Consider the following 115,696-nt stretch of genomic DNA (forward strand, 5'->3'; position numbering starts at 1 on the left):
TGCGCGACACCACACTGAACTAAGCGTAATCAAGTCAATTCTGGAGATGTGGCGTAACGGCATGGATTTCTACACAGAGAGGGCAATTCTTTCAACATAACATAAGATGCTGTAGTTCAGCAGAGTTTGGACAAGGCAATTCTCTTGAATGCTGCCTTCAGCTATGCCTATGGCATGGAAAGAGGGGCATTTGCATTTCTTTCACCATACTAAAAACGGCATTCATGGTCTGGAGAGGGCACTTTTTACAGCCAGATAAAAGGGCAGGGGCTCAAGACCCCTTTGATGTCCATGTATGCACGTGCCTGCTGAGCGCACTAAACGAATATGTGGGTGCGCTCCCCGTGCGCATTTCCGAACGCACCCATAGGGCTCTATTTTCATCCATGCCTTACCCCTTATCCCTCTTTTGCCATTTTTTTAAACCATTTAGATTTTTTTTTTAAATATTTCAAATATCTGATCTACAAGCTCACAGCGTGTCGATTTAGATCGGCTATTTGAAGTACTGTATTTTAAAATGTAAAAGAAAAGAAAACAAAAAGGCAATGAAGTTTAGGGATAAGCTTGGCTAAGGCATGCATGAACATCTAGCCTCTGTTCCCATACGTCGCATCGTGATGCATTGTGAGCTTGTAGATCTACTATTTTCAAATGGATGAAATGTATATAGGGTTTAAGTGGTTAATGTATATATTTTGTTGTAATAATAATCAATCTACAAAGTAACTAGTAACTAATGTTTTCAAATAATTGTACTGGTGTAAAAGTACAATATTTTGCTGCGAGATGTAGTGGAGTAGAAGTAAGCGTATTGGAAATTGGAAATACTCAAGTAGAGTACAAATACTTCAAAATTACCGGTAAATACACCACTGTCTGCGATCATCACATGCATCTTTATAAAACATGAATGTGTGATGATTGCATGACTCTGGGTTTAGATTAGAATGATCACAGTGGCTCAGGAGGAGGTACACTCTTTATTGCCCATCCCCCCTCTTTTCTCCATCTCTCTCTATTTTCTGTTTGATCGTTACTCCAGGGCTCAGGGTCCACAGTTGTCAAGATCCTCTTGGTGAGAAAGAATGCTGATACAGTATCACATTTTCCATGTGGTCACTACCACAGATTAATCATAATGTCATCACAGATTCATGTGATCACCACAGGTTCATGTGATGGTAACTGTTGAATGGACTGCATTTATATCGTCGTTGTCGGGTGGAAACATTGTATGTCCAAAACCGTTCATTTTGTATTCATCATTTAAAAAATGAACTAAACTAGTGAAAACAGCTGATCTACAAGCACACAACGCCTCGCACCGCGAGGCGTTGTGTGCTTGTAGATCGGCTGTTTTCACTACTTTTGTAAGACAGCCCTGTATGGTGAAGCAGGGCTTTACTTTACGAAAAAAAAACATACATAATACATACTACATACTATTTGAAACTTGGAGATGAAAGGTTTCTGCCCGACAGTGACGATATGGTGCTTTTCTCCAAAATCCAAGTGCGCTTTACAATGTATTTCACATTCACCCAATCACACACCGATGGCGTAGGGAACCATGTGTAGTGATACGCGGAAGCGGGAATTGAACCCGGGAGTCCCACTCACCAGTCCAACGCACAACCAGTCGTGCTAATAGGGCTGAGCCCGATTAGCGGGGCTGTTGTCGCTGGTTCATGGCTGGTACTAACTGTGGGGGCTACAATCACCCGCCTGATCTTTGGAGCGCACCCTCACGCTTCACACTTCACGCCGCGGACCGCCGCACACAACGTGGACCTGTCCCTCACGCGAGGATATCACGCTCCTCATCCTGCCGACAACGCCAGATTGTAGTGATGCGCGGAAGCAGGGATTGAACCCGGGACTCCCACTCACCAGTCCAACGCACAACCAGTCGTGCTAACAGGGCTGAGCCCGATTAGCAGGGCTGTTGTCGCTGGTTCATGGCTGGTACTAACTGTGGGGGCTACACATGCAAGGCACCAGCCTGCTCATCGGCAGCAGTCAGGGGTCTTGCTCAAGGACACTTTGACGCACAGCCAGGAGGAGCCGGGAATCGAACCTGGAATATTTGCTTAACTAGAAAGATGCAATTCTGGGAAATTGCAAGTGCGTGTGTGTGTGTGTGTGTGTGTGTGTGTGTGTGTGTGTGTGTGTGTGTGTGAGTGTGTGTGCGTGCGTGCGTGTTCAGGAGCTTCTGAAGTATGGACTGTTCAAGTCCTTACACACATTTATTTTGTGCGATTAATTCACATTCACTTAAACTGTTGCTGTCACAACCCATTGTGAGCTTGCAGATTTTTTCGGCGAATGATGCCCCCCAGAATAGGTCAAATAAATCACACAGTCACACAAGGATTTGGAGCCCCCCTGCTCTGAGGACATCCTAGGACTCCTGTTGAAGAACCATGCAGTCGTAGAGTGATGAGCATGGGTTTCAAAGTTCATTGCCTGGCAGTGGATTGACTGACAGACACGTGAAGAGTTTTTGGAAGCTCACTGGAGGTCATACGGTGCTTATCACACACCCTATAGACGGGTTTCTGGTCCACGTTACACTGATAAAACTAGATGCGTGCGCAGGGTCCGTACCAAAATTAGCCAATGAAACCAGCGCTCCCCAAAACAACAAGTTTGGGGATTGGACGGAATTGATTAGATGATACAGTCAGCTGTGCATTTAGTCTCAATGTTTGTAAACAAGAAACCCGTCTATATGACCTCACTCTCCAGGAAAGGAACCATGGATTTTCCAGACGCTTGTTTTGATAGGAGCGGCTTGGTCAATATATTCACTGGTCAAAATTCATACTACCATGTTACCGTGCAAATCCATATGTGTCTGTCTGTCCGTCCAGTGTCCGTCCTTTCATCTATCTATCTATCTATCTATCTATCTATCTATCTATCTATCTATCTATCCTTTTTTTCCCTTTATGTCGTTGTGACTCTGAAGTTCAGATTTGATGTTTCCTAACTTAATTTGCGCACACAGGATTTGTCGGCACATTGAACTTCTCCCATGTTTGCTACGAGTCTCGAGAGGCAGAACAGGACTCTGGTTGCCGTGCAGTCGGAGCTGCCGTTGCGCGTTAATGATAAATCCCATTATGTCGAGACAGCAAGTATATTACACTGTGGTTTAAACCCAAGTGGGGCTGTTTTCTGTTTATCATCTACCACCACTCGTGTCCCTGCGTACAGCCATAAACTGACAATATTTCTTCAAAATCACATTTCTCATAACCTGCTGTTCACCATGAATGGCAATCCGTTCGGTGACAACATTGTACGCCACGTTTTTGCAGGAACATTGCAGCAACTCAAGCAAGTTTTATGGTTCTGATCGAGACCATAAAGGTGGTAGTTTGGATTTTATGTAGCCCTTTGTGCACTGTAAATTAATAGTTTTTGAATTGCTACTGTTTATACTGTCTGTTTGTGTCATGCAGGGTGTTCGGAGGATGTCCTGACCTTGTGTAAAGGCCATACACATAATCAGAATTCAATCTTCTGTGCTAGATTGTATCTTAGAAAGTAGAAAATAGCATCTTAACCTCTTGTAAGCAGGTGTCCAGCCGAGTCATATCATGGATCAATACATACAGGGTAAACGTAACAGATCGATAAAACCACTTTGGCCATCCAGTCTCTGTACAAACATTACTTGCAGTGGTGGACAGTAACGAAGTATAGGCCTACTGTAATTACTTGAGTCTGTTATAGTACTTATGTACTTATGTACATTGTATGAATGTCTGTACTTTCACTCCATTACATTATTACATTTCAAAGACAATTCACAAAGCCTTCTGGAGGTTTTCTGGAAACTCAGCATTTTTGGAAAATCTTAGATTTTGTATTTCGTTTTTTTTTTTTTTTGGAATGCTTGTCTTGGTATTTGACCAGGACAATCTACGTTGACTCAAGTAGGCTATGGGGTCGAGTACTTTGTCCACCAGTGATTGGTTGTGAGAGTTTGCTGCACAGAAATGATGAGGCATAGGCTCTTTGGCCATTCCTGAGTCATGGCTATCTATGTGCTAATCTATATTGTTCAATCTTTATTGTGTCATTATAAAGCAATTATTACTTTTTTTTGCGTGCAACAAAGCGAAAGAGAGAGATAATGACAGTGGAAGGGTGAGAAGAAAAACAGTATGTTTCTGCTTAGAATATAAAGCATGGCGATTCATTCATTGCCAAGAAAGAGGCAGTTGTGTATACAGCAACAGCAGTGTGTGTGTGTGTGTGTGTGTGTGTGTGTGTGTGTGTGTGTGTGTGTGTGTGTGAGAGAGGGAGAGAGAGAGAGATATGAGAGAGAGAGAGAGAGAGATTATGCCAACACGGCTGCAAAAGAATCACAAAGGATACAGGCAGAGAGAGAGAGAAAAAGAAAAAAAAAAGAGAGAGAGAGAGAGAGAGAGAGAGAGAGAGAGAGAGAGAGAGAGAAGCGCTACGTCATGGAAAGAGTGACGTCAGGTTTGATTAGGCGCCGAGGGAAGACTAGTGTTGTGCAGGGTGGACTTCATATTCCACACGAGCAGTGCAACAAAATGATGCACTGGCAAGTGTCAACCGACTGAGGTGCCTTTATTAGCGGCCTGCAGCCTATCATATTATGAGAGGGGAGAGAGAGGTTGATCTCTGAATAAACCCCGTATTATAAGTGCGACGGGGAGAGAGAGAGAGAGAGAGAGAGAGAGAGAGAGAGAGAGAGAGAGAGAGAGAGAGAGAGAGAGAGAGAGGTCATGACGTAACCGTTTCCACAGGCGACTGATATGCTGGCTAAGCCAATGGGGATCTACACCAGGGTCCGTTGTCGTGCGGTAGCTTTTGCCTTCGACCTTCCACCGCTAGGCACTTTTTAAACTATACAGTGGGGCCCTGCTAATGCACTGACTATAATGATAATGATGATAATAGTATGCAATCTTTGATATTCAAAATAGAAATAGCGAGTGACAATGTACCCTAGATAGGCTATGAGATCAACCTATAATAAACGTATGTTGAGGTGTTTTAGTATGTTACTGTGTGCAGTAGCCTACTTGAGTGGGAGGGGAGGTCCCCAGCAAGATTAGTTTCGGACGGTAATATAGCATAAATATCCGTCTAACCACTTTAACGGCTCTTTGAAAAAGACGATCCGCAACGCATTGTGAGCTCAGCTTGTCGATCTTCTATTTAAAGAGGTGGTGCCATAGTTTTGTACTTTTTCTGTTTTGTATGTGTCTATGGAGTTAACATTACTCCTGGTGGGGTTAGAATGGGCAAATTGTCTTCCATGTGTATTTTTGGTTTCTTCCTGAAAGCGGAAAGCCTCTGAATCAAATGGCCCGATCAAAAAACACTGAGTTAATGACATCATAATCTCATCCCCTCCCCTTTTACCATACCAACACTGTGGGTGAGGCTAACTTCAGCTTGGTCACCACCCACCTGACAACCAGGCATAAATAATGAACTGGTGGGTGTGTCCACATAAAAAACGAATTTTAACACTTTCTGTACACTTTTTCTGAAAATATCTTCCTCCTAGTAGGCCTATATAATACCTGATCATCATGTCTTAGGGGGGAAAAATCACGGCACACAATCTTATACTTCACACCTAGTTTGAAGTAAGCGGTGCTATTTGTGAGTTAATATCATCAAGTGCCCCGCTAGCCAATTCCAGCGTGTCCTGCGAAACTTGACCAATGGGACCCTGGGCGTACAATAAACGTATAAGTACCAAGATGTAGGCATATCAATTCAAGGCCAGATGTAGGCCACACTTTAGTTTACTTAAGCCCCAGGCCCAGACATGCCTGGACATAGAGGGTATGTGCATGGCGCATGCAGTGGCGCAATGGTGATTCAATGTTTGGGGGGTCGCGAACGTCGCTCAACACCTACAGGTCTATTGATATGCATATAGGCTTGTTTCTTTGTTAAAACAGTTGTCGAGGTGTGATCTTGGGGGGGGGGGGGGGGGGGTGCGAGACCCTGGCTCAGAAAAGATATGGGTCGTCAGGGGCGCGCGACCCAAGACCACGGCAACACTGGGCGCATGCATAAAGTGAATGGCAAATCGAGTGGCGACGTGAGTGCCAAAGTGAGTTTAACGTCATTTAACGTCGCTTAATGTAATCAGATAGGTCTTTTCTGTTTGGATGTATGAGCTAAGGCCAGAAAGTCTTTTTGCCACTCAGTAGGCGTTCCCGCATACCTTCCGGGAATGATGATGATGTCACACGCATACCCTCTATTTTTTTAACACGTTTTTCCCCTCGGTTTTTTGCACACAAAAAAAAGTAATTTGAGTAGACTACTTTTTCCACCACCGCTGTCTTGCAGTCGGGTAAAAGGCACCCCATGCGGGTCGGGCTGCCCATCCTCCCTGACGGCGGTGCATCACATGACAGGTCCCCTCCATAGCGGTGTTGTGACAGCGCGGCTGGGCGGGGCCTCTTTCCACCTCACATCGTTGGCAGAGAGACTAGTCCTTACTGGAGAGGAGAGAGAGACCGAGGGGGAGCGAGAGAGAGAGGGGAGAAAGAGTGAAAGACTGGAAAGAAAGGAGGAGAGAGACCTAAAGGAAAGAAAGAAGGGAAAAGGAAAGAAGGAGGAGAATCCCCCGGGGTTTTGGTTTATTATTTCAGAGAAACGGAGTAAGTATTTTGCTTTTTTTTTGTATTTTTTTATCTGTGCATTTCAGAATGTTGGAGTGGTTGAGTCGGTGTTTTTTTTGGCGACACGACGGTTGTTTTGGGGGAGAAGAGACAGAGTTCAGCGGGCTTGCATGTGTTTCTTCCTCGGGGTCGGTCGGTCGGTTAGAAGAACTAGCAAAAGCTAACTGCGTTAGCTTCACGTCTAAAACCTAAACAACAAAACAACCCACCCTACTTTGACTGGACCTGGACTGGACGGACCCCCCAGCCAGCCAGGCAGCGCCGTGTTCTTGGTGGTCGAACATTTGGCGAAAAACAGCAGCTCGTCGTGAGCTTGGACGCGCGTCGTGAGCTTGTAGTAGGTTGGTTTTGGGGTGGGGGGTGAAGTTGGTTCGGTGCAGAGGGAAATACTACTGTGTCTTCTAGTGGATTGGTTCTCAAGGTGGGTTCCGGGGACCCCCAGGAGTCCTTGAGAGAGTTCCAGACCAGGGGGTCCCCGGCTAAATGATAGTTAGGAACCAAATGGACAGTTAATGGGTCTGTAACTCAAGAGAGTACACTCTCAGAGTTAAATTAACATTGTTTTTTACAATATAAATTGGGGTCCCAGAGATAGAAATGCCATTTAATGGGGGTCCGTAGCCTAATGCAAGTCACACTGGGGGTCATTGAAATTTAAATGGTTGGGAATCACTGCTAGAGCCATAAACATCTTCTCTTATGGCAGCCCCCTGGCACATATTTTCAAATGGGGGTCCCTGGGCTAATAAGTGTCAATTTGGGGGTCTTTGACATAATAAAAAAAAGTTTGAGAACCACTGGCCTATTGAGCCCTGAGTGCATAGCCATGGGAGGCCCCTGGTCACATTGTAGGTACTATAGGGGTTGAAGTGGTTAAACACACACACACACACACACACACATGACAGATCCCGCATAGACTGACATTGATTTGGTGGCTTCTCCTTGTTTTCTATAAATCTTGGAGGTGAAAAGATGGACGGACGGATGGGGCCCCCTGGGGGCCTCGTCTCTTCGCTGTGTTATCAGATACATTGACCCTGACCGTTAATGACCATCACTGGTCTGGCTCTAGTATACCAAGTACCAGGACTCTGCCAGCAAGAACTTGTCGCACTTGACAGTTGGTTCTGAAGCCCCTTTGTTGCACAGACCGGGTCGTTGGCGAATGCTATACTGATATATCGGCGATATTGTACAGATAGACGGTGGACACTCGTTGGAGGTTGAATGTGCTAAAATGAAGTTCAATGTCACCCGGCACCAGGGGACTGACGTTATCTGTTGAAACCCATGCCACTCTCGTCAATTAGCTCGGTTAGAGCCTAATTATACTCTGCAGTACGATGGTGTTGCTTGCTTGCCAGAAAGGTAAGACCTCTGTGAGCTTGTAGATCTTATCTTCTCTTTTTGCCAAGTGACACCAGTCCTGTGGTGGAGCCTGATGCCCCTCCATGTGCATGAAGGGGGGCCGAGTGGAGTTATGTGAACTTCCGAGACCCCAAATGAATGAATGCTGACAAAATAGTCAGTTGACATAATGGCCTCCTCAACAATCTCAAACGCAATGTATTGGGCTGAAACAGGTTTAACATTTCTTCAATACTTTGGTGTTGAATTGTTTTCCTATTTAATACATTGTACATGTATTTTATATTGCACAACAATATAGCTACAACAACCCTGACTGTTTTCACATACTTATATGATGGACAGACATGTCAATCAGTTTTCATACCTCTCATTCGAGCTCCGTTCCACTCGAAACGTAATGAAAACCCACTCCTGGACTTCCTGAAGACGTTTGTTGTACCAACAGCCATTCAATGTGATCACGTTCTGTGAGCGATTGTACTCGTTTCCATTGGTGCTGCTTGTGACGTCACCCATTCCTGGAAAATATACATTTTTTATGTATGTGCACGCACGAGGAGATGACGTATGCGTGCACGGTGGAATGCAGAATGGTTGGGTCACTGTCTAGCATGTGACACTTGTCTTGAAGAGGCAAGCAGACATCAAAGGCTGGCGAGGCACGAGCCGTGCGACACATGCTTATGATTATTTTGAATTGGATGATTTCTTCAGTCATTACACCTGCAGCCCCACTGGTAGTGGACCATCAGTAGCAGTATATCCATAGTGGTTTGTGTGGGAGTGTAACACTTCCATTGTAACCCTGCCATCTGTATTATGAAACGACCACCAGTCACAACAGGTGTTGCCAAATCCACCAAAACAGATGCTCGTCAGGAGTAGCACTAATAAAGGTCACTTAATGGGAATGCAATGTTTGTTGCACAAAGTAACAGTATGGCTTCATTGTGCGACCTTCGTCTTAAGTCCTAACCTAAAACATTAAGCCAAAATATTCAATTCAATTTCATAGTAGCAAACATCTAAAAAGTGATCTCTGGAAAACGTTACTAGCCTACAGTCAGTGAAAGGCTACTAGCTTGTATGCATACTTACATTACAGACATTGAACATTACTTGCTCTTAAGTTGATAGCCTAGGGTTTTGCAGTTGACGAAATCTCCCTGTCATGAATCTATTCAGTTGACAAGTAAATCAGTTAAGATAATGTCAGTCTCTTAAGCCAGTAATGTTTGTACTATATCTCTCCACGAGGCCAGACATAATGCTGTTTGTCTGCCTTATCAAAAGCAACTACTTGACTTATCTGTTTCACCAGGCAAGTTGGCATGTTGGTACTTAGTTCTTGCTGCAATGTTGGTAAAGGGGACAACTCTACTGCAACATGGAAACTGGAAAGTACACTCTATAGTGTGGCGCAATGCTGATACGTTCCACTCCAATTTCCCGGCACATAGTGTTGTTACATTTTCCTAAACAAGCAAACCATGTGCTATAGATCCGACGTGATATGGCTAGCCGGTCCATTACATCGCTCCTCTCATTCACTAACGTTATTACCTGCAAAGCTTCCATGTTGGCGTGAGTGCAGTCACCGAGCACCGAAGGGATCATCCTTATCCAATTAAATGGCACCCAGCTTGTTGCACTGCCAGGCCAGCCTTGTCTCTCTGTAATCACTTATGAGCTTTGAGATAATTAATGCTGTCCTGTCACTTTAATAAAACACGTCTTGTGTCCGATAGTTTAAGACTGCGGCTTTGTGGAACAGTAATTAGGATGTACGTGGTGTGGCGTGGGTATAATCTGCTGCAAGCTTTGTCCACCAGATAAACAAATGGTCACTATGAATCAGTCTTGATTGTTTATTGATCATGTTATTACTATGATACAATCATGTAGTAAAAACATAAGCAATTAACAATTATCGATGCATGATACAGGGGTTGACACTAAGGTCTCAGAGGCACTTGCCCATCGGGCAAGTACAGGTCATGTACTACTTGCCCAAAGGTCATGCCCACTTGCCCGAAAAGTAAATCGTCCATTATAAAATGATAGGTAAAGATTTGAATTACCGCTTAATGTAACTCTTATTTCTTTACTTTCTGGGCCTGTGCGATAAAAAATGTCACACCTCAATACCTCCAAATACCTACATACTGTAGCTATGATTATAATATGTCTATGGTTTCACACAGTAGCCACAGTAAAAACAGCACATTTAGGTAAATAGTGCTCTATTTTACATTCCACAGACCAGAAGACAGATCGCACTGGCCACGTGCAGGTGCTTAGACAGATATCCCGTGTTGTGTTTATAGACGTTTGTGTCCCCTCTCAAATTAGCACTTGCCCAGTCGGGCAACCTGAAAGCAAACTTCACCTGCCCTGACATGTATTTACTTGCCGGGGGCAGGTGGGCAAGCCTTAGTGTCAATGCCTGATGATAGAACATTCACATTAAATAATAATTTTGAAATGTGTGGCTCTTTATATAGTGATGATACTGATTTTGGTCTGTGATAGAAATCGGTCACAATTCTGAAAAAAAGCTATTTTGGGAAATATTCTTCGAAGTTCAGGCAATTCTCACTGATATAGGATAGACTGTGCTGTTTGCTACATTTAGCGTGTTTAATGATTCACTCAAACCCAACAGTAACACAATCTATGGCTGCATCTGAGGCCTTTGAACCCAAACTGTCGCTGTCACTCAACCAGGTTAGCAGCTGACAGAAATGCCCTTTCCTGATACTTACTGTAGGTAAATGTTTGAGCTTCATGTAGGCCCTGTCAGTTATTACATAATCGCCTGATCACAATTTGGGCTAATTGAAATTAAGTTTGCTAAATGTTTGAACCATTTCTATTCTTTCTAGATGACATTAACAGATGTCACATATCCTTCATTATTTCCACATGCCCAGTTTGCCCACGCCTTTTTAGACACTTTGCCACCTGGCATCTCTATTTGGGGCCTTTAAGTTAAAGAATGACAACATTTTGCAAAACAATTTGCGAAAATGGCAGATCTACAAGCTATTAGCATAACTTGTTGATCTGCATAGCTTGTAGAACTTATATGCATAGCTTGAAGAATAGCCGATCTACAAGCTCAAATGGCAGATCTACAAGCTATTAGCATAACTTGTTGATCTGCATAGCTTGTAGAACTTATATGAATAGCTTGAAGAATAGCCGATCTACAAGCTCACAGCGCATCACATTCTTGGATGTTTAAGGTGGCTCACTGTTATTTTGTGTTTCTGTACTGTATGCGGTTTCTGATTGGCTTGCTAGTGATATTCTGTGGCTCGTAATGAAGCTGATAGCTTGTCCTTCTGGCTTTCTTGTAAATTGTTATGGAAATGTCTTAGAAGCAAGATATTCTGACGGGTTAGTGTGGTTCAGCTGGTTAGTTCTTGTCCTAATTAAATTGGTAGACAACGCCACCCTTAGGAGAAAACCACTAGAGTTTCAGCAGCCTCATCACACTTGCTTAAGAGTACTTGTTTTCTATTAAACTAATATTATATAGGCTGACCGGCTGGCGCGGGTTAAAGTACTTGTACATTACTGTCTAGGAGTCCGAATCCACCGTGGTGCATCTGATTTGGCTGAGCTTGTATACAAACACAAATCGCCGTTTTCGGGGTAGGGAAGCCGGGTGGGGAGGGGGAGTGTTGTCACTGTACGTGCTCGTACGGGCTGGGGGTGGCACTGGCACCTGTCACCGGGGGAATGCTGAACACGAGGAGTTGGAGGAGGCACCATGGCAGCCACACTGGCAGTGGCATAATGACAATGCTAGGGCCGCCCTAGCATTTTATTGTTTTAATTAAAGGAGTAGTTCACCCCCAAAATGACTTTTTTTCTATTGATTACTCATGCCATGGAGACTAGAGTTCAATAATATTTTTAGTTTTTTGTCGCATTCCTAAGACAAAAATGTGATAACAATAAATTTACCCCCATTCGTTCCGGATGGGGACCCGTTCGAAACGGGTCCCCATCCGGAATCAATGGGGGTAAATTTACTCGAATCAAATATATTATTGAACTCTAGTCTCCATGGCATGAGTAATCAATAGAAAAAAAGTCATTTTGGGGGTGAACTACTCCTTTAAGCTTATGCAGATACAGGCTTTATGAAAAAAACATTCAAAGAACCCATCTCTGATCTGCAGCTACTCAGTCACAGTAGTGGTTAGAGCATACGCCTTTCATGCAGAACGTCGTGGGGTCATAGCCTACTCGTGGTCAATGTCAGCAAGAGCATGCGGTCGCAACGGGTCCCTAACGCCAAATCAAATGGGTTCAGATCTGAGTCTGCAGCCTGTCCAGGACGGGAGTCTCCAGATGTAAAAATGGTATGAACGACTAAACTGGGAGAAAAAAATTGTAAAAAATGGTCTACTTAAAAAATAAAAATAGATCACCGTTCCTTCCAATGCGTGGCATCTGCATTTTCACTCAACTATAATCTGTACAGTGTAATGCTTGCTCTTAACAGGCAGTGAAAAGCTTTTCAACTCCTCCTGACCCATCATATACACAGTCCCCTCCCAGATGCTTAATAGGCCCATTAATTTCACTTTCATGCTCCACTCCTCAATCAATTAAATGTAGGCTAGGCTATGCCCTTGTACCAGACATTTGTGACATAATATATTAAAGAAGTTGATTGTTCTTATAATGCATTTTATTAGTTAGGAATAATTTGTTATCGGCCCATGCAACCCTCAGTCAATGTTCAGCTGTAAGCTCCTTTGTAGCAGAAGTATTGTTTATATAAGGAGCAAGCAGCCATTGTGGGTTATTAATCTAAGGTGACATTCAAGCCATGTAAACTATCATTGAAGGCTAAATATAGTCTGCTGCAGTACTGTTAAGCACATTGTAATGATGGTGCTATTTACTCTCATTGGTGTGTTACATGTGATTTCTGTCTTTGGACTTGCCTCGCTCCCCAATCTAGCCCATTGAACCCAAAATGGCATCTAAGATCCAAGAGCAGTAAAGAGCAGTTAAGGTTAATTTGCTGTTTCAGAACACACTGCTATTGTTATAGATTTGCGGTCTCCCCTTAACTCTGACAGTGTACAAATGGAACCAAATGAACCCAACAGGGTTCATTTGGTTCCATTTGTACACTGTCAGAGTTACAGACCTGAATGGGTCAATTTAGACCCCCATAAAGGAACCCACAAAGTCCCTGGAATCCACTTTGAGAACCAATGGAGTAATATATTGGCTGTGACTAAGTAAGGTGGTAGAGTTTTAATTTGATCTGGCTTAACTAAGCAATTTTCTGTTAAGACATTCATACTTGGTTTTCACCACTGGGTACTTGTGACAAAACATCAAGTTGTCATTTAGCTCTGCCAGCCAGGCGTGCAATGCTGCCAGCTTCCAACTGTGCTTCCCTATTTTGGGCAGGTCATTATAATTTAATAATAGGATACATTCTCTAATTAGGGCTTAAGAGGTTAATTGAAGATAGTCTTCTGGAATGGATATTTCCTCATTTCTTTATTCTGTGATCCAGCCAATCATGCGAGTGTTGAGATTCTTTAAATATCGCCAGGCCATCAAAAGTAATTTGTATTCAGACACACTACCCATCTACAAGCACAATGGGGCTTCTAATAATAGTGGATCAGATTTGTCCCAACTGCAGTTTTCCCTGTCTGAAAGCCTAATAAATCCAGGTGCTTCTATGTAATCCTTATTACTGAGCTTTGTTGAATACTCAATTCTGATTGGTCAATCAGTTGGTCTGTTGTAAAAAAGGGGTGCAACAATAATCAAAGTAATCGATTTAATTAAATATATATTAAAAAAGAAAAATGTTAACATTTTTGCAAATCTTTTGAAATAATATATCTATTTTTACTGTTATTTACTTGCGACCCATGAAAATGGGTCCCGACCCAACGTTTGGGAAACTCAATAATACAGTCACGATGATATTGGAATAGTAGCGGGGGCACGGCAAGGTCACAGTGGTGCATCAAATGGCTGGCAGGCCAGCAGAACCCAGGCCACACAGCCACACTGTGTGGAGTGTTACGGATCACAAAAGAACCCAGAGGGCTTCTCAGCTTCAAAGTGGTTGGATTAGAGGCACTTTATTCTAGAATACTTACCTAGCACAGTAGTCCTACTAAATAGAGCCTGACTAAGGCTCGTTCAGGCTCTACTACTGATGGTAAAAGGGCATTATAACCGCTGAATAAAAGGCAGCTCGTTGCATTCTTAATGGTTTGACGAAGTCTCACTTCATGTCTAGGGATGGGACGATACGCGATATTATCGTTTATCGTGATAAAAAACACCCACGATAATCGTATCGTGGTGAATTGATCGTGGGGATCAATTCACCTTTTATTTGCAGAGCTGCTATTTTTTGGCAAATGTTCCGCCCCATAGGATAATGGACGTTGAGGATATTTTGATTATCGCGATAATATCGTAAATCGAGATTTCTTTGGTCACAGTAATCGTGATATGAAATTGTCATATCGTCCCATCCCTATTCATGTCACTCTGTGCCGTCCGTGGTACTCAAAAAACGCAGTTGTGAACTATTCTTCAGATGCGCCGCCCCTCGTATTTCCTAGAAATTAATCACGGGGAGAAAGGAAGTGTGCCGAGGGGGTGTGGCACCTCTGCTCTGACTGCTGCTGTATGTGCTATGCGTCCCGTCCGTTTAAATTGGCAGGGTGACAGTGGCTGAGAGAGCTATGTAGAGCTTCCCAGCCTCTGGTGTGAAGTAGTCCCCTCTCAGAGCTACATGCCAGACTTGCACAAGGAGTCCTGGCCGCTGCCTCTCTGCATGTACCCTCTCCACATTTACACGGTCTGACCCACTTCAGTGGCGGCCAGTGTTTGAGGGGGAGGGGGCAAGTCTAGGGGAAGCTAAAAATACAACCCCCCCCCCCCCCCCCCCCCAACACACACACACACCCCACACCTCCGGCAGCTCCAATGTAGAGGGATCCCTGGAATCGCTATCCTTGACTTCCATCGTGTTGTTGGCACATAGCAGCACACCAAAGTGCCAGAGGGTTTCCTGGATTGGGGACATAACTGAGACATAGTAGGGTAGGACATAGCTAAGATGTCCACCTTTTGTCGTCTTCGTAAATCGCTCTCTCTCTCTCGCTCTTCCGTTTTCCCACAGCCCTTGTTTTGGGTGGTTGTTGTGTCTGTCTGTGTTCTCCGGCTGTGTCAGAGAATGTCTCATTTTGGTACTATAGTCCTTTGTGTTTTTCGGTAACCCTAACCCCCCCACACCCCAGCCCTCCATACATCTGCGTTGTTAACAGTTGCTGCTGTGTGTGCAAACAGTTAAACACAAGCCCCTCTCTGTCATTGTTCGACCCGTACCGACGCCAGCTGTTGGCTTGGAGATCCAATCACAATGATTTTCCACTTGTTGTGACATGTGACCTGTTCCGCAACCCGAAACTGTCACCGCAGAGCAAATGTTGGCACTACACCTTCATCTTGGCGATGCCGCTCATGGGGGTGGGGTGAGGGTGGGGCGTCTGTGTGTGTGTGTGTGTGGGGGGGGGGGGGGGGGGGGGAGGGGCAGGAGAGGAACCTGCTTTCTTAGCTTTAAGTGTAACCTATACTTTGCCTGTGTAGTAGAATTCAGGACAACTGAAATATGCCAGGTGTTTAGAGCAATGGTTCTCAAAGTGGGGACCCCGGGACCCCCAGGGCAGGGGTCTTTCAGGGCGTTCCAGGCCCTATTACTTTTTTTGGGGCATTTAGAAAATAGCAAAGTCTCCAAGCTCACAACACATCAGTCTATTATAGGTAGGGATGGAGCTTGTTAATTTTTATTGATAATGAGCACCTTATTGATCCTGCTTATTGAGCCGGGCTTTTATCGAGCCCACTATTGAGCGTTTTCTAATATTTTGTGGAAAGATGTGAGACGACAAATTCAGAACATAACTGATATCTTTTTTTATTGGCCAGTTGTTGCGACTGTGAGTTTGTGGCTGACCACCATCTATGAAGATGACAATTGACTAAACTCACTAAAGTAACAAATATATCATTAAATATTATTAGAGCAATCATTCATTAGTGTGCAATAAGTGTTAAATGGCTTTATATTATGGATAGTACTGTAATAATTTCTTGATCGCATCATCATCATGGGCCGCTATGCCTTGATAAGCTTGATAAGCCCAAAGCTTATTGATACCGGGTACTCAATAGATCTGTTATCGGGTTATCAAACTACCCTTGTTTAGGGCTCCCTCCATCCCTAGTTATAGGTCTGTTCTTTTTGAAAAATATTAGCAAATATTCTGTTTAGGGCTGGGACTTTAACTGATTAATTGCGATTAATTAATTACAGAAAATGAACGCGATTAAAACAAATAACGCATTTTAATCGCACTTAGTTTTTACACCACAGAACCTTCAGTTTCGGGCATACCGATCATAGCGATGCACCAACCAAGAAGAGACAACAAACGCAAAGGGAGAAGTAGCCAATCAGAGCGCTTTGCTTGGCCCAGTGGATGCGAAATTTAGATTTATAAAACTCACTTGTTGATTCACTCGTACAACAAAATGTGTTTTACTTGAAAAAAATGCTTCTCAGGTCAAATATCAATGTGCGATTAAAATGCGATTAATTGCGATTAATTAATCACAGAGGCTGTAATTAATTAGATAAAAAATTTGAATCGCATCCCAGCCCTAATTCTGTTATGACTGACAGAATATTTATGTCCCTGGCATAAAATATTTTCAAATGGCGGTCCTAGGCCAAATATTTTGAGAATCACTGTCTTTTAGAGGGACCACTTAGCTACAAGGCATTCAGAACATGATGTGAGAAATTCACTGGATACACCACATTATGTGGTGAAATTCACTGAATTGACTGGAATTAGTGGCAGTGAGGGATGGGACGATATGAACATTTCATATTGCGATTATTGTGAGAAAATTGCGATTACAAGCTCACAAAAACGCGTTTTATAAGTACCAACATTATAAGTACCTTTTACCAATTATAGAGGGAATAAGTGGTACCGGATATGCAGCTCAGCAAATAAAAGGTGAATTGATCCCAGTGCATGACGGAGGACAATATCACGATAAATAGAATCTCCACGATACAAGTGTTTTTTATCCCGATATAGGATAATATCGGTTATCATCCCACCCCTAGTGGCAGCGTTGTTGTTATTTGGAATCTTAGGGCCAGATTATACGAAAATAGACGATACATTTGAAGTTCACAGTGCATTCATGACCCATTGAGGAGATTGTAGATTGACTATTTTAGGCACTCGACACTGGCGTCAACCAACTATAAATCAAGGAATTACTCACACCAGAGCACAGTCAGAGACGGACGGGTTTCTTCTTTCAACCCTTTCCGACATTTGCAGTCTAAAAGTAGTTTAGTTCCACTTCGGCCTCAGTAAAAGTTTCACTTTTTTTTTTACACATCTGATTACCATAAGAAAACACCAAGTGAAATGTCTTGTTGGTGGAGACCTCGGCATTCGTTAAAAGGCCTCACCCTAAACTTGTGGCCAGCGCAAGAGGTATTTCCCCCCTTCTCAATTGGCTTCTCTGCCACCCCTGCCACCTCAGAAATGCACCCAACCCTGCAATTATGTAGTGTAATGAATAATAAATACTGTCGCTTTTTCCGTGGCAGATGGCCTCCAAAATACAGTTTCAGCATGTGACAGAATAGTTTCCAAGAATCCTCAACGGAATAAGCCTGTGAGTGTTCGTTAAGTCTAGCTGGAGGTGGTGCATAAAGGACTACATTGTTTTGTTTTCCCCTCTCGTGTTGCATCTGTTGCAGTTAAGTCACAATTCAGGGAGATGTATTTGATGTTTGGGGTTAGGGGTGTCACGGTCATGACATTGTAGCTGATGATTAATGCTTGCGCAGATAAATGCGCTTAATGATTTAATTGCGTTTTGGCATTGAACATTGTATAATTGGAACATTAAATACTACTTAGATTTCTGATTGCATTTTAGTCTTTGTAAACAAAAATAGCACGGGCAGATATGACGAATAAATATGCAAAGCCTATTATTGAAATATACACATCAAAATGACTTACAAATGCCAGGTAGGTAGGTACCTATAATGAAATAATGTACTTAGGCTAAAACAGGCCATATCTTCCACAACCACAACCAATTGTGCTCCTCACTGGCTGGGTAGATTCATCATGCATTTTTACACAGATTAAATAATTGCGATTAACTTAAATAAGTTATAACTGTGACAGGCCTAAGTTGGGGTGTGTTCTAAGTTCTAGCTAGACGGACACTTATGCAGTCTGGTAGCCACAACCAGACGCTCCAGCTGAACCCTCCCTAGCATCCCCTCCCTGTTCTGGGGCTAAAGTTGAGAGAAAATAGCCGATCAACACAAGGTCAGTAACACTTAGTTAGTTCGCAATGTGACGCGTTGTGAGCTTATAGGTGGGCTGTTTTCGCCAAAGATATTTGGTGTAGAGGGAAAACAGGAGGGGGCCTAGCTAGAATGGGGGTCCACTCTCCGGTCAGCTATAGGGTTTTACAGGTATTACGTGTATCATCAGGCTCTCTCAATGGGGGCTCTTCTTGGCAATTCCATCTTTTGTAAGAGCTTGTAGATCTGCTATTTTTTGGCAAATGTTCCGCCCCAGGTTAATGGATTTTGATTATCGTGATAATATTGTGATAATATTGTAAATCGCAATTTTTTTTTGTCACAATAATCATGACATTTTCATCGTCTCATCCCTAATAGTTTTACTGCCCAAGTTCACGTCATGCCATTGGCAAGACTGTGGATTGTCAGTAAAGTGTTGGAACATTGGCAGTGAGAAAGGAGGGCTTTTGAAAAGGCGATATGCTAATTGTTTTATATGATCGACTAAATGGATTGTTATTTTTTTAAATAATTGATTTAAAATGATGTTCATTATTAAAACTGTTTGCGCCCCTTACTCAGTTTTCTCCGACCCTTGAAAGCAGGGTGCCAAATGCCACCGTGACCTCCCCACTGTTGAATGAATCAGCCTTATCATGTTAGGCTGATTAAAGCTCTTATTAGAATGGACTCTCCTCTGTGCAGAGCAGCGCGGATCCCCCCTGATGCCTCAGATAAGTCTTAATTAGATTAAACGGGAGGCTTTTCCTGAGGTAATCAGTCAGCTGGCCCCGGCTCACCCACCATTGTGGGCTTAACGGTACGAGTGGCACTACTGTGTACTCACTAGCAGTGGTGGAAAAAGTGCTCACATTCTTTGCTTAAGTAAAAGTATCAATATGGCAATGTAGTAATACTTAGTAAAAGTCTGGAATTAAACATTTACTTGAGTCAAAGTACAAAAGTATTGGTATCAAAAAATGTACTTGAAGTACCATAAGTAGAAAGTACTCATTAGCCCCTTTTCGACTGCAGCTTTAGCACCACACCATACCACACTACACCACACCACACCGCACCACATAAAACTATCTACATTTTCCGTTACACAAAAGTACCCCTATCGGTAAGAAACAAATTGACCCTTTTAACTGTGATTATAATACAATATCAACTTGTATTACAACTATCCTAAATTATAATACACTATAATGGATTATAACTGTGATTATGATACACTATAAAGTATTAATGTATTTCTATGATAATTATAATAGATTATAATAGTGGTTAACACAATAGAATCTATTATCATATATTGCAACTATATCCTGGTGGTCTAAATGAAAAGTCAGTGAGTGATCAGTCATTATGAAGTGTTTGGCCTAGCTCAGACCTACTCTAGATTGGATACTTTATAGTACCACGTTTAGTACCACTTTCACACAACTCTACCTAGGTCCTTGTAGTGGAAAACCTGGCACAAGTGGGCGGTGTGGTGTGGTGTCGGGCCATGTCAGTGGAAAAGGGGTCCATTTCACAAGTTCCCATTATGAAATGGGACATTTCATACACTCCCAGTGCGTCACAATGTGACACATTGTGAGCTTGTATGTTTTGTAATAATAATCCAAATCTCCAAAGTAACTACGGTAACTAAAGTTTTCAAATAATTGTAGTGGAGTTAAAGTACAATATTTGCCTCTGAGATTTCTGTGGTTTGGTGATGGTGGAGAGTTTGGAGGATTGAATACAACTGTATGCCAGATTACAGCTTCTGTTCTACTATTCAGTGCCTGCTCCTATTGACCGATTTCTCAGAGTGGCAACTATAACTAACGCTGTCAAGCGGCACCTATGGATCATGGGAAGATATGAAAATGTCATATCACGATTATTGTGACACACAAAATCGCGATTTACGATATTATTGCGATAATCAAAATCCATTATCCTGGGGCGGAACATTTGCCAAAAAAATAGCAGATCTACAAGCTCACAACGCATCGCGTCGCAACGCGTTGTGAGCTTGTATGTATATTACAAGTACCTTTTACCAATTATAGAAGGTTTAAGTGGTACTGGATATGCAGCTCGGCAAATAAAAGGTGAATTGCATGACGGAGGACGATATCACGATAAATTACATCTCCACAATACGATCATCGTGAGTGTTTTTTATCACGATAAACGATAATATCGCGTATCGTCCCATCCCTAGCGCCACCTATGTGCACCGGCGACACCGCAGCTACGCGGCAGCGCTCTGGAAAAAGGTCTATACGTAGCTCAGTGGTTTTCCAACATGGAAGCGACTCAAGGACCCCCTGGGGACCCCCGGACCCCACTTTGAGAACTACTGCTATAGTGAAGGAATGAAGCACTATTATTCAGACTGAGCTACTGTACTATTATGACTGGCAGTTGGAACGTTAAGTCAGTAAGTCATAATGACCCTCCTTGGAGCATCTCAAAGCTAACCTAATACGGGATGTTGGCATTAATGTGCTGCGGCTGAATGATTCCTGTGATATTGCGTTCTAATCCATGCTAAAAGAAGCAGACTGGCTGCCTTAATACGTAGAATGATTGGTTTCCTGCTCTTTATTGAGATTCCCTCACTCAATATGCAGGTAGTGTGGGTAATAATGTTACAAGCCTTTCCAGTCCACTGGCATGTCATGCATTTGAAAAGCCACCTGCAATATCCTCAGACAAAAGAACATATCACAATAGGCTATAGAAACATAGTCCTCTTGGATGTTATTACAATTTGTGTGTGTCTGTGTGTGTGTGTGACAAAGTCTAGTGCTGAAAATCCCTCATACATCTATTTATAAGTTACACAAATGTCTGTGAGCGTGTATCTTGATAACCGCCCGACTGATCGGCTTCATATTCAGCCGCAGCGTGTATATCGCTGATGCCACCGAGGGAATGTGGAGTGGGTTTGATTGGCGGTTCTCCAGACACGCCGTTTGCTTTAATCCAATGAGTATTCACCTTGTTCCTGGCCACGCCCAGGAAGTAGGTCGAAACCCTGGCACCTGGGCGTTTTTTTTTAAAACAGTGGTTCCCAAATCTTTTCATATCAAGGACCCCCAGATTTCATATTTATTTGTCCACAGAGTCACAGACCCCCTTCTGAAAATATGTGGTGCTAGCGACCCCCCCACACACAATATTTTACTTTTTTCCCTTTTTTTTTAATGGCAGATCTACAAGCTCACTATGTGTCGCGATGTGACACATTGTGAGCTTGCTGATCTGCTTTTTTCAAACAGCCGAACTGAGCCTAGTTGCTTCTATTGGGCTTATTTTCATAGACCTGGCCGCTTGTTTCAGGGTCCCTCCCTGGAACAAAATACTTTGAGATGGCGGACCGCGCCAAACGCACAATCTTGGGGGTCCTTGACATGAAAAGGTTTTAGAACCGATGACATAGAAAGGTTTATAGGTTTTTCAGAAAAAGATTTGTAGAATTTTGTCTCAGTCCTAAATGGGTTCAAAAACATCCAAGAGTTGGTCGTTTTCCCACGCTGCTCGTCAAATAAGAGTAGCCGGAGTTGTAGCGTATCATGTAGCCCTCGTAGCCCCTCGCCCCGTGACCCAGAGGTTCATCTGTACTGTTTTTAGAAAGGGATGCAGTCTGTCTGACATACACCACTACCACTTGTTCACTAGATCGCCAAGATTATTATCACACCGTTAACATGCAACCGCTTGAACCTCAGCATCCATATTAGCCAAACATGGCCGATCTACAAGCTCACAACACGTTTGTTTTTAACCCATTCAGAACGGGTACACATTATTGTGTATCATTATTTTATGCTTTAACTATTGAAAAATAGCAGATATACAAGCTCACAGCTCACAGCTGCGAGCTTGTAGATCTGCTATTTTTGAAAAATCGTGAACATTTGAATTTTGACCTGATTCTATAAGTGTCTTTCATCATTTAACCATCTATATGTTGGCTATTAAAAAAACACACACGCTTGTAATGTATGTGTGCTTTTATTTATTTATTAATTAATTAATTAATTATAATTTATTTATTTTTTCAAATATTGAAAATGTTTGGAATCTTTTATATAATTCTGAAATATTCTGAACATGAAGCTTCTCTTCTGGGGGTCCCTGGCACCAAACCTTTTCAGATCCGCAACCAAATACATATCAATTTGGCGGTCCTTGACACCAAAACGTTTGAGAGCCACCGCTCTACAACATAATGGTTGTACTGTATGTAAATATCAGAAATTGTCCCTTATCTGTTGCCTTTAAGTGGTTAACATGCGTTTACACGTACGATAAAACTTGTTTCTGTGGTTGCAATGCAGACACTAATTTTGTCTCCCTTCTGTTATGCCTTTTGTCTTCCAGATCCTCGGGCGGGTGTGCGCGTGAGCGTGTGTGCGTGTGTGTGCGCGCGTGTGTGTGTGTGTGCGCGCGTGGGGGAGGAGTTTGTTCCCTGGCTCCGTTGGATGATCCTCAAGTCAACATCAACATGAAAGAATAAGGGAATTTGGTCTTGCCTGTGTCTGAGAGGAGGAAATGGCTTTCTTTGATCTATCCCAGTCCCGCTACCTGGCGTCCGCCTGCGTCTGAAGGCCTCCCCGCCAACAGGAAGCCATTTATGGGAACTACCACCATCGCGGCGGCCGCTCTCTCTCGGATTTAAGTTTTTTGTCGTTTTTTTAATTCATCCAGGACGCCGTTTTCTTCAGCACCATCGTTGTTGTTTTTTTTTTTGGTTTTTTTTCTCTAGCCGAAGCGGCGTCAGTCGTCGCCGCGCCAGCAGAGAAGTGACGAGGCGGACGACGGCGGCGGCGCCGACGAGGAAGGAAAAATGTCGAACAACTCGTACAGCGGCGTGAAGAACTCGACCATGGAGGGCAACCACGCGGCGGATTTTGGCGTGACGCTCAAAGACCTGCGCGAGCTCATGGAGCTGCGAGGCAACGAGGGCCTGAGCAAAATCGGGCAGTCGTACGGGGACGTCCGGGGACTCTGCCAGCGATTGAAAACGTCCCCCATAGATGGTAGAGTACACACAGTCCTCTCTCTCTCTCTCTCTCTCTGTCTCTCTGCAAGGCTTCATTCACACTTGTTGTTTTATTTCACTGCATGGGAGCCGGAGGTTTTCACTGCTGGCTTTGGTCCTACTGGGTGCTGCTGGCAGGGATTAAACCACTGTTTCCCAAACGCTGGATCGGAAACCAAATTGTTTTGTTTTTTTTGAGCGGTGGAACACTGTCTCCTATGCGTGACTGCGTGTGTAGGTAACTTTGTCTGTAGCATGAGCTGCAACACTGCTGGATGCTCTCACACACACACACACACACACACACACACACACACACACACACACACACACACACGCACACACACTTTTAGTCCCCACGGGGGGGGGGGGGGAGAGGGGATCCACCGCTCACTTCAAACTAGGTTCGTTTTTTCTTTTGTGGGTCGCGAGTAAAAAAATGTCCTGCACTTTCAAAAGATTTTTATAAAGTTTAAACTACCAAATCACAACTTTCCATCAATTAAAAACTATTCCAACTTTTTTTTTTTTTTAATAATAACAAAAAATCTGATAATTTTCATAAATAAATTGAAAAAAAACTTTTAAGAAGTATTGAAAATAGCCAATCCACAACTCATGTGAGCTTGTACAGTAGATCTACTATATCAGTCATTATGTCTCTCGGCTAACTCTTGGCTTTTCCTCAAAGGATGATTCATGAAATAGTAGCTCACAACATGTCGCAAGGCAGGCAGCATGGCGCTTTGTGGGCTTGTAGATCTGCTACACAGGGAGGGGGGGGGGGGGCACATTGAACACTAGCTTGTAACCAAATATGAAATCAGGCATACTGTATATCCCCAAACCCATGTGGGCTAGTAAAGTCCGGACCCTGCATAAAGATAATTTTGAGTTGGTCAAACAAATATGTTCAGAAGCATTTTCCACAAAACCACCCCCTCTAATTCATAAAGGCAAATGTTCAAAGTCTCAATCTGCGATTTCCTCAACTGTTGGCTTTATGAACAGCAGGAACAATTGGTGCGAAACAGAGAGCGAGTGGCGTGGACTAACAAAACATTTCAGTCGTGAGTAGGGATGGGACGATATGAAAGTTTCATCTCACGATTATTGTGACAAAAGAAATCGCGATTTACGATATTATCACGATAATCAAAATCCATTATCTTGGGGCGGAACATTTGTCAAAAAATAGCAGATCTACAAGCTTGTAGATCAGCAATTTTTTGGCAAAGACATTTGTGACCAAACACAGCTGAGGGCTAGTCATTGAAATGTTTTTCATTTTCATTTTTTCATTTCATTATTTGTACTTTACTTTAGTAAATCCAATTTCCAATATGTTAACTTCTACTCCACTAGGCTAGCCTGATTTCAGACTCAGCTCACGCTTTAGTCTGAAACTGTGCTCCATTCTGAGCGATTTACGGGGGACTTTTTTGCGAGCGTGCACGCGCGTGTCCGCGTGCGAGTGATCGCGACGCACGGTGATCGAGACGCACGGTGGACGCGACGCACCGTCGGGGAGTGTGTGTGTGATTGTGTGTGTGTCTCTGTCTGTGCCAGTGACTGCTTCCACACAGAACTGCGACCAGAAACTTGTAATCAACATTAAACAGCTTGGTGAAATCAGTGCGCGTGTGTGTGTGTGTGCCTTCCTCAGCCTGCCTGTGTGTGTGTGTGTGTGTGTGTGTGTGAACTTCGTTTGAATCGTTTCAACTGCTGCGCGGATTGGATATTCGTTAGACCCACCCCACCCCCACCCCCACCCCGCGCGCTCATTGGACAGCCGAAAATAAAAACCGATTCATGTACTAAGCTCCAGACCAGAGAAAGAGTCCACTCTGAGAGTGGGCGGGGTCTCTGGTCTGGAAGCAGGCTACCACTAGGCCTACATTTATTTCAAAACTTTAGTTATTGCTTTGTAGATTTTGATTTTAATAGTCCAAAACATTCATTAACCACTTCAGCTGTTATTGTAGCCTATACACATTTTGGCCATTTGAAAATAGCTCACATAGTGAGCTTGTAGATCTGCTATTTAAAAAATATATTTATTTAATACCGGACTTCTACTTGTAACAGAGTATATCTAAATTGCAGTGGGCATATACTTTTACTTAAGTAAATAAGAAAAGTAAAGTATTTCTTCCTATAGTGGCACAAAGTTCTATGGGGCACCCGTTTTCGTCAGTCCACGTTGCTCTACGGGAATGCGCTTCTAGATACGTGCGCAACACCATAACTCGTGCCCTATCGAAATTGGTCAGCTAACTGTGCTAAAAAGTGCTTTATGTAACATCAGTGTTTGTGTAACTTCAGTCAGAAGGATAATCTGACGGTTCTAACCTAATAATAAACCACAATCTACAGGCTTAACCGCCTCGCGTTGTGAGCTTGTAGAAGAGCAACAATAGAGTTGGGTCGCGTTTTATTCCATGTGTATACCATGCCTACATTAGCCTGCAGCTAGCGCTTAGCTAGCGTTAGCATTAGCCGTTAGCCACTAATAGACAGTCATCCAGAATAGTCTAATAAGTCAACTTTCCGACGGCGAGTGAACGATTGCATTCCATGTGTCCTTCTGATGGATTTTTTCCCCTGGCTGTCATTCCTGTCAATGTTTTATTGTCCAAAAAACGCTCTGAACGTTAAAACTAGATAGTTTACGATGACACTGTTCTATTCAATGCTAAGCTAACACAACGACAAAGGACGCACTGTTTGCGGAAGTCAAACACATACGTCACGAGTCGAAGCCAATCACAGACGCCTCCAGGCAGGAAACTGATCATTTTTTCCAAAACTCGAGAAGAAGAACAGCGGAATAATAATAAATAAATAATAGATTAAATCATTATAACAACGTAACGTGGTTCAATTGGAACATACGTGGCATTAAATGAACGAGATAAATACTGTAATGGAGTCTCGATATTACCGCATTTGGCTACAAATGGCTAACAAAGGGTGGTGAAAACTAGCATATTAGCTGTATCCTGGAGGACCAACAAAATAATGTCCCGTTCTCTTCACATTAATTAAAAAAAGTCTTCTTTACATCAGTTAAGCTCTGGTGTTTAAGTGAAATGTAGCCTAGATATTTTGAGATGCTGTTGTGGCTTTATTACATTTTAGAGAAAAAACAAAACAAAACGTCATAATAGCTCCAGTGAATAATGGAGCCTCCCGAAATGACTGCCCCTCTGCTACGCTGGGTCACATTTGATAGGGAGTGAAAAAAAGACTATGTATATTACAAGTAGCCTACCTTTTACCAATTATAGAGGGTTTAAGTGGTACCGGATATGCAGCTCTGCAGATAAAAGGTGAATTGATCCCAGTGCAGAGGACAATATCACAATAAATTAAATCTCCACGATATGATTATGGTGAGTGTTTTTTATCAGGATAAACGATAATGGCGTATCGCCCCATCCCTAGTCGTAAGATGCCTTTTTTCCTTCCCTTTTCTTTTCCTCTAATCCAGGGGTGGACAACTTTGATGATGTTGAGGGCCACTATATTTCCACCTTCACTCCAGAGGGCCACAATGCATATTGCTACGTCCTACTTTGTCATTCTAGTATCTCATAGTATACACAAATTATCTCATGCTAGTATCTCATACAAACATTTTCTAATGCAAAAATAGCAGATCTACAAGCTCAAAACGCATCGCGCTGCGATGCGTTTTGAGATTGTAGATCTGCTAGTTTTGCTTCTTTTGAATTGGAATCCTGAATTATTATTTTTTTATTTTTGAATTGGAATCCTGATTTCTTGTTTTTATTTATTGGAATCCTGAAATGTAACATTTTGATTTAATTCAAACACATTTAGTTATATACTCAAGTTAACTTTATGAACCTAAATAAAAAATACATGGGACATTAAAAAATACATTTTATTACTACTATACTAGTCATTAAGCTACTAATATAGACTGACAGAATTAAAGCAGGTCATGTTTGGAATTGTAACAGCTGAAATCAATAATATATCAGTATTCTGGTATTAACCTGTGGGCCGCATTAAGTGAATGTGAGGGCCGCATGTGGCCCTCGGGCCGCCAGTTGCCCATGTATGCTCTAATCCAGGGGTCTCAAACTGGCGGCCCGGGGGCCATTTCCGGCCCGCGAGACGATATTTTGTGGCACCCACCTTAATATGAAAGTTTAATGTTAGTGCGGCCCGCGAGTTTTATATGAACCTCAAAACAGTTAATAATATAGTACAGTTAACACTACAGTACATGTTCCATAAGTTAAACACAACTTGTTTACACCAGGGTCCTTGTTCATCTTATTTTGTGTTAAAAAATAGAAAATACATTTGAGAAGATTGGATATTTTCTTTTTTTTTTCTTTGATGGGGAGATAGATACAGAAGTTGTTAGACTGGTATGAAACTACAGTATAATAATAAAACAAATTAGTGCACATGCACTCATTTGTTTTATTAGAGCATGTGCACGAGCTGCACACGCGTGCATGTGCGCTGAGGCTGCGGCCCAGCCTCAGCCAGACTCTGCCTCCAGCGGCCCCAAGGTAAATTGAGTTTGAGACCCCTGCTCTAATCCATGTGTTGGGGATGCGTACGCGGGGGCCCTGAACACATAGTTTAGGAGGCCTGTCATTGGGTGCCTGTCATCCACCTTACCTTGACATCACCGCCTTGGAGAGCTCATATGCCAGACAGGTGGCGAGGCAAGCTGGCGCTGACCCTGGCCCAGTCCTGCTCTATTTCTGGGGCCTGTGGATATGTCCCCTCGCGTTCACCACCCCCTCCTCCCCCTCGCGCTCTCTCCCTTTTCACCTTTGTGTGTGTGTGTGTGTGTGTGTGTGTGTGTGTGTGTGTGTGTGTGTGTGTGTGTGTGTGTGTGTGTGTGTGTGTGTGTGTGTGTGTGTGTGTGTGTGTGTGTGTGTGTGTGTGTGTGTGTGTGTGTGTGTGTGTGTGTGTGTGTGTGTTGCAATATGTGTGAGGGCCAAACCTAAAGTATTAGTAGAATATGAGAAATAGACGTTGTGGAGGACCGTTTTCCTGGTCCTCACTAGAAAAATGTATGTTTTTATGGTATAAAAAAGAAGAAGGAAAAGGTTGTTTTATGGTTAAAAAGACAAAAATGCAAATGAATGTTGATGATTAGACATTTAGAGATCAGGTTTAGGTCTTAGTGCTAGGGTTTTCCCTATTCCTGTCACAGTCCGTTAAATAGCTGATCTACAAGCTCACAACGTTGTGAGCTATTTTCCAGCTTTAGGGTTAAAGTAAAACACCAAAAATCTCAGAAATGTTTCAAAATGGCATTCACGAAAATCGGTGTACAAATGTTGATGTCCTCACAATTATAGTAATACGTGTGTGTGTGTGTGTGTGTGTGTGTGTGTGTGTGTGTGTGTGTGTGTGTGTGTGTGTGTGTGTGTGTGTGTGTGTGTGTGTGTGTGTGTGTGTGTGTGTGTGTGTGTGTGTGTGTGTGTGTGTGTGTGTGTGTGTGTGTGTGTGTGTGTGTGTGTGTGTGTGTGTGTGTGTGTGTGTTGCAGACAGACCAGCTGTCTGCCTGGGCACAGAACCAGGCTCTCAGAGCAGTACAGGCAGGTCAACGTTCCCACATGTGGGGACAAATCAGGGAGGGTGTAAAAGCTGGATGGCACTCCCAGTCCCAACAAGAGGGCAGGGTCGAAACAAGAGGGCAGGGTCGAAGACGACGCCATGAGCTCATCATCATCTGTGGAATAGAGTTGTTGTGTGTGTTGCCGCAGTGTGTTTCACTTAACGTTGGCAGCGGCGTGGTGTTGGGTTGGGTTGGCTCGCTGCTGCTGCTGCTCACTGTGTGCAAGTGGAGATATGATGATGAGGTTGTGAACTTGTGATTGATTGATCGATTGGATACTAGGGATGGGACGATATGAAAATGTCACATCACCGATTATTGTGACAAAAGAAATCGCGATTTACGATATTATCGCGATAATCAAAATCCTTGATTTGCCAAAAAATAGCAGATCTACAAGCTCACAACGCGTTGCTTTGCAACGCGTTGTGAGCTTGTAGATCGGCTATTTTTTGACTAAGACATTTGATAGAGAGTGAGGAAAAGACTGTATCAAGTATGTACCTTTCAATAGAGGGTTTAAGTGGTGCCGGATATGCAGCTTGGCAAATAAAAGGTGAATTGATCCCAGTGCATGACGGAGGACGATATCACTATCATGATAAACGATAATATCGCTTATCGTCCCATTGGATACTTTATTTAGCGGTTAGCAACTTTGCAAACAAAAGAAAGCACAGGAAAGTACAGTTCAGTATGTATTGACATTGATGTACTGATGTATTTATCTTGCTTATTGTAAGTCGCTCTGGATTAAGAGCGTCTGCCAAATGCTTAAATTGTAAATTGTAAATTGGCAGTACAAGGTCTGCTAAGAGGATTTTAAACCCAGGAAAGCCTATGGCTTGTTCCCATTGGGGTCCTTTGCACTCAGTTCGTAGAAGATGACCGATGAGTTGTTGTAGTTGTTAGTCGTTCCTGTTGTTCAGCGTTTTGGTGATGGCCGCGGACAAGGAAAAGGTTGAAAAGTTCTGAAAAGGTTTTGTGCCAGAAAATTCAAAATTGTTCAGTTTTCCAAACATTTTCGATATTTTTCATAACATGTCCAAAATAGCAGATGCACACAAGCTGGCTGTGCTCTCACAAGCTTGCAACGCCCCGTGCTGCGAGGCACAGAAATAGGAATGCCGGGGTTCAAGTTGTTAATGGTAAAACAAAACAAAAAAAAAAGTTCCTCTCACAGTCGCACAACAATTTGGCGGCCCCTCCATGTAGTAACGCTGAGGACCCCCTAGGGGTCCCGCCCGCCGTACCTACTTACCCCCTTTTGATGACACCCTGTCCTGCTGTAGATAGCGCGTAGTATTGTGACAACGCTTTGTGCACCCTTCTCTGAACACCTTGTGCTCTATATGTGTTGACACCTTTCCTTGTCACTGGACAGATGGCACTCGGCCAAGTGGGTTGGAAAAAGCAAAGCGTTCTGTCAGCACCTTAGCTAGACAGTATTGTGTCATCCACAATGCCCTCTCTCTCTGTACGTTTCCTTTTGGTTAGCAGCAGTTATTAGTGGGGTAGTATTGTTATACAGTATTGTATTATTTCTCTTTTTGTGCATTTCTCTTTCCCTCTTTCTGCCTAATCGCCTGTACGACCTTGATTGATCCTTTTTGGGGGAGTTGATCCCAGATTAAAACAGCTCTGCACGCACGCACGCACACACACACACACACACACACACACACACACACACACACACACACACACACACACACACACAGTTCAACGTGTCTCTGTGTAGCGTGTGAAACATTTGCAACAATCAAATGGAATGCGACAACAATCGCAACCTTGGGTTGACGGGGACTGCCCATAATCCTACTACATCTCATCAGTCCTACATCTCATTAGTCCTACATCTCATTAGTCCTACATCTCATTAATCCTACTTTGGTTTAGGGATGTCAAAAATGGACCTTTATCAAAATCGATTATTCTATAGCAATAATCGATTATTCATCGATTATTAATTTATTTATTTTTAATTAAAAAAGGGTTTTTCTTTCTTCTTTTTTTCGTTTTTTTACTGGATTGCAGGCAGCTGCCACTCTGCTGTGCTCCTCCACTCTACACAGTAGGACTAATCACTATAGTTTACAGTTGGTGCTGGTGTGAATAATAAATCAATGGCCATTTACTATCATCATTAATACTATTATTAGCCTATATTTTGGTTGAAACTAACTAACTAAGCCATAAAATAGCATAAAAAAACAAACCAAAAAAAAAAAAAAAAAGAATTCCCGATTTTCGATTTTGAAATATTAAAATCGATTATTGATTAATCGATCGATTAATCGTTGACATCCCTACTTTGCTTAGGATTAGGTTTTAGGGTTAGGTTTAGGCATAGTTTTACTGAGTTTAGGTTTAGGCTAGGGGTGGGCGATATGGAAGAATACAATATCACGATATTTTCCCAAGCTGTATCACGATACACGATTTTATCACTATTATTTTTTCAAGTTGTTTTTTATGGATATTTTTTAAGTTACTTGACAAAAACTAGACTCTCTGGGTTCCTTTTGGGAGGTCTAAATTGAACTTTACAAGTATGTAACTCTGACAGTATACAAATGAAACCAAATGGACCCGTATTTGTATACTGTCAGAGTTAAGTGGAGACCTTGACATTTTACATTTTGAGAACTACTGATTTAGACCAAAATGCAGGTTTAAATTGAATTCTGCAATGAATCTCTGTATTAACGATTAAACAGGATTTTTTACAAGGCTCCCTCAATTGTATCGCGATATATACGATACCTCTGAAAAGGCATATCGTGGAGACATTGTATCGTCTCAACGATAATTATCACCATATCGCCCACCCCTAGTTTAGGCATAGTATTTTTCCAGGTTAACATTCACCAGATTCGGACTAATGGGATGTAGGAACAATGAGATGTCGGACCGATGGCACCTGGTTGACCCCTTGACGTCAAACCTAATGTAAAGCATCATTTTAGAGTAGACCAATCCCTGCACGGCATCATAGAGAAATTGCTGAGTATGATTTTGCAAGCTCTGTTTGAAAAGAGTGTTGTCTAAACATGCACACGTTAGTGTCAGTGTCAAGTGGTTGAAATGGCAAACACGGTCCTCTCATATTTGGAGCGTGAACGAGATCGGATGTCTCAGATGTGTGGCTGTACAGTACTTGTCCTCTCCTGCATATGTCGTTTTTTTTTCTCCTGCTGAAGGTTTTACAACACAGTGTGGGGGTAGGGGTGTCACGATTATGACATTTTACATGACGATTAATTGTCACTCAAATAATTGAGATTAAGGATTTTATTGTGTTTTTGTCCCTGACAATTGCATTTCTGTTTGGCCTTTAGGTTTTGAAGTTGCACATGGTAGATATGACAGACACATAACCTAAATAATATACAAAGAAATTATGAGCACTAAGAGTTGAGGAATTACATTTTGTATAACACAGTTCTATTGTGAAAATAGCAGATCTACATGCTATTTTGTAGATCTGTTGCGAGGCGTTGTGAGCATGTAGATCTGCTATTTTCACAATTTCTGCTTCTAATATTTGACAATTTGACCAATGTTTAATTTGTCATTTTAGAGGTATTAAAAAGTCCTTAAATTGTCACTTTAGAAATGTGCAGATACCATCTATACACTTAAACTTTATGTTGGTTTGTTCACTGTTGAGTGAGAAAACAATGTTGCACATTAAGTTAATCATCTGGGGACCCCCCAAAATAATTTGGGGACCCACCGGGGGGTCCCGACCCACAGGTTGAGAACCACTGACTTATTGCATACTTTGACACATTTAGTAGCTTAGAATGAGGGATAACCGATTTTTTATTTTTGCAATCAGTTTACGTCAATGTGTATTTAAAGGGATATTCCACTTTCAAAAGAACATTTGGTTTTATAGTCTACTCTGGCTTTTGTGAACACACTGGACAGATTTTAATTTGCTTGATTCAATATTTGATATTCATTTTATCAAGACGTTGAATGAATCTATCATAGTTGAAATGGAGTTTGAAGTAGGGATGGGACGATAAGCGATATTATCGTTTATCGTGATAAAAAAACTCACGATAATCCTATCGTGGAGATTTAATTTATCGTGATATCGTCCTCCGTCATGCACGGGGATCAATTCAGCTTTTATTTCCCTAGCTCAAACCCTCTATAATTGGTAAAAGGTACTTATAATATACAGTACATACTTGATACAGTCTTTATTTCACTCTCTATCAAGTTTCTTTTCCAAAAAATTGCTGATCTACAAGCTCACAACGCGTCGCAATTGTAGATCTGCTATTTTGGATAATGGATTTTGATTATCGCGATAATATCGTAAATCCCTAGTTTGAAGTTACAATGGGTTTGTATAGGAATGGGCCCTGGATGGGAAGTGTGAAAAAAATATTTTTGAATCAAGCAAATTAAAAACTGTCCAGGGTGTTCACAAAAGCCTGAGTTGACCATAAAATGACCGAAAGTTCTTTTGAAAGTGGAATAACCCTTTAAAGGAGTAGTTCACCCCCAAAATGACTTTTTTTCTATGTCATGGAGACTATATTTTTTGTTTTTTGTCACATTCCTAAGACAAAAATTTGATTCAAGTAAATTTACCCCCATTGATTCCGGATGGGAACGAATGGGGGTAAACTTATTGTTATCACATTTTTGTCTTAGGAATGTGACAAAAACCTGAAAATATTATTGAACTCTACTCTCCATGACATGAGTAATCAATTGAAAAAAAGTCATTTTGGGGGTGAACTACTCCTTTAAGCAATGGTTCTCAACATGTGGGGGGTCCCCAAATTATTTGGGGGGGGGGGGAGGGTCCCCAGATGATTAACTTAATGTGTTACATTGTTTTCTCACTCAACTGTAAACACACCAACATAAAGTTTAAGTGTATATAGAGGGTATCTGGACATTTCTAAAGTGACAATTTTAGAACTTTTTGACAAATTAAACATTGGCCAAATTGTCAAAATTATAGGCAGAAACTGTGAAAATAGCTGATCTACAGGTCACAACGCCTCGCAACGTGAGGCGTTGTGAGCATTTAGATCTGCTATTTTCACAATAGAACTGTGTTATACAAAATGCAATGCCTCAACTCTTAGTGCTCGTCAGGGTGTGGTGGGGTCCCCAGTTAAAATATGATTATTTTGGGGGTCATGGCCTGAAAAGGTTGAGAACCTCTGCCTTTAAGAACCACACAATTCATTATAAAGCTTCCTAGGCTAAACCTTGTCTTTTGTTAACTCATACAGGGCCAGATTTCCAAAATATAAATATGAATGTGCGCTTATAACGCCAGGAAATAGCTATTTTGTATCCCCCCAGACCACCTTAACCAGACCACCTTAACGAATGCACGTTCACCATACCATACCACCAGATGACCACTAGAGACCACCATACACCATACACTGACATGGTCCCATGTTAAGCCTGTTTAAATCCACATAACAGGATGAGACGCTGACTTGGTCCTCATTGACTTAACATGGACGGGCCGCCGGTCACCATTTCAGCTCAATACTGTTCAATTCGTGCTTGATCGTCTCAAACCACCATTGGTATGGGCATCGGGACGTATATAGATGCCACACAGAAAGTTTCAGAATCAAAATCCGACCTAGTGAAGCTACGTGAGGGTCGGATGGTTGCATTGAGGCTAACGCTAGCAGAGGCCTGTTGTCAACAGGAAGCCCTGGTTTAAAGGTGACGTCATAATCGTATCCTTTTTTTTCCACGGTTTACGTGTGGACATTAGCTGAGGTAAGCTAACCATTTCGCTCCGTCTATAAACACATATTAAAAGCTTAAACAATGCTTTTATATAAAAGTCGCTCCGAGTCGCTCGGCACCAAACGCCATAGTGAACTAGTCGCTCGTAAAGTCGCCCGGCGCTAACTGAGTTAACATGGCTGTAAAAACTACAGTATGAAGGCTCGAGGCAGCTGCCTGCAGCTTGCTGTTTTTTTACGAAGTCATACTGCCTCCAGCCCAGCCTAGTTGTTAGCATGTGCATAGCATAGATAAGCTAGGCTAGGCTTGTTTCCCCTCTCAGCAGGTTTCCTCTTTGCTTTCCACTTTGGTACGCAGCCACCCACGTTTTTCGACACTTGGCGCTTTCGGCCGGCTCACTCGCCACTGGCCTGGGAAATTAAGCCGTCTTTTAAGATTACCGGAGCTTGACAATCGAAAGGGGATTTCTAATTAGGTGGTCGGTCATTGCTCTAACCCCTTAAGCCAATCCTCTGCTAATCCCCCAACCTAAGTTCTCTGCCCCTCCCCTGGAAGTTTGACTTGACTTTTCTGGTGGAACTGTGGAAAAATCAGTGACCTGCGGGCTGCATAATTGCAAATACCGGTGTCGTCAAAAAAGTGAAACGATGGACGCTATTATCCATCTAGCTCTCGTTCAGACTGCGTTCATGAATTCAACATTAAAGAATGGCGTATTTGGGTTTGTGTGAATGTTGGCTAAATGTTCCTTGCAGTGGTGATAATAACCTCAGCTATTTTCAGCACAACCACAGCCCATTTTTGCGCCTGCCCTTCTATCTGTAAGCTCAATGCTTCTTATCTCCTCTGCATCTGCTGGGGGGAAGCCCTAGCTACCCCTCCTCAGTATACTGTATACCTTTAGACCTGTGTTTCTGAAAGTGGGGTCCAGGGACTCTCAGGGTTCCTTGACGGGGTTCTAAAATAGACCCTTACAAGTCTAACTCTGACAGTATACAATTTGGTTCCACTTGTACAATGTCAGAGTTAAGGGGAGTCCTTGAAATGTTAAAAGTTTGAGAACCCTTAAGGCCCTATCAGAGTACAGTCTGCGGTGATAAGTCATCACCACAGTGTAGTTTTCTAGCTATCACCTAAAAATGTATCACAAAGCCTAGGTGATGGCTAGAAAACTACACCGCGGTGATGATTTATCACCGCAGACTGTACTCTGATAGGGCCTTTAGACACCCACCTCCCCTGTATGCATGATGTCTTCCTCCCATCTTCATAATGAGGGACTCGTTAAAAAAAGGGGCAAGGCCACTGTTGTGTTCACTGTTCATCAATATTATCGACCATGTCGCCATAATTCCCCTCTTGCACATATTCCCGGTTTGATTGCCATTTCAGTTTAGTCAAATATTTAGGTTCCAGCATATTGATTCATCCAATCGATCGTGTGGGCCGGCTGGAGCACTTCCGCAGTTTTGCCTATGTTTCAGTCAATCATCTAACAGCCCGACCGATATATCGGCCATTATTCGACTTTTCTCCAGAGGGGTCCCCTGCAAAAGTAGTTAATATAGCGCCACAATCATTTTTGAAACATTATTTTATACGTTGACTATTCAAAAATAGCAGATATACAAGCTCATTGTAGTTTGTAGATCTGATATGGGTTTTTCAGAAAAGTGTTAGAAGATACTTTTTGAATCATCCTCAGCTCTTAAAGTAAACGGCTTTTAAAACGGATTGTCTTTTTCAGAACAGTTCATTGGGGATTTTGTTTGCCCTCAGTCACATGGCTGGTTCACCACACAGAAAGAGAACATTGCCTTCGCTCTGACAGGGAAAATGATATTTCAAATCAACAGCCTCTCTCTCGTCTGTTGATCGATTGTGACTGAGGAAGCGGGGGATTGTGAAATTGCTCTTCGTCTAGTCAAGGATTTCTCTTAATTTTCCGGGGGCAGCCAGGATGTAGTCTGTGAGCTGTCTTTGAAGGCGAGGGAAAGGAGAGAGGCTGTTGTACAGTATTTCATTGCACTGTCAGTGTCGAAATGCTTGCATTAAAGTTATCAAAATAGCCACGGCCAAAGCAGTGGTTCTGACACCAGAGATGCTCCGATTGCGATACCGATACAACTGGAATTAGTATCTGCCAATACCGATAGTCCCGATCACAGCGTCAAATCCATACATTTGTTAATTGTGTTACTGTAGCAGCATTTATATATTTAATGATTCTTCTTACAAAACATTGACATTGTATATTAAGTATAAACATTAGGAGATTGTAGGCTGACGTCCTTTAGTGTCCAATTCAACTTGTAGGAGTTAAAGCTGAGGTTACATTCAGTCCCACAGATAAATATTGTGAAAATAGCTGATCTAGCTTGTAGATCGGCAAAGCTGATACCGATCAAAGCTGATAGAGGCATTATTGGCCGATCGCGGTCACTCACCGATGAATCAGCACACCTTTTCATGACAAGGACCCCCAAATTGATATATATTTGGCCACGGACCCCCATCTGAAAATGTTTTTGCCAGCGACCCCCCAGAAGCAAAGATTTGATTAGCCAAAGTGTCAAATAATGGTTAAAGTGATTGTGATGTAATTACGCCATATTAACTAATTCATCCGGAGACCCCCTGGTACCCCTCCAAGGACCCTTGTGGGGGGACCCCCGAACATAGCAGATCTACAAGCTCATGTACAAGATCTACAAGAGCTTGTAGATCTGCTATTTTCAGTGCAATACATAGCAAGTTAATGTAGCATCACAATCATTTGAACCACTTTATCCATTCATGCTGTTTCAACAAATCACAGTCGTGAGAGTTTTTGTTTTACTCCATGCAAATGTCTGAGACACACAGACACACACACACACACACACACACACACACACACACACACACACACACACACACACACACACACACACACACACACACACACACAGGGCTTACCTTGACCCCCGCTACCAGTGGCTGAAGTGACCGTCCTCCTCGCTGACAGGTCAGCCGGGGACAAGCGTCCAAATTAAACGGTTAATGATTAGCCACTTGACTCCAGAGGGACTCGATGGACAGCGCTGAAATGATTTGAGGGCAGTAGAGCCACGAGAGGGGATATAGCTTATTCTATAATACGTCCAATCTATATAGCGCTTTTGTTGGCTCAAAAGTCGAGCTTGTAGATCGACTATTTTCTCTAGTTCTGTGCGACACTCTTTGTGTGACGAAGTAGGGCCTTCATTTACAAGAAACCATAACAAGTTTAAATATGGAGATACGAGGTTTCTGCACGATATCGTCTCTGTCGGGTGGAAGCCTCAAATTTCCAAAAATGTTACTTTTCAGCATTCCAAAAAAACTAAATATGGAGATAGAGAGGTATCTGCTCGACATCGAACGATACAGTATGTTGGTTTTGCTGAGATATCAACCGTTATTTGACTTTACTGACAATGTACCCTAGTAGTTCTCAAACCGTTTGTACAAAAGATGTACAAGCTTGTGAGCTTGTACATCTATTTTGAATAGCCAACGAAGTGGATAAAGTCGTTCAAATAATTGTAATGCTATATTAACTACTTTTGCTGGGTGGTTAAGTTGCCAAAAAAGCACACCGTTGTGTTGGAACACTATTCCTTTGCAACTAAGTACATTTACTTAAAGACCTAGTGAAATGAAAAACACATTTTTCACACTTTTAGAGCTTATCCGCGGTAATCATATGGCCATTCCCAACACTATATGCCAAAAAAATTGAAAATAAAATTGTGTATTTATATATCAAAAGTCCCTAAATAGCCCATTCTTAATTATTTCCTGTGAACAGAAACGTGCTGCATGATGACATAGACAGACTTTTTGAATATAAATGAACCTTTGATTACATTCATAAAATGCCCAAAATAGCCATTTCACTGGGTCTTTAAGTACTGTACTTAAAGGAGTAGTTCACCACTTTTCAACCTGTCTTCATATAATAGGTCCTCACTAATGTTCATGATAAAATATCACAATTTTTTTCTACTTAGTCCAAGTCTCCTAGGAGAGCTGTGGGAAGTTCAGAATACATCGTCTTGTGACATCATCATTTTCCCAAAAAAGATTTTTTTATCAATATTTTTGAAAAGAATATTTAGATTTCTATTATCGTGAGAACAATGGCTTCCACTTTAAAATTGCAACTTTTCAGGAATAGAAAGCCTGCAGTTTCTATAAGCTGGATTGGCCATCGATGATGTCACAAGACGATGGGTTTCTGACCTGCCCACAGCCCTCCTTAGTTACTCCACAGTCCACTACAATTACTTGGAAACTTTGGTTACTAGTTACTGTAGATATGCATTATAATAATGTACAAAACATACATTAACCACTTTAGCCTTATTTTATACTTTGGCTCTTTGAGAATAGCTGATCTACAAGCTCACAACGTGCCATGATGTGCTGTGAGCTTGTAGATCTGCCATGTACTTTTATTTAAGTACATTTTACATTCCCGACTCTTACTTTTAACAGAGTACTTTTATATTGCAGTATTGATACTTTTACTTGAGTGAAAAAAATGTAGTACTTTTTCCACCACTGGACGTTAACCCATTGAGGCCTAGAATTATTTAATTCTTTAGCCATTGAAAAATAGCAGATATACAAGCTCACAGCGCGGCACCGAGTGACGCGGTGCAAGCTTGTAGATCTGCTATTTTTGAAAAAGTCGTGAAAATGTGTGCAAATCTTTGAATATATGTATTTTCAAAGCGAACATTTGTAACTCAAATTTTGCTTCTGGTCGGGTCCCTGGAACTAAATATTTTGAGATGGGGGTCCGTGGCCAAATAAATATCATTTTGGGGGTCCTTCACATGAAAAGGTTTGAGAACCACTGACATAGTAGTCTCTCAAGAACAGACTAACTGAGCTCCAGTTAAGTGAAAAGGACCTTTTCTTTGACGATGGCTGGCCAGATTGCTGACACAGAAACATAGGGTTTTCCAAAAACCTTAGAAGGATTCAAAAGACACTTCTGGTCAAAATTCGATTTTTAAAAAATAGCAGGTCTACAAGCTCGCAGCACGGCACTCAGTGCCGCGCTGTGAGCTTGTATATCTGCTATTTCTCAATATTTAACGCATAAAATAATAATACACAATACTGTGTACCCGTTCTGAATAGGTTAACCCGTCGTGTCTCAGCAGCGGTTCTGAGTCTAAAGCGTCCTGGCAGTGCCACAGCCTCCGGCGTGACTCACACGCTCCGAACCGCCTGTCATCTCACGTTTTCATTGCCGTCGTTCCCCTCGTCACTCTCCACCGTGAAATAATAAGATGTAGCGAATTAGAAATGCCTCGCGAAGAGCAGAATGCTTTCCTCTCTGCTCAACGCTAAGCCCATGCATAAGTGGCATTAAAGTCCAGTATTAATTAAAAAAAAACATGTATTTTTCTCTTTTTTTACAAACTGGGGGTGGTGAGTCGTGTACTGGTGGTGAGTCACCGCCAGCCAGGCAGCCCGGGCAACACAGTGCCATCAAACCAAACCAAGGTTTTTTTTTTCTTTTTTTTTCGTGACTCTGCCTTCTGTGTCTCTCTCTCCCTCTCTCCGCTCCCCCGGGCGTCTCTCACCATGCGCTTTCATCCTCTCTACGCCTCTAATGAAAAGATGTTGACAGCTAATACCCCATTCAATTTTCCATCTTATTTTTTTTTCCCCTTTCGCATTAGCGCGATAAAAGAAAACGTGACAGAGGGACAATCAGCTGCGCCGCTGTCCGTCCGTCGCTAGGAAGGACAAACAAGAGGAAAGATAGGCTAGAAGTAGGGCTGTCACGATTATGACATTTTACATGACGATCAATTGTCACTCAAATAATTGCGATTAACGATTTAATTGTGTTTTTGTCGTTGACAATTACATTTCTTTCTTTGGCTTTTAGGCTTTGAAGTTGCACATGGTAGGTATGACACATAACCTAATATGCAAAGAAATTACTGACATATTTGACAACTTTATACTTAAAAAAGAACATTGATAGTGGAAATAGCCGATCTACAAGCTTACAACGCGTTGTGATGCGATGCGTTGTGAGCTTGTAGATCTGCTATTTCGACAATTTTTTACTTTAAGAAAAAATATATGAACATTTTTCAACATGGAAACGATTATGACGATTAGGAAAAATAATCGCGATTATGTCAAATAATTGCGATTAGACGATTATGTAATAATTGTGACAGCTCTAGGCTAGAGCCAGATTTTTGGTTTCCGATGCCAAGTCCCAGAGAGCACCAGTTAACCCATGTTTTCGACCTATCTTTATTTTGTGGAAAATGTTTGGAAACTATTGAATTCTTTTTAACATAAATCTTCTCTTCTGGGGGGTTCCCTGGCACAAAACATTGTCAGATTGGGGTCCACTCCATTCATATCCATTTGGGACGTGAAAAAGTTTGAGAACCACTGGCCAAGTATAGATATAGACCCAAGTATTATAGACCCACGTTTTGAGCTTGTAGATTGGCTATTGGATATTTTTGTGCCATTTTATTATTATTCAATTATATATTTTTTTGACCCATGTGTACATGTTTTAAGCTCAGAACTCCAAATATCAGCAAGATACGTCAGTAGTTGCTCTATTCATCAAAAAAACAATCGATATTCTTTGCATTTAATTTTTTGTTCTTACAATGATTGGTAAAGGTACTACTACCGTCACTTCTGACTGTGGCTACAATGTATTCATTGGACAAAGGGAATTGGTGACAGGTAAACTGATCTTCAAGGACAGGAAAGCCAAGCAGTAGGACACAGCTGAGAAAGCCTGCTGGTTTAAGGATGGTCAGAAATAGAGTGGAGAGACCTCACGGCCGGTTGCTTTCATCTGAGTAAATACACCAGTGTGTGACTGGGTGAATGTAATGCGTGGCCATCGTAAAGCGCCTTGGATAAAGGCGCTGTATAAATGCACCATTAAATATTGTTGTTAGTTCTGGATATGAGCTGACCACTCAAGTTTCTCAAGTTAAAGAGGTTTGTGACACCAAAGTATATTTCACCGCAGGTTTATTTCTCCTTCACATTGCCATGCCATGGTTTCTACAACAGAACAAAGAAATGGAACAAATCACTAACTGGCATTTAGACAATATATGAATGATGATATTGCAAAGTAAAGGTGGTTACACACTGCTGCGTTTTCGTTGCGTTTTGGATATCCTAAATCAACCAAAACACTTTTTTCAGGCCAAGGAGAGAGAGAAGAGCGAGAGAGGGAGACAAAACAGGGACCCAGTGGTGACAGTTGCGAAAATCAGGGGGGAAAAATTGACCCTGGTCCAAAAATAAATACAAAAACGGGCGGCATTGTGCAAACGTGATTGACATAACCTGAGGACGGTCGTTTTTTTTTTTAATTCCCGAGCAAATAATAATTCAATATTTGCGAGGTCCACTGCGGTAGGAGACCAATTCAAAACTATATAAAAGAACAATTTAAACTCCAAAATAACAGTGTAATCACTGGGAGGCCTATACTGATGATCCAGGTTCAAAGAGAATGTCTTAAAGGAGCTATAGTCAACTTTTTTATTGTAGGGCCAACACTTTGTTTACATCCTAGTCTATGTAAACAAAGTGTCGGTCTGACAATAGCCAAAATGATTATTTTATCATTATTTTACGCTTTTTGTGGTCATTTTTGAATAGAAACACATATATGAAGCTTATTTTTTTATAACATATTTTCGAAACATTATTTTTATTTTAGCATCCGTTTTTTAAGAAAAAGTTGACTATAGCTCCTTTAAATATAGTTCTTGTTCTTGTTATGATTGGTCTCCTATTAACAATAGGAGATTTCTTTGAATTGGATTCAAAGAAATCTCCATGAATTCAAGGCTTCATGAGGTGAGTTATTGACTTATTTTTGACGTGAAGTATTCCCTCAACCAATCAAAACTGGGAAAGCATCTAGATTAAGATTAGATTGAGATTGTTGGCTATTCAGAAATAGCAGCCGTGCAAGCTCACCAGTGCGTCACTTTGAGCATGTTCCCCTCAGAAAAGTGATGCTAGAGTTGAAGTCGTTAATGTGGGTTCCCAGTTCGGGTCCGGGCTCCCCCTGAGTTAATGTCGAAGAGTCCTTGAGCAAGACTCTGAACCCCTAGTTGCTCCCGGTGAGTAGGTTGGTTTCCTCTGCCACCGGTGTATGAATGTGTGTGTGAATGGGTGAATGTAATGCACAATCTATGTAAAGCGCCTTGGATAAAAGCACTATATAAATGCACCATTTACCATTTATGTAAAAAACTGTTCCTATCACACTGTATTAGCTCCGAGGACCCCTTGATCCCTGATCTATCTAGTCCAGGGGTCTTCAACGTTTTCAGGCCAAGGACCCCTTAGTTGAGAGAGAGATGAAGCAGTGAACCCCACAACTTTTTCATATATTTCATATAGTTTCATCGTTTGACAGCACAATCATCGGTGTATTTTGGATTCATGTAACGTGTCTGCGGATAGAGCATGAAACCCTGAGTTATATAGGCCTATGTGTGGGCAATACCAGAATTATCCAGCAGAGTGGATAAAAGACACATATTAATTCATAAACGAGACAAAACACAGTAGAACCCCCAAATTAAAAGACTATTATTATCCAACAAGCAATAGAAATTGATAACTGCGACCAAACTCAAAGTTTGACATGAAAAGCACAAAAAAAGCAATAATCTGACCATTTATCCGAGGGGCGAGCAGTCAATTAAATGATCTTAAATGAATAAAAAATGATTTTTACAAAACATCGGTATCGGTATCGGTGCTCTAGCACTCTCCAACATCGGATATCGGTATCGGTCGGAAAAAATGGTATCGGTCGGGCTCTACTTATAATATACAGTACATACTTGATACAGTCTTTATTTCACTATCTATCAAATGTCTTTTCCAAAAAAAATACCATTAAAAAATATATTTTTTGGCAAATGTTCCGCCCCAGGATAATGGAATATTGTAAATCGCGATTTCTTTTGTCACAATAATCGTGATATGACATTTTCGTCCGTCCCGTCCCTACTCTGAGCTCCACAGAGCCGTGATGATGTGGGTGAGAGACTAGTCTCGCCAGCCCAGAAACCCCAACGAAAGCAGGCTTGTCCAGAAACCTAATATATCCAAGGAATGTGAGTGGGTTTGAAATCGACCGACTCCCACCACAATCTACGATGATAATATCTGGTAAAACAGGTTGATGACACCTCTTGACCACAAAGCCACATTCCTCACACTTCTCCAATCTCCACATTCAACCACTAGATACCTTCTAGTAGCTACAGAATAAAGCCCTAAGAATCAAGTTTCGCCTTTCGGCTTTACCTTCAAATTTGACCCAATTCTCTCCTCCTCTCAACAACTTTGAACCCCTGGGGGTAGTCCCCCAGGGCTCTATTTGGGGTTCTCTGTCATTTCTGTCTACTTTCAAATCTCATCCCAAATTAGCCGATCTACAAGCTCACAGCTATTTTTGCCCAATGTTTGCCTCAGAACAGGGTTCAAGTAGTTTTTGTAGTTTGTAGTTTGTTTATTTATTATTATTATTATTTTCCTAACTTCTCTAATCACTACTTGTAGTCGTGAGTGTATGTATGCCCCCTCCCTGCCCTGTACCGGAAATCAGTTTTTTTTAACGTGTTTTAAAATGTTATTCTGCCAGTCTTGTTGTGTTCCAATCTTCCAGAACATCCTGGGTGTGGAGTGCTGCCTGTTTTGACAAACAAATGTCACCGTGTAGTTTAAGAGGACTGCATAACTTTTGTGTTGTCGATCAGCATATCTCCAGGACCGTGGTAATGGTCTGGTTCTCGGTGTTGACGCGTGAAAGCGCCGGTTCCCCCGTCTCCCTGTAATTGCCAATTGGTTTCCGTGACCTCCGCCATCGGCGGCGGTGGTCGCTTGACAGCTTCTCTCGGCACAGAGAGGAGGAGGAGGGCGGGGGTGGGGGTGGGGGGGTGGGTAGATAATGGTCCACCAGGTGAGAGTGGGACATGTCTCCTCTCTCTCTCTCTCTCTCTGCTGGTCATTGGGAAAAGCGGGACAACTCCCGAACGGCCGGTTCATTAAAAGAAAAAGAAAAAAAAAATGGCGGCCTTCGTTCTATTTTGGGGGCTGGGCGGCCAACAAAGTAAATCGTCACTGTCGGGCAGAAACCTTGTATCTCCAAGTTTCAAGTGTGTACATTTTTTCGCAAAGCAAAGCCCTGCTTCATCATACAAGGCCGTCGCACAAAAGTAGTGAAAACAGCAGCACACAACGCCTCGCACCGCAAGGCGTTGTGTGCTTGTAGATCGGCTGTTTTCACTAGTTTAAATCATTTTTAAAATGATAAATACAAAACAAACGGTTTTGGACATACAAGGTTTCCACCCAACAACGACAAAATATAACTCATGTAATTGGCCGTTGGCCCACTGGCTTGTCACTTTGTCACAATTTGAGTACCAGCAGCGCTATAGAGAGAGATCTCTCTCTCTCTATAGCGCGCAATGAGGGCCTCTCCAACTCTTTTTCCCGTGCTGAATCAGGGGCCCAGCATGTCCCTGCTCTCACCTGACCTCCACACACACGCATACGGATTTCACCACGTGAAAAAAAAAATTACCATCGTCATTTTCCCTGCTGACTATCCTGTCTGTGTGTGTGTGTGTGTGTGTGTGTGTGTGTGTGTGTGTGTGTGTGTGTGTGTGTGTGTGTGTGTGTGTGTGTGTGTGTGTGTGTGTGTGTGTGTGTGTGTGTGTGTGTGTGTGTGTGTGTGTGTGTGTGTGTGTGTGTGTGTGTGTGTGTGTGTGTGTGTGTGTGTGTGTGTGTGTGTTCAGCCATTCCCACAATTAACCACTTAATCCTTATTTAGACGATCCTACAAACTCATAACGTTTTCATTTTTTTTAAAGGACAACTCCTCCCTAAAACACTTCTAGGATTATTTTCCTACTTATATTGATCCCAAATGACCATGGAAATGCCCCTGTTTTCCAGTTTCCCCAGCAGAACCCAGCAGCTCTCATAGCATGTGGAGCCTATAAGCCTATCGCTTTTACACTATTTGTTGTGTTCAAAAGTGATTTTCTTTTTCATGAATGTCTTACTAGTTGTCATTACAAACACATCTATGCCTCGGTTGTCCCACACAAGCCATCACAATCTCATAAATCATGTTTTGGGGTGAGCATTCGACACAGGTGCCAATCAAAGTGACTGTACTGGCCAATCACTGTGCATCTTTTTTGGGACTTGGCAAAACACATAAAAGCATAACATCTGTTTAGCAGAGTGTGATTGCTTGTGTGGGACAATGATGACATGGATGCGTTTGTAATGACAACTAGTACCACATTCATGAAAAATAAAAACACTTTTGACCACAACATATAGTGTAAAAGCGATAGGCTTATAGGCTCCACTCTGCTATGAGAGCTGCTGGGTTCTGCTGGGGAAACTGGACAACAGGGGCATTTCTGCCTAATAGACCCCATGGACAGTCTTTTGGGATCGTTAGGAAAATGAGCCTAGAAGTGATTTAGGGAGGAGTTGTCCTTTAAGGTCTAAGATGATCTACAAGCTTGAAACTTGGTGCCGCGTTTCCAGCTTGCGGTTCTTATACTTACTTTTCATATTTTTTTTGTGTGGCTCTACTGCGCCACAAGTGGGAGATGTCGAGATGAAAGGTTTCTGGCCGACAGCAACGATATATATGTTGGCCTAAAAATAGGGACACCAGGTTGAATGTAGTAAAGACAAAGCTGACCCCTGCCATTGAGTACAGGCTCTCACCAGCCTCCAGTAGCCCGCCTCCACACACACACACACACACACACACACACACACACACACACACACACACACACGTGTGCGCGCGCGTGCACGGCTGTCTGCAGCAGTTTCACATGTGAACTCTCCTCCCCTGTAGGGATGGGACGATATGAAAAGTTCATATCACGAGCAAAAAATCACGATTTACGGTATTATCGCGATAATCATAATATACCCAACATCCATTATCCCGGGGAGGAACATTTGCTAAAAAAAATAGCACATCTACAAGCTCACAACGCGTCCCAATTGTGAGCTTGTAGATCGGCTATTTTTTGGCAAAGAGATTTGGTAGAGAGTGAAAAAAAGACTGTATCAAGTATGTATATTATAAGTACCTTTTACCAAAAAGAGGGTTTAAATGGTACCGGATATGCAGCTCTGCAAATAAAAGTTGAATTGATCCCATTGCATGAAGGAGGACGATTTCACGATAAATTAAATCTTCACGATAGGATTATGGTGAGTGTTTTTTATCACAATAAACGATAATATCGCTTATCGTCCCATCCCTACTCCCCTGGCCCCCGTTTCTGGTCCTTGTCCCCTCTGCCGTCTGCCTCTACACACACACACACACACACACACACACACACACACACACACACACACACACACACGGCCCATTGGCATGAATAGGAATGAAAAGCTGTTGCGCATCGTCAAATGGGTGAAGGCACGTTTGTATGTACTGCCTTGAATGCGGAGGCATTTGAATGAGCCATTGCAGAATGTGCTCTCTCTCTTTGTCTCTCTCTTTCTCTCTCTCTCTCTCTCTGTCTGTCTGTCTGTCTCTCTCTCCCCCCCCCACACGGATAAGCGGGTCCCCAGGCAGGAATGTGTGAATGACGGTATAATGGAGTCTAAATGTGATGGTGCATCTCCTTGTGATTGGCCGACTCGGCCCGTGAAAAATGACCTTTAATTGTCAAACCTTTCATCGACACCACCATATCCTCCATAACCACATGAACCGGACCCCAGTCTCCCTCTTCCAGGCAGGCTATCGCCCAGCGAAAACAACAGATCTACGAGCTCGTTGTCGATCGCTTATTTTCAGCAAAGACATGATTTGGTGTCAGCACATCATAAATAGCCGATCTACAAGCACATTTTTTAAACATATATAAAAAAATAAGCGCGGCCAAGTATAGATCGGCCATTATTATTAGGAGGTCAGAAATGTCTGCCTCTGTCTAGTAGTCTACAGTGGTCGCATGCAGAGTATTATATGATTGATTGATTATTTTATTTTCATGCCCTGCTGCACACAACGTGCACGACACCACTTTATGATCACGGCATGTTTGCATTCATATAACGCATTCCATTACAGGGTCTTCTGTCTCCTCTACCACCTAGGGATGGGACAATACGCCATATTATCGTTTATCGTGATAAAAAAAACACTCACGATTGTCGTATCGTGGAGATTTAATTTATCGTGATATCGTCCTCCGTCATGCACTGGGATTATTTCACCTTTTACTTGTCGAGCTGCATATCCGGTACCACTTAAACCCTCTATAATTGGTTAAAGGTACTTTTAGAGGGGGCACGGTGGTGCAGTGGTTAGCACTTTGCCTCACAGTTGGAAGGTCCTGGGTTCGATTCCCGCCGGGGGAAGCTGTGGGCGCTGGGGGCGTGTTCCTCCACCCGCGTCATCAGCGCCCACACCCTAGGTGGGGTTGGCGATGGGGCCTCTCTGTGGTGAGTTTGCATGTTCTCCCCGTGTCTCCTTGGGCATAGGCCCCCACACAAAAACATGCAGTAGTCCTGGTTTCTATACTACCCCTAGCCAGCCGGGTGCTCCCCAATGTCCCCTGGCGCGGCAGGGGGAGAGGGGAAACCAGGACTACAGGTTAGGTAGGGGGAGAGCGGAAACCAGGACTACAGGTTAGGTAGGGGGAGAGCGGAAACCAGGACTACAGGTTAGGTAGGGGGAGAGCGGAAACCAGGACTACAGGTTAGGTAGGGGGAGAGCGGAAACCAGGACTACAGGTTAGGTAGGGGGAGAGCGGAAACCAGGACTACAGGTTAGGTAGTCACCAGGTGAGAAAAATGGGTTGCAAAAATCGTGGGATAAAAAACATTATAAAAAAAAAAAAGGTACTTATAATATACGTACTTGATACAGTCCTTTTTTCACTCTATCAAACGTCTTTGTGAAGAAATAGCCGATCTTTGTGAGCTTGTAGATGGGCTATTTTTTGGCAAAGACGTTTGATAGAGTGAAAAAAGGACTGTATCAAGTACGTATATTATAAGTACATTTTACCAATTATAGAGGGTTTAAGTGGTACCGGATATGCAGCTCGACAAGTAAAAGGTGAAATAATCCCAGTGCATGACGGAGGACGATATCACGATAAATTAAATCTCCACGATACGATACTAAGTACGTATAGTTTTGTGGTGTAATTAAACCTGCGAGTCTTTAGAGCTAATGGCAATATTATCTGCAGTGGTGTAAAGTAATTAAGTACATTTCCTTAAGTACTGTACTTTTAAATAATGCATCTCAGAGGCAAATATTGTACTTTTACTCCACTGCAATTATTCAAAAACTTTAGTCTCTAGTTACTTTGTAGATTTTGATTATCATTACAAAACATACATTAACCACTTAAGCCCTATACTGTATTTTTCAGCCATATGAAAATAGCCGGTCTAGCTTGTAGATCTGATATTTTCAAAAGATTTGAAAACGTGAAATGGGACATTCTGCATAATGAGTACTTTCTACTGATTTTGATACCAATGTCTTTCTACTTTTACTCAAGTAAATTATGAATTCTGGGCATTAAATTGTAACAGAGTATTTCTAAGTTGCGGTACACCACTGGTAATGGTAATATTATCTGGTTCTTGTTGCCCTGCTCGTGAGCATGGCTGAAATGCTGATGAGTTTTGGGGATGTTGTTTGTTCTAGGAGCACAGCGACAGGCTCTCTGACCTTTTTGGTTGGAGGCCATTTTATGAGACATGTTGTCCACACCTCCCCAGCCCCCCTCAGCCCCCCACCCTTCACCCAATGTCTACAGTGTAGACTGCATTGGGATTGCAGTCAGACACGACTGCAATCCCAACAGTACTCCAAGTGTTTAATAACTTGTAAGACGCCTCAGGGCGGCAAGGGCGAGGTCACGCCATGTCTTGGCCGCCTGGCCAGTGATGTATATCGGACCAGTTACCCATATATGGAGATCCCTGTACTGTACAGTATATGGAGATATGCTGTGAGTCATGCTTACTCAGTTATTCGGTATGTGAAATCCTATGACGTCTATCACATCTGACGTCATACATACAATCCCTTTTATGCCCATACATGGAGATCCCTGTCTGAACCAGCCACACCACTGTGATGTCACCTGCTTATGGCCATATAAGGAGATCCCTGCTCTGAATATCTGACATCACTGTGATGTCACAGTGATGTCACAGTGATGTGTCAGGAGAACCACAGTGTCAGGTGTTACCCATCCGGACGGACGGATACGGTCAAGCTGTGACGGTTCTGATAGTAAACTGCAACCTATGGTTGCAATAAAGATCAACAACCAGACTCCCAGCTATCTCTCAGACCTCGTCAAACGCCATCTTCCCTCCCGCCCCCTCAGGTCTAGCAATGACAACCTCCTGGAATTTACCCATAAGGCAAAAAAAAAAAAAAAACGCACCTGGGGTGACAGGGCTTTCTCAGTTGCAGCCCCCACCCTCTGGAACCCACTCCCACCTCATTGTCGTGTTCAAAGCCTCCCTCAAAACCCACCTTTTCAGACTTGCTTTCCCTACCTAACTCTACTCTCCCTCTCAGCTTTTAATCTTTGTGTGTCCCTGCTAATGTACTTTTAGCTTTTAGCCTTTTAATTATTGTCCTAATAAAGCTGTTTTTTATTTGTCAGCTTTGATCGGTATCGGCTTTGCCTCTATCGGCTTTGCAGATTTACAAGCTAGATCAGCTATTTTCACAATATTTATCTGTGGGACTGAATGTATTCTCAGCTTCAGCTTCAACTCCTACAAGTTGAATTGGATACTAAAGGACCTCAGCCTGCAATCTCCTAATGTTTATACATAATATACAATTTCAATGTTTTGTGAGAAGAATCATTAAATGTATAAATGCTGCAATAAATAGAAGAATTTATGGATTTGACTCTTGATCGGTTTTGGCAGATACTGATTCCAGTTGATCGGTGATCGGTATCGGCCGCAAAAATCGCAATCGAAGCATCCCTAATTATTATTACTAGAAGCTGGGCCGCCCTTCGGGCGGCCCAGCGTCTAGTCGGCGACCTGGCCAACTCGGGAACGATGTAAATAGGGAATGAATGCCCCGCCCTTTAATGCAAACCCCATTATACCTGTTGTCATAGGACCCGTTTTGACCATCTGTTTGCCTGTGTCCATTTTATGTCCATATATGGAGATCACTGCAGATATAGTTCTGGGTCCATTTTATGCCCATATGCCCATATATGGAGATATCTGTCTATTTGCGTCCATTTTATGCCCATATATGGAGATCTCTGTATCTGTCTGTCTGTGTCCCTTTATGCCCGTATATGGAGATATCTGTTTATCTGCGTCCATTTTATGCCCATATATGAGATCTCTGTCGCTTTTTGTTTGTTTCTTCTTTAAGCAGAATACACAGCCTGCTTAACTCATTTAGTGCCACCCCTTTCACCACTAGAGGGCGCCCAGTGGCCATAGAAAATCCCATAGAGATATGCTGGTATATGCAGAAGCCCTGCAGCCATGACTTGCCTGAACACTTTCCTTTGTGCATGTACAGGAAGAGGATGAAGTTAGCTTGAAGTTAGCTATTGGCTACCAAGCATTTTAGAAGCCTTATTTTCGTCAACTTAGCCATGATTAAACCTTGCACACCTCATGCATGGGAAAAAAACAGAGAAGAATGAGCTCTAAAAAATCCAATGCAATCCTGGATTGCATTGGAGTGGATTTGTGCAGTTTGTTCACAGCTTTCAAACAAAAAAATCCGATTGGAAATCCGTTCAGGCATTCTTGAGATAATCGCCATTATGTTTTACATGTTATGTAAACAAACATAGCTGCCCTGTATGTTAGATGGGGTTGTATGGGGGTGGAACATGCAAAATCGCGATTGAAATCATGTTCACCAGATTTGATGGGGTCCAAAAAAAAAAAAAAAAAAAAAAATCAAAAAATTAAAAAAAAAAAAAAAAAAAATGATTTTTTTTTTTTTTTTTTTTTTTTTAAAGCCGAACTTGTTCGGGATCGGCACTCTGCGATACGATAATAAAGCCGAACTAGTTCGGGATTGGCACTCAATGAGTTAAATCTGCATCATTCAAGATGCCCATATATGGAGATATCTGTCTATTTGCGTCCATTTTATGCCCATATATGGAGATCTCTGTATCTGTCTGTCTGTGTCCCTTTATGCCCGTATATGGAGATATCTGTTTATCTGCGTCCATTTTATGCCCATATATGAGATCTCTGTCGCTTTTTGTTTGTTTCTTCTTTAAGCAGAATACACAGCCTGCTTAAATCTGCATCATTCAAGTCATCCTCCCAGTCCCACGCTTTGTCGCTTGTCTTATGTTTGTCTTTGTCTCTTTTATTTTCTTTTTTGGAGCGGACCCCATGAATGCCCCACCCTTTAATGCAAACCCCAATATACCTGTTGTCATAGGACCCGTTTTGACCATCTGTTAGCCTTTGTCCCCACCCTTTAATGCAAACCCCAATATACCTGTTGTCATAGGACCCGTTTTGACCATCTGTTTGCCTTTGTCCCCTTATGCCCATATATGGAGATCTCTGCACACACAGTACCGGTTGCGGAAAACTCTGATGTCAGACATCAGCTCCCCATTCGGGGATTCATTTTATGCCCATATCTGGAGAACGCGCGTGCCGGTGGAAGAACGGTTCTCGAGATTCACATACATACATACACATTCACCGAGATTTTTTGTTGACTCATGTGGCGTACGTGATGTCAGAGCCTTTTATGAAGTGATGTCACAATGAGTCAGCGATTGTGCCGATTTCCTCAGGAACAGCCTGATGTCAACAATCAGCTCCGCATAAGGAGATTCCGAACGTTTCGCGCCGTTTCGGAAAACCGCACATCGGGTCGGGTCGAGGCCCGGCACTGCACTCCGCGCCACGGCGGGGAACGCGCGTGCCGAATCTGAAGCCGGTGGGACGAACGGTTCTCGAGATACGCGGATTACATACACGCAGACAGACAGACAGACAGACACGCAGAGACTTCTCGCATTTATAGATAGATAAGGGTATATAATTTGCAGTTAAACATTAAGATCCCAGGATGAAGCAAGAAGAATGCCAAAACGAGATTCATAAATGCTGATCTTCTGTCCCTCTCTGTCTCCCCTCCAGGTCTAAGCGGGCAGCCCGCGGACATCGAGAAGCGGAAAACGGTGTTCGGGGAGAATCTAATACCTCCAAAGAAGCCAAAAACATTTCTCCAGTTAGTGTGGGAAGCACTTCAAGACGTAACGCTGATTATCCTCGAGGTGGCAGCCATAGTTTCATTAGGCCTTTCTTTTTATAAACCTCCAGATGCCGAAAGAGAAAGTAAGCAAACCTCCTGTTAAGTCTTTTGTCATTGATTTTGTCATGTTGTTGTTATTTGTTGGCCCTAGTAGCGAAAGATCTTTAAAAATGGGGCAATAGTTTCTCATTGAAAACACTTGGCATAGTCAGCTTTTTGTGTGTTTTGAATGCAGATGTTTTGTTTTTGCGTGTTGTTGATTATTTATTTTTTTGCACAGCATCGGTTCCTGCCCTTCCACCACGGAGACTGCGGTTGCCTTAGCATCGTTGCAAGCCTTTAACTCGTCTTCGAGGAGAAAAGCCAGTTCATGGCCTAAAGCCGAGGGTGTCTATAGGGGCGGGACTTCCGTTGTTTGTATTTCCCACAGAAGATCATCTTCAAACAATCACAAAACCTGTTTCATTCGCAGAGAATGTAAACCTGAACTATAAAGCAACAAAATAACGACTGTAAGCAACGCTACGGCTACGGTAGATGACAACGGTAACCGGAAATGATCAGCACTCGATAGATAAAACTGCCGCCGTCGCAGCCGTCTCTATTACGCTAGAAGGTCCCTTCCCACGTAGCGTCTACTACGTCTGCTGCGTAGATGCGTCGCCATGGGAACCAAAGCGTTCAGTGAAAGTGGTGGGACCCCGTCGCCGACGGCTGTTTGCTTAACAATTTTGACCGCTACGGCAATTACGTCATAGCGGCGTAGTCCCGCCTTGCGTTGCGGTAGTAGAAACGGGCTGCTTAAACTGCCTAATGTCCCTGCGGCGGTACTTCGGCCAAATTCCGGTACTTCCGTTTAGATACCCAGCCGGCTAGGTCTCGCCCAGCGTGCGGTTGCCTCCTTTGAACACAATTGGCTGTGTTCCACGAGTGGGAAGCTGGCACGGGAGGGCGACCTCTCTCGCTGCACTAAAGATTTGTTTAACTCTGTGATTGTCCTGCAGACTGTGGAAAGGCGGCCGGCGGTGTGGAGGACGAAGGCGAGTCGGATGCGGGCTGGATCGAGGGCGCGGCCATCCTCCTGTCGGTGGTGTGCGTGGTGCTGGTGACGGCCTTCAACGACTGGAGCAAAGAGAAGCAGTTCCGCGGCCTCCAGAGCCGCATCGAGCAGGAACAGAAGTTCACCGTCGTCCGCGGCGGACAAGTCATCCAGATCCCCGTTGCCGAGATCGTGGTCGGCGACATTGCACAAGTTAAATATGGTGAGAGACGCCATTGAAAAGGGGAGCTCTTGTATCGCTTTAGCCACTTAAACCCCGTCCTTTGTTTGAGCCGGAGTCCCTCTGGGTTCTATACTGGTGTATTTTCTGTTTTCGCTCTACATTAAATGTCTTCGTTTTGACAAATTGCAGATCTTATTATAGGCAGAAATCTTCAAACGTCTACAGAAAATATTTTTTCTGTTTTTGCCCTTTTCTTTCCTAAAATATCAATCAATCCAGCTACTTTTGAATTAAGGCTTAACCACTTGAAGCCCAGCACCCATATTCTGGAGGGAACATTAACCAAAAATAGCAGATATACAAGCTCACAACAAGTGTGAACAAAGTCTACTAGAGGGTTCGAGTGGTTAACACCTGCAGCGTCCTCGAGATCAAGATGACATGGGTGGTTCTCTCTGGACAATTTACAATTTAGGCATTTAGCAGACGCTTTTAATCCAAAGCGACTTAAAATAATGTGTAGATATTCTACGAATGACAGTCCTGTGTGTGTGTGCGTGTGTGTGTGTGTGTGCGTGTGTGTGTGTGTGTGTGTGCGTGCGTTACCAGGTGACCTCCTACCTACCGACGGCGTCCTCATCCAAGGGAACGATCTAAAGATAGACGAGAGCTCTCTCACGGGGGAGTCGGACCACGTCAAGAAGACCCAGGAGAAAGACCCCATGCTGCTGTCAGGTGAGTCACCGCAGGTCACAGTATCGTTGTTACCACGGATAACTTTGGATATCGTTGTTGTCCGGTGGAAACCTTGTGTGTCCAAAACCGTTCGTTTTGTATAAAATACATTTTAAAATAGACGCTCTACAAGCACACAACGCCTCGCACCGCGAGGCGTTGTGTGCTTGTAGATCGACTATTTTCACTGCTTTTGTGCGACAGTCTTGTATGATGAAGCAGGACTTTACTTTGTGAAAAAACGTACAAATTTGAAACTTGGAGATACAAGGTTTCTGGCCGACAGTGACGATATTGAAATGAATAGTCACATCTGCCCTGCTCAAATTTGGATGACGGAGCCTAGAAGCCATCGGAAATATAACCTGTATTCAGAATGTTCAACGATGCCAAAAACACAATTAGATCGTTAATCGCAATTGTTTGAGTGACAATTAATCGTCAAATTAAAATGTGTAACTGTGCCAGCCGTACTCATCATTGCTATTGTTATTGGCGGTGGAAAGTGACGTCTCTATCCCCCAGAAATGTGTTGAAAGCGCTGTGGTTGTCGTTGCTAGCCTGGCAACCTAATTAATTTCCACCTCTCATAACATTCCCCAGATACAGTGCATTCTGACATCATGTACGCCTCTAACTATACGCCTTAATCTATATTCATCCCTCTCTCTCTCACTCTCTTTCCGTCTCGTGTGTGTGTCTCTCTCTCTCTCCCCATCTCTCTCTCTCTGTGTCTCACTATCTGTCTCTCTTTGTATCTGTCTCGCTCTTTCACTCTCTCTCTCTCTCTCTCTGTATCTGTCTCCCTGTCTCGGTCTCTGTCTCACTGTCTGTCTTTCTCTCTCTCTCTCTGTCTCCCTGTGTCTCTCTCTCTGTCTCCCTCTCTACTGCTGCAACTACAGTATTGATTTAAAAATAACTGTTCTATCGATTCCTGTTTCGATTAAGCGGATGATCATAGAAGCCGGGTTTTAAATCGTTTTTATATAATCGACCAAACCAATCTTAATTAACTGTGTAAGCACTATTTCATACAATATGTAGTTGGTGGATCTGCAATATTTCTTACGTGTTGCTAGTGTAGTTAAAAACATGATTAAACATTGATGCAGTGTTAATTTCATCGACTAAAACTATGACAAAAAAATGTTCGTCGACATTTGACTATGTACATATATGACTAAATGTACCGACAGTTTTGTCAACAAATAAAAACTAGACTAAAAATGTTAGGTAGGGACTAGTGCAGGGGTCTTCAACGTTTTCAGGCCAGGGACCCCCAAACTAATGGGGAGATTGAGCAGGGACCCCCTACCACCTGGTAGGGTGGGTGGGCAGGGGTACAACATGTTTTTATTTTAAACATACGGTACAGCGAGCAGGGTGGCCATACCACTGCCATTTCTAAATATACTAATTATTAATTGAAAACCAATGTCAATACTTCTTAATAATTACTTAATACTTTCTTTGTTAATAGTTGTTAATAATTGAGAACCAATGTCAATACTATCAACAATCTGTCAATTGCTCAGTAATCATGTATACAAGCTATTCAAAATGGACAGAATCATGATTTATTTTTAACATAAATGTGAAAAATACAAATACGTAAAATAAAAAAAAAGAAAGCGTTTTTTTAATCAAGCAACAATTTTGCTGACCCCCTGTTGAAGAACTCTGGACTAGTGCATAAGAGATCCAGTAGAAATAAGACAAGTCATTTTATGCTACAGTAGGTGGCGCGCACGTGTTGTGCTCCGAAAATAGCCGATCTACAAGCTTATAGATTTTCGGCACACCATCAAGCATACTGTAATATATACTGTGACAGCATACTGTCATATTCACTGCACACCCCACAGATTTCTAGGGCTCCATCAGTATTTGGTTTCATCTTTAATGATGTATCTTCTTTTTTTTACTCAGAGTTGGAAAAAGTACTCACATTTTGTACTTAAAGCCATACTGTGTAAGTTGCCCAACTAGTGGTCATTAGCCCTATAGCAAACTGCGGTCGCGTCCGCGTCTTTCGTCCGTTTTTCGTACCTTCAGACCCCCGCGTCTGCCTCCACCTCGCTGAGATCTATCTTTTAAGGGGTCCCTTGTTCCTGTGCGTTCAGTAATTCCAGAGATACGGACTCCTTCACCCTGCCTGGTAGGCGAAATTACCTAGAGAAGGGATGGTACAAACGGGCGACAACAAATATGGCTGCCATAGCGACCCCACTTCAAGATGCGCTGTGATTGGCCGGCAGTTGTATAACCCTCGCTGTGATTGGCCGGTAGTGTGATGACGCAATTTTGGCGCGAGATCCGGTCCACGGCAAGGATCTCAGTTTACATATAGAGAAGGCTTTACAGGCTGAAATTCACGGCGCGGATCTTCTAAAACTTTTGTGATTTAATAGTTAGGAGAATTTTAAGATTTGTTTTATAAAAAAAGTTACATAGTACAACTTTAAAGGAGCTATACTCAACTTTTTCTTGAAAAACGGATGGTAAAATAAAAATATTGTTTCGAAAATATTTTATAAAAAAATAAGCTTCATATATGTGTTTCTATTAAAAAAAATCCACAAAAAGCGTAAAATAATGATAAAATAATCATTTTGGCCATTGTCAGACCGACACTTCTAGTCTATAGACTAGGATGTACATCGCCTACAATGGCCCTACAATGAAAAAGTTGACTATAGCTCTTTTAAGTAAAAGTATCTAATTCAATACTGCACTGTAGATGTACTCTGTTAGGGTGCTCTCACACCAAAATTCCTAGAGTGGAATCCGCCAATGCATTTCAATGAGAATGGAGAGTTTTTTTTGCCAGTAGAGGATTTCTGCAAAAAAACGCTCCATTCTCATTGAAATGCATTGGCGGATTCCACTCTCATAGGTATTTTGGTGTGAGGGCACCCTTACAAGTAAATGTCCAGAATTCAAAATATACTTGAGTAAAAGTATGAAAGTATTGGCATCAAAATGTACTCAAAGTAAAAAAATAAGTAAAATTACTAAATGTTTGAAAATAGCAATGCGACGCGTTGTGAGCTTGTAGATCGGCTATTTACAAATAGCCAAGGTACAATATATAATAGGGCTAAAGTGGTTTCTGTGTGTTTTATAATATTAGAATTTACACCTGCAAAGTAACTAATAACTAAAGTTTTCAAATAAATGTAGTGGAGTAAAAGTACAATATTTGAATGCAAGATGTAGAGGAGTAGAAGTAAAAGTATTGGAAATACTCAAGTGAAGTACAAATACCTCAAAAGTGTACTTAAGTACAGTACTTAAGTAAATGTACTTACTTTACACCACTGTTTTTACTTTTCATTTTTCTCTGTTTGTTTCTTGACTGTTTCCTCTTATTACCCGTAAACCTCCACGGTGTCTCATCCTCGCTGCTGTTGCTATGACGCCTGAATTGTCCTCCTGCGGGGATCAATAAAGGTTTATCTTTATCTCATCTTATAGCTACTACACTTGTGAGGCCCAAACGCACCCACAAGTAGAGTAGAATGTGAGAAATAGACCAGGGCCAAGGACCCCTTAGTTGAGAGGGAGATGAAGCAACCTTTTCATAGATTCCATATAGTTTCATTGTTTGACAGCACAATCATCAGTGTATTTTTGATTCATGTCAATTTGTGTTATATTACAGATATTTAACCACTTGAACCATCAATACCTAATGAACTCAACCTTTCACTCTGTACTTAGTCTTCTCTTTTTCCCCTCTTCACCAAAGCTTTTGCCGAAAATAGCCGATCTACAAGCTTGTAGATCGGCTATTTTTGATTAAAGTTCTCCGAATACGGAGTGGTTAATATAAAAAAAGGAGGAAAAAAAGTTTCTATCACACAAAGGTTTGGATGACCCCCTGTAGTAACTCTGAGGACCCCCTAGGGGTCCCGGACCCCATGTTGAAGACCCCTGAAATAGACGTTTCCTGGTCTTTCTCACACGATAGTTTTTTGTTTGTTTGTTTTATGGTACAATTTTGTTATTTTGTTTTTAGAGATGACGTTTACTAGTAGAAAAAAGATTCAGGTTGGGATTAGGGTCAGACATTTAGAGCTCAGGTTAAACATGATTAATATTTAGTTATGTGCCAGGGAATGGGAATGTTCATTGGCTTTATTTTATTTTTAGTTTTTGGCGTTCATAAAATCAATGTTCTAAAATGTTGATGTCCCCATAGGTATAGTATACTGTACATACCTGTGTGTGTGTGTGTTTGTGTGTAGCGGAGCGTTCCTGCTTGTTTTGTCTCCAATCCTGTTTTTTATTAAAGCCAATTGATCCTTTGATCAATTGGCTTCTCTCCCTCGAGAGGAGAGGAGAGAGGAGCTTTGTTTGTTTCACCTCCCCGGCTTCACCTCCCCGGCTTTCTGCTGGCACGCCTCCAACAGGGAGACATCACTCTCTGTGTGTGTGTGTGTGTGTGTGTGTGTGTGTGTGTGTGTGTGTGTGTGTGTGTGTGTGTGTGTGTGTGTGTGTGTGTGTGTGTGTGTGTGTGTGTGTGTGTGTGTGTGTGTGTGTGTGTGTGTACCTGTCTGCATCTGCGTGTGCATGTTTAAGTGTGTGCGCATGTGTGTGTGTGTCATGGCAGCAGTATTGCTGTATCATCTCCCTGAGCTCCCATCATCCTTTCCTCCCTGAAGGATGGAGGGAGGAAAGAACAGCATCCTCTCATTAAGGCCGACACAGGAGTCTCCTGACCTCCCTGTATCTTCCTTCAGTCTCTCACCTCCTCCTCTGCCAGCTGTCAGTTCCACGGCTCCTCCCCCAACGGGGATGTTTGGCACAGATCCCATGTAGGGATCGGGAGACGATATGAACATTTCATATCACGATTATTGTGCCTTAAAGATTTGCGATATTATCGCAATAACTTCCATTATCCTGCGGCGGAAACAGTTGCCATGCAACCCACACAGACATAACCACTTTCCCTTGCAAAGTGTTTCTTGGTTCTTGGTTTACCTATGATCCTAGAATTACCATTTCTATGCATTTGATGATTAACTAGAAATACTGTTCCTGTGTGGGCTTGCATGTAACACCATGTATGGGCACAAAGATCTACCCTTTGGGTGCACCTCATTGGCTAAGGGCCCTGCCTGTACTGTGGAGGAGAACTCTATTGGTCTGGCTTCACATGACAGTTACCCTCCTGTAGAATATAGTCACAGCAACCACACCCACAATTTCTCTAACACTCAGATGTTGTTGATTTCTGCATGATGTCATGGAGGCTTCTGAATATATTCTCTGGCTTCAGCTCTTTGGCTAACGGCCCTGCCTTTGTACTGTCGAGGAGAACTTGACTGATAGATTACGTCATTTTTTATTTTTTTTTTAAGATTTGTTTTTTGGGCTTTTTGCCTTTATTGGATAGGACAGTAGACTGACAGGAAATGGGGGAGAGACAGGGAGTGACATGCGGCAAAGGTCGCCCGGATCGAACCGGTGATGCCGACAGGCATTGATGCCGAAATGGCAATGCCTATATGGTATGCGCCTGGTCCACTAGGCCACCAGGCGCCCAGATTACGTCATTTTTGAGGAGAACTTGACAGATAGATTATGTCATTTTTGAGGAGAACTTGACAGATAGATTACGTCATTTTTGAGGAGAACTTGACAGATAGATTATGTCATTTTTGAGGAGAACTTGACAGATAGATTACGTCATTTTTGAGGAGAACTTGATAAAATAATGAAGATAACATAGTGTTCTCGCTTTCAGCGAGCCCACAACAATGACGTTGTGCTTACTGTAAGTCACTCTGGATCAAGAGCGTTGGCTAAAAAATTGTTTCTTAACCAGTACCACATAAACCCCAGCATCCATATTTTTGGGAAAGCTTTCACAGAAAATATCCGATCGAAAAGCTCACAGCGTGCTGCAACGCAACGCCTTGTGAGCTTGTCTATTTTCAGCGAAAGCCTTCCCCACAATAACGGAAAACAGAAGAGACACCAGTGTACAGCCCTGAGGGGCTCCTCCTGTCAACCATATGGGGTTTAAGTGGTTAAATATATCATAAATAGCTGACGTAACTGAAAAACGTTTTGCGACCCACCAAACCTAAACCGTAACTAGGGCTGTCACGATTAGGACATTTTGCATTACATGACGATTAATTGTAACTCAAATAATTGCGATTAACGATTTAATTGTGTTTTTGTTGTTGACAATTACATTACTGTTTGGCTTTTAGGCTTTGAAGTTGCACATGGCAGATATGACACATAACTTAAATATACAAAGAAATGACTGGCATATTTGACACCTTTATACTTAAAAAAGAACATTGATAGTGGAAATAGCTGATCTATCGCAACGCGTTGTGAGCTTGTAGATCAGTTTTTTCCACAATTAATTTTACTTTAAAAAAATATATGAACATTTTTCAACATGGAAGCGATTATGACGATTATGAAAAATAATTGCGATTACGTCAAATAATTGCGATTAGACGATTATGTAATAATTGTGACAGCCCTAACCGTAACCCCTCCCCTCCCCTGTCTGCAGGCACTCACGTAATGGAGGGCTCAGGGAAAATGGTGGTCACCGCCGTGGGCGTCAACTCTCAGAGCGGAATCATCTTCACCTTGCTGGGGAGCAACGAGGACGACGAGGACGACGAAGAGGAGAAGAGGAAGGAGAAGGAAGAGAAGAAGAAACAGAAGAAAAGTAAGTCGAAAGTACATCCCTCGTTCCATGAAAGAATACCACGGTGGACACGGTGCTCAACCCAGAAGTATAGATAGATACTACTGGTCAAATGTTTATCGTCAAGTGCCGCGCTATGAGCTTGTAGATCTGCTATTTTTTTTTTTTTAAGCGGACATTTGTAACTCAAATGTTTTCCTCTCGGGGGACCCTGGAACAGTTTACAGTTTACAGTTTAGGCATTTAGTCCATTTAATCCAAAGCGGCTTACATTAAGCAGATAATACACATCACTTCAATAAGCAAGATAATATGTCAGTACATCAACAACAATATAACAAATGCATAGGAACGTCAATCCAGAAAAACAATAACATAGGTAGACCACGCACCTAATCAGTAAAAACTTCTAAAACCCCAAATATCTAACTTCATGTGTGGTCATTGAGGGAAGGGGGAGTGTTACAGTGGTGCTATGGGTTTAGGTGGAGTCTGAAGAGGTGAGTCTTCAGTCCACGGTGGAAGCTATGGGAGTAAGTCTGTAGTTCTAAGTGTGACAGGGAGTTTATTCCACAGTTTGGGGGCCAGGAGGGCAAATTGTCTAGGACGAGTGGATGGAACAACACATGCATAGTCCTTGACATTAAAAAGTTTGAGCAGCACTGATATAGAAACATACGCTTTTCAGAATCTTGTTTAGAAACAGTGGTTCTCAAGCTGTGGGTCGGGACCCAAATTATTGTGTGGGGTCCCCAGATGATTAGCTTAATGTGAAACATTGTTTTCTCACTCAACAGTAAACAAACCAACATAAAGTTTAAGTGTATAGAGGGTATTTGCACGGTTGTAAAGTGACAATTTAAGGACTTTATAATACTTCTAAAATGACAAATTAAACATTGGCCAAATTGTCAAATATTAGAGGCTGAAATTGTGAAAATAGCCGATCTACATGCTCACAACTTCTCGCAACGCGAGGTGTTGTGAGCATGTAGATCTGCTATTTTCACAATAGAACCATGTTATACAAAATGTAATGCCTCAACTCTTAGTGCTGGTTAGGGTGGGGGGGTCCCCATTTAAAACATGATTATTTTGGGGGTCGCGGCCTGAAAAGGTTGAGAACCACTGGTTTCTACCACTTTTTCTAGTCACGTGTTCAAATACTGGATTCTGATTGGTTTAAAACAGTGGTAAATAGGCCAACAACCTTGAGTTGGCTCATGGACCCCGCCCACTTTTGTGTTGAACTAAAGATCCTTGCACGTTACAACTGTGTTTTCTGCGGCTCGTGGCATTACCCTGAAACAGTGGTAAATCAGCCAACAACCCTCTCCCTCTCATGGTAAATGGCTTACTTAGAAGGCATTTGTAGAATCGGATGTTCAGGTCTTAAAGGGTTGAAGGAAGGCTTCTCCGGGAGCACAGCAGCAGCAGCAGGAGTGGACAAGGTTCAGGGCTGAGCTGTAGCACCTGCACTTATTTGTGGACACCAAGAGAAGCCGGTGAAAGCAGAGTTATTTCAGGGCTGTTTTTACACGAAGAGGATACAGTAGCAGCTATGTGTGTCATCTTACCCATTCACTGAACGTTTAGGAGCTAACTTTGGCTACTGTATATAAGAGTATATGCCATACCCTGTACTATGCAATGAGCCTGTTTATTATTGGTGTGGATGGTTATAGAAAATGATCTATTGATTATTTCCAAACTAATTCTTTTTTCAACGGCGCGACCCCTCATCAGCTTACTTTTTTTGTTTGAAAGCTGTGAGCAGTGTTCACACACGTGGTGCATGATCTAGGCATGGACATGACATTATCAGTGCACTATGAATTACATGGAAGTCTATGGAGACAGAGGCATATGAAAGTACGAAGGTATTTGCAAATGGCGGGGTATGAGTTAAGGGTTGCACAGTGTCGCGCACCAAACCTAGCAGATCTACAAGCTCACAAAGCAGTGGAGTGGTAGGCTGCTTGAGGATTCAATTGTTATATGCTAGTGGTTAAGCAAGAACCACTGCTGTAGACCACAAATGACTGAGTAACTCACCGTGTTTCTCTCCACATCATGTGTTCTTCACAGACAAGAAACAGGACGGATCTGTGGAAAACCGCAAGAAAGGTGAGTTTTATCTTCTGTGCATGTGTGGTTGTATACTGTAGATCCACAGCACACACACGCACGCACACACACACACACACGCGCACACACGCACACACGCACGCACACGCACACATACAGACAAAGGCATGCTTAATTACCTCTGGGCTTAGCGCTTTACCTTGATCTCTTGGCCGTGGGTTAATAGCGTCTCATTCTGCAATTTAACAGCGCTGAAAGTTGGTTATGGTCTCTCACGATGACTTTGTAAAGAGCTTCAGTAGTTAAAAGTGAAAGGGAACAAGTTGACTTATTTTAATATATAACTTGCCAACTGATTTAACACCTCATGCTAGCGTGTGTGTGTGTGTGTGTGTGTGTGTGTGTGTGTGTGTGTGTGTGTGTGTGTGTGTGTGTGTGTGTGTGTGTGTGTGTGTGTGTGTGTGTGTGTGTGTGTGTGTGTGTGTGTGTGTGTGTGTGTGTGTGTGTGTGTGTGTGCGCGCGCGTTTGTCTAGCTATACTTATGGGGACCATACGCATGTTCACACACTCACATGCTGGGGACGTCTGACACAGTGGGGACAAAATCGTAGGTCCCCATAATGTTATCATTCAGGAAGATAGGGGGCAGTGTTGCTGAAGTGTCTGGTGTTTTTTTAAGCAAGTCCCTCAATTCGCGTTTTCATGTCATATGACACACACACACAACAGTGGGGACAGCCCCCATCAGACGATAGTTGGTACTGCAGTTTGTGTGTGAGTGTCAGCATGCGCCGTTGAGTGTGTGAGAGAATGGGAGAATGAGAGATTCACACACTACTAGCCAATCACAGGTCAGATATTTGCATACAATGACGTTGGCTTCAAGTCAGCCCATATGGTGGACTTTCTTTCAAGGACTTGGTCCCCGGTTGGTCCCCGTAATGCATGCATACATGCGTGCGTGTGTGCGTTTGTGGTTGGTCCCCGTAATGCATGCATACAAACGTGTGTGTGTGTGTGTGTGTGTGTGTGTGTGTGTGTGATTCAAGAAGATGTATTTGTCACTGACAGGTACTAGCAGCAAGATGTTGGGACTCTCTGATATATTATTGATTTTAGCTGTTACAAACCATGCAAACATGACCCACTTTGTGCTTGTAGATCGTCTGTTTTCACTAGTTTTGTGCGACAGAGGTTTCTGCCTGACAGTGATGATATTTTAGTGATTATGTTGCGAGGATAGCGATTTTGGTTAGAACTGACTGAAAATAACTTTCAAGTTTAAAATGATACTAACTATTTTTTCAAGTGTCCAAATAAATTCCAAATATTATCAAATGATCTTGCGGCACCCCTGGACTGCCGTCGTGGCACCCCAGGGTGCCCCGTCACCCACTTTGAAAACCCCTGCAATAGATTACGGTTGGGCTGGGAAAGTGTTAAAGTTGCCCACCTCTGAGCTACTGTAGCTCCTGCTCCTCCCTGGTGGCGTGCAGTGTGTGTGCTCCTGTGTGTTCTTTATTCCCTGGGTTTCCTCTTAAGACTCATCCAGCGTTTGAATCCACAGCCATGTTGATTCTAGTGGTGGGGACGAGGAGATTAAAGCCTCAGTATGCTGTGTTCCTGGGGTTAGAGCATCTGCTTCTTGTTAATGAATGAATTCATGTTCTAATGATATCCCCTGTACGACTGATTCAGAGACTGCGCTGGCGCTGCGTGTGCTGGCGTTAAGGGCTTTGCCGATTTCATTTTTTTAAAGAAGACAATGATTCTCTATGACCTCATAGACACTGGCTCAGAATTTGCCATGCGACAGGTGGCTGCGGCAGTGCGTTTTTTCCCCGATACAACTCGGTTCGATTCATGCGTCTTGTCGCATGCGGTAAAAACTCATTGACTCCTTTTATGACTCCTCTTCGGATCCGCAGTGTGGATTCCGCACAGCCTTGCACACCAAATCCAATGCGTTTTAATCATGCAGCAAACGGAAAGAAACGCAACGGTCCTGTGTGCAAAGCCCTTTACTCCTGCTAAATGAAACGGTGTAATCCTTTAACCCGAGTGTGAGAACAGGCCGTTCATCCCGTCTTGTCCCTCACAAAGAGCCATGCTACAACATGGATTTTAGAAAAATGCCAAAAATAAATGGTGCATTTCGTATGTAATGTTGTACACTAGTTCTAAAGGACCCCCAAATTGAAATGTATTTGGCCGTGGAGTGTGGACCTCCATTTGATAATGTTTTGTGCCAGAGAACTCCAGAAGAGATTTTTGTTAAAAAATAAATATATATATATATATATATATTTATTTTTTTTATTGGCACATGTATAAGCACGAGCTTGTACACCGTATCTTCTATTTTTTTGAATAGCCAAATGGATGAAGTGGTCAAAAAGACTGTGATGCTGTATTAATACACTTTGCTGTGGACACCCTGGAATCTACAGTTCATTTAGTCGACTACAATGTATATTGGCGTGCCTTGATTTGCGTCGTAATGTAGACCAGCTACCGAAAATAGCCCATTTACAATCTCACAGTGCGTTGTGAACTTTTGTGTGAGGTTGTACTTTTGCCCCTTCGTGGCGTCCTTGGCACAAAACACATTTTCAGATGAGGGTGTCCACTGCCAAATTTCGGACATACAAGGTTTCCATCCGACAACGATGATATTCTATAAATATAAGGTGCTGGGAGTGAAAATTATAATGTAGGGGTGCCTCGGATTAAAAAAATATTCATGGGGTGCCCTGAGACAAAAAGGTTTGGGAACTCCTGTTATACATGACCAGGTTTGAGGACCACTGTGGTAGTGGTTCTCCGGCAGAGCTAGACTTCCATCAGAGGTGTAGCATGCTCAGCATTCTGGAGCGACCTGCTGGGACTTGCTGCTCAAGTCCTTGTACGGCTGCTGTGTGCAGGAAAATGGCTTTGGGCTAAAATCCAATCAAACCTGTTCTCTATCTGCAGCGTCCTGTTTGCAGACAGACCTAATCACAACTTGTGCAAACTTAGCATTGCTTACCTGAATGTGCAATGTGGAATAATTTACTCTGATTTGGTCGAAGCGGGATTCTAGTTGTCCACGCCACGGGCCAGCCTGGGAGGAGGGCTCAGCCGATGCTTGGGTGGAAGTTGCTGGTTATGGGTTTTGTTGCTAAGCGACTGTTAAAAAAGAAACATGGCATAAAACGTGCAGTATTTTGTAGCGCTTGGTTTTACTGAATGCCAAAAGCAAGCTTGCATCAGATAACATTTTATATTTCAACTAGAAATAGACTGCTTGCTGCTGAAGCTATGATGCAACCAGACCTGAGAGGTCCATGCTACAAATGCCCTCTAATCAGTAGTTCTCAAACCTTTTAGTGCCAAGGATCCCAAAAATAAAAACGGCCCCACAAAACTGTTAAAAGTGATGACTCATCACTAAACCATATTTTGTTTTTCCTTTATAGTGTATAGTAAGTGAATGGGACCCAAACTTTTAACTCAAGTACAGAGTTATTTCATAGTGATGATGACATTAATACTTGAAATCCAAATCAATTCAAATATGGAACAACCATATCCTTTTATTTAAAGACATGAAACAAACAAAATGGACATTTAATGCAACAATTTAAAAAGATAAAAGTAGACAAATCTTTCTATTAGTCTTTTAAATTTGAGCAATTGTAATGTAGTACAATAAACATTTAGTCTTAACAAGTGTACGGAAAAAAGAGACTTGAGCGAAAAAGCGAACGAGTAAAACTACCTCGCCACTCCCCAACCTCTGGTCGGTACTGAAAGATTGCTAGCTTCAGGTCACATTCTGTACCTTTGGTCTGATTTGAGGGAGAGCAGTGAAAATATTCACGGCCCCAAGGCCATTTTCCATCCCATGAACCTTGACCTTTCAAGTTGTCCGTCTGTCATCATTGACCTGACCCTCTCTAATGGGGGCAGGGGAGTTAAATCACTGTCTGGCACTTTTATTTGTGTGTTCCTTTAACGAGCCATTTAGGCCTAGAATTATTTAATGCTTTAACTATTGAAAAATAGCAGATATACAAGCTCACAGTGCGGCACTGAGTGCCGCGCTGCGAGCTTGTAGATCTGCTACTACACTACATCTCGGAGCCAAATATTGTACTTTTACTCCCACTACAATGATTTGAACTTTAGTTACTAGTTACTTTGTAGATTTTAACCACTTCAGCCCTGTATACAGTTCAGCCATTTGAAAATAGGCGATCTACAAGCTCACAATGCGTCGCGATGCAACGCATTGTGAGCTTGTAGATCTGCTATTTTCAAAAGGTTTATTATTTATTAAAACGTGTGAAATGGAAACTTCTGCATAATAAGTACTGTCTACTTTCGTTACTTTAAGTACATTTGGATACTAACCTGGCCTGGAATTTCATAATTTTAAGGGCAAGGTCACTTGGCCTTTGGTGTTGTCCATTTTTGGAGGGCACAAAGGCCAAATGCCAGGGCAGGAAGGTCATCAAATAAAACTTTTAGTCCATTGAAAGAATTTTTTGAATTAGGGATTGGGGTCAGAGATGAGAACCTAATCTGCAGTGAAATAGATAAATGATGGTATTTACAATCTGATCCATGCTCAGCCCTGCACCAATCAAAGTCACTGGATTGGTTTAAAGATGGGGACTCAGGGGAGCTAAGATTTCAGAATCTCAACAAAAGACACTAGTGTCTTGTGTCTACATATTGACAACAAAGAGACAGAGGAGAAAGTGGTACAGTCAGCTTAGGCATTAAGGCAACTTTGGCCTTAGATCATGCGATCTTGTGCCCCTTTGGAGGGGCCAAACTGAGGGGCAACGACGGCCATGGCCTCCCTGAAATTCCTGCCCTGATACCAACACTTTTTCACTTTTACTCAAGTACATTTAGACATTTTGGACGTGTCCTTGTAACCGAGTGTTTCTACATTGCAGTAATTGATACCTTTACTTTAAGTTCCACCACTGTCTGTTCCTCCTTGTCTTCTAGCCAAAGCCCAGGACGGTGCTGCCATGGAGATGCAGCCTCTGAACAGCGACGAAGGGGGCGAGAAGAAAGCCAACATGAACAAGAAAGAGAAGTCTGTGCTGCAGGGCAAGCTGACCAAACTGGCCGTCCAGATCGGCAAAACAGGTGGGTTTAGAGGAACACTGTTCCCAAACGGCCAAAAGAGACACTTCATGTCTCCCCGCGGGACCCAAATTAGCAGAAAATAGCCGATCTACAAGCTCACAACACATGTAGATTTGTCTATTTTCGTCTATTTTCACCGATTCTTAAGTGTTTTTTAGTTTTAGTTTTATGGATTTTTTTTTTTTTTTTTTTTAATTATGAAATTCTATTGAAAAACGTTGATCTTTTTTCTTTTTTTTAATCTTTCGAAATAACTGTTTTTAAGTGAAACTTTTAAATCCACTTTCACATGGACCACCTGTAATTATGCCCCGCACCATTGGTTTTTGCTAGCTGCTTTTGATTACTTTTATTTATTGATTTATTTTTGCCCAGAATGGGGCCGTCCATGGTTGATGTGGTTAATGGTTAATGATAATCCCAACTATGTAACTAATCGTGTGTGTGTGTGGATTCTGATCCAAGTCTCTCTTGCCTTCTCCTCCCACCTCCGCCCACCCATCCCTCTCCAGGTCTGATCATGTCGGCCATCACCGTCATCATCCTGGTGGTGCGCTTCGCCATGGACACCTTCTGGATACAGAACCTGCCCTGGGTGAAGGAGTGCACGCCCATCTACGTCCAGTTCTTTGTAAAGTTCTTCATCATCGGCGTGACCGTGCTGGTGGTGGCCGTGCCAGAAGGGCTGCCCCTGGCCGTCACCATCTCCCTGGCTTACTCTGTCAAGGTATGTTACATCAGAGCTACAAGTGCAAATGATACTAACTGTTTTTGTAGCGAAGACTCATTCTTAAAACTGCAATTTACCTGTAGATTATGCTTTTTCGTCAATGGTAAAAATTGCAGATCTGCAAGCTTCACGGCTTGTGAGCAAATCCCAGAAGGGCCTAGTATAGAGCCCTGGGGGACCCCGTCAGCTTAAATATATTGGGTTTTAAGTGGTTAATGTCAGCAATTGAACATAGTTTAATCTCCTCTGAGCAGTGTTGATTTCGTCGACTAAAACAATGACGAAAAATGTTTGTCGACTGCATTTTTTTCACTGACGAAAAAACTAAATAAAAACGAAATAAAAACTAAGCTGTGATGACTAAGACTAAATATATTGACAATTTCATCAACAAAATAAAAACTAGACTAAAACATTAGGGAGGGACTAGTGGAGAAGAGAGTCATTTTATGTTTGGTTGCTCTCAGCGCGACGCGCTGTGAGCTTGTAGATCGGCTATTTTCAGCACACAACCCAGTGTAAAATCAGTCATTACGATGACATCAAGGCCTGCCAAAATACATTTCATTTGACTAAATCAACTGTAGATTTAGTCGACTAAAATCAGACTAAAACTAATACTTTTCAGGTGACTAAATTATGACTAAAACCAAGCTACATTTTATTCAAAAGACTATGACTAAAACTAAATCAAAATTTGCTGTCAAAAACAACACTGCCTCTGAGACCATTGTTCAGCCTCTTCAGTTATCCACGGCAACGTCCCTGTAATGGTTTTTGTCTTGTGGTGAATCTTTAATCGGCACCGGGGCTTATCACCGCTAACCAGCTTACACTTTAGCCTATTAACGCTAGCAGGCTAAGCTGTTACCGTGTTGGCTACGCTGTCATCCTCTCAACTGGCCCTGGTGGCTAACGGAGGATTTCTCTCCAGGTGTCAAGGAGCTCATTGCTGTTTGCCTTCAAACAAAGTGGTGTAATGAAGTTGTTCTCAAACTTTTTTCCATGTTAAAGACCCGCCAAATTGATACATTATGTAAAAATATACAGCAGGGTAAGAGAAGACTTGTACAACTATAGCGGTGAATCTCAACCATTTTAACTTCAAGGACCCCCTAGTTTGATATGCGTTAGGCCACGGGACCCCCCCATTTGGCCACGGGACCCCCCATTTGATGCCATTTCGATTTCTGGGCCCCCCAATCTACACTGTAGTATCATCAGTTCTAATTTAACTCTGAGAGGGTACAAATGGAACCAAATGAACCTGTTAGGGTCCATAATTGGTTCCATGTGTACCCTCTCGGGGTTACAGACACATAAGGGTCCATTTGGTTCCTACTATCAATCATTTGGCTGGGGACCCCCATGACCCCTTTTAACAACTTATGATATTTGCGTACTAGTCTGTGTCAGTTTTAAAATAATGATATGGAAATTACTTTTTTGAAAGTTCTCCATAACTCCTGAAAGGCAACTTGTCTGGCTATGAAGATTCATGACATGAGTGCATGATGAAGTTGCTAGTTGTGCATACTGTTTTGACTGTACTTGGTATACTATTGGCCTATAAATGTACATTGTAAATGCCTGGCATTCAAAACCAGTTCTACTTGGCAATGCTCTGGAAGCCACTCTAGTGATGACAGTGTAATTAAATGTCTAATGGATGATGTAAGTATGGTTTTATTGTTTATGGGGAGTTCACTGGATGATTTCTGAATGATGGGGGCAGCATGAATTTAGCCGTTCAAACATTTCCTAAATGTCCTAAATTGTAAACCTATTAATTCATTTACAATGATCAGTTTCAGTTGCCTTGTTTATGGGATCAATAAATTCATCATACGAGTCACAAAAGAGGGATTGAATTCAGTAAAAAAGAAAAAACGTCAGATTTCCATTGATGACATTTGAATTGAAATGAATGAAGCATTTCAAGGGCCACACTCTTCTCGTCTTCCTACTTCCCGCAGAAAATGATGAAGGACAACAATCTGGTGCGTCACCTGGACGCCTGTGAAACCATGGGCAACGCCACTGCCATCTGCTCCGACAAGACGGGCACACTCACCCAGAACCGCATGGCCGTGGTGCAGGCCTTCCTCTCCGAAAAACACTACAGAAAGGTCCCGGAACCGAAGGACATCCCCACCGCCACCTTAGACATCCTGGTCCTGGGCATCGCGGTCAACTGTGCCTACACTACTAAGATTATGGTAGGTGTTAGAAAAACACTGCACCTGCACTACTAAGATTATGGTAGGTGTTAGAAAAACACTGCGCCTACACTACTAAGATTATGGTAGGTGTTAGAAAAACACTGCACCTGCACTACTAAGATTATGGTAGGTGCGCTGCCTAATCCAATACATTCTCAGATCTTTAGAGACCTTTTTCTCTGAACTGTGTTCCCAGGGCAGCGACAAAGTTTTTTTGCGGCTAAATAGCCTCAGATCGGGATTATAATAAAAAAAGAGCCGATAGCTAACTCTTAGCTCTCCTCCTCGGGTCCACGGTCATAACACTGCATGCAGTGAAATCCCAATCCACTTCTGCCAGGGTACCCGGATGATACTATGAAGCCTTATGGAGAAATGTCTGGCACTCTAGCGGCCTCTTGTGGCCTTGGCACGAAGTGAGTTAACTTTCCAAAAAATTCAACAATGTTGCTGACATAGAAACATAGGTTTTTCAAAAAATCTTTGAAGGATTCAAGACACTTATAGAATCGGGTCAAAATTCAAATTTTCACGATTTTTCAAAAATAGCAGATCTACAAGCTGACAAAAATAGCAGATATACAAGCTCTGGGCTTGTATATCTGCTATTTCTAAGTAACCACGGTAACAGATGAACACTTGGGCACCCCTGGGGGTCCCCTGACCCCACTTTGAGACCACTGGACTACATAATTGCTGGTGCCGATGTGGGCTGGTGTACTGCATGTGCCAGATCTCTCTCTAATGTTGAGCAAATCCTAGAAACCGTCTGACGTCTGCAAACCTTTGACTTGGCATTTTTATGTCTCTGTTTGTTCCCTTTCCTACTATTGTTTCCATTCTTCCTACTTCCTTCCTGTGTTGATTTTGTCGACTAAAACTATGACGAAAAATGTTTGTCGACTGCTTTTTTTTTCACTGACGAAAACTAAATAAAAACTAAGCTGTGATGACTAAAACTAAGACTAAATATATTGACAATTTCGTCAACAAAATAAAAACTAGACTAAAACTAGTAGGGAGGGACTAGTGGAGAAGAGAGTCATATGTTTGGTTGCTCTCGGGTGTTGCGTGCTGAAAGTAGCAGATCTACGTTGTGAGCTTGTAGATCGGCAATTTTAAGCACGCAATCAAGTGTAAGTCATTACGATGCCATCAAGGCCTGCCAAAATACACTTTAGTTGACTAAATCAACTGTAGATTTAGTCGCCATAAAATCTTATGATATTTAGTCGACTAAAATGAGACTAAAACTAAAACTTTTCAGGTGACTAAATTATGACTAAAACTAATTGACATTTTATTCAAAAGACTACTGTACGACTAAAACTAAATCTAAATTTGCTGTCAAAAACAACACTGCTTCCTTCCTTCCTACACAGTCTCCAGAGAAGGAAGGCGGCCTCCCGCGGCAGGTGGGCAACAAGACGGAGTGTGCCTTGCTGGGCTTCGTCACCAACCTGAAGCGAGACTACCAGGTAGGGCTCAGACTATGGTGTAATCGGGAAACAGGTTTTTTTTTGTCTTTTGTTTTCTAATCAACAAGTAAATCAATGCATTTCATTTATTGAATAAAATGTAATTTTGTCCCCCTGCTCTTCTATTGAGACATTTAGATCGTGTCAAATGTCATGTCTCACCTAGACACAGGACCTGACACAAGATTCAATTTATCCCCTGAGCAAGCAGGCTCTATTATCTCAATGGTAAAAAAAATAAAAAAATGTCAGCAAATAGTGAAAATAGCAGAGCTTGTAGATCTTTTTTTTTTGTCTTGCGCCCCTTTTTTATGTTTATACGTTTTTGATTATAAATCCATTATTTTAATCATCAATTATTTTCTTATAATCACTTAAATGGATTAGTTTGATTAACTGTTACTACTACCATTTCTACCACTAGGCCATCCGCAACGAGATCCCAGAGGAGAAGCTGTACAAGGTGTACACGTTCAACTCCGTGCGCAAATCCATGAGCACCGTGCTGAAGAACGCTGACGGCAGCTACCGCATGTTCAGCAAGGGAGCCTCCGAGATCCTGCTCAAGAAGTGAGGAAACATCACATCACACACACACCCACCTGCTGAAGTGGTTTCTGTTGAAACCTATCGTGTGGCTCAGGGTCAGGGTGCGGGGGTAAAGTGCCTGCCACCACCGCTGAGTTTGTGGATTGAAATCCACCACAGTGCATCCGGCTTTGTCGACTTTGTCGAATGTCTGGATATAAATACTAGTAAGACGCCTCAGGGCGACAAGCGACACACAGTGATGTGGACATCAGGGATCTGGACATCAATGATCTCCATATATGGGCATAAAAGGGATTTGTTCCCCTGGCATCACAGGGATCTCCACATCTCCATATATGGGCATAACAGGGATTTGTTCCTCTGGCATCACAGGGATCTCTCTAAGAGGGCATCATTAATATTGATGACATCAGGGAACTCCATATAGGGGCATATTCTGTTAGTGTGACATCACAGTGAAGCCAGAGCGTGATGTCAGAGCGGCAAACCCATTCTGGTAGAGTGGTTCCCCTGACATCACAGTGACATCAGAGCATGATGTCAGAGCGGCAAACCCCTAGACCTTAAAAATGTGTACACGTCTACACGGACGTACGCGGACAAGCTGTGATGTTTCTCATAGTAAACTGCGACCTTCGGTCGTAACAATAATATATATATGAACACACGTGTTCGGGGGAGGAAAGCCAGGCGGGGAGGGTGATATTTGTCACTGCAGAGACTCCTATGTGTTGTAGGGAGTAGGATGAAGGTTCTATGTTCTCCCGAGAGAGAGAGAGAGAGACCGACCATTTTATTAACTCATTGAGTGCCAATCACGAGATATCTCGTGATATATCATATAGTGCCACAGTGCCAATCACGAGATATCTCGTGATTTAAAAAAAAAAAAAAAAAAAAAAAAAAAAACTTTTTTTGAAAATTTTTTTTTTGAAAAATTTTTTTTGGACCCCATCAAATCTAGTGAAAATGATTTCAATCGCGATTTTGCATGTTTAACCCCCATACAACCCCCATACAACTCAGGTAGCAGACCTCCAAGCTCACAACAGTGTAAAACATAATGGCTATTATCTCAAGAATGCCTGAACGGATTTCCAATCGGATTTTTTTGTTTGAAAGCTGTGAACAAACTGCACAAATCCACTCCAATGCAATCCAGGATTGCATTGGATTTTTTAGAGCTCATTCTTCTCTGTTTTTTTCCCATGCATGAGGTGTGCAAGGGTTAATCATGGCTAAGTTGACGAAAATAAGGCTTTTAAAATGCTTGGTAGCCAATAGCTAACTTCAAGCTAACTTCATCCTCTTCCTGTACATGCACAAAGGAAAGTGTTCAGGCAAGTCATGGCTGCAGGGCTTCTGCATATACCAGCATATCTCTATGGGATTGTCTGGGGCACACTGAGCCCCCTCTAGTGGTGAAAGGGGGGCATTAAATGAGTTAACTATAATTTAACGTTAAGCTGTCAGTAATTGTTGTGGTTGTCGAGGCTTCACAGCAAATGACGCGTGGAACGGCTTAGAACGCTAAGCAGCAGTTGAACTGCGTCCCACCCAAACCCCTTACTTTGAGCTGAGAAAATTATCCAGTAACAACTTTCAGTAAGCCTCTTAACACACACATAAGAGACCAGGCTGCCTGTCTATCTTTGTCATTTAACTTCTATGATCTGACTAGAGTACTAGAGACCAAATAATTTTACTTTTTTAACCATGGCCATCTGGCCATGGTTAAAAAAGTAAAATTATTTGGTTTATTAGGATTAGCACGACCTTGCTCTGAGGCGTCTTACTAGTAATATATCTTGGTCTGTTTAAGTTCACGGTAGAACTATATTAAAAAAATTATAAACTCTCCCAGCGTAATCCAAAGAGGACTGCACTACTGCATTATTTTGGTGTTGATAAAAAAAAATGAAAACTAGTCGAAAATGAAAACGCATGTTGTGAGCTTTCCGATGGTCTATTTTTGCTATTTGTCAACTGATGAACTGAGCTTGTTCGGATGAATGGAAGCGATTCTGACGTTTTTGCAAAAACAGACAATTGCAATCATCTCAAATGATTGTGGTAGGCCTTCTCCACCTTGTGAAAAGCCTTAATTAATTTCTGACAGTGTTTCCTCTTCCTGTGGCTGTCCCGTCTCCCTCCCAGGTGCTACAAGATTCTGACGGCCAGCGGGGAGTGCAAGGTGTTCCGGCCGCGCGACAGGGACGACATGGTGAAGAAGGTGATCGAGCCCATGGCGTCGGAGGGCCTGAGGACCATCTGCATGGCGTACCGGGACTTCCCCGCCTCGGAGGGCGAGCCCGACTGGGACAACGAGAACGACATCCTGACCGGACTCACCTGCCTCTGTGTGGTGGGCATCGAGGACCCGGTCCGACCGGAGGTGAGTGGCTAGCGGCGAACAGCGGTCCAAAGAGCACTCACATTTTTTACACTTTTGTTGCTTCAGCTATCAATTAAATCTCCATAGACTTCCATGTAATTCATAGTGCACGGATCATGCACTCCCATGCCTAGATCATGCACCACGTGTGTGCACACTGTTCACAGCTTTCAAACAAAAAAATCCACTTGGAAATCCGTTCAGGCATTCATGAGATATCAGCCATTATGTTTTTACATTATGTAAACAAACATGGCTGCCATGTTTGAAAGATGGGGTTTGTTATGGGGTTAAACATGCAATTTCGCGATCGCAATCATGCTTAATACATTTTTTGTGGTCCAAAACATTTTTTGGAACATTTTTCTTTTTAACATTTTTTTTCTTCAAAAACGGCCCAAACTCAGGAAACTCTGGGTTGGCACAGGTAGGGTACCCATACAAACTCGGGAAACTCGGGGTTGGCACAGGTAGGGTACCCATACAAACTCGGGAAACTCTGGGTTGGCACAGGTAGGGTACCAATACAAACTCGGGAAACTCGGGATTGGCACCATACAGGTTAATACAATGGATGCCACTTTTTCCTTAAGACGTCCAAAGGCGTCTTGGGGTCAAAGGTTAATGGACGCCAACTCACCGTTAAGACGTCTGGGGACGTCTTACCTGGTTACCATAGTTACCAGCTAAACGGAACCTGCGGTAGCGGCTGGAGAACAAAAACACTACATATCCCATCATGCAACCCGGCCGCCAGCATCATGGAGCGTCTATATATTCTCCATAGACTCGGGTTCTATGCTGATGCAAAGAAACGGCTTTATCTCGGAATCTACTTTCAGAACGCCAAGAAGGCAGGGAGCTGCTCTTTTTCACGGCGACACTGGGCCGCGATGGTCGGCTGCGGTTAGGATTTTAGTTTCACGACCGAAAGAAAACAAACTGAAGTCCATTTTAAAACCGTCAGATTCCACAGCATGCACACGCAGGTGGCTTCCGGGGGGCTCTTTTGGGCTCTTCAAAATAAAGCGTAAGTGAATGGTGGCGCTCTATAGCCAAAATATAGGTTAAATGACGTCCAATGTGTTAACCCATTTAGAACGGGTACACATTATTGTGTATCATTATTTTATGCTTTAACTATTGAAAAATAGCAGATATACAAGCTCACAGCGTGGCACCGAGTGCCGCGCTGCGAGCTTGTAGATCTGCTATTTTTGAAAAATCTTGAAAATTTGAATTTTGACCCGATTCTATAAGTGTCTTTTGAATCCTTCTAAGATTTTTTTGAAAAACCCTATGTTTCTATGTCAGCAATCTGGCCAGCCATCGTCAAAGAAAAGGTCCTTTTCACTTAAATGGAGCTCAGTTAGTCTGTTCTTGAGAGACTACTGTGTCAGTGGTTCTCAAGCCTTTTCATGTGAAGGACCCCCAAAATTATATTTATTTGGCCACGGACCCCCATCTCAAAATATTTAGTTCCAGGGACCACCCAGAAGCAAAATTTGAGTTACAAACGTTTTCGCTTTGAAAATACATATATTCAAAGATTTGCACACTTTTTCAAAAATAGCAGATCTACAAGCTCGCAGCGCGGCACTCGGTGCCGCGCTGTGAGCTTGTATATCTGCTATTTTTCACTGGTTAAAGCATTCAATAATTCTAGGCCTAAATGGGTTTTAATTCATCTGCCTCTGCAAGGGTTTTTGAGCGGTGGTAGACCGCTCCATAGCATGGCCGTGTGTGTATCCGTGTATCCGTGTATGTATGTATGTATGTATGTATGTATGTGTGTATGTAGCCTGATCTACCACTCAGTGACCAGAGAGGGTGCTCTTGAGTCTAGTCTGAGCATCAACTGCAATACTCTCTCTCTCTCTCTCTCACACACACACGCACACACACACGCGCACACACACACACACACACACGCACGCGCACACACACACACACACACACACACACACACAACCACCGCTCAGTTCACACGGGTGTGATTTTACCTTATTTTTCGCCGGCAACAGGAACGCACCATGTGGCCAGCATGTAAACAAAGAGCACATGTCCAGGCTATCTACTGTACTCTCCATGGCCGCGGTTACATCAAGCTACCTGTAACTGATATTTACTGAAGTCAAGATTTGCTATTTTGCTGTAAACACAAGAGAACAAGGACAATGCCATGCCAGGCCAATGACATCACAGGGGTTAAATTACACGTGCGCAAGTCCCAACTTAGACGTTTTTCAAAGGCACAAAGTATTGCTCATGGAACGCTAAGCCTGAACCCAACACCGTATCACAAAAAGTTTGAATATGGAGAATCCGTCACTGTATGTTTTGAAAAACTAATTTAAGTGACAGCGGTGTAAGTGTGTCTGTGTGCTTTGTAAATATTGAACCAATGAAAAGTATTAACAAGAGCGAACACTTTTGGACATACAAGGGTTCCACCTTACAGTGACAGTATAAGATGAGACATCCCCAGTGTCGGGCAGAAACCTCTCATCTCCATATTGTCTCCATAAACCTTGTGTTTTTTGTTTTAGTTTTTTGTAAATTATCCCATTCAGGCCGGGAACACATTTTGCTGTTTGGGAGGGGCTTACAGTACATGTACAGTATGTAGCAACATATTTGTTTTGGAGGCTAATTTCTGATTTAGCCCTATTCTATAGGTTAGGCCTAAATGGGTTAAAGGGATGGGACGATATGAAAATGTCATATCACGATTATTGTGACAAAAGAAATCGCGATTTACGATATTATCACGATAATCAAAATCCATTATCCTGGGATGGAACAGTTGCCACAAAATAGCCGATCTACAAGCTCACAAACGTGACACGTTGAGAGCTTGTAGATCGGCTATATTTTGGCAAAGACATTTGAAAGAGGGTGAAAAAAAGACTCTATCAAGTACGTATGTTATAAGCACCTTCGAATTATAGAGGGTTTAAGTGTTACCGGATATGCAGCTCGGCAAATAAAAGGTGAATTGATCCCAGTGCATGACGGAGGACGATATCCCGATAAATTAAATCTCCACGATGCGATTATCGTGAGTGTTTTTATCACGATAAACGATAATATCGCGTATCGTCCTATCTCTAGTAGATTTAATTTAATGCCCTACTTGATCATAGTACAGCACAACATACTGTAGTGTAAAGCATCTAAAGTGGCAGACCTGCAAGCTCGAAGCGTTGCGCGAAGCAACACACTTTGAGCTTGTGGATCTGCTACTTCTGCTGTTTTGGACAAGGTTTACAACCGAGACGAAATGTGAGATATATTTAATATTGTGCATCAAAGAGATGCTGTACACACATGGCGCACAGTAGCCACTCAAGCCTTATATACTTCACTGCAGGATGAGTAGCTAAAATAGCACATTGCGTTACACTTTATTTTATTGTATCACTGACTATAATGACATGCACCAAAACAACGACGTAATGTTGAAAGCATGGACTGTAGAACATATGGACAAAATATGGAGGTCACGTCACCCACTGGTTTCTACGGACCCATTTTGAAGCCACTTTTTTGACAAATTAAAATCCGCCATCTTGGAACTTCCAGTCCCGAAAAGCAACTGTAAACGACTGCTATTGGCCACAGCCGCAGCCATGGCGGGTCTTCAGTCAACTGCAGTCGGTAGAGCCAGTAGATGCCCATACCCTACTTCAGGGGTGGGCAACTTTGATGACGGAGAGGGCCACTACATTTTCACACTCACTCCAGAGGGCCACAATGCATATACATAGCAAAAATAGCAAAAATTCAAATGCATTTATATGTTCTTATGTTAACTTTATGAACTTAAATACAAAAACAATAGACATAAAAAATACAATAACATTTTAATACTATTCATTTAGCTACTAGTAACAGCTGAAATCAATAATATATCAGTATTCCAGTATTAACCTGTGGGCCACATTAAGTGAAGGTGGGGGCCGCATGTGGCCCCCGGGCCACCAGTTGCCCATGTATGCCCTACTTCATCATACATTGTTAAATAAATGGGAGCACAATTTACTAAATAATTGAAAAAAATACTTTAAACTAGTGATTGAGCTAAAATGCAATAAAATCAAGTACAAAGTCCTGCCCAAAACCTCATTCCCTTGAATGGAGTAAAGATTATTCCGCAGCCAGCAGGAGGGGAAATGGCGACGTCTGCTGGGCCATTAGTTGGAACTGCATGCTTATAATGACTTCCTATTTGGCCTCAGATTCCAACGGAGCTTCCTTGCCGCCTGGTTGAAAGTACTCTGCTTTCCTCTCCAGGTCCCAGACGCCATCAAGAAGTGCCAGCGGGCGGGCATCACGGTGCGGATGGTGACCGGGGACAACATCAACACGGCCCGAGCCATCGCCACCAAGTGTGGCATCCTGCTGCCCGGCGATGACTTCATTTGTCTGGAGGGCAAAGACTTCAACCGCAGGATACGCAACGAGAAAGGAGAGGTGGGTAGTAGGAAGATTCAGAAAGGGGTTTTCTGGGGCCATTTCTAGCCCAAGGAATGTTTTTTTGTGCAAAACAAATGCTTGCAATGGATTCAGCATCATGACAAACCCCTAGTTAGACCCCTCACATCCTACTTAAAGCAGATTTTTTTTGTGGGTATTTTCCTCCTGTATAGAAAGTCGATGGGAGCCCAACTTGATTTGGCCGCTGTGGCCGAACCCCGAAGGTCGCCGACTCGGGCGACCTAGCTAATTCATTAGAGCATGCCCTGGGCTACATCTGTGCAAAATTTGGCGCTTTTAGACTCATTAGCACGAATTGACCATGTTATCTCCCTAGTGCCCCCAACTATCCCCTCCATCTCTCCAGCTATTTTCAAACACAAGTTCACAACATACATTTTCAGGGGGGGGACAACAATTTTATCCAGTCAAGGAGAGAGGGCTCCTAGAGGATACAACAAGTGAAATTGGAAGTGGTGAAATAAAAGAATGGGTGTTCCCCCCCCATCCGCAGAATAGGAAGGCTAGGGTTCATGTGGTCATAGGAAAACTCACTGTACAGTAAATTGATATGGAGTCGGTCTAATAACATTCCTCGTGTTTTCTCAGATTGAACAGGAGCGCATTGACAAGATCTGGCCCAAGCTACGAGTGCTGGCTCGTTCCTCTCCTACAGACAAGCACACTTTAGTCAAAGGTACGTGTTCGTTTTCCTCCGTTACCCGGTTAAATTTAGAACGGGTACACATTATTGTGTATCATTATTTTGTGCTTTAACTATTGAAAAATAGCAAGCTCACAGCACGGCACCGAGTGCCGCGCTGCGAGCTTGTAGATCTGCTATTTTAGGAAAATCGTGAAAATTAAAATTTTGACCCGATTCTATAAGTGTCTTTTGAATCCTTCTAAGGTTTTTTGAAAAACCTATGTTTCTATGTCAGCAATCTGGCTGGCCATCCGGAAAGAAAAGGTCCTTTTCACTTAAATGCAGCTCAGTTAGTCTGTTCTTGACAGACTACTATGTCAGTGGTTCTCAAACCTTTTCATGTGAAGGACCCCCAAAATGACATGTATTTGGCCACGGACCCGCATCTCAAAATATTTAGTTCCAGGGACCACTCCCCAGAAGCAAAATTTCAGTTACAAACGATCGCTTTGAAAATACATATATTCAAGGATTTGCACACATTTTCACGACTTTTTCAAAAATAGCAGATCTACAAGCTCGCAGCGCGGCACTCGGTGCCGCGCTGTGAGCTTGTATATCTGCTATTTTTCACTGGTTAAAGCATTCAATAATTTTAGGCCTAAATGGGTAAATATGTTGTGTCGGGGTGTGTGTGTGTTTATGGATAATTTGACCATGCGCCCTCCCTTCCCCCAGGCATCATCGACAGCACGGTGTTGGAACAGAGGCAGGTGGTGGCGGTGACGGGCGACGGTACGAACGACGGACCCGCCCTGAAGAAAGCCGACGTGGGCTTCGCCATGGTTGGTTATGTTGCTTTCACCGCACGTTTCGCCTTTGTGATGAACGGGGTCAATTTTGTAGAACTAAAACTATGGCGAGACATGTCCGTCTCCTACCTTTTTTCACTGACGAAAACTAAATAAAAACGTAATAAATATACAATAGATATCGTCGTTTTCGGGTGGAAACCTTGTCCAAAACCGTTTGTTTTGTATTCATCATTTTTAAAATGATTTAAACTAGTGAAAACAGCCGATCTACAGGTCGGCTGTTTTCACTACTTTTTTGCGATGGCCATATGATGAAGCAGTGCTTTACTTTGTGAGAAAATGTACAAATTTGAGACTTGGAGATACAAGGTGGAGATACAAGGTTTCTCCTCGACAACGACGATATGTAGTGTTTGACTCATTGAAAACAAAAGTCCCGGGTATCTTTTCAAATTACTTGTAACTGTAATAGTTTTAGCCCTTTCAGCCCTAATATCTAGTGATAGATACGTGGGCCGTGTGTACTCCGCAGGGCATTGCTTACCCTGAAGAGTTACTGTACATGGCCAAAGAGTTTTGCAACGCGTTGTGAGCTCGTATATCTGCCATTTTCAAACATTTCGTACTTTTACTTTTGGTACTTAAAGTACATCTTGATAACAACACTTTCATACTTTCACTCAAGTACATTTTGAATTCCGGACTTTTACTGGTAACAAGAGTATTTCCATATTGCAGTATTGATACTTAACGTAAGATATGTGAGTACTTTTTCTGCTGTATAACATCCGTGTTCTTCTGGGCAGGGCATCGCCGGCACCGACGTGGCCAAAGAGGCCTCTGACATCATCCTGACCGACGACAACTTCTCCAGCATCGTCAAGGCCGTGATGTGGGGCAGGAACGTCTACGACAGCATCTCCAAGTTCCTCCAGTTTCAGCTCACCGTCAACGTGGTGGCCGTCATCGTAGCCTTCAGCGGAGCCTGCATCACACAGGTTAGATCAGTGTTTCTCAAACTTTCACATTTCAAGGTCTCCCCATAACTCATACAGTGCCAATGATGTCTTTAGACGTCTTTGAAAAGATGTCAAAATGACCTGAGATCAGAAACATGCTTTTCTCTGTTTGTGTGTTGGCTCCCTTGTGTGGCTGTTGGAGAAATTGCGTGTTCATTCTAATGGATGGACTTTTTTTTGATTGATTCAGCTCTATCTCTGGAACCATTTGTCTGATTGACAAAATTCTTCTTGCCACTGAATCACAACGACCGTGTCTGTTTCTGTGATCGATCAGTGGGCCCCCCCAAACAAATATTTTTTCATGAAACAGTAAATAAAAACATACAAAATCTCGGCACCTGGACCTTTTTTTGCCCGTGGCATCCTTAGAGTTAACTCTGACAGTGTACAAATGGAACCAAATGAACCCAACAGGGTTCATTTGGTTCCATTTGTACACTGTCAGAGTTACAGACTTGTATGGGTCAATTTAGACCCCCATAAAGGAACCCACAGAGTCCCTGGAATCCACTTTGAGAACCACTGGGTTCGATAGATCAGGGTTTCCCAAAGTGGGTGCTGTGATGCCAGTCCCGGGGTGCCTCCCAATAATTTGATGACATTTGGAATTCATCAATACACTACATCAATATCACTTCACCATGCTTATTAGTAAAACAGTCCTGATTTGCACTGTACTTGATGAGTTCTTTTTCCATCTACGTCCAACTCTCTTCACCAAAAATCGCAGGTCTTCAAGCTCACAACGTGACGCGTTGTAGATCGGCTATTTTTGGTGAACCTTCCCCTCCAGAATAGGGATGCTGGGGTTCAACAACTTTAAACGTCAGGTATAAAGTTACTTTCAGTCAGTTGTGATGGAAGCTGATATCTCTCCATGACATACAGGTAGCCTACCGTGTCTCAGGTGGAAAGATATGCATATTTACGTTGCGTAATATGATTCTAAAAAACAAAAAGAAAATGTGTAAAGCAGGGGTTGACACTAAGGTCTCAGAGGCACTTGCAAGTCGGGCAAGTACAGGTAATTTTCTACTTGCCCAAAGGTCATGCCCACTTGCCCGAAAAGTAAATCGCCCATTAGAAAATGCTAAGTTAAAGGAGCTATAGTCAACTTTTTCATTGTAGGGCAGACACTTTGTTTACATCCTAGTCTATAGACTAGAATGTAAACAAAGTGTCGGTCTGACAATGGCCAAAATGATTATTTTATCATTATTTTAAGCTTTTTGTGGTCATTTTTGATTAGAAACACGTATATGAAGCTTATTTTTTTATAAAATATTTTCGAAACATTATTTTTATTTTAGCGTCTGACTATAGCTCCTTTAAGTTTTACGCTTTAAACATGTCATACAATGACATGTCAATATGACAACACCTATTTTTAAGTATAGCAGCAGTGAAAACAGCACATTATAGGTGAGCACTCTGGCCACGTTCAGGTGTTTAGATATCTGGTGCTGTGTTTATAGACGGTTGCGACCCCTCTCAAACTACAGTAGCACTTGCCCGGTCGGGCAACTGAAAGCAAACTCCACCTGCCCGAAGGTTTTATTTACCTGCCGGGGGCAGGTGGGCAAGCCTTAGTGTCAATGCCTGTAAAGGGCTTTGCACACAGACGCGTTTTTTTTTCGCATGGAAAAAACGGACGATTTCATTTTTCTAAAGGAAACAATGATTCTCCATGACCTCATGCACACCGGCTCTGAATTTGCCATGCGGCAGGTGGCTGCGGCTGTGCGTTTTTTTCCCGATCAAACCCAGTTCGATTTGTGCGTCTTGTCACATACGGTAAAAACTCATCGACTCCTTTTCAGATCCGCAGTGTGGATTCCGCACAGCCTTGCACACCAAATCCAATGTGTTTTAATCATGCAGCAAACGGGGAAAAACGCAATGTTTGAAAATCACGCCTGTGTGCAAATCCCTTAATTCAGGGGTGGTGAAAAATTCAGGGGTTAGATGAAAACGATATTTACAGGCGTGCCCTGAATGATATAGATACTGAGATAGATACTCTTCACTCAAACCTTGTGGCAAAACCATGCAGTTGTTGTTGTGGTTTTATCGTTCACGGCTTCTTCTGAAAATGACCTGGGTCCCATTTGAGCCGCTGGTGGCCGTGTTTCACCCCTGCTGACTTTGCCAAAGGCTTTGCTTTGAGCCGGTGAGGTTCGCCAAACCTTTTCATGTCAAGGACCCACACAGGCTTTAACTGTCCCAGGTGCTCCAGTGTCAATCTCTTCTGTATACAAAAAAGCCTCAGATTTACAATGTGTTCAAAGACAGTTGCTCCGTTGTCAACAAATAAAAGAAAATGTGTCAAGAACAGAAAGCCAGAATGAGGTTGGGTAGACTAGAGCAACACTTAACGGGGACTCTGCGTCACCACGCTGCTGCTGTGTTACAGCATCATTCTCTCTCTCTCTCTCTCTCTCTTCTCTGTCCAGAGGCTGACCCATCTGGTCACCCTGACAGCGGCCACATTAGTGTTCATCCAGCTAAGACATTGTTGTAAATTGGGGTCTGCGCAGTTGAGCACAAACCCCTGTCTTCAGCTTCCATCTCTGCATACGCTGAAAGTCACCACGGTTCAGTGTTGGAACTTAAAAGTAAACGTAGCAATACCACAATCTGAAAATAAAAAGGCCTATTATGATTGATGATGTCTACAGTGGCGTCAGTTCAGCAAAAGCTAGGGTATGGCAAAGATGGGAGTCCTCATGGAAAATGGGCATTACATTTTTGATAACACGGCTCTATTGTGAAAATAGCAGATCTACATGCTCACAACGCCTTTTGAGCATGTAGATCGGCTATTTTCACAATGTCTGATTTTTTTTTTTTACTTTTGTCATTTTTTTTTACACAGGTTTCTACGGGTTTCTTGGGCTGGATATGGCAGCCTGGAATGGTTTTTCAATTGCAGCTAAACTTAGCATGTTAGTAAACGTGCCACAATTAACAATAATGCATTGCACCTGTGCAGCTGACCTACGGAACCTGGGAATATACCATTTTGTCAAGCTGGGGAGAATACAAGTGTGGAGAATATAATTATAATACCTTGTTAAAGTGACCATTATGTTAAATTTTGCATTTGTTGTTATTTTACTGTAATTTAACAACATAATAACCAGCGCAGATAGACAAAGAGACATTCATGGATTTATATTTAAAAGTAACTTTTATTTTCCCCCCTGGAGCCAGGGTATGGCAGCTGCATACCCCCGCCATATCCAATTGACGCCCCCCGGGATGTCTACATCTTTTTATCGCGGTGTGCTTGTTTATCAGTTGGTAAATCCTGTGGTAGACGTGCTGTGTTTCTGTAAAGTCGCTTGTAAAAATTGGTAGTTTCGGGGTTGTGTATTTTTCAGAAACCCGTTAGGATTTAGAAGCCCTCAATCCCCTCATACCTGACTAACTACCTCTCCAAAGTGCGTGACACCCACAGCCACAACACCATAGAGGCAGTGGATCTGGTACTACCCGAAATAGAACAAAACATGGGAAAAAATTGTCATTCTACTACTCTGCCACCAAAATGTGGAATGAATGCCCTGACACACCATCCATTAAAAGACGTGAATCACTGGTTTCTTTCAAAACTGGCCTGAAACGAACAACCAGGAGACCACAAAGGGGAGGTAAATGCACATTCCCACAGAAAGGAGGCGTCACTCACTGTCGCAGCTTTTTATTTTTCTCCTTTGTACATAATAGTAAGAATAGTGTTTTGTACATAATAGTAACAATAGTGTTTTGTACATAATAGTAAGAATAGTGTTTTGTACATAATAGTAAGAATAGTGTTTTGTACATAATAGTAAGAATAGTGTTTTGTACATAATAGTAAGAATAGTGTTTTGTACCTATTTGTTGGTGACATGTATTATTGTGCAAATTTGTCATGCTATGTTGATGAATTGAATACATAGAAACCGCAATAATAGAAACCGATCCCCAGGACTTTTTGTTTTTGTTTTATCCTTTTAGCCTTATAAAGGGGTAAAATCCTTTTTTTTTCTCCTTTTTTTCTTTTTTTTTTCTTCTTTTTTTTATCCTTTTAGCCACCACTCTGTGTAACTCTAATTTCAGTGGTGGAAAGTAACACTTACTCAAGTACTGTACTTAAATATATTTTTTTTGTATTTTTACTTTACTGGAGTATTTCCAATTTTCAGTACTTTTCCTTCCACTACATTGTTGCGAGTCCCATAGACCTTATTCACACCGTGGCCATCTTGGATCACATGACCACATGGGATAGCAGCCTGCATTACAAACCATTGTGAACAATAGAGCGATGGTCCCAAAATATGAGTTCTGTTCAACCAATTTCTTTTGACCAAATTGACAAATGGGCAGATGACAACATCAACATCCCCAAAAGGATTAAATAGAAGGGCTACAGTAACTGGATTGATTACATCCATGGTAATGATATTCAAGGTAAGTTTGGTTGCAACCTTACTGTGTACAAAGACTTGCTATCTGTGCAGTGCTTGCTCCACCATCATATTAACTATTTGTTGTTAAATTGTTCCTGATTAATATGCAAAAATCACGATACTGTAAGTTAATATGATGGCAGAGCAAGCACTAGTCTGCACAGATACTGTAGCAAGTCTTTGCACAGAGCAACATTGCAACCTAACTACAATGAATATTGTGGATGTACCCTTCTATTTAATCCTTTTGGGGATGTTGATGTTGTCATCTGCCCATTTGTCGATTCGGTCAAAAGAAATTGGTTGAACAGAACTCATATTTTGGGACCATCGCTCCATTGTTTACAATGGTTTGTAATGCAGGCTGCCACCCCATGTGGTCATGTGATCCTCTCCTTCTTTCCTGTCAATCTTCACTGGAAAACAAAACCAAAAGCTTTTTCCACCACTTGTATTTTATTTGGCTTTTATTAATCCCACGTCGTGTCTCTCTCCCTTCCAGGACTCTCCGCTGAAAGCGGTGCAGATGCTGTGGGTCAACCTGATCATGGACACGTTTGCGTCGCTGGCCCTGGCCACCGAGCCCCCCACGGAGGCCCTGCTGCTGCGCCGGCCCTACGGCCGCAACAAGCCGCTCATCTCCCGCACCATGATGAAGAACATCCTGGGCCAGGCCGTCTACCAGCTCATCGTCATCTTCACCCTGCTCTTTGCCGGTAAGGGAGCGCAGCAGAGCGCCGCTCAGTGGTGTTCAACCCAGTGGTTCTCAACCTGTGGGTTCCTGGACCCCCAGGGGTCCCCAGATGATTCACTTAACGTGCAACATTGTTTTCTCACTCGGCAGTAAACAAACCACCATGAGGTTTATGTGTATAGAATAGAGGGTATCTGCACATTTCTAAAGTGACAATTTAACTGTCCTACTGCCAGATGTTATTATTTATTTATTGGGGCTGGTGCCAGCAAAAAGCAGCTTACCTTTGCGATGTTATAGAAAATTATCTATTGGTTCTTTCTAATCTAAACTAATTCATTTTACAATGGACGGTCAAATGTGTACTTTGGCAATACTGGCGGCAGAGGGCAGCCTTATGCTCCGGTTGCCATACATTCAGAGCATAGAAATGCATTTTCTAGATCAGATCCACAGAAAACGTCCAGGAAGTGATTTGGGACTCCATTATTGCTAACGTGCGGTGGATTTTTGAGAGCAGCGTTACGGGAGATGTTTTTACTGTGTACACGGCGGCGCGACCCCTCATCAGCTTACAGTCATCAGACGAGGTAAAAAGAACGAGCCGTATTGGCAACGCGCCGCCGTCAAAATTGGGCCGAACGGGAACGTCCGAAGCAGTAAAAGAGTTAAATTAAGGACTTTTTAATACTTCTAAAATTACTAATTAAACATAGGCCAAATTGTCAAATATTAGAGGCAGAAATTGTGAAAATAGCAGATCTACATGCTCACAACGCCTCACAACAATGCCTCAACTCTGCTCGGCAGGGTAGGGTAGGGTAGGGGGGTCCCCATTTAAAATATGATTATTTTGGGGGTCACAGTCTGAAAAGGTTGAGAACCAGTGGTGTAAACTAACCAAGTACATTTACCTTTTTAACATTATAATGTTATATATTAAAAATGGGTCTTGCCACAGACACATTTGTTCGTGCACAAATCGTGAAATTTTTTTAATATTAATGCTATCTTACTGTTTTGCCAATTATTTGGTATAGATGTATGTGTGGAGTCACATTGCCATCTACTGGCAACATTGGTGTACTACTGCTGTTGTACATAGATGTTTGATATTTGTTTTTTCTACTATTATTAGTTGTCTTTCATTTATTACTATAATCATTATCGTTTATCATGATGATTTAAATGTATCGTGGAATTGTCCTCCTTCCTGCACTGGGATAAATTGACCTTCTATTTGCCGAGCTGCATATCTGACTGGTACCACTTAAACCCTCTATAATTCTTAATTGACCTTGAAATAACGTACTTGATACGGTCTCTTTTTTTTTCACTCTCTACCAAATCTCTTGGCGATGTACAAGCTCACAAGGCGTTGCAAGATTTCCTATTTATCTTTTTTTTTGGACGATAATCACAATCTGGGAGTAGAACCCCAGATAAATCCACTTTTCTGAATTCTCTACCATTGGTCTGAATGGAAAGCCGGATGTCTGGGTGGCCTCATCTCCCGAAGGATCATGGGAAATTGAGTCCCTGCCTTACTGCGGGGTGTATCAGACGAACGTCTGATTATTAAACAATGAAAAGACTGATTTAGGCGTTTTGGTGTACAGTATATGGCGGCCAAGTTCTCTAAAATCCGAAAACACGTTTTGGCGTGAATGGCGTCTAAAGCAGGGGTCTTCAACGTTTTCAGGCCAAGGACCCCTCAGTTGAGAGAGAGATGAAGCAGGGAGGGACCCCCACAACCTTTTCATAGATTCCATATAGTTTCATCGTTTGACATCACAATCATCAGTGTATTTTGGATTCATGTCAATTTGTGTTTTCAGTTATTTAACCACTTGAGCCGTCATTACCTAATAAACTTGACCTTTCACTCTGTACTTAGTCTGCTCTTTTTCCCCTCTACACTAAACCTCTTTGCCGAAAATAGCCGATCTACAAGCTCACAACGCCTCGCTCTGCGAGGCATTGTGAGCTTGTAGATCTGCTTTCAAGTTGTTAATATAAAAAGGATTGGAAGATTTGGAGGACCCCCTGTAGTAACTCTGAGGACCCCCTAGGGGTCCTGGACCCCCTGATGAAGACCCCTGGTCTAAAGTGTTAATAATCATCTCTGTTTCCCCCCTGCCGCAGGCGAGAGGATATTCGACATCGACAGTGGGCGGGACGCTCCGCTCCACGCCCCGCCCTCGGAGCACTACACGATCGTCTTCAACACCTTCGTCCTCATGCAACTCTTCAACGAGATCAACGCCCGCAAGATCCACGGCGAGAGGAACGTCTTCGAGGGCATCTTCAACAACATGATCTTCTGTTCCATCGTCTTTGGCACCTTCATCATCCAGGTACGGGGACCCCCAAAATGATGGGAACCACCGTCCCAGAGTACTATTTCTATGTATTACCTAGTGTTGTCCTTGCTTTCTGTAAATCGCGCTGGATTTAAAGGACAACTTTGTTTTTTTACAACATGGGTTCATATTTTAGATTGTAATTAGAGAAAAGAAAATATGAGTGTTAAAATGTTTTCATTTACTGCTTTCATTTTTGCTTTTATTGTTTTAGTGATTTTAGTATTTTGATTTCAGTGGGTGGGGGCATGCGTACAACTTAAGTGGCTAAACATGTCTTTATAGACACAATGAATAACCTGGCAATTTCTTTATTACTATTTACACCAGCCCCCATAAGTCACATCTGCCCACGAAAGATTGCGGTGCATATTGGGAATGGGCTTATTGTGTCTAAAAATACATATTTAGTCACTTGCATGCATGCCCCCAAAACTGGGGGCATGCATGCAAATCAAAATGGTTAAAATCACTAAAACGATAGAAAGAAGTAAATGAAAACATTTTAACACTCATCTTTTCTTTTCTCTAATGGCTATCTAAAATATGAACCCTTGTTGTAAAAAAAAACAAAGTTGTCCTTTAATGCCTACATTGTAAAATACTCTCCCTACTATTAGTTTCCAAAAAAACAGCCTGTTGGCCGCAGCTGTGTGACCACGCTGCTGTGACCTTTCAAAAGCCAGCAGAGAGAGACACACACACACACACACGCACACGCACACGCACACACACACACACACACACACACACACACACACACACACACACAGTACTAAAGATACTCCTGGTCAAATATTATATTACTAAAACACAAAGTACTCGTGTATACTCCTGGTCAAATATTACTAAAACTACAAGTACAAGTCGCTCAGTCAAAGTTGTACTTGAGTTAAGACTCAAGTACTTGCTTTTGAAATAATGTAAGTATTCAAAAGTAAAAATTGCAAAGTAAATTGTCTTTCTAACGTCAATGCATTGAAGCATTAACATTTCTCATTCTCCCCCAAAATGGACAGATTTTCCAGGAAAAAAGCAGATCTAGCAGCTTGTAGATCTACTATTTTCACAATGAAATATGGCAATCTACTTTTTTCCTTTCTTTGAGAAATGTAGTTGAGTGAAAAATACAATATAATTGTCTTTGAAATGTAGTTTAGGTATCCAAAAAATGCAAAATACTCAATAGTAAAGCACAGATACTCAAAACCTTTTTCTTAATTATCTCAGTACTCAAGTTAGTAAATGTACTGCGTTAGGGTGCCCACGCACCAACATACCTATGAGGGTGGAATCCGCGTTCCGCCAATGCATTTCAATGAGAAGGGGTAGGGTTCATGTCAGTGGAGGATATCTGCGCTCCGCGCAGACCTTGCGTTTATGCTGGAGCAAATACATTCTCCACGCAGATTCTGGTTTCCCCCCTCTGTCCAATCGGGTGAGTCGAAGGTGTAACGTTCCGAGACTCGGAGGGAGATGTTTTGTTTTGAAGAGTCTCATGCATGCATTAGACATAATAATTTATATCTGTGGTCTCATGCACCCAAACTCTTCTCTTTTTAGCTTGTTGTTGCATCTCCCCTATCAATAAAGCAAGGGCGAGTAGGCTACGGCTACCCTTCGCCTGTCCATTATAGAGTTGACACGTAAAGATGATGATAATAAAGCCTATTAAATTGATAACCTCGCAAGTCGCAACGTAACCTGGCTAACGTCATGGCTTTGGGACGGGAATACGCTCTCTGCGTTTTCAGCGACGGGAATACGCTCTCTGCGTTTTCAGTCAGCCGCGCACCAAAAGAATTTATCCGCTGCCGACCGTATTTTGGTGAGTGGGCACCCTTACAGTGTAAACCACTGGTCAGCACCCCACTCTGACCTTTCACAAAGCAGTTTGTAATGTGTCTATTCAGACGACACAAAAGCCCAGGTGGACTCCCTGGTTGCGTCCGCCCCCACCGCCATAAAGTGGCGTTTAATCTTCCTCCGCTGTGTGGTACTTTTAGAGCGCTCTGTGTTCCGCCTCTTCATGTTCGCTGAAAAGGGCACCCTGTACTCAAGTACAATTATGAGATATTTTTACTTTTCTGGTGTATGATATGTATGATATGTATTTGGCCGCTTACCCCCATCTGAAAAGGTTATGTCCCGGGGAAGGGTCTGTGGCACAAAACGAAGAGATTGGTGTTAAAGAATTTCAAAATTATTCAAAATGTTGCTAACACATTCAAGATTTTTTTTATTTTTTTTATCACACAATTTTGAAACCTCCAAACTCCACACAGAAAGGCCCTTTTGCCAACCCCACCGCTGATGACGCGGTGGAGAGAAAACGCCCACAGCGTCCCTCGGCAGGAATCGAACCCAGGACCTTCTAGCAGTGCAGCGCCAGCACTAACCACTGTGCCACTGTACCATTTCTACGAGTTTACTGTATTAACTGTCCACTGTTCTTCTGTCTTTCTGCCCTCCAGTTCGTCATTGTCCAGTGGGGAGGGAAACCATTTAGCTGCGTTGCTCTGCCCGTCGACCAGTGGCTCTGGTGCACCTTCCTGGGGTTCGGCAGTCTACTGTGGGGACAGGTAAGTGTTTAAATCATACATGGGCAACTGGCGGCCCGGGGGCCACATGCGGCCCCCACCTTCACTTAATGCGGCCCGCAGGTTAATACCGGAATACTGAATATATTATTGATAGCTGTTTCAATTCCAAACATGACCTGCTTTAATTCCGTCAGTCTATATTAGTAGCTTAATGACTTGTACATTAGTATTAAAATGTCCTTTATGTCCAATCTATTTGTATTTAGGTTCATAAAGTTAACATGAGTATATAACTAAATGCGTTTGAAATTAAATAAAAATGTTACATTACAGGATTCCAATTAATAAATAACAAAAGAATACAGTATTCCAATTCAAAAGAAGCAAAAATAGCCGATCTACAAACGCATCGCGTTTTGAGCTTGTAGATTTTTGCTTCTTTTGTATGAGATACTAGAATGACAAAGTACGACGTAGCAATATGCAATGTGGCCCTCTGGAGTGAAGGTGGAAATATAGTGGCCATCATCAAAGTTGCCCAACCCTGGTTTAAATGGTTAAATGTTTCTTGAATTAACTTTTCATGAGGGGGGGAGGGGTTGAAATTACATATTTGACCTCCAAAGGTTTACGGCATGTTGTGAGCTTGTAAATCTATGTTTATTTTAATCAAATAAAATACTGTAGAAATTACTTAATATGCCTTCACACTAAGTCGTAGCGAGGTGGGGTGGGATGTGGTTGTCCTTGAAGGATTATAGGAAATATGCTAATCCAGAGCTCTGAAAAAGGTTGACAACCACTGAGGTAAGAAAACAAACCAGCTACCAGCTTTAGATTAAAGTGCTAACACTGCCCTCATGTGGAAGGAGTTGGCTTAATGGAATTAGTGTAGCACAAAGTGGTTCTCAAACATTTCATGTCAAGGACAAAGACGATACAGAAAAATAAAACATCCTTATGAATTCCAATGTTACAACAATGTTATAACACTAGTGTTATAGGGTAATGTTCAGTCTCATTCACTTACTATACAATATACTATAAAGGAAAAAAATGACTCCCAAAAAAAATCAATTTTAATATTCTATTGCTCTGGTGAAGATGTTTTTTGGACTATTTCGAACACCATACTTTGACTCAAGTGCTGGTGTTTGAGTACTTATATGGGACTCTGCCGTCCAGGTGATCTCGTCCATCCCCACCAGTCGCCTGAAGTTCCTGAAGACGGCGGGCCACGGCACCCAGAAGGATGAGATCCCTGACGAGGAGCTGGAGGACATGGAGGAGATGGAGGAGATCGACCACGCCGAGCGGGAGCTTCGCCGCGGACAGATCCTCTGGTTCCGAGGTCTTAACCGCATCCAGACCCAGGTAATGCTGTCCAGGCCGCAAACCCCAAGCACTGCGTCAAACACCACCCCGGCACCGCGTCAAACACACCAAACACCACCCCAGCACCGCATCAAACACAAGCAGGGAAATCTAAGCCATAAACTTTTAACTTGCTACTGCTCCTCCAGCATAAGAATCTATCGTTTGCTCTCTCTTTCAGTCTCTCTCTCTCTCTCTCGGCATGTCCCTTGAGAAAGAACTAAAAACAAACGAAAAGCTTTTTTTCTCCAATCTCTTTTTTTTTCTTCTTTTTTTCTTTTTTTTCAATCTCTCTGTGTTTGCTCCCAATCTGTTTGCAAACAAGTTTTCTGTCTCGGATCTAGAATCTGTCTGCTTTTGAAACCAAAAACCCAGTCAAATAAAAGTGAACATTTGGAAAAGGTTTTTATCGATGATGAGGTGCCAGCTACTGGGTGTCTTTAAGGTCGGTCCACTGGTAGGATTGGAAGACCACAAGGATTCTGCAAAGCAAAAAAGGTGGGGGTGAGGTCAGACTGCGGGGGTCACAGCCCCTCCAATCAGTGCCTTTAACCCCCCCTCCCCTTCCCCTCTCTCTTTTAACTACTATTCCTGAACCCAATCTCTTAAATGATATATATATTTTTCCCCCTATGATTATTGTTGCCTTTGCTTTATTTCTCTCTCTCCTCTGGCTCTGTGTGTGTGTGTGTGTGTGTGTGTGTGTGTGTGTGTGTGTGTGTGTGTGTGTGTGTGTGTGTGTGTGTGTGTGTGTGTGTGTGTGTGTGTGTGTGTGTGTGTGTGTGTGTGTGTGTGTGTGTTGTCTTTTTATTATTATTTTTTTTAGGGCTGCAACTATCTTTGATATATATATATATATATATATATATATATATATATACTGCATACTTTTAATCAAATCAAATCAAATGTTTTTTTATATAGATAAACAAATCAATGCTAAAAATTTCAATAGATTTTTTTTTTAATTGACCAAGTCGATTAGTCGGATTAACCACTTAAGCCTCGTGTTGTGCTTTGCCGTACAACGGTATGAAAACAGACGATATGCCAAGCCGAAAACGTGTTTTGAGGCTATTTTCAGGAACTTTTTGGGCATTTTATTTTTCATTTGGTTCCATTTGTACACGGAAACCTTGAAATTTGAAAGTTTGAGAAACACTGCTCTAATCAATTTAAACGGATTAGATTGCTTACCTCAAAAATACATACTACCTGGGCACTTCAATAACGACTACTAAAACGAAAAACTTTTCAGGTGACTGAATTATGACTAAAACGAAAAATAAGTTTTATTCAAAAGACTATGACTAAAACTAAATCAAAATTAGCTGTCAAAAACAACACTGCATCTCCTACTTGTAGATCGATTACCTGTTGCACCCCTACTCCTCTTTTTGATTTCTGTTTGTGTGGGCGATTCCCTCCTTCCTTCCCTCCTTCCCTCCTCCTTCCTTCCCTCCTTCCTGTCAACGCTGTCTGGTTTCTTGCAGATGGATGTTGTGAGTGCGTTCCAGAGTGGAACTTCCTCCTTTCAGGGAGCGCTGAGGCGGCAGGCCTCCAACTCAAGCCAACAGCAGCACGATGTAACCAATGTTTCTAGCCCTACACATGTAGCCTTTACTACTACTACTACTACTACTACTACCACTGCTACTACTGCTCCTCCTCTTCCTGCTGCTACTACTACCGACACTGCTTCTGCCACTGTGGGGTGTGAGTGTGTGATGATCTCCTCTAGTGCATGGTGACGTCAAAGGTAGGGGAGGGTTGGGATCCGGAACCGCAGAGAAACCGTAGTAGGAACCGGATCCAAAAACATCAAGGAACCGGAGTTGGTTCCATCACATTTAGAACCATTTCTGGAACCGTTTTCTGTCGCACTGGTCAGAGCTGGTGTGTGGACTTCATGTCTGCTATACTATAGACCTTATTCACACCACGGCCATCTTGGATCACATGACCACATCGGGTGGCAGCCTGCATTACAAACCATTGTAAACAATGGAGCGATGGTCCCAAGATATTAGTTCTGTTCAACCAGTTTCTTTTGACCAAATCAACAAATGGAATCCACATCCACAACATTCATGGTAGTTAAGTTGCAATGTTACAAAGACTTGCAACAGTATCTGTGCAGACTAGTGTTTGCTCTGCCATCATATTAACCTGCAAACTTAAAATATGGATGTGCGCTAAAACTGCCGGGAAATAGCTATATGTTATCAACATGATAGGGTATAATTTCATTGTTTTCAAAGCCATGATGATAAACCACCACAAAAAGACCACTAGAGTGCGCCATCTTAACACTAAAACCTTCAGAAGAAACCATGTTTAAATCATGTTTCAAGGATGGGAAAGTGACGTCGCTCCATTGATTCACAATGGGAGATCAGCGGCCCGCCATCTGTGCTCAATCCTGTTCAATTCGTGCTTGATTGTCTAAAACCACCATCGGTCTGGGCAACGGATCGTATGCGAGAAAAAGAACCTCTGGGAACTCAGATTGATCGTATACAGACGCCACACACAAAGTTTCCGAATCAAAATCCGACCTAGTGAAGCTGCGTAAGGGTCGGATGGTTTGCATTGAGCCTAACGGCTAGCAGATGCTATTGTAAACAGGAAGGCCTGGTTTAGCGGTGACGTCATAATCGTATCCTTTTTTTTTTCACGGTCTCGTGTTATTACCAGCTGAAGGTAAGGAAACCGATTTGCTCCGTATATTAACCCAAATAAAAGCTTAAACAATGCTTTTATATGAAAGTCGATTAAAGTCGATCGGCAGGGACGTCCATAATGACATAGTCGATCTGCGAGTCGACCGGCGCTAAGTGAGTTAACTTACTGTATCGTGATTTTTGCATACTAGTAAGACACCTGAGGGTGGAATGCGCCAATTCTTGACTATCTGGCCAACCACAGCGTTTCTCTGACGATTCTAGTTGTTGTCATTCTGGGGGGAGTTTGTTCATGTTTTTGTGAGGGTATCAACCCTAGGAGACACGGGGAGAACATGCAAACTCCACACAGAAAGGCCCTATCGCCAACCCCACCTAGGGTGTGAGCGATAGGGCCTAAACATGGAGATGTGGAGAACACTATATATGGAGATAGTCCAGTCCATCATGTCATATGGGACTACCGAGTCAATGGCTGTCTGTCTGTCTGTCTGACTGTCTGTACAGGAAGTGATGTCACATGACATACTTTTTATGCCCATATATGAGTCATTCTGTACCACATCTCCATGTTTAGGCCAAACAGGTTCGCTCCATTTCTCCATGTATAGGTCCAAATGCCCAACGTCGAGCTTGACAAGGAGGATACCGCACATTGTACCTCATCCACCCTTTCTTCTCTCTCCTTTTGGTATCTTTATCCTCCTCCTGTTTTTCTTTTTTATTCTTCTCTTTTTTTCACAGCCGCCCCCATATTTACTTTAGAAAATATATATTAAATTCTAAGAACGTTTTGAGTACCAGTTTGATACAAGAGCGAATAAGCGCTACACTTCTGGAATCCTGTGCGTCGACTTAAAGTCGGATCCAGGCCTAATAACTTTATATAGCCGCCCCGTTGCCACCTCCTTGTTACATTTTCTTTTCTGAGACACATTGTACCTCATCCACCCTTTCTTCTCTCTCCTTTTGGTATCTTTATCCTCCTATTTTTTTTTAGTCTTGTGTATCCTTCTCTTTTGGCTACTGTCTATGACGGTAGGTAGTCCCATATGACATGATGGACTGGACTATCTCCATATATAGTGTTATCCACATTTCGTGTAGCCGCCCGTACAGGAAGTGATGTCACAACTCGCTGACATCACTCCCGTACAGAAGGAAGGTTACAGAAGGAAGGTTACGGAAGGAAGGAAGGAAGGTCACTCAAGCGACACGGTTTTTCAGAGTATATGCGACCTTCGGTCGCATTTGTACACAGTAAGGTTGCAACCAAACTTACCTTGAATATCATTACCATGGATTTAATCAATACAGTTACTGTAGCACTTCTATTTAATCCTTTTGGGGATGTTGATGTCATCTGCCCATTTGTCAATTTGGTCAAAAGAAATTGGTTGAACAGAACTCATATTTTGGGACCATCACTCCATTGTATACAATGGTTGTAATGCAGGCTGCCACCCGATGTGGTCATATGATCCAAGATGGCTCTAATAATTATAATTGTGCATTCCCACAATGACATCATAAAAATATTAACTCATATTTTAAGATGACCTTTTAAAGTGACAGTACCCCTTTAGGTGACAGTAACCCTTTAACTGTCTGAACGCACCCTAAGGGTCCATTTGGTTCTTTTTTTTTTTACACCCTCAGAGTTACAGACCTGTAAGGGTCCATTTGGAACCGGAGTCGTCAAAATCCTAAAGGATCCCAACCCTAATCAAAGGTCAAGTTATGCTTTGAGCGGTGACAAACGACGCAAAGCACTGTTTTCTCTCTACGCTCCTGAGTTCTGAGCGTTCAAGCTTTGTTATGGCGACTCAACAACAAAACATAAACCTAAAAAAACGATTTTTTTAAATGCATATAGGGATGGGACAAAATGAAAATGTCATATCACGATTATTGTGACCAAAGAAATCACGATTTATGATATTATCGCGATAATCAAAATATCCCAAACATCCATTATCATCCTGGGGCGGAACATTTGCCAAAAAATAGCAGATCTACAAGCTCACAGTGAGCTTGTAGATCGGCTATTTTTTGGCAAAGACGTTTGATAGAGAGTGGAACAAAAGACTATCAAGTACGTACGTATATTATAAGTACCTTTCACCAATTATAGAGGGTTTAAGTGTTACCAGATATGCAGCAAATAAAAGGTGAATTGATCCCAGTGTATGACGGAGAACGATATCAGTGTTTTTTATCACGATAAACGAAAATATCGCTTATGCATATCATATTGGAACATAATTGTCAAACAGATAAAACAACAACAAAAAGCTCAAGAGCTTATTTCCATTGATTGATTAGATGCAGGAATGCTAAATGGACAACGTACAACTCAACTAATTGATGGTTATTGGTCCAGCTGCTCTTAACTCATTCTGAGCCCCAGACATTAACGGATTATAATGTCCAAAGTGCCTCCCTCAGGGCCCATTCACTCCCGTTGTCTTATTTTGAAGGCCAGAAGTCCATAGCGTAAACACTTCCGGTCTGACGTCATCGCGTCCTGCGCCGGAATCGATCTTTGTTTACGTGGTGTCATGGCGGCTCGGATCGATCCTTTTATCCATGTGCTTTATAAGATAGCATCTGCCTCCATCTTCGCCTCTAAAGTGTAGTTTTGAGATAATGGACATTAAAGATGAGATCCCCCGTCCACCTCAATGTTATGGATGGGACTATTTTGTGCTCGTGGAGCCGTGATGATGCGAAATCAGCGACGGATTTCGTCTCCGGACCTCCGGCCATTGTTCTCGGTAATGTATCCGCCGTTACAGTAATATATTACTTTTCGCGAGATATCTCGGCAATGGCACTCCAGATACTCGAGTACATTTCGCGAGATATCTCGGGAATGGCACTAAATCGGTTAATGGAGGATTTGATGTAATGGCTGTTTGTACAGCAGATATATTGAAAATACCTCACTTCCTTAGGTGTTATCAATGATACTGATGAAGGCTCTGTTCCATTCTTGTCAAACAGAGTCAGGGTGCTGATATTGTACATGTTGGCTCACTGGAAACACTCTCCTACATCCGTGGGTCTCAGGGACCTTCATGGTTTCTTGTGGGGGTTCCAAATGGCCCTTAGGGGTGTGTGAGTCTGAGAATGTAGAAATGGAACCAAATTAACCTCGATTTGGTTCCATTTGTACACTCAGAGTTATGTGACGTCGTTTAAATTAATTACGTTTGAGAACCACTGTGCTACACTAAATGGAACAGAGCCTTAATTGAGTACCTGAGACGAATATATATATATTTTTTTTAATATCGATATTTTTTGATTTACCAGACTGTAAACCACAAACTAGTCATTTTTAATCTGTTAAATTGTTAATGCACCCCCCCCCCCCCCCCCTATGTTGTTCAATTGTCTGTTTTAATGTTATCTGCTCCCTTTGTCTGCTGAATATTGCTTGTACGGACTTATACTGTTGTTCCACAAACTGTTGGATATATACTGTTTTTACACTTTACATTTACAGTATTATGTCTTATAATTCCTAATATATATATATATATATATATATATATTAGGAATTATAAGACATAATACTGTATATGCAAATCTTATTCAACAAAAGGGAATGAGATGAGGGAATTTAACAGATTAAAAACTTCTATTTTGTGGTTTGCAGTCTGGTAAATCAAAAGAAATCTATATTTAAATGTTTTAAATATGGACTTAGACTGTTTTTCGTCTCAGGTACTCAATTAGTTTCATTGGTACGACCTTTGAAGGAAGTGGGGAAGAGGCCCAGTTTCTGTCCAATATGGCTGCCGTGCATAGCGCTTGAAGGCGCTATGCACGGTCTCATGCCGTCCACGTAATTTCCATGTCGCTTTGACGTCACTGCCGTTGGCGCCACACTTCATTCAACACTTGTCACACAAAGCATAAATTAACCTTTACTTACCTCACTTCTGTCCCTCTTTCTAACATCTTCCTCTTCCACTCTTCGCTTAACGTTGACATGTTTCTCATACTCCTCCTAATGTCACCCTCTTTTTTTTCTTCCACTAAAACAAATCACAGCAATAAATCACATCTCCCGTGTTGCTTGGATAACAACCGCAGTATTATCATCTATGTACTATATATTATTATCTGTGTCTCATGTTGTTTTGTTCTGCTTCTGCTTTGGTCAATAATAGAAATGTGGTTTAATTAGGGCTGTCACCATTATGACATTTACATGGGATTCACACAAATTGCGATTTAATTGTGTTTTTATCGTTTTTTGAACACTGGAACCTAAGAATACAAAGGGTATTTCTGTTTGGCTTTAAAGTTGCACAAGGCAGATAATATGACAAATAACCTGAAAGACATTACTGATCTACAGGCTGCTATTTCCACTATTATTGAAAATGTTATATTAAATAATATGAAAATGTTTCAAAATGGAAACGATAATGGGAAATACCTTTTATTGTATACAATCTTTAATTGTGATTAGGCAATTATGTAATAATTGTGACAGGCCTAGGTACAATTAACTGGGGGAGGGGAGGAAATGTTTTGTATCCGTATTATTATTGGTCTCATTTTGACGAGTCACCAGGTTTGTGTGTCGCTGCCTCAGTCTGCGCTCTGCCCCTCTAGTGCCCCCTCTCGTGGGTCTCATGTGTGTCGCAGCTTTCTAGATTCCAAAGCCGGGTAAATATTTTGAGTATATGCCCATGGTCACACACGTACTTTTACAAAACAAAAAGAAGTGTCAACTGCGGGAAAAAAAACACCCCTCAAAATGTCAGTTGGTGTCCCGTACTGTACGCCAACAGCTCTGCAATAATAACGACCTTTCCCCCCCTCTCTCTCTCTTCGCTGTTGCTTGTTTCTGACTCTCTCACTCTCTCACACGGGGGGGGGGGGGGGGGGGGGGGGGTTACCAAGTGGAACATTCTCAAACTGTTTGTAAGAAGGAGGGCTCGCGCTGGCTGTGAAATCCTTAGTCTATTCTAAGGTTGACAATGGAGGGCTTGCGATGGAACTGTGTGTGTGCGCGTGAGGGTGCAAGGTGGTTTTGGAATGGTCCGCTTGTATTCAGTGCAGAATATTATGGTTGACTAAGAGCTTGCTCTTTACTTCTTCCCTTGCAAGATGTGTGTGTGTGTGTGTGTGTGTGTGTGTGTGTGTGTGTGTGTGTGTGTGTGTGTGTGTGTGTGTGTGTGTGTGTGTGTGTGTGTGTGTGTGTGTGTGTGTGTGTGTGTGTGTGTGTGTGTGTGTGTGTTCAACAGGCCACTCTTTCAGAGCTTCACAGACAGGACATCTGACCAACTGTGTTTTTCTTAAATGTGTAACAGATGACTTGCAAACATTTGGAGGAACAAAAAACTACCCTGTGCCTGAATGTGATCATTGTATTGTATAACGTTTGCAGAGCCGCCTTGAGTGATGTATTGACGACAGATCCAGGCTGCGTATCTCATAATTGTCCAAGAAACAACTTGTAATACATCGTATACTGTATGTATCTGTCTTGCTCTAAGTCTAATACAGTGGTTCTCAAAGAGGATTCCAGTGGACTCCCAGAGGTCCTTGGGGGGGTTCCAAGGGGTCCCCAGCTAAATGTGTTATTACAGCCTCATAATCATTGTAAACACTTTTATCCATTACACGTACGGATATAATGGATAAAAGTACAACTATATACAGTTATACAAGCTTTTATATCTGCTATTTTTAAACATTTTGGAAATAATCTATTTGAATAATTGTAAATGTTTCAACCCAATTCTTTTCTGGGGGTCCCTGGCATAAAACAATTTCAAAGAAGTCGTTTGAGAACCACTGCTCTAATAGGCTGGGTTTGTTCATAAACACTCTTAAAACCTGTTGTCTTTTGAAGAACGGCTGACTTCACACTAAATCTGAACCATTTCCTTTCAGATGCTCTGACGATGAGATGATTATTATTCAGGAACTGGGCTGGGCAGTATGTGTGTCACACACACAACACACGCACAGAATATATCAATACATTTATCCATATCGATGATGATGTGCGACCACTTTACATAGGTCTAGGATTTTGGATATCCTCCCCCCCTTCGGGCCTAGGGAAGCCTAAGCCGCAATTCCCTCCTTCCCAGTCCCGAAACACAACCAAGCAACACCAGTTTAAAAGTCCAAAAGACAGCCTGTTTTGAGGACCCGTGGGATGCTTTTAACCTCCGCCTTCCCAAAACCAGAGAAAGACACAATGGCCACAATAATATTAATAATCAGACCTGGTTGCTTGTTTCTCTCTCACAAACAAAACCTGGCAACACTGGGTGATCAGATTCAGAGATATGTTTATCTTAACACACAGGGACGTGCTGGCCATTGGGAAAAACGGGACAACTCCCAAACGACCGGTTCATTCAAAAAAATCACAACGCCTCGCGCCGCGAGGCGTTGTGTGCTCTCTCTAGCAGCAGCGCTATAGAGAGATCTCTCTCTCTCTCTATAGTGCGCAATGAGGGCCTCTCCAACTCTTTTCCCCGGACTGAATCAGGGGCCCAGCACGTCCCTGTTAACACAGAAGGCTAACAAGCAGGCTGCAGTAGACACATGCTGCTCACGATGCATAAATGCATTTTGTAGCGCAATAGTGTGGATATGTGTGCATGGCTGGCTACCAACAGGGAGGGAAACATCGGAAAAGCACCGTTGATAGCACGGAAGATAGACGCTTCGCAGTTGCGGACATGTTTAACCGTTCTGGCGCTTCTTCAGCAGCCTTTGCTATAGATTTCAGCACTTTTGCGGGAATAGCATGGTGCCCTGTGCTTCAGCACGTAAAGCGGCATGGTGCCCTGTGCTTCAGCACGTAAAGCGGGTGCATTAATCTGGCCATTCTTTAGCATAATGTGAGTTTGTACGCCTTGTAGATTAGCTGTTTTCGACTGAGCTAACGTAGCCACTGGCTGCAGTTCGTTGTGTGTGTGTGTGTGTGTGTGTGTGTGTGTGTGTGTGTGTGTGTGTGTGTGTGTGTGTGTGTGTGTGTGTGTGTGTGTGTGTGTGTGTGTGTGTGTGTGTGTGTGTGTGTGTGTGTGTGTGTGTGGGTGGAGGGAGGGAGGTAGGGAGCGATAGAGAGAGAGATGGAACATTAGCTCCGTTCAAGTAGGCAGTAGGCACAGATCTCATTATTATGTTACTCAAATGTGCACTTGCCCAGTCGGGCGACTCAGTAGCAAACTTCACCTGCCCGAGAATTTGTGGAACGAGAGTCAGCCATCTTTATACGGTAGTCCACAGAAACCAATCACCACCTAGTAGTTAGCCAATCACACTCAGCCACCACTCTCACCATTCACATCCATGGCATAAGTGCTGTCTTTCTTTTCCTGGTTTTAAATGTTGTCCAAAATGTTGAACATGATGTTTGCTATGTTTGTCATTTTTTCAAAAAATTGAAAAGACATGTATTATAGTATTATCATCACAATATCAATATAGTGGTGTTTGTTGGGTCAAACATATTGTGATGTGTGATTTTGTCCATATTACGTATGGAAGTACTGCATTTGTCACCAGAACATTTCCAACAACAAACCCAACTGTTTGCTAAAAAAAATGAGCTGGAAAAAAAACACCACTGACTTCATACAATATTCCTCCTTTAGATTCTGTGAAATGTGATATGGGCTATACTCAAAGGTTTACTACTGTTGAACACAAGGTAGTTCGGCACTCTGCATGGGTTCGAGTCTCTCTAGTCTCGTTTGTGAGAGGATCTTTCCTCTTTTTTTGTGCCGTTTTCCCCCCAACCCACACGTATTCCACAGCTTGTAGAGGTTCTGCTTGGCTGCTGCAGCGTCTTGGTCTTTTGATCTCCACAAACATAATCAATAACTGACTACCTCCCTCCCTCCCCTGTCCCCCCCCTCCCATATCTATCTGTGTCTCTCTCTGTCTGTCTGCCCGTCTCCCTCTCTCTCTCTGTCTCTCTTTCTGTAGTGTGGGGCATTAAGGGGAGAAAATGCTAATTTCGTGCAAATCAGTCTAAAAGCGCCACATTCTGCACAGATGTAGCCCAGGGCATGCTCTAATGATTTAGCTTGGGCGCCCGAGTCGGCGACCTTCAAAAAACATTCCTTGGGCTACAAATGGCCCCACAAAACGATGGTTTAGTGATGAGTCATCACTTTTCACAGTTCTGTGGGTGTTTTGTGGGGCCATTTCTAGCACAAGGAATGTTTTTTTGTGCAAAACAAATAGTTGGACCCCTCACATCCTACTTAAAGCAGATTTTCTTTCTGGGTATTTTCCTCCTGTATAGAAAGTCGATAGGAGCCCAACTTGAATTGGCCGCTGTGGCGACCCCGAAGGTCGTCGGCTCGGGCGCCCTAGCTAAATCATTAGAGCATGACCTGGGCTACATCTGTGCAAAGTTTGCCGCTTTTAGACTGATTTGCACGAAATGAGCATTTTCTCCCCCCAACGCCCCCGAACTACTGAGCATGACCAGCAACAATAACCTTTGTGTCTTAGCCTCTGTCCTCCACTCTTTTGGATCTGTTCCACTCTAAACGAACATCTGTGTCTCGGTTCCCTCCTTTTGCATTTTGAATAACAGGCCTTTATCAAATCCTTTGATCTATTTATTTGTTAGTTTTTCTGACTGTACTACTACACTACTTCATCCCTGAAAGTGTATCTACTGCATTTGGACTTGTCGATGGTTCTCGATGGGGTTTTGCGCCATCGTTGCCATTGAGTTGTGCGTGTTGAGCCCCGTGGTACGGCCAACACGCGACTCTGTGGAACATTTTAACAGCAACAAGCATCCAGACTGACAAGGAGTTTCACTACTAGACACCACTGCATACTTGCACGTCCTGAGAGTTTTGTACCCCCCCTTACCAAGGTGTTTTTTTGGGTGCCCCCCACCCCTGTCCCCACTTAAAACTCACCTACTATCGTCCTTAATAAAACCCTCCAAAAGTCTTCAATTTTTGTATGTGGTGTTCGCTATTTAAAATGCAAAAAAAGAAAGATATATCTATATATATATTATGTAATAATAACAATAAGACGTTCCGTTGTTCTGTTATTAACCCATTTAGAAAGGGTACAAATCATTGTGTATCATTATTTTATGCTTTAACTATTGAAAAATAGCAGATATACAAGCTCACAGCGCGGCACCGAGTGCCGCGCTGCGAGCTTGTAGATCTGCCATTTTTGAAAAATCGTGAAAATTAGAATGTTGACCCGATTCTATAAGTGTCTTTTGAATCCTTCTAAGATTTTTTGAAAAACCTATGTTTCTATGTCAGCAATCTGGCCAGCCATCGTCAATGAAAAGGTCCTTTTCACTCAACTATGTCAGTGGTTCTCAAACCTTTTCATGTGAAGGACCCCCAAAATGATATTTATTTGGCCACGGACACCCATCTCAAAATATTTACTTCCAGGGACCACCCAGAAGCAAAATTTGAGTTACAAACGTCCGCTTTGAAAATAAACATATTCAGAGATTTGCACACATTTTCACGACTTTTTTTTCAAAAATAGCAGATCTACAAGCTCGCAGCGCGGCTGTGAGCTTGTATATCTGCTATTTTTCACCGGTTAAAGCATTCAATAATCCTAGGCCTAAATGTGTTATTAAAACGAGGCTTGATTCCATGTTTGCAGATCCGGGTGGTGAACGCGTTCCGTAGCTCCGTCTCCCTCTACGAGGGGGGGAAGACCGAGTCGCGCAGCTCCATCCACAACTTCATGACCCACCCGGAGTTCCGCATCGAGGACTCCGAGCCCAGCATCCCGCTCATCGACGACACCGACGCCGAGGACGACGCGCCCACCAAGCGCAACTCCTCCTCCACGCCACGCGACGCCACCACCACGCCCAGCCCGCCCTCGCCGGCCACGGCGGCGACCACCACCGGCCCCCCGTCGCCCACCCCGGCGGCCCTCGACAACGACACGGCCCCTTCTCCTCCTCCTCCCCCTCCTCCTCCGACGCCTCCTCCCCCCGCCGTCACCCCGCCGCCGACTCCCGCCGCCCCCCACGAGGAGGCCGAGGAGTCGTCCGTCCCCTTGCTGAATCCCTCGCCCAATCAGAACAATAACGCCGTGGACAGTGCTGGGAACAACCACCTCCTGCTCCTCCCCGAGGTTAAGTCTCTGACCCCGTCGGCTCCGGAGAGCCCCTTACACAGCCTGGAAACCTCTCTTTGATCCCCCGTCCGCACCCCCACACACACACACCCACCCACCCACCCACGACCCTGGGGGGCTCACCTTTTAGACACAATGGCTACAGAGGAGAGAGAGAAAGACAGTGGAGGGGTAGAGAGAGAGAGAGAGAGGAGTCTGAACTGGACTAATACAACAGCAGACATTCATAAGAATGTACGGTTTGGTGTGGATGCTTGATTTTTTTTTTTTTTTTTTTTAAACCCTCTGCTACAGGAGGACTCACCTCCCTCCACCGCCTCCTCCTTGATAACTTTTTCATTTTTCTCGGTCAGCAAGGGGTGATTATAAACTTGGATTGGAAGTGACCTGTTTTTATTTTATTTTTTTGTTATTATTATATTATTAATATTATTATTTGAATAGAGGAGGGGGGAGCCCTTCCTTGTGGCTTGAAGATCGGCTGTAAGAATTTTTTTTTGGAAGAAACTTTTAGCTTCTCTTTATCTGAATGGTGGTGTATATTTATCTCTTTGGCCCTGATGCTCATTCAAAAACTTATTTCTGCTCCATTGGCTGTTAATATTTTGAATTATTTATGTTTTGTTTTTTTTGGAAAAAGCAGGTCTGTTTACAAAGTTTGTAGATACTTTTTTTTCTGTTTGTAGGCAAAAGAGCTTCCTGATGTTATGATGCAGAAAACGGAACAGAGTACAAATTGAAAGAGAGGATTTATTTCAGATACTGCTGTATTTTCAGGAAATAAGGGGTGTTTCTATTGAAACTTAAACTATTTTTGCCTGCAAGTTTTATTTGTTATATATTTGTAGATACATAGAACCTTCTAGCCAAACAGATAAACACTAAGGCTTGTGTAGAAGAGGAAAAAGACAGGACCACTGTCCATTCACACTTCATGATTAATGCCTAGAATTATTGAATGCTTTAACCAGTGAAAAATAGCAGATATACAAGCACCGAGTGCCGCACTGCGAGCTTGTAGATCTGCAATTTTTGAAAAATCGTGCAAATTCAAAGTGAATCCTTCTAAGATTCTTTTGAAAAACCTATGTTTCTATGTCAGCAATCTGGCCAGCCATCGTCAAAGAAAAGGTGTTTTTCACTTAACTGGAGCTCAGTTAGTCTGTTCTTGAGAGACTACTATGTCAGTGGTTCTCAAACTTTTTCATGTGAAGGACCCCCAATATGATATGTATTTGACCACCCAGAAGCAAAATTTGAGTTACAAACGTTCGCTTTGAAAATACATTTATTAAAAGATTTGCACACATTTACATGACTTTTTCAAAAATAGCAGATATACAAGCTTGCAGCGCGGCACTCGGTGCCGCGCTGTGAGCTTGTATATCTGCTATTTTTTCACTGGTTAAAGCATTCAATAATCCTAGGCCTAAATATTAAATACTCAACATTGTTTTAACAGGGTTCTAACGTTCATAAGATGCTCTCATGCTTCTTTTCTTCATCGGTTCGTTCATCCGTCTGTTTCCGTCTGTTGGTTCATTCACTGGGTGACGTTTGAAAGGTTCACTTTGTTAAAGGGATTGCATTGAACATCACTTTTTCTTCACCTTTTGTTTTACTTAAGTCCCTGCCAATGTACAATATTATTATCATTTGTTTACTCAGGCATAGAAAATTATTTAATTAAAGAAAGGACATTTATTAATTAAAGAGAGAACCTTCTAACTTCAAACTTTTTTTTTTTTTGTCTTTTTAGGTAGTTAAAACTGTCGTCTTGGTCAAAACAGCAAGTGGATTATTTTCATATTTCATTAAATCCTTTTTGAGATTTCTCTTTTGGGAAAACATTTCTTTTTTTTCCTCTGAGTTCTGGTTTGTTGACTTTTCAAAAATCTAAAACCCACGAAAAAAAGTTTGTATTTTTCTTCATCTTTGTCCATAAAACTCCTTTCACCATCATAAATAAATAAAATGACTTGTTTGTAGAATATTTTTGACACCTGATGTACTGGAAAAGAAACACTAAAGGATTTGATTGGACGCTGCATTTCTTTTTTCTTTTTTTTCAAGAATAAAAGCCTAGGCTCAACTGGTATCTGTACAGGGTACTTTTATTTCATAAAATCCCTTGGGAAAACATTTTGATACAAACCACACAATTGTACCTTTGTATTTTTATGACGAAAACTTTCATCCTACTGAACCGTTTTGGAAGATTTATCTCAAAGTCTATTATCTAGGGTGGGGCGCGGGGTCGTTTCGGGCACCAATTCAATTTAAGCACTTGAACCCTATAGCATCCCCATTCATGGGGGGCGATCTTTTGTGGAAAATAGCCGATCTTGTAGATTGGCTATTCATCGGCAAAGAATATTTTCGTGTGGCGCGAAAACAGGAGGGGGCCCTGTGCCTTCGCGTAGAGCCCTGTGGTACGCCAGTCAACAAAGTACAGGGTTTAAGTGTTTAAAAAAACAAAACGTGTGTGTGATTTTCTTCTCAGGGTGCAAATGGTTTGAATGGCAGGATTGTAGTAAGAAAATATCAACATTTTCTTTTTCCTAATTGGTTGCAAAGTATTTTGTTATAGGAATGCTCTGGTTGATACCCTGATGTGCTCATCTGAAGTGAAGAGCTTTAAGGGCAGTGATTCTCAACAGTCTTCAGTTTCAAGGACCCCAAGCTTGATTTTATGTATTTATTTTCAATCTCTGGAACCCCCGAATTACAAAACTCCTCATTGTAGAATTTTAGCTCTGAGAGTGTGCAAATGTAACACTCAAAGAGTTACAGACCTGTAAGGGTCCAGTTGGTTCCTAATTATTATCAATCTCACGTCTGAGGACCCTCTGGGACCCCCTTCAAGGACCCCTTGGGGGTTCCACCGAACCAACGTTGAGAACCACTGGTTTAAGGGATTGGACAAGGGCAGGAAACTTGACATGGAATGAGTTTGTTCATAATAATATTTGTCTATTATTTAAATTTTGGAACGGGGTTGGGGAGGGTAGGTTTTTCCTTGTGTTTTACAGATGAAAAAAGCAGCTTGATATTGCAAATACAAACGGAAAAATGGGAACGGAGGGGAAAAAAGGAGTTTGTTCTGTAGCTTCTTCCTGTAACGGGAATGAATGTTTATCCATCTGTTCTATGGATTATTTTTTTTTTTATCTTTTAACATTTGGAAATAATAAGTACTTCATGTCTGTTTATCTTGAGCAATTTAAATGGTTATCGTGATTGGATTTACATTTGAAACTTGTCGAGTAATGTGTATGGTTTTTAAAAATAAAAAATGTATTTAGCCTAAAATGCAGGGCCACGTTTTATTCATGTTATCATTCAATCGCTCGGGTTGAGTCGTGTCTTGGTAAACTAAAAACTGTGGGCTCTCAAACAATCAAGGAAACCCGAATTGACACTTATTTGTAGCATTTGAATGGCTGACCCATAAAAAGTAAACGCATTAAAGTAGTCGATAGCAGATTAGCTCATTTTTAAAAGGATCCCTGGCTAATACGACAAATATGCCTTAATACATTATAATTGTCCTCTATAACTACAATGTAAAATTAAAAACACCTTAAATATTGTATTTCTTCTAGAAATAGCTAATCTTTCACTCAATAGGGGAAATGCACGTCGCAAGTTGAAGATGTCATGTGTGATCTATCCCTATGGAATTTATGGTATGCATGTGCAAAAAAAAAAACAGAAACACATTTGAAATATTGATTTGATGCTCATATTAACCATAGGAAGTATTATGTTTGTTTTTATTTGCACATGCATGCCATAAATTCCATAGGGAAAGATAACACATGACATTTATGACATCATCAACTTGCAGCGGGTATTTCCCCTATTGAGTGAAAGATTAGCTATTTCTAGAAGAAATAAAATAATGTAGGTGTTTTTCATTTTAAATTGTAGTTATAGAGGACAATTATAATGTATTAAGGCATATTTGTCGTATTAGCCAGGGATGCCTTTAAAACCCTGTAACCTCCTCAGGGACCCCAGGGGGTCCCCTGGATCCCACTCTGAGAATCACTGAACTAAAACTAATATAATCTTAAACCACAGGTTTGTTCTTAATCAAGAAACTGGAAACGTTGTGTTTTGGTATATGAAGAACATGGCACAAAAGGTTTTGAATTTTGTGTTTGGTGGATTATTTTCCGCTTTTAACAATGCTTCTTGGCAACAACATTATACCATTGGAAAGCTTGTTTATTTAACCTTTACTTTTAATTATTATTTATTAGTATGGTTGCCCAGCAGACTATAGTCCTGGGGAAACTTTATTTATTGTTATTCTCTGTTTCTAGTTTTAATTACATTTGTGGGTTTTAGAGTAAGTAAGACATACTATTGGTCCATTTGATCCCAAAACACAGCTTTTTCTTTTAATTTCAGTTACTGTGTTCCTCTTCTGGCATGACATTTACAGCATCAACTGTTAAAGCTGCACTATGTAACTTTCCTCCTAGAAAAAGCTAGATAGTTTCGTTTAACGACTGTAGACATACTGTGTACCGATGCGCATGATTTTTTGGTCAAAATCTGTAGTGCTGTATAGAAAATTGGGGGCAGAGGTTCTGCTCTGGCACGCAGGGAGATTAGCTGTTCACAGACGGAAGGACGGACATACGGACGGACGGACGGACGGACGGATGGACAGACGGTGCAAAACAGTCTCCCCATGCCCTTCGGCCTAGCAGAGACAATAATAGTGAAATATCAAATATGAAAACAAACATATTTACTTTGTTTGAGTCTATTCAGTTACAAGATGTAATATGATTCCATAATATGTTTTTGTAGGCTATTTGTCACATTCCTAAGACAATAGTTTGATTACAATACATTTACCCCCATTGATTCCGGATGACCCAAATGCATTTGGGTCCCCATCCGTAATTAAAGGACAACTTTGTTTTTTTACAACAAGGGTTAATTTTAATTTACTTCTTTCTATCGTTTTAGTGATTTTAATGATTTTGATTTGCATGCATGCCCCAGGTTGGGGGCATGCATGCAAGTGGCTAAATATGTATTTTTAGACACAATAAGCCCATACCCAAGATGCACCACAATCTTTCATGGGCAGATGGGATGTATGGGGGCTGGTGTAAATAGAAACAATGACATTGTTGGCTTATTGGGTCTAAAAAGACATATTTAGCCACTTGCATGCATGCCCCCAGCCTGGGGCATGCATGGAATTGTGTTAAAGAATCATATGGACTAAGAACAACAGCATAATTATACATACATACATGGATTGGATATACATGATTATAATGGCCTTTTTAGAGGTCATTGTCATCCAGATCAAGAGAAGCCCTTGGCATCTTGACAGGTGTGCTGAGGCGTCACTGGCCCAGCAGGGGGCCGACTTGTTCAACATAAGATGACAACAAGGTATGAACAAGGGCATAAGGGAGCGAGCTCACATCTCAGCCTCAGGTACCTCGTTCATTGCCCATAGACGTTGGTGTAAAGTACCTAAGTAGGCCTACATTTACTCAAGTACTGTAAGTACAAATTTGAGGTCTTTGTAGGCCTACTTTACTTTACTTATTTCCAATTTCCAATACATTTCAGCTCCAAGGTGCTGCTGAGCATGATTTTTTTTCACCCATGATGAGACAACTGATTCAATCTAATTTACCAAACTGAAAGAATAATAATTACGATATAAGTAGCCTATTAATAAAATCACGTTTTTATCGAATTTAGGCTATAATTGTTTATTTATTTATAACACTATGAACTTTGTAATAATGCATATTTACTTTCTGCAGTGTGATGATTATGTGTCATGTGACAGTACAGTAGAGAATAGAGCGTCGCAGCGGAAGTGGATTCCTGGGGTCACTTAATATTCCCCATTCATTTTCGCCATAGACTTTTACAAATATATTTATAACAATTATGTTAAGCCTCGAACCAAGCCATCCAGGATGCGGTGAATCATGATCATATAACCTTTGATCCTATGTGAAAACATATTTTAATATTACATTATTTGATATACTACATTTAATAACTAGGCCTACCCTTTGTTTAGCGATTTTCAAAATGTTCTTTTCATAGAAAAAAGGTTATATGGTCATGATTCACCTCCATCCTGGATGGCTTGGTTCGAGGCTTAACATAATTGTTATAAATATTTTTGTAAAAGTCTACGGCGAAAATGAATGGGGAATATTAAGTGACCCCAGGAATCCACTTCCGCTGCGATGCTCTCTAATGCTTTGCATCAGGCAGCCAATCATCTTCGTTCGGAGGCGTTGCCAAGGACAAAAACACTGCTACAACAAGCCTCGCTACACCGTCATTGAAAACCTATCGAATTCTGTGACTCCAGAGGTCGCATTTTTTTTGACAGATTGGCATGAAATCAAATATTAGTAGTCATTTGGGATTAGGGTTTTATTTTAGCAATTATATTGTAAATGGTAAATAGTGCATTTATAGAGCTTTGTCAGGTCAGCCTGTCAGCTCTGGCTCCATCTTGCTTTGTTCCCTGGGCAACCAGGGTTGTTGTGACATGTATGAAGATTCATGCACAATCACCACAATGCCGACCTAAAACAAAATCGACCCAAACTCGTTTCCCAACGGGTCTGTGGCCTTAAGCTAGATGCAAAATCAAATGTTTGCTTCTGGGGGTCCCTAGCTGGAACAAAAATATTTTGCGATGGGGGTCCGTGGCCAAATACATATCCCTATGGGGTTCCTTGACATGCCCGGGTAGCTCAGTCGTTAGAGCTCTCGCCTTTGTACCGCAAGGTCATGGGTTCGATTCCGGGCACCGTTAACTCAGCGTATGAGTAGCACGACTTCGGCAAGTACTGGGAGCTGATGGTAGGTGTGGCGCTCCACCTCAGCAGTCCATCTCCCAGGGGTCTAGCGCATTGTAACGGGGACAGACTCCTGCGTGTTACCGGCTGATACCGACAACAAGCCACTCCCGACCTACTTGTTGACATGACAAAGTTTGAGAAACAATGATAGCAACATAAGTTTTTTTCAGGAAAACTGTTAGGATTTAGAATACATTTTTAGAATGTGCCTATCAGTGGTTATGGAATGTGTTTTTGGCCGCGGATCCATCTCAAAATATTTTGTTCCACGCATCATGGACCCCTATCGCAAAATATTTTGTTCCAGGGACCCCCAGAAGCAAAGATTATATTTCGGTCTATTCTGCATTAAGGCCACAGACCCGTTGGGAAACGAGTTTGGGTCGACTTTGTTTTAGTTCGACCTTTCATGTATTCCAAATGCAATATGGTTAAAGTGATTATGATTTCGCTTGTCCTTGCCTAGTCATGGATCTGAACTGTGTGCTCATATAGCCTACCTCCAATCTGTGGACTGTTTAACATTTCTTCCTCTCGAGTTGTCTGCCACCCGGTTTTGATGTTATAAACATTGTGGTGATTGTGCATACATGTCACTGTCACAACGAATACATGAAAGGTCGACCTAAAACAAAGTCGACCCAAACTCGTTTCCCAACGGGAATCATAATCACTTTAACCATATTGCATTTGGCACATGGCTAGGCCTACAAACAAAACATTTTATGAAATCAGATTTATCAATACTGGAAAAATCTCAGTTGAAACTGTTACCCCCGCGACCCGATTCCAGATAAGCGGTTGAAGATGGATGGATGGATCCTACATTTGGCATTTTAATGCTGAAATTGTACCCAGTAAAGCAAGCCTGATAAAAGTCTCAAACACACAGAACTCAGGAAAATATATATCTGTTTAGAAGTTTTGGGGGGAGGACCACCAGACTCCTGTTGGGGAGTTCCGCGCACCCCCTAAAAAATACATCTCCTGGATTCTCCTGGACTGACTGTCCAATAGTCCAGTAGCCAGCCCATA

At 42.3% G+C, this 115,696-nt stretch overlaps 1 protein-coding gene across 2 annotated transcripts; it reads left to right on the forward strand.

The window, feature by feature from the left end:
• Positions 1 to 6,534: 6,534 nt before the first annotated feature.
• LOC308309095 (plasma membrane calcium-transporting ATPase 1-like) lies at positions 6,535 to 111,098 on the forward strand. Of its 2 annotated transcripts, XM_080754560.1 has the most exons (23): positions 6,535 to 6,674; positions 22,888 to 23,546; positions 53,193 to 53,390; positions 54,312 to 54,569; positions 55,140 to 55,265; positions 61,813 to 61,974; positions 64,042 to 64,080; positions 69,046 to 69,189; positions 69,702 to 69,916; positions 71,896 to 72,138; positions 73,524 to 73,619; positions 74,044 to 74,189; positions 76,329 to 76,566; positions 80,863 to 81,042; positions 81,655 to 81,742; positions 82,430 to 82,536; positions 83,313 to 83,504; positions 88,488 to 88,701; positions 90,825 to 91,036; positions 93,517 to 93,624; positions 94,771 to 94,959; positions 96,453 to 96,545; positions 107,301 to 111,098. In XM_080754560.1, exons 2-23 carry the CDS (start codon positions 23,354 to 23,356, stop codon positions 107,844 to 107,846), a joined length of 3,987 nt encoding a protein of 1,328 aa, XP_080610686.1. In that variant the 5' UTR covers positions 6,535 to 6,674; positions 22,888 to 23,353; the 3' UTR covers positions 107,847 to 111,098. The 2 variants fall into 2 exon arrangements, with proteins under 2 accessions (XP_080610686.1, XP_080610687.1); XM_080754561.1 differs by lacking the exon at positions 96,453 to 96,545.
• Positions 111,099 to 115,696: the final 4,598 nt, after the last annotated feature.

This window comes from Nannobrachium achirus (genome assembly GCF_963921795.1).
Source record: "Nannobrachium achirus genome assembly, chromosome: 23".
NCBI classification, from domain to species: domain Eukaryota; kingdom Metazoa; phylum Chordata; class Actinopteri; order Myctophiformes; family Myctophidae; genus Nannobrachium; species Nannobrachium achirus.

What these genes read in the sequence shown, in the direction of transcription:
- LOC308309095 (XM_080754560.1), top strand. Translation starts at nt 23,354, where the DNA reads ATGTCGAACAACTCGTACAGCGGCGTGAAGAACTCGACCATGGAGGGC. An exon ending in CGTCCAGATCGGCAAAACAG is followed by an intron (nt 69,190 to 69,701) that starts GTGGGTTTAGAG and finishes ATCCCTCTCCAG; the next exon opens with GTCTGATCATGTCGGCCATC. An exon ending in GCAGTCTACTGTGGGGACAG is followed by an intron (nt 93,625 to 94,770) that starts GTAAGTGTTTAA and finishes TCTGCCGTCCAG; the next exon opens with GTGATCTCGTCCATCCCCAC.